Source organism: Pelecanus crispus, chromosome Z (assembly GCF_030463565.1).
Source record: "Pelecanus crispus isolate bPelCri1 chromosome Z, bPelCri1.pri, whole genome shotgun sequence".
Lineage (NCBI taxonomy): Eukaryota > Metazoa > Chordata > Aves > Pelecaniformes > Pelecanidae > Pelecanus > Pelecanus crispus.
In genome coordinates this window covers 370,746-492,641 of record NC_134676.1, presented here as the reverse complement: position 1 = coordinate 492,641, position 121,896 = coordinate 370,746, and the positions used below count along the sequence as shown (strand labels likewise).

At 42.8% G+C, this 121,896-nt stretch overlaps 2 protein-coding genes across 2 annotated transcripts; one reads left to right on the top strand and one right to left on the bottom strand.

The window, feature by feature from the left end:
* Positions 1 to 345: 345 nt before the first annotated feature.
* ALPK2 (alpha kinase 2) lies at positions 346 to 30,919 on the bottom strand. The gene is made up of 10 exons (XM_009486951.2): positions 29,447 to 30,919; positions 18,977 to 21,872; positions 16,217 to 16,364; positions 13,748 to 13,875; positions 13,610 to 13,645; positions 11,195 to 11,469; positions 10,982 to 11,070; positions 9,353 to 9,570; positions 7,421 to 7,469; positions 346 to 580 (listed from the first exon to the last, which is right to left on the bottom strand). The coding sequence occupies exons 1-10, from the start codon at positions 30,824 to 30,826 to the stop codon at positions 346 to 348; spliced, it is 5,454 nt and encodes a 1,817-aa protein (XP_009485226.2). The 5' UTR covers positions 30,827 to 30,919.
* Positions 30,920 to 45,545: 14,626 nt separating this feature from the next.
* Positions 45,546 to 81,268, top strand: MALT1 (MALT1 paracaspase). The gene is made up of 17 exons (XM_075726652.1): positions 45,546 to 45,706; positions 47,631 to 47,797; positions 53,146 to 53,267; positions 54,397 to 54,547; positions 58,593 to 58,771; positions 59,345 to 59,441; positions 60,169 to 60,201; positions 61,776 to 61,802; positions 62,917 to 62,952; positions 64,796 to 64,999; positions 70,623 to 70,800; positions 72,152 to 72,226; positions 73,309 to 73,436; positions 77,167 to 77,316; positions 78,813 to 78,970; positions 79,879 to 80,004; positions 80,804 to 81,268. Exons 1-17 carry the CDS (start codon positions 45,546 to 45,548, stop codon positions 81,266 to 81,268), a joined length of 2,457 nt encoding a protein of 818 aa, XP_075582767.1.
* The last annotated feature ends 40,628 nt before the right edge of the window (positions 81,269 to 121,896 follow it).

Genomic DNA, 121,896 nt, shown 5'->3' with positions numbered 1-121,896 from the left:
CCACAGGGTCACAGGCACAGACACGTGGAAGGGAAGATGTTCTCCAGTGACCTGTGGTGCACTCACTGTCCAAGACTCAAAATGTGCAGATACCAGTACATAGAAGGTTTGTAAGGTAATCCAGGCAGATGGCTTGCTTTGTCTTCAAAACCTTGCCCCGTCATTAAATCTCAGGTACCAAGACCACAGAATCAGCTCCTTTCTTTGTTGCTGGCATCAGCATCAGGATGACTTTAAAACAACGTCATAAGGCGAACGACTGAAGTTATGCCCCCACCAGGTCACTGGTGCCTATCACTACTACATATCCTCGAGAGCAGTTTTCACAAGATGGGACAGTGCAACTCAGTGCTCTGAAGAAATGAAGTCTCTAGGTTCTCTCACTTTCTTGGGCACTGTTTTCTTTATAGTCGATGAGTTTGGTAGATTTTTGCTTTTCATGGATGTTGCTTTCCTCTGTTTTTGATGAGTGGTTCGGAGAGATTTCAGCCCCAGCATCTCACAGTACTTATTGCACTGGTGGAGGGCTCTGAACTGCTCAATGAAGGAAATCGAGCAGTTGCCTTTAAAACCTTTGTATCTGTAGCAACAAAGAAAAAAAAAGCCAAATGGGATTTCAAGATTCATTTTCAGCACAGGGAGGCAGAGTATGACTGTTGACTCATAAGCAACTTGAAAACATTAAGCAAGTTTCTTCCACCCATGCTGTTTTGAGAAGCACTAACTGTCACAGAAAAACAAACTGAGCCATTGAGAGGTGAAGGAAACCAGGCAGTAAGCAGTGACAGAAGAGGGAAAAGGGTTAAAGAGGCATAGTTCTGTGGTCTGTGTCCTGGCTACTATTTCTCATTTCATTTAGTTGGGAATATAATTGCCTGCTGGCTAACTCTGCCTCAGTAACATATAAATGAAATCCATTCTACATCATTCTCTATAAACAGTTCTTTTGACTACCATGAAGAGACAAGGTTGCCACACGAGGTGTTGTCAGAACCAGAAGCTGTTTTCATCCAAACATGCACATAACTTCTGTGCTTTGCTCCTCCTGCACCCAGGCCTGACTACAAGATCTCAAGAAGCCAAGCCTTTTGAGGAAGAAGGATGTAAGGAGCGTTCCTGAGGAAGGAAGTCTCATCCAGCCTTCACAGTTCCCAAGCCACCACCCTATCTCCCACTGCTACCTCTCCCTTCTTCAGTGGGCTAGCGAAGCCAAGGAGTAGGCAGAGCATGTACATCCCTCTTCTCCTCTGGTTGCTGCCATTCCTTCTGGTGCCTGCTTTTTAAGCTGCATCAACTTTTTTTAAGAACTGCATTTGCTTTTTAAAGGAGTAATTTTTGGTCAAATAACCAGGCTGGAGAAGGGAGAAGAAAGGCCAGGGTGCTCCTCTCCTTTTTTTGGAACCTTAATAAGTGCATGGTCTACCCTATTCTCTTGGTTCACTGGACATACAATGTGCTCAGATGTGAACTGAGAGTTATCACTGCATGAAAACCAAACAAACAAGATTTAGCACTGAAATGAACACAACATGCTCCTTGCACAGCATTCCAGGGAACTTCTTTTCTCATGCAGATTGCTTAGTGCTAAAGAAAACACTGTTGCTCTGCGAAGGTCAAACTCTTTTTGACAGATAAGCATCTTTATTGCAACATAGTTTGCCAAATTTTCTTCTACAAAAGAATGGTGCCAATGGTGAAAATATCATAAAATATATCATAAAATACCTTGCAACAAAAGGGGATGGTATCTGCCTCCATTTATATCTAACTGTCCTATTTTGCGTCTCTAGTGCTCCTCTACAAAGAAGAAATAGAAAATTGAAACCTCAGGCTGATTGCTTTCCTAGCATCAGTAATTCCACCCTAGGATGGAAAGAAATCTTGTTGGTGGATAATGCAGATCTGAAAGTTTCTCTAGTGTATGTAAAAGGTAATATTTACTGCTTATTCAGGCACATACCGAAATGGTAATGTATATTGGCAGTCCCCCTTACAGCCAAAAAAAGTCATCTATACATTTTGCTACTGCTTTTAAACACTGTCACAATTGCCTACCCATGGAGGATGGATCCCAAATTATTTCAGACAAGCTATTACAGCCATGATGATGAAGACTTTGCAAATAATTGTAAGGTGAACAGCAGACCTTAATCTTCTAAGGAATTAAATTATTGCTGGTGGTTAACTTCAATAAGAAACACTATTTTGGAGTTCAACGTTCTCATCATAAGTATTTAGGAGTCCTTTTTGTTTTCTCATACCAATATTTATTTTCAGATTCTTCTTTGAAGTCAGAGGTTTTGAATGTTAAATATGTTATTTCAATGAAATAGAGCTCCAAATGTATTTTACTATTATTTGTCATGTGAAACTGTTCATACCAGACAAGGTTATCCTCTAAGTTAAACAGGTAGTAAGCCTGTCTGCTCTAAAGAAACCACTCAGCTAGCTTGCTATGAACAGCCAGATGAACCTCAAAGGGTTAAGATTTTTTTTTTCCTCTCCTCTCCAAGTAGTTATGTGATTGTTTACCTGAAGGCAGTTTAAGAGGAGTGCCATTGCTACTTCAGGCCTACACCCCGGAGCTCAGTAAGAGAATGAACTCTTCTCTCACTCCTTTGGAGAAATAATAGACTTGAGACTTTATACTTGAGCTCCTTTACTAGAGCCATCAGGTGCATGCTCCAGCCACATCAGCAGAATGTAAGTTACACAGGCAAACGTGCCTGTGCTCAGCAAGAAAACCTCTTTATATCAAGCATTGATCCTGACTCCAGAACTAGTTATAGCACAGCAATGCACTGCCAGCAAAGAGCAATAACTTAGACTGAAATATTTGGATTAATTTCCTGTGAATATTCAATTAACCACTGGGTCTTTCCAGTGAGTGCCAGTGGCAACAGCAGCTGTTAGAGCACCTTGGGCTGTCACGGGGTGTCACTGCAGGGTGTCACTGCGGGGTGCCGCAGCAGCCTGTGCAACAGAGGTGCAGCTGCCAGTGTCTCGGAGATAATGAGGCTCTGTGCAGACAGCCTTTGGGTAGCATCTGCTGACTCTGGTATCTGAAATTCCCCATTTCTGCTGCAAGACTGAATGAGAGGCTCCATTTCTCCTGCACTTTGTGTAGGTGTAACCTCCAGGGCTATCAATTAGGTGACAAGTTTCATTGCACTGAAAGCTGGCTATTTTAATTTGTGGCTGCAAAATGACCGCACACTCTTTCTCTTCCTCTCGCCTTCTTTTTTTTCCTAGGTAGCCATTTTGTTGCAGGTAAAGAAAATGTCTTCATTTGTTTCTCTCATGCCATAAAATTCTGATAATACTCATTTCTTTGTGGAAATAATCTTGGAAAGAAAAAGTTGAGCTAAAAAAAATCCACTTTTCTCATGAAGAAAACAGAAGTCTGTCTAAATGGCTTTCCTATCTGTATTTGGTATTTGTCACTTCCTGTATGTCTCTGAAGGTACATCTGTGGCTACAGATGTGGCCTAGGTAACACTCCTTGTCCATTGTGGAAGTTGAGAAGCATGAGCCTAGTTTGGCTCTGCAGTGTGCAGACAGCCCCAGGTCTTAGAGCGGGCCATAGAAAAACTAATCTACAGATGTGAGACCGAAGTTTTGCATCTGAGTTCTCCCAGCTGTTTGCTGCTTGTTAGTCACTGCTTTCACAGAGCCCCCCTTGTGTGCTTCCAGACTGCATCATTTGTTCTGGACAGACCTAATGGCCATAGCTCTGTTGCAATTTGGCAGGACTTGTGAGCTTAATTCAAACCATTCTGTGCTGTTATAGCTTCTGGTATGTGTAACTGGGGGAAGGTCTCCGTTAGTGAATGGCTTCTAAATTGTACAGTCCGTATTGCGCTCATACGTTTTGTGTTCAGTAACACCAAACTATTGACCATTGCAAGCCTTGAAAAATGTGAAGCTGTTACTTCGCACAGCATGCTCTATTAATTCACTGACTAGATGACCGATAAATAAAACCTGGACAGAATTCCATCTCCCAAACTTGACAGTTGGGGGTTGGCCCAAACCAAATCTTCCTTAAATCTGAATAGGGAATGTTGGATTTGTCCCCAGGCTTAAACTCCCCAATGCCTCTTTTGCCATGTTCAGTAAAACTAAATTTGTCCGTGTCCTGAAACCAGACCGACTTTCAGATCCACATTTGGCAAACAACATTCCTGTTAATCATGATGACCGTGGGTCACTGTGTTCCTGATTCCTTCATCCTTGTGTTTACCATTCTTGGATAAATAGCTGGGCACTTGTGCACAGCTTCTAAACTAGCTCACTATTTGCACTTAGAAGCCAGTCACTGTGTTGTATTATTTTTGTTTACATTCGCCAAAGAATCTACTAAGTGGCTTATTTAAAGGATTGATTGCCTGACTCTGGTGCGCCCCAGTGGCTACATTAAAAATACCTTCCAGGCTTTTCGGTTTCTAGTTAGGCTTTGCCCTCTAGTGACATAAACTGTATTGCAGCTACTTCAGCGCATTGCTTTAGGTTAATTTGGTTTCCAATTCACGGGTAAAACATAGAAAGGATAAAAAGATCAGAATTACTTTGAAGAGTGTTAAGTGTTGAAAACATCAATCTCTCCACAGCCTCTATAGGAAGGAGGGGAAAGATAAAGACAAAGGATACATAGATGCTCATCCAGAAATGTTTGTTCAGACTTGGGATATGAGTCTGGACTCCCCAAAAAATCATTAACAGCGAAGAGCAATGCTGAATATAGGTACAGAATTTTAATATATGCTGTTTATTGTGCTTGGTTTACAAGAAACACTGGGAGATAAATAATGGCCATGAATAATTCATGACAGTTGCCATATTGGCTTTTGCAAATTCATCAATAACAGTTTGTACTGTGACATTAGATTATCTGAAAGCTTGGTTATGCTATGAGCATGGCGGGGGGGTGGAGGAGATGGGATTTTTTTTTTCCCGGGGTTTTTTTTCCCTATCACAAGTTTAATCTTCGAGTGAAATTAGAATTGTATTTAATTTTACATTCCAACCAGGAACAATATGAATGTTTTTGTATCCACCAAGGATCACAAAAGCATTTCCCAAGGACATTTTTCGTTTGCGTTGATGTGATTGGCCCAGGCTTAGAAGCACTGGAGGCAGAGGATCTGTCTGTGATCAGTGAGGTCATTACCTCTGCAAAGAGTGGTTGAGGAAACCATGGGAATTTCTATAGGCAATTACACCAAAAAATCAGTTTTGTATCTTCTCTAACAATAGAGTTAAAATCATAACAGTATCATACTATATTTTTAGTTAAGTAGGTCTGTGTATGATCTCCCCAACATGTGAGACAGACAATCTCTCATCAGCACGCCTGCACACTACCAAAAGCAGCAATAGCCAGTAATACAGATGAATCCTGTGTACTCATTTGTTTTCCACATTCAGGCTCATGGAATTAAAAATCGAACTGCAGATATTAATGCAGAGGTGTCCTTTCTGAGAAAGAAGCATGAAAGAAAAATACAGGACGAGGAAAAATCTGTTGTCTTGTAGCAATATCATTAGCTAAATGACAAACAAAATGATACTCAACATTTTTAAGAGGTTGTTCATGAAGGGAAATTATATTCCCTTATACATGACTGAGGTGATCCTTACTACAGCTTGCATTGCATATTCATTTTCTCACTTCACCTTCCTCTTCCCTAGTCGAACATGTGTTTTTATAGGAGTAAATTCCCATAGTGAGCTGGACAACAACATCCATTAAAGCATTCCTATAAATCTGCTGATTTCAGCAAACAGTGTTGCCTCAATAAAATTTTTATGACTTCTTTGTTTTATAACAGGATGATGAAACTTCATTTCAACTGATTTCACTTTGGATCCACAGCTGAAAGAGTAAATCAATGTAAGTTTTGAATGGATGCCAGCCTGCAAATATTAAGGATTTTCCCAGAATATTCTGGGGTCAAATTTTTAATAATTTTAAATATATTGTGAGGCTTTTTTCCTATACCATGGGTATATAGACAAGCTCCAGTTTAGTATAAAGACTGAATACATGTGTTTGGACCTGCTTTTTTCCATCAGTTTCTCAAAAAAGAATGCAAATTTAAAGCATTGGTCACAAACGTTTACCCCCATCCCCTTCCTCTTTCCAGCAGCCAGCAGATTTGAATGACTGCCTACACTGCCTATTTCTATCAATGGCTCTTTTGGCCTGTGGTATAATTAGAAGCTTTAATTAACAGAAACTTAAGAGAAGTGGAAGAAATTTAGAACATTAAAGGCCTAGATCTTTACACACATGTTTAAGTCCCCCAAAAAGACCTGAAGCTATTGCAAAACTACTAGGAAACAGGTCTCTCTAAATATTATGAACAGATCTTTTGTTATAGCTCAAAATTACTGCTTTTGAGAGAGAAGGGAAAGAGATACCATCAAATCCCTTAACACATTTCCTTTTTTATCAGATAAGCGGCCTATACAAAGCTAAACAGACGTCTTCCCTCCACCCATGCAGCTGACAAGAACACGGGCTCAAGAAAAGCTTATAGTCACTGCCTGCTCTAGGAAGAAAAACTAACTCAGAGTTCTAAACTGAGAAAAGAGTCTTTACAAAAGCTTATGTCATAAATCCATATTCTAAAGCTTTGGCACTTTTGCTGGCTGCACGAGGGATTTCAGCTACGTTCCCTCATGCAGTCCCTGCAAATTCCTTGCAAAAAGGGCAATACAAACTTTGGCCCCTTTCAGGGCATCTCCTTCCCTAGTTCCCACAGTACTGTGGTAGATAGCCTCTCTTCTTCCAGTGGAAGAGTCGGAGGGGGAAGGCTCACCTTGGCTACTGGCAGCAGGATCTAGTAATAGGGCTAGATAGGTACAAGCACTTGTATTTGCATTTACTGGGGCAGGTGCTAATGAGCGCAAGCCCAGCTGGAGCTCTGGCTCCAACAGCGTGCTGGGGTTTGAGATATTTCCTCCATGGTCAGAAGCTCTGGACAGCACAAACACCAGGTCTTTCGTTGTACCCCAGGCTGGAGCCAGTGTTGGCCCTGCATTTTCAGCCCTACCTTCCTCCAGCTGATGTACCACGAAGTAAAGCGCCTTGCTTGCTTGTAAGTCACCAGAGACCTTGATTTCACTCTTGAAACGCCCTTTGAATAAGCCTATTTTAAGTGAGGCACGAAGGAAAAGCAAAACCCAATCTACAGTGTAACCCCATGCTTTCAGAAAAAAAAAATGTGTTTCCCTTATAGGTGGGTTCCCATAAATATGAACAAAAAGAAGTTAAAAAGAGTCAAATGAGGATTGTTTTCTTCCAAAGTTAAAGCAAGAATAAATTTCCAGTGCACCCTCCCCCAACAAATTTACACTGTGAAGAGATTGATGTGTAAAGCAAAACCATGCTGTTGAGAAATAATTTTTTACTCACCCTTTGGCCAATGTTGCTATGCCAACGTCAGTTAACTTCATTCCTACACCTACAAGGCATCAAGGAAACAGAGACCTTATGTTACGCTAGAATTTCTAGGAATATCTTCAGATTCAAGAGCACCATATATAGAGCATTAAATATTATTTATTATTCTTCATGGTTTTAATTTTAAGTATTCGTCACCATTTTTTCAAAACATTTTAAAGTACCCCAATGAAAAATAGAATGTTTGTACTCTGCATCAGTAGCAATTTCTAGAAGTCAGTCTCATACCAGTACCTTACAGATGGCAAGGTGATAAATAGAGCATAACTTGTTTCCTGTGCTAGACAGTCAGTGCGGGCGGGAAGGAGGGGTTACACTTTGATGACTGCATTTTAAGAAACATACAGAATCTTTGCTTATGCACCTTCCCTGAGATGCGTGTATTTATTTATGGGTTTTATGGTTTTGATGCCTTGCAAACTTGAACTACAATGTTTATCAGTAGGAATTGCGTATTTGCTTTGCTAATCAAATAGCAATAGATCAGCCAACCTTATTTTTACTTTTTGCATGAGAGATCCAAAATCCCTTTCTTATTCAGTATTTCCAAAAACTTGGTTTTTTTAACCTGTCCCTTTGTTGACTTGTTTATAGGCACAATCCAGTCCTGTAGTGTGCAATTTTTTCTGTACAGGAAAATGATGTTCTCAAGACCCTTTTCCTTGGAGAATACCCTCAGAAATCTCAACTGGTATGCCTGAAAAATGCAGCCTAGATACTCAGATAAGGAGATGATCAGAGAGGAAGGATGCTTCTCTTCACCAGCAGCAGGTATATTGTCCTTTGTGGCAGCAGTCTTTATAGAGGCTCAGATACCACTTCTGCTGTTGTGCTTCCCTCAGGCTAGGATTTTGTCCTCTCTTCTCACTTTAAATTACTTCAGTGGTCTTGTTTAGAAGTCTTTTTGCTAATTTTCCTGCCTTCTCTTGTTAAAGAATATGGGATATTTTCTAAGGTTCCACCTTCCTTGGTTTTCTTTAGCAAGGGTCTGTCTTTCTCTGTTTCAAATACACCCGTGCATACCGTGTTGGGTACAGGCCCAGCATTTCAGCAGTTAGAGGGAGTCACACGCATAGGAGCATAAGGGCAGCATTTAGTAAATGCGAGGGTATTTCTTCACCATCTTCTTTTTTTGAAGGAATGTGTTTCTTCAAACCTAGCCAGGACCTGAATGTGGAGCATTCCACTGTTCAGAGGTTGTTGGCAAGTATTTAAATACAAGAAAAAGTGAAGGACTAGGATGTTATTAACACTGCAGTCTTTAATTCACGAGACATTTCATGAACCTCTGGGAGGTGAGACAACAAGCCAGACTTGACTTACATTGAGTGTCCTGATTTACTAAGGGGACATGCGTAAAACAACGTTCCTGTTAAGAGTACAAGATTTGTTTTTCCTTTTCCACACTGTCTTCTTACAAGAACATAAGCTAGGTAAAAATTCTCTTTCTCTGCTGATTAGATAAACGTCATAATACTGCATAGGTTAATACATGTTTGCCCCTGCTGCCACAGTAGGAAATTAATTAATATCTGTCTGTTCCCTAAGGTAACACACACACACACAAACAAACACATTGCACTTAAAAGAGGCTGGAAAATAAAATATCCTAACTCTCTCTCCTATCTTTTATTGTGATCTGCATGAGATGCTGTATAAAACAGGCACAGGGCCAGGGCACTGTCCACATCTGGAGAAGACTCTGCCCATTACAAGGTTATGGAAGGAGCACATTCAGCATTGCCAACAGGACACGCAAAGCCAAGAATAACATCGCTCAGAAATAAGTCTCTGGAAGTTCTGCAGTTGTGGGGATTGACTGTGAGTGGTCACCAGCCTGTATCATGGGAAAGACATTTTATTGCCCCCGTTGAGACAACTCACCTTGCAGGTCAGTGACAAGCAAGCTCCCACTGGTCTTCTCATACACCCAGTGCTGGAAGGTGCAACACTTCTGGCCGGCCTCTGAGTCTCTTCTCAGGAAATTTACTTCCTTGCCATCCCTGACAGAGTATTTCACAAATTCCCCAACCAGCTCCTCCTCCACTGTCGCATAGGGGATGTTGTTAGCAGGGCGATGAACAAGAAAAATAGGAATGATCCTGAAATCAAGGGATAAAAACTGTTACAGGGCAGTGCTTTCTCTATCCTTTCCCCAGCTTTTTCTTACAGTCAAATGTGCACAGCTAGGCTAAGGCTGTAGCTTTAAAGCTAACTCTGGAGAATGTGGGTGACTTTTCTCTTGCTCTATTTCTCTTATAAAATGTTGCAAGGAATATACCCTCTTTTAAATACAAGTTTGGTCTGACAATGGCTGGCTAGAAGAAAGGAACCTAGCCTTAAAATTTTGAAATTAAAAAGCAAACTAAAAGCATATGCACGTCATCTCTTTTTGCTCCTAGCTGCTATCTTCCAGCCAATTGTTTAGAATAAAGCACCACATCTGAACCGTCCATATGCCTGTTATTTGCAACAGACTTCTAGTTTTCGTAGGGTACATGCTCTCTCTCTCATATCAAAACTAGAGGTTATATCCCGTGCCTAGAGAAATTTCTCAGACACAAATTTTACCAAGAGCAATATATTTCCAGCAAAGAAGTGGACTTGCACAAATACATTCCCTAAAAGATTTCACTGCCATCTCCATCACTATCTCTAATCCTGAAAACGTTGCTATAAGGAATCATTCCAGAGGCTGTGTTTTAAGTGGTTCTTTTTTTCAGGGAACCAGTGCAGCTGAGCAGATCTTGTGTCATCTGAACAGAGATGGAGATTCAGTCTGCTGTCAAGCATGTAGGTCTTATCCTTGAAGCAAGGCAGATGGAATTTCAACCATCCATTGCAAATTCAACTCTACACAGTAGCCTGACACTGGAACAGCAAATCCTTTGGAAAAAATCTATTACCAAATCCTCAAGGTGCCACTTCCCAGACTTAGAGGCAGAGGTGAACCTGTATTGAGCTATTGGTCTGATGTACGCATATTCAAGAAATGGAAAACTTCTGATATGAAATAAACCAGTCTTTGGGAAAACCTAGCATCAGAGTTCAGCTTTCTGGCTTAAGCCTCTCTTTACATAGAAAACTTGCCTAAGGAGTGACTTTTTAACAGCTTCAGAATGATCATGATTTCTCTCAAGATTTCATTTTTAATGGAAAGTTGGAAGGCCTGACTTATCCCCTACTGCTGTTACTAGATGATACGAGTAGTATCACTTACTGGTGTTACTTCACTAACATGAATAATTTCCTCTAAATTTATATCAAAATCATACCTTTTGCCTGCTATTTACTGTCTTTACTCCTTATTATCCTTCTCTAATGGGAACAGAATCTCTCACCACCCTGATACTCAATATTATTTAGATCATGACTCCAGCTGTAACACTGTTCTCAGGATTCCTCTTTCTTCTTCTTTAGCAATTACTCCTAGCAGTCAGTGGGCAGCTGTGGCACAGGATAATATATATGCATATGTGTATATGTATATAAAAAAATATTATATATACTCACTCTGGTACTTCCCCAAAGCCTTCCAAGGGTTCCGCTTCAGCTGCATATATCTTCGCATACTCTCTTGCAGTATTTTGGACATAGCATTCCTATATTACAAACGGATATGCCTAATGGAATATTACTCAAAACATTTAACAGATCATCTGTTTGAATGCTTGCAAGACAGCTTTTCCCCACAATTCTTGCTTACGAAGGACAGGGGAAGGTTACCTGCAGTGCTAGTTTGTAGTTCTTTTGAACTAGATCATCATTGCTCTTGATCCCGTATGTGATAGCATTGTGCACTTTGAGAACGCAGGGGTGGCCAGGGCTGAACACTGGCACGAGGCCTTGCATCACTTTACTTCGGAAGGCTTTCCGGTGCATGCCTTCACCAAAGTGAAGCTCTTCTGTAGCTATTATTCCATGCAGGTTCCCACCAAAATAGCTGTCACTGATGAAATCTTCTCTGAACATGAGCTGCATGAATTCAATTTCTTCCACGCCTAAAACACAATGCCACTTTGTTCTGCACAATATCCTTCTGCAGTCACATGGAAAGGGGTGGACATGGGAGCACAAATGCATCTCTCCATAAAGTATTAAAGAAAATGCTCAATGGTCTCACTTGTGTTAATATGGGGTTGGGACCCTCCTCCTCTAAACGTAGCTTGTTGCCTGTACCGCCTAAAGCCAGCATGGAGAAAGCCGGCAGTTCAGGTTCATGAGGAGAGAATCAGAGTGTAGCAAACAAAAAATAGAGGTAAAGACCACAAAAGCTGTTTTTAAAACTGTTATGGGAGTTATAAACTAGAGCTTCAAATGAACGGGAAGTAAGTCAAGCTGACTGAGAACTAAAGAGGCATTGAGGGAATACAGAGATCCTGCCAAGTCTGCTTTTTTGGGAAGACAGAGACAGTAATAAAGCTAATGTGCAGCCATGTAGGTAGATATGAATTTAAAAGTAGAACACAGTTCTGTGCCCAGTGTGCTCAGAGCACGTTCTTCTGAAGCTAGCCTGTCTTTTCAGAAAAAACAGAAGTTGCTGGTACAACCAGAGCTTGCTTTAGCTTTCACCTTGGAATCTCTTCAGGGAAAGATTCTGCCAGTGTGTTCGCAGAGGCACTCAGCTAAAAGAGGTCTCAGTCCTTATCCAATACGACCATGATGGAAACATGCCTTTCCTAGTACCAACCACATTCACTGCATCAGCTCCAGTGCTGCAGACTGGCATGTTAAAGCGTTTCTTTCTTTTTAAGCACCAGCTTAAAAACAGGTTCATTAGCAAAGGCAGAAGAAAATAACAAAATTTTTATTTCATAAGTGATTTTGAAGAGTCACATTTCTATAAATGACCATGTCAGTTTCAATCAAAAAGCAAATACATCAGTTTTAGTGATCTTTATATTCAGGAGAAATTGGTACAATAATATTTCTCTTATGCCCCCACCTGTAGATTTTGAAGGTACCGGTAGCATAAGAATGTGTGCCTAAGTTGGTTACAGCTGAAATCAAGCAGGATTATGGATCTTACCCTTTTAAATGATCACTGGAATGTAAATGGAAAAAAAAATATAGGGGGGGGGAAAGAAGTGGTTAAGTTTAAACACTGAGAGGAACTAAAAAATTGTAACTGCACTTCAAGTCTCTCTACTCACAACATTTCAAGGAACATCAGTGGAAAAGATAAATAGGAGAACAAAAGGTGTATACTATGCAGCAGCGAAGTCCTTCCAGCTTCCCTTTGTAGTTATCTCTGGTTTAGACTCTGTATACCATTGCCTCTCATTGAAGCACAGAGGAAACAGTGCATATATAAAGCTAGAATTAGAAGGCTCCTTAACTCCACCTAAAATACTCTGTTGATCAAAAGTTACACAGTGCTGTTACATGAAAAGTCCTGTCTTCATTTTAACAAGGAACTAAATGTTTAGTTTTATTCTTCTAGAAAAAGAAAGAAAAATCAATTGGCTGAATGAAGTACTTGATTAGTACAGTGTGTTCAGAAATGATAAACCAATTTGCAATGCACTGTCTATCTTTAGCTGCAGCACAGCAAGACATACGTCGAGTGTGATTAAACACAAGTTAACATATGGGGAAAGCATTCCAAATCTTCATGCCCATCTTTCTCTTGGAGTAAAGTTACATAGAAGATGATTTGCAAAGACCATGTGTTCAAACACCACTGGCAAGTTTTTGGGCCAAAAGAGCTTTCAGTACTCTGTGTGTGTCTGTGTCTCTGTACGATGCAATGCAATTTCACTGTTTACTGTATGTGAAGTGCTAGTGCATTAAGCTAACAAGAAGTTACACAGTCAAGTTCAAATTAATAGTTTGTCACACCAGGTACTCCATCACCCTGCACAAATCATTCCATCCTACATGAGGGTATTTCACCTGCAAAACTCCCATGAATTAAAGTAAATTTTATCTTTGATGGTACAGCAAAGGTGAGTGCAAAAAGGGAAAGACAGCTAGCAAAACCACAATACTGATTCAATGGCTTCAAGGGATTCCCATAGTTTCCCCTGGGATAACTGTCAAAATGTCTCAGTCTGGTTATATTTTTCCATCCTTTGTTCTATTTGGAAATCAGAAGGAACAAAGATTTGAGCACACATTCAAGCAGACGTGTGTACTTACCTTCACAATTCTGAAAACTTGAGAGATGTTCCAATACTACAAGGAAACAAAGAAACTGATTTTGTAGCAAAAAAAAAAAAAAAGAATGGAAACCACCATTGTCATTATTATTAACTGAAATTATAAACTGGGATTTACCTTCAGAAGTCAGATTAAACTCAGCAGTCACCTTTCCATACATATTATTCAAGCAGCAATAATACATTCCCTGGTCTTTGTTACTGGCTTTAGCTATTGCCAAAGAGACGGGAGAGTCATCCTGCACACTGGAACAGAATATGTTAATTTTCCACATTAATACTTTTAAAAGATCTTCCCTGATTATTGCATGTATCTCTCCTCCTGTCCCTGGAATTTCTGTCCCTCACTGCAAAGACTGATTCAAATATGATGCAAGTAGACAAAATATTTTATTTCACCCTACTTAGAAGCCTATTATGTGTTTCACAATAGATGATCCAACTACATTCTGAGAGAAAAGCACCTCAATCAAATCTAAAAATAATTAAATCACACCAAAAGGCATTCCAATATTCCTATCAATATCATGGCCAAATGCATGAAGTATGAACATATAAAAGCCCAAAATGTCGTACAATCTTCCTCAATATTGACTCCTCACTCAGCTTTCTCTGTTCCTTTGCTTTTTTCAAGCCAGATATTTACTCTCCAATGTCTGCGTATGTGATTTCACAAATGGGTCAAAGGCAGATGTTAATACAGGGGTGCAATGACACGTGAGTGCAGTTACAGCACTTGCAGAGCCAAGCTTGCTCTGGCCGCAAGAAAACCCCACTGAAACAGCGCTATGCCTGCATAAAAAGTCCTCGTAGACCATGAGGGTTTTCACATGTACCACAGCGGATGTCCATGGAAGTATTTATCAGCAAACCAGATAATCTATACAGGGGTTATTGTGACCCGGCTGTTGTGCTTTAAAGCTTTTGTGAAGTGAATTAGTGAATGTGTGCACAGTTTTGTTGGCAGCATGAAGTTTCATGATATTTTGGCACACTGGAGAATGCATTTATCCAACAATAGTTTTTAAATTAAATTAAATAGCATATATTAATATTACTAGCCATGTGTATTTTTCAATACACATATTTCCAAGTGTTGACAGGTAATAAAAATTTAAAGATTTGTTGCCTAATTTCCTGTAAATGCCCCCTATTGAAAGTAAAAGCTAAGATGTACCAAAGAGTCCAGATTATGTATTTCTGTAGATTGATGTATATTTCCAAAATAAGAAACAGTGCTTGGGTACACACAAAACAATTAGTTGGATTTTGACAGTGATGGAAGGGAGATTTCCACTGAACTATACTGAACATTTTTAAAGTAAAAACTGTAATTAGGAATCTCTCTTACTTGAAATCTCTGTTATATATTTCACTTTCATGCCAACATTTTGAAATATATTTATCCTATGAAGTTAAAATTCAAATATTTCATGTTATCACATATTTTACTTGTTATCACTGCAAAAACTGATAAATTCAATCTCTGCACTGTTTATTTGTTAAAACACTCCAAAATTATTTAGCAGATAAAGATACGTACTAATATGACAATGGATATTGTAATACAATAATCAAAATCGGTTAAAACAACAAGAATCAGAATGACATGGGAAGTTTAACCAATTCATGCAACTTTTTCTCTCCCTTAAAAGAACACCTTAGAAGATGGTGAAAAACTTTTTCATTTTCACAGAATTGTGCATTCTGATGAAAAAATCTTTTCTTTTTTTGCTTTAGGTGATACTAATTTTGTGGGTTTGAAACATTATAAACAGATTTTGAGAGCTATGTGATAAGAATGTCATTACCGGTACAGAAGAAAATAACTCATTTCATAAAAATGGAGTTTTAAGAAAAGCTGGAAAAGATCCTGATAAAGGCCTTAAGAAGCTTTTATTTCCACCCTTCTCATTGCACTGCCTCTAGTCACTCAGAGTCAGGCTGGTTGAGGGGAGAGATCATTCTTCCTTAAATACAACTCCCATCAGCTTCAAGTTCCATTTGATACCGAATATGAAGTTCAATGTAGAATCATAGACTCACGGAGCGGTTTGGGTTGGAAGGGACCTTCAAAGATCAACCCCCCGGCCATGGGCAGGGACATCTTTCACTAAATCAGGTTGCTCAAAGCCCCGTGAACCTCAACATCCATCCCTGGACACTTCCAGGGATGGGGCATCCGCAACTTCTCTGGGGAACCTGTGCCAGTGCCTCACCACCCTCAGTATAAATTTCTTCCTTATGTCCATTCTAAACCTGGCCTCTTTCAGTTTAAAATCATTGTCCCTTGTCCTGTCACTACAGGCCTTGGTAAAAAGTCTCGCTCTGTCTTTCTTATCTTTTACAGTGCTTGAAAGTTGGATGAGACTGGTTATGAACAGGCTGAGAGGAATTACTGGTGATGGAATGCAAACTATGACCAATATTAATGCACTGTGTGAAGATACGCTTCTTAATTACCCCGTTTAAACTTATTTTTTGCACCTATGATACTAATCGTCTTAACAGGTACAAGAGTAAATCACTGGCATGTTTTCCCAAAAGCTATTCAGAAACTACCAGTCCTTCAGAAACATTCACTCACCTTCTCTGCAGTCGAGCTAGTAACTTGGAATCTTTAGTCCACGTAATGGTGGAGTCGCCATGAATGTCACCAAATTGACAGCACAGCTTAATATTTCCAGAGCAGTCAGGGAACAACTCTGCTTGGATTTTCTTCAGCAGCTTGGGAGCTTGAAACAGAAGAGCCACAGTTTAGGATTAGAATATAATGATATTGTTTTGGCATTTTAAAGGAATCCCAGAATGATTTGCAGATGTTAAGAACATGAATCTGACAACACTGGTAAAAAATTATTTCTTCTGAAGCAGAAACCAAGGCTTTAAAATACAGAGGTTTTAAAAGACTGATTCAGTGCCCCACACAGTCAATGGAAATGTTTTCAATGCAAACATATTTTGAATTTATGGAATAGGACCCAAGGGAAGTTCTAGCCTGAAAAGGCATCAACATAAAATAATTTCTTAATCAAAACACATTCTCTCTGACTAAAGGACCAGCTGGTTTTATCAGTAAAAAAAGACACCACAAAGGTACAGGGTACCATATGGTTACATAATGAGAATTCATATTAACTGAACACTTGCAACTAGTAGATTTTTTTTTAACTGATCACAGCCTTTGAGAGAAAAGGATTTAAGTCCCAGAAGATGTTCAGTCTCCAAGGTGTTCTTGGAACATACCTAACACACACTGCCAGGATGAGACTCTTTGCAAGATTCAGTGATGGCACCATTTGCTTTAAAACACAGCTGCAGAGAGGAACCCACACTTAGTGGTTAGTTATTTGCATTTGGTAATGTCAGTGGCCTTTGCTTCCCTCTTCAGTTTCAAAGAATTCATTTCCTGCCTCTAAAGAAAGTCCCTACCTTGCCTGCCATCGGGCACGGTTCTTTTGCTAAGCATCACGCAGAACAAATCCAAGAATCACTCAGGTTACAGAAAGAGAGCGCTCTGCCCAGGCTGGGGAAGGTCCTGATAATGTGGTTCTCTGCTAAGGCTTTTTTTTCTGGCTCACAGAATGCTCCAGCATCTTCTGCACGTGGGCATGGCGTGAGCGGGAGGATGGAGGGTGTTTGGAAAGAAAAGGAATCAATATATACTTAGGGAAAGGTTTTGGGATCATGACACATCCCTGCACTGAAGTGAGACATCCCTGATAGATGTAAGGGACATAAAATGCAAGATGCTATGTCTCCTGCTGTGTTAATTCTGAGCTGCTGCACTCTGAATGAGCTGCATGAGACATCTCCGTCACAGATCCCATTCCAGCAGTCTAACTTTCCCCATCTAATGCTGAAGGAACGCTGGATCCAACTCGAAGGGTCAGGCACCTGGAATTCACTGCTATGTTTAACTTGTAGTCACTTAAGTCCTTAGGCCTAAGAATCTTGCTGAATCAGGGCTAAAATGACGCAGACAGTATGTGACAGAACTGTAAATAGAACTAACAGCTCCAGATTCCCTGCCCTAACCGCAAGTCATCCCTCCTGCAGCTGAAAATAATACAAAGGAGAATACTGAGCATATACCAGGCTAACCATACCAACCTTCCCATAATGCTGGGCAAAGTTCCACACAATTCCCTGGAGTACAAACATACATTCATTTCAGTCCAGACTAAAGCTGATCAGAAGCAGGTTAAGAAAATTCAGTCTTATCTGATGCAAGCCTGAATGTTTAAAATATTTTTCAAGCATAGCCTCAGGTACATGGGAAAAGATCAGGCCTTTCTCAGTAATTGCAGTTTGCTTGCTCTGCTTTGAAGGAATGCGTCTCCTCCCACACGTTTGGTTCTCTGGAAAAGGACACATCTTCAAACAGAGAAAAGTTTGGGGTTTTTTTAAATGTGATTGGAAAAGTAGAACTCTCACTAGACCACAATGTAATTAGAATCTCTGAAGAGCTTCTTAGTTGTGTAAAGCTTACCTTTAGTCACTATTCAGTCTTGCTCTATTAAATTATTTTATGATGTGAACATGAAATGTAATGTCAAATGGTAAAAGACAGACCTTGGTCCTTGCAAAGTATCCATAGAAACCACAAATACCTCACCTGTCTTGCTGTTACACTGTCGCTACTCCTGTCTGCATTTTGTTTTACCTGTTAGCAACCTCCTAGAGACTGACAAGCAACCTGAATCTCATTCCAATGATATGTTTTCTGTGTCAGTTTAATATTCCTAATCTCATCAGTGTCATTTATGACCAACCGTGGTGAAAAGGAATGCAGAACCAGCCATCAGTCATCAGATAGGACTGCAAAACATTGTGTTTATCAGTGGCACCCTACTGAAAACAATAATACATTGCTCGTAATAAAACCATTTGGTAACCAAGAGAGGGTAATTGCATTTGGGAGCCACAGCGTAGGAGCGTAACTGGGAACACAGCCCTGCGGGAACATAACAACATGCAAGCGCTGGGCTTGCAGTTGCTATACTGTGTGTGGTTATGTGGTACCATTATGCCGTACATCCCTGAAAAGTTACTCATAGAGACAAATGAAGAAGTAACTATTTCGAACAGGTTAAAAAGCTTATAAATTTAATATATTTGCCAGCTAGGAAAAGGATGTTAGGGAGGGTTCAGCTCTGTGGCATGGGGACAGCACTAGTTGCTAGCTAGGTTCACGGAACTGGAAATTAACATCAGTGAGAGCAGGACACCTTTAGCTGATATGATTTAGACTAAAGGAGGCTTGCAGTGTGTTTAACAAATTTGAATTTCATACTATAGCCAGAATGACAGGAAAGGACAGAAATGGAAATCAGTTTTCTCTTACCTTTGCTATCCTTTTTCAAAACTAGCTTCCTTTGTTCTTTTCTATCTTCTTTATGAATCATGCCCGCCTCACCCTTCACAGACTTTTTAACACAGCTAGGATCATTGCTGACATTTCCTCTCTCCTCCAGTCGGGGTTTTTTTGACAGTGTTGCTGGAGGTAATTTCTTCTTAGCTCCAGTAGCTAAATGCCCACTCTTTGCTGTGTCTTGTTCACATTTGGCGGGCTCAGGCTCAGCAACAGTCGGTGATGTCTGGTAGGATTTTGACCCTTCTTGATTTCTTAGCTTTTCTGCAGTGACTGTGGATGGATCATATGTGGTCAACGCTAAGGAGAATGGCTGAGTTCTGCTGGAGGGTGGTTGCCCTTGAAAATACTGGTTGTTCCCTGAATCAACTGGTGGCAAATTACCTAAACCACTTACTATGCTCTTTGATGTCATGACTTCATCTTTATCATACTTGGTAGACTTAATTGAATTACGAACCTCAGTTAGCTTGCTGGAAGAGATCAAGTCAGGACAGGACTGCTTAGTGCTAATCTTCATAATCCGTCTCTGAGTCTTGAAACCAATTAAAGTGTGCAACGGGGACTTTGTTTCAGCTTCATCTGGGTTATATTCAACAGCTCTTTGAATCTCTTGTTTATTTTCACACAAGACTGCTTCCTCCTTGTTTACTTCAGGTACCCTATGGAACGGATCCTTCTTTGCATACCCTCCTGCTGCTTTGCAGGCAGTTTCCAAGGTACTCCGATTTTCATGCACTCTGACTGCAGTCTGTGTGGATTCAGTTTTTACTTGACCTCCTGTGCCAGGACACCCCGTTGCTGATATACTGGTAAGAAGGCCCTCTGACTGGCTTACAGGTGTGAAGAATGGCAATGTTTCTTTTACAGTCAGTTGTTGGATATCTAACTGAATACCGATATCTCTACCATCCTCATTTGCTATGCTGTGGTATTCATTTTGAGCCTTTCTAGGCAGCAGGGTACTAACTGATGTTACACTTCCAGATGCGTATGTGTGATTTTTTGAAGAATCTGTTTTTAACTCTTCATCAGACTTGAAGGTGCTGTCGACAAAAAATACATGTTGTTCTGAGGTACTGTGAGGGGAAACTGCAGTCTGACTCTCTGAAACATGACTAACTCCTGAGTCACAGGAAGTTTCAGCCCTTTGTTCATCACCTATGCAAATCTCTTTCTGTTCTTCTCCTGTTTTACATGGTTCATATCTGGGCACTTCTACATAAAAATCTCTTAAAAATGGATCCTCAGAAGAGGGAGTGAATGCCACTTCTCGTTTTTCTATTTCTGTCAGTTGGTCTATATTTTGGGGTAGATTCTTACGCGTTATGGTTTCAGGAGTCTTAATTAAATTAGGCAATTGCATTAGGTAACTGTATTTCTGTGCATTAGAAACAACTTGAAAATCTTGACAGTCATTATTTTTTGAAAGATGGTAACTGTCAGAATTAGTGTAATTTTGGGCATTCAAATCTGAGTGATTCCCTTTTTCTCGTAAATTCTCTTCATAACTTCTGTGTATGGTGTTAACAGAAGCGTGTTCTTCATGTGTAAACTGACTGGTATGTTCACTGGGGAAAATGTGTTTCTCCTCAGGGAAATAAGCCAGCTCTTTTCTTGCTGGATAACAGTCTCTAAAATGACACCGTTTACCAGTTACAGACTCATTTATCAAGGATATGTTGTGCTCAGTATGAAGTGATTGTCCAATTGTCCCATGCGACTTATCTGACATGCAAGCTGGGTTTCCTTTGTCATATGCTAAATTCCTACTCCAAGCATTTTTCAGTCTTTGAGGAGAACCTGCATCACGTGTTTGGGAAGCATTATTAATGGTAAGCTTTCCTTCCCAAGCAACAGTCATTTGAATGGATCCATTACTGTCAGTTAACGTTTGATTTGGCTTCTGCTCCAAGCATTCCCCTCTATTTAAGAGGATACTCTTTGCTGAAACACAAATGGATGGTGTTTCCGTTTTATTTCCAGTGCTAGAATCTAGACATGTACCATCTGTTTGTAACACTTGTGCAAGACAAATGTTTCCTATGGATGCACTGCTACATGCTTCATCTGTTTTAAGTAGGATATTAGAAACATTGCAGTCTTCTTTCTCTGTTCTTTGTCTACTAGTTGGCCATGCAATAGGTTCCTGCTCTTCTATCAAATTCATTGGCAAAGGATGATCAGAACAGGTCTCCTGTACAAAGTTCAGTTCTGTGGCTTTGATATCTGTCGGCCTAATTTCTAAACTTGTGATCCCCCGTTTTTCAAATGGGATTTGATAGTCTGAGTCATCTTCATGAAGAAGTTTCCACAGCTTGTCATGCACTGCAGATACATCAGCATCTCCTTTGCACTCAGGTTCTCCAGATTCCAGGACTGACTTGGGATTAGCTTCAAGCCGAGATTCATCACATGATAGACTGCAGAGAGTATCTGTGTCGTTGCTATCGTGTGAGTCAAAACTATGCATTTGCTCTCCCTTCCTTGGCTCATCACATAGCTTTGCAGAAGAGAGAACAGCACATAAACTTTCTTGTTTATCAGGAACAGAGTCCGTATCCCGTAAAGGAAAAATTGAAACATCATTCTTTGATTTGTTGCCATTACTAATAATATTAATTCCTTGTTCACAAAAGACTTGTTGGTGACAGCTTTGTCTCTTATCACAAGGAGCATGGTGTTGAGAATAGGTCTGTAAATTTGCATTTTTTGCTTGTAATGTCTTTTTAGTACAGAGCATTTCTGAAGATCGATGGATGGTTCCTGCCCTCTCACAAGTCATGAAGATGCCTTCCTTTTCTATTTCAGGCTCCATACATAGTCTCTCACAATCCTTGGTAAGGATTTTAAGATTAGCACCTTGATTCTACAAAGAAGAAAAAGAGAGAAATGCAATTAAAAATTAGAATTGCTGCTTGACACAGGCATGAACTAGAGTCCTGGCTTGAAATGTACCTGATTTTTTTTTTTTTAAAATATTTGTCAATAGTCAGGTTTCTGACTTGTAGCTATCAACCTAATGAATTGAAATCAAACTCCTGGGTCTTAACAGCCTTGAACCCTGGTAAGTTTCAGATCTGGATCCAACTGCTGAGAAATATAAAATTTAGTCAAGGTGAAGATCAATGGGTGATATAGTCCAGCTAGTTAAAAACAAAATAAAAGATAAAATAAAATAAAATATAAAATAAAATAAAACAAAACAAAACAGTCATGTCTCTGCCTTTTGCTAACAGTCAGAGTGTCCTACCATACTTATGTAATTATCACATAATCCAAACTGATGAGTTTCTGGAACTACCCAGACTAGTTTTCTGGGAGCTTGCTTTCCACTTTATTTCCATCATGGGCATTGTTATCTTAAGTTTCACAAAGATGCTTTCTTAATACATATCAGTCTTGAAAAGTTTCAGAGAATGCACCCCACATGCCTGCCGTGCTAGGTACTTCAGAACAAGACTCCTACAAGAAATGAGTATCTCTGGGTCAGTTTTAAGCCATCTTTGAAATTTGTCTTTGGTCACTTCTGACCCCTTAAGGTGACAAGTCCTGCTTCTAAAGGGAGTGCCAGAGATCATTCCAGATCCTACCTCTGTCCAAGTGGTAATGAATTGCTCAATATAAGGTATATTCAGCCCTCCTATAGCAATGAGACATGCATTGCAACCTTAGGGGCACTGCTGGGAAAACTGGGGCAAGAAATAAAAATCCATATTCCTCCTGCATCTCCTTTATTCTTCTATATCAAAATATTCCAAATTGTCACTTTATGTAGAAACATTCCATTCCTCAATTAAACTAAGCCAAACTGAACTTAATTTACGCAAGGAGTGCAGACCTTATTAAAGAGAACAACTGGCTGATGTTTGGGCTTGCATGGGATGAAGAAAGTGCTGCCATCTGCCTGGCATACAAAATCTGTTAAACTGTTCACCATTCCGCTCAGAACTGAGCTTTCACTCTTAAATGCTTGTTCTGCGGAGCCTCCCAAGCTTTTGTTCTCCAGGATTTTCTCTAGTCCTCTTCAGCTCTAAATCAATTCCATGGAGGTGGTGAGTATGTTTCACCCATAGCAAACCACAGATGGAGAAGCCTACAAGTTTTTACTAGACAAAAATGCATTGTTTCCTAAATGAATTATGCTTTATGCTTTTGGTTACCATACATCTGCCAGAACAATCTGTAAAAGTAGAGAGCAATTTAGCAGTCAACCTTTGAAAAAAATATTTACTTTCAAATAGCCATTAGCAGGCTACAACAACATGGACCTCATGAACTAGTTTGTACATTTGACCATGTATCTTTCCAGTGGTTGTCTGAAGCTTTGCACCTACTCCCAGCAGAAATTAAGAAATGCTAAAAAACATCAGACTGAGTTGAAAAAACACCAATACTTGTAGACATTTTACATTTTTTAGCTTTTATCCAGCCACAAACTCAACTTCATAACTGTTTCAGGTTGTTTTTTTCCCTCGTGAGTCCCAGTTCCCTCCATAGTTATTTGTTAACTTGTAACGATGTGCTGGATGGCTGAAATGAACAACTGTGATACATAACAGGTGAGTCCTCCGGGTTACAGCAGAGCTGTTAATGCGTAATGAGTGCTGGCAGACAATTCAGAGAAGCGATTCTGAAAAGAAGCAAGTGTTACTCAGTGAAGGATATGTAATGAAGGGTTTCCCAAGAGTTGCTGTGTGCTCAGGTAGAGGCGGGGGCTGCTCAGACACTAGGTTCTTAGCTTCCATAAGTTCATGGTAAAAGGATTACCGGCTGTAGTAAATATTGCTTTCCTTTGCTGCAAAAGCCACCCACTTCAGCTGCAATTCCTTTCATCCTTTCTGTTTCTCCATTCAGCTTGAGTAGGATGTGGAGCTGACTACACGCTGTGGACAATGGGGAAGGAAGAGATATAGAAAATTTTTGTCAATGACTTTAACTGCTGTTCCCACCCCAAGCACCATGCAGTTGCCACCACACTGTCTTCAAAACTCCTTGGCCAGTGCATACTTACCTTGAAACCCTGAGCCTAGGAACCCCAGCTCCACAACTGCAGTCCCCTCTGATTCCCAATCCTTGGTCTCCTGCTCAAGTCTGCTCTGCAGAAGGCAGTCTCTAGGTCTTTGACCTCAGACGCACACCTTCTCTCAGGTCAAGGGAGATGCGGGCCTGGACGTGTCTCTACAGTCAGTTCCAGTTCTCTTCTCGGTCAGTTCTGAGGATTTGGTCTGAGCCTAGTGCTCCTCCTGCCACTTCCACTTCTCCCACAAACCTCTGGAAAGCAGAGTCTTTCTATTCCCTACAGCCACAGCAGCCTCAATCACAGCTTTTACTAAAACCTGTGGAATTCTTGCTAAGTATGTTAGACATATGATCAGGCAGTCCCTACCTGCTGTTGGTATGAAACTGAAAACAGACAGCTCTCTCTTATGCCCACTGGAAAGTGGGCTGATTATTTCAAGAACCCTTTTATCTATCTTATCTGTGCGTCTGTCCACGTTGGCACCTGTCTGTCTCAAGCATTTATAGACATGCAGCACTGCAGAATCTAGACACACGTTTTAATGGCTGGAAAATAAATACAATGACAAAAGAGGGCTTGTAATGGAGTGCCTTGCCTTGCATTTGACAAAAGTAGGTCTGAAAGCAGAAAGCACCCAATGTGACAAAGTTTGTTTCTAGCCTGAATGACAAATTGTCACATTCACACGCGAATAAACTCAGCAGGCACCAGTTAAGGCTATTCTGGTTCTCTTTCCCCTACAAAATGTAGGGATAATTTATACATCAGTCTCTCACCTGATTAGCTGAACCATTTCTGTTAATGAAAGCAACAAGTTTGTCTCTGAAATGATATGATTAATCTTACCTCACGGTTTCTCACTGTTTTTTAAGAGGAAATAGATTAGCAAGGTAATTCTCCACTGTAAATAAAGTCTCCAAGTTACATTCATATCCCTCTGTTTGTACAAATGGACTGTAACAAACTATCCCTAGCATACAGACAATAAGTATATCACTGCCTCTGGATCAGGGCTCCCTCAAATCCATCATGTTTGGAACTGCTTCTGATTTACACTGTTCTCCAGCAGTAGCTTAGTGACTCTTTCTATTTCCCCGTTTCATGCAATGCCACTCAAATTCCTCTTTCCTAAAACAACACTCTGCTTTAAATGGTACACCTGCTTTGGATTAGCTAAAATAACTCAATACCTGTAGTTATTTCAACTGCTTTAGACAGGTGAAACAAAAGACATGAGCTATATTTTATCCTGCAGATGCTTACTGACAGGCACATCCTGCTAGCATCCTGCTATTCCTGCTGAAGAGGCAGCAAAAGAGGAAGTTAAATAAGAACTATAGTATTTTAAAGGACAGAAAGCAAGTTCTCTGCCTTTGACAGCAACATAAAGCCATAGGCTGACCATGCACAGCAGTCATGGGTCCGTGCTCTGAAGTGGTGAGGGTTTTCCAACGGATGGGGTTTTTTGTGTATCTCCCAGGAAAGAGTGGAGCCGACTATAACACAGGTTACAAAATGGGATGTTATCTGCCAGCCGTAGGGTGCATCCTGTTGAACGAGCAGGGCTGGTATCACAGCCTGCATTAGCTCCAGTTACTCAGCCTAGGACTCCTCTGCTTGCTCTGATGCAGAACTCCTGCCCCTTAGCACACCGCTCCGGCTCGGACCATTCCCTGGGAATGTTCAGCACTCACCTCAGCCAGACTCAGAGCGAAAGTCTGAGACAAGACCACCTTTTTCAAGCAAATGTACCAACCACTCTAGTCTATTAGAAAGGATGAGGTGTAGCCTCTCAAACTCTCCTTTTGGGTCTGTGGCACACAGTATGAATATGATATTCAGAAACAAAGCACGCTAACCACTTAACGGAGAGTTATTCTGCACCCAAGGACTACTGAAGTATTTTATACAGTGTAAAATTATCCAATGAAGTGAAAAACTTTGAGAAATGAGAGACCTAATTTCTGCTAAGATTCAAAGATAGAGGAGATATGGATCCCAGCTTCCTCTGTCATAGGAAACATATTTACGCAAACTGTTTTTTCAACATTCCAGCAAAGGAACTGTAAGTGGTGGCAAGCTGCACCAAGAGCAAGAATACATTCTCATAAAAAATTATAACTAACTAGGTTTTGAGCTCAGATAACCAAAAAGCCTCCATTTTTTCCAGCAACTATTCACTCAAATGAGACAAAAGGCAGAGATGTACTTTAAAAACATTTGAATGAAAAATGAAAAAGTATAAGCTGATTGAAAATGATGTGTTGGGCATGCACAGTAATTCTTACTCGTTACTGTTTTGGAATAGAAGTCCTCACCCATTTTGTATTCAAAGCCAGCCACTAAACCAGTTCCCATCCAACAGCTGTTTATTGGCCTATGTGAAACTATTTGCTGGGTTTCAGTCTAACTCCTCATGGGTAGAGTTAACCCGTTGTAACTGTTCAGATACCCTTTGAAAGAGTTTCCTTTTGCTCTTCCCCTGCTGTGTAACCCAAGTCTTTCCTTCCCTCTTACCTTTCCACCCTCTTCCCACATCTTTCTGCATGTTGCTCCCAGCACACGCCCTCTCCCTCACGCCAGTGTTGGAGTGCCGCGCACATGACGGCATTTTTCCTGTACTAACTGCAGAGCAGGGGGCTCTCAACTTAAGAGTGGCCCAGCAACGAAACACTCTAAATCACAGTCCTCCATTACACACAGCAGCTTCTAGGACATCACACCCAACAGCAGATAGCTACCATCTTAACACATTGAACAGGGGCAGTAGCCCAACAGATTGAACAGCTTCACTGGCCTATGCAGTCGTGGCAATTTTGGCTACCCTGGAACCTAACAAAGCAGAGGTATGACGTGCTACACAAAACACTTTCTGTGCACAAACAGGTTACCCGATTACTTGGAAGTTCTGTGTCAGTTCTGCTTCTCTCCTTTTTGTACAATAGGATTTAAAATTATCTAGAAGTGACGCAAATTTATGTCAGGAAGATCAAACGAAGCATCTTTCAAATTTTACGAGAACAGGCTGTTCTGACATGGGCAAAACCAAAATAACAGCGGGATGAACAGCAGATCTAATCAGCAGAAAAAAAACACTCTAGAAATATACAACCACCACATGCCATTCTTCCTGGGGTATCAGCATAAACGTTAAGTATTTTGCTTACGCCCTGGAATCCCTCTGAACCTGCCAGTTCCAGCAGGGCCTCACCAACATCGCTGGCACTCAGCAGGCCATGGACATGGGCTCTGTAACTCAGGAGTGACACCAGTACTTTGTGCTGCGGGTGCTGGCTGAACACTAAACAGAGACCACTCTTGAATCACTTGACACTGCAAACTTGAAGCCTCCCGGCTCTCTGTAGGGTATGTAATATTGTACAGCTGGCACAGTTGGCTTTTAGGACTTATTATTAATTAAGCTGCTTTGAAGCATTAGATAAATAAAGAATTTCACCTGGGGCTAGACCATGAGGTCATGAGAGGAGTCAGGAGCCTCCACCTTGACCATCGAACGGAAAGACAAGTCACACAGAACAGCAGTTGCTGCACAAGACAGACTGCAAAGGTTGTTCCAGTTAGAGGCAACTTGGCACTAAGGGGAAGTGTAAATCCTCGGGTAATTAGTGCTGTGGTTCTCTGGCTGCTAGGTACCTCTCAGCAGACCTGATTCACCACATGGAGAGGGAACATACAACGCTCTTCAAAAGCCGTCAGCTGTGGTTTTTGCTATGACTCCCTCCCCCTGCTCCTGGCAGAGCTGTCTCAAACGCTGGGCTCCAGCTAACATCACAGTGCACTTTTACACAAACGCATGTGCAGCAATAGGAGGTTGACTCTTTCTTGCCTTCCTTAGGTTACACAAGCAGATCGCTGAGGAGTTTCTGGCTCACTATATGGGAGCTGTGAGAAGCTGTCCACATGTTCCTTGTGCTATAAAGAGTAGTTTCCAAATGGGATGCTTTTGTTTGGGTCATTTGCAAGGCCACATAATTTTGAACCTACACCTAAATTTCATCTTAATTCATGCATGTTTAAAACCAGGGGTTTGGTTTGTGCACATCTCTAGCCCTTTTATGTACACTGATACTTCTTTCCTACGTAATTTTTATCTCATGTAAAGTTTGGTCATGGACACACAAACAGAATAAATACATACTGACGGCAGGTAGCAAGAATCTAACCAGACAGTCTGAAATTTGGCCATGGCACTTACAGTAACATAACAGCTGCTCTTCACTATGAGGGTTCTGGGATTTAAATTATTGTACTGCACTTGGAAAAAAATGAAATGATGCCTCTTGCAAACCATGGTAATACATACTGTCAAGAAATTCTCAGTAAGTTAATTTCAATAGGGGGTATTCTCCATCATAAGAACATTATGTGCTGCTAAAATGTGATTGGAATTTTATGTACTATAAAACCAGAGAAACCTATAGGTGTTTTTCAGGCAGAAGAATTCAGTGATTTTTGACTGGTTAAGACACCCCAGTGGTGAGATTAAAGTCAGTCTACTACTACTACTGGGAGACATTTTTGCTTAAATAATATAGATGAAGAAAAGCATGTGGAACTGGAAAAAGCTTGTGTTTATTTGTCATAAATGTCTTTTTCTGTGCAATTTGCTATGTACCTTGAAATCAGTAAAGTTGGTGATAATAACATTATTCATGATTTAATACTCATATATATATCTTCAGTCTTTACTATGTGAAACAAAAAGTATGATCCAATTCTGAAAACTGGTGGAGCATCATATCAGTCTGTAAAACTATACTGATTTCCCTAGCTGATTTCCTACCAACAGCATAAAATATGCAAGTACACAGAGAGTACCACTTTGCATTTTTTATTTTTAACTGTTTTCTACATTTCAGCTAGAATATCTCTTTCATTGTTTCATTTTTAAAAAGCAAAGCTCCATTCACCTCCGTAACATGAACTCTCTGGATTAAATTTCCCTCCTTGTTATAACTTCAGAGCAAATCCCTGTTAATTTGTTTTAGATTTCCAGCACCATAAGTGGATGACAATTTTGTTCTCTGAGCATAAACTGAAAAGAAAGTAAATCAAAACATTTTTCTGCTCACAACAGGTATTTGAGAAACTTTCTGGGTTGAAAGAAACATAAGACATGTGCAATAGCCTACATATCGGATTTCCCTATCCAGCTGTCCAGAGTCCCGTTAGTGCCTCTCACTATTATCAGTCTCACTCTATAATTAGAACAGCTTATGGTTTATTTGGGCCTTTTTCAAAACCAGATTTCCTTCCCAGCCGTAGCTGTCATTCAGAAGTACATGAATAGTATCTTTCAAAGTAATTTAAATTTTACGTTATTTCGTGACAAACAGGAATAAAACACATTCAAATCAGTGGAGCAGCTCTTTTGATTAAATGATAAACACTTTACTTACCCTGGATGAGATGTTTTCATTTGGCATCTGATTTTGCTCAGACAGGCCCCAAGTCCTTTTCCTTTCCCAATGACTGTCTTTATCTGCCTCTTCGGTATGACACAAACCAGCCTGCATTTGCCAGCTTTCTGCCTCCTCAGGGATTTGTGTTGAAATGACACCTTCCTGACTGGGAAACAGAGCACTGGGTTCCCTAACCTCTGCTGCAGTCTGGAAAGACTGTCCTATGTTACTTACATATCTGCACAGCTCTTTAGGGTTTAACAACTTTAAAAGGTTTCTTCTCAGACTTTCTGTTAAGGTACAGACAGCATGCCTTGCATTTTCCTCTGGCAAGTTTCCTCCCCCCTCCTCTAGCAGCAATGAGCTTTCACCCAGCAAGTCCTTGTCCGTGATGTTTTCCGTCATTGTCTCTGAAGCCTGATTTGTCAAAGAAGCACCTATGCCACTAGTAGAGTCTGCCTTGGCACGTACATTCTCCTTGTTCTTTGTTTTGTCAGTTGAGAAATCTGCAGCCGAGTGGCCACTTCCAGTACTTTCTTCTTCAGTTCTGGGATGGTCATTTTCAGTGGCTGCAGATGCAACAGGCACTTTGTACTTTTCTTTGTCTTTCAAACTGGTACTTCTATCTCGGTGGTGTCCAACAGTGAGAGTCATCTCTGTCTGCAAAGTTGACTGGCTGTACATAGAGGGGTCTCTCCTTACATTTACTCCTTTGAATTTTGAGTGATGACCACAGAAGCCAATGGTAGTATCCATAGGCGTAGTGTTATCTGACACTTGGAACAGACAAGGCATTTCACTGAGGAAGTAAGCACACCCATCACAATCCTTACTCAGTTTTAAATCATCTTCATCATCACTTTCTAATAAAAACTGTAATTTCTTTTCCCAGATTTCATTTTCATGCACTGTCAGCACATCTGAACATTCAAAATACTCTAGGTCACCATCAGAAAAGTCATCACTTACACTTGGAATTTTCTCTGCATAAATGTCTGGAATAGCGGCAGAATTTTCAGAACCATCTTTTACAAAATAATTGTGATTTACTATGGGAGTATCTGCCTGCTCACTGAACAGGGTATTCATGTTTCGAGGTCTACCAAGCCCAGTCTTTTCACATGCCTGGACATCTGCCAGTGACTGACCAGATACAAAGTCTTCTGTGTTAAGGCAACAGTTGTCTGTGCAATAAGTGATTGCATTTGAAGGGCGGGAATGCACCTGCCTGCTGCAGTATTTCTCTGCTTTTCCAGCAGTTGTACTGACCATACTGTTAAAATGAATTAGGTCATCACCGTTCTCTGAAAAATCCCTTAGGCAGGAAATATTTTCCTGGGTTTTAAATATATTTTTTACATCCATGTTGTCTTCCATGTTAGGCAAGTGTCTGTGGGATTTCTCAAACGGGGACAATACTTCTGCTTTTCTGAGCTTCTCAAGCAGTAAACCACTGATTTTTGAAGAGTTAGAATCTGGTGAAATTAACCTGGGGTCACACTCATAGGGGTAGCTCTTGCGTTGTGCAAAATATTTCTTGTTCGGCTCATTTTACCCTGAAGTCTCCCACATTGTCGTTTAGGTCAACAACAAATTCTGGGGAAGTTTTGGTTTTTGTATCCGAGTTCAGTTGAGCAAAAGTTGAACAGCAGGTCATTCTAGCTGTCAAGCTGTTGCCGGGTACTGTTCAATAGAGTGCAGATCTTGCTTGGTGCACCTGCAAATAGAAGAAACCAGAAGTTTGAAAGTACTCCTAAAATCGGTATACATGGTTTCTAAAAGGTAGTCAATTGACACATAGTTGCAAGTGTTTTTTAAAAAAGATAAATCATTATTTTAAAATCAAGATCAAACATTAAAGCAGTAGCTGTAACCCAGCTCTCTATGCAATGACACTTAAGGGAAACACATCGTAACTGTCTGGAGCGATTTGTACTAGGAAAACAAATTCTTAAGCATGCCTGCACATACACGTAGCAGCTCAAAATAGGCTTTAGCACATGTCGTTTAGACATTTCTAAATACAAATAGTAATCTGCAGACAAGGTAAATTTTCACATGTGCATGATTTCGACAGGTACCAAGTACCTGCTGTTTTGGCAGTCACATTGGCACAACAGTAGGTTATTCCTTGACTTGGCATCATAGGGATATAAATCCCCAAATCTGTAGAAATACTTGGAGCAATCAGTCTGTTTAGATTTTATAGCGCTATTTCTGTTTAAAACAATTCTCTTGTATTTGGCTTGATATTTGTAATTTCTGTGGTGAGAGAACAATGAAATGAGGCTGGTTAGCTTCAATTGCTGTGCAGTAGCAAGATGGTGTGGCAATGCAGAATTTACATAAAAACAAAGTGAAATACACCAAAAGACTTCCACTAGCTGAATCCAAATAAATATGGAATCATCTCTCTCTTCTTGTAAAAAACCCCTTGTTTCCTAAGCATTCCCAAATCTTAGGATTTTAGATACTCGAGATGTTTTTCTATACTACTAGAGGCATTCTGGGCCCTTCTTCACCAGCGAGTACCCACGCTAATCACAGCAGGACTCTTCCACAATCCAGGGATCCACTCATCAGGGAAAGCAGTGTAGCAGAACTGAGCTTCAAGTAGGTGAGAACTCAGGAGGGATGCCAGACTAAAAGCTCTGAAAAACAGGGACCTATTTTTATTCACAGAACTGGTATGTCATGAAGAACAGCAGGAAAAACTCTTGGCATCCTGCTAATCTGACGAAGCAATTTAAAGACACCTCTGTGCACTCTCCTTTTAGCTTCTCTCTGCTTCTCCCATTGTGACCTTTTTAGCTAATGTCTCTCCCCGGCTGCAAGATCACCAGCCGCTAGCGCCCGAGCACAGCAACCTTTCCCAGCGCCCTTTCAAGCTCGTCACAGTGCTCCGTCTGCTCTCTGCGGGGCCACAGGCAGGGCAGTCATTGGGCCCGTCAGCACCCAGCTTCATGTCACAGCCCACTGCAGAGACTGATCAAAGTCAGTTAGTGAGAAAATATGTGGGATCTAGATTAGAGCTGAGGGGCTAAATAGCAAGGGGCTTGCATGGCTGGCTTGGAATTTGACTCTCGTGTAAAGAGCACAAAGCAGCTAGGTATATTTTCATTCCCTTTGGGCAAACCCTGCCACAGACACCTTTTCCACAGAGTTACCTGGGAGGAGAAAAGCAGGAAGAGAAGGTGGCTAAAGGGGAAGATACTAGAAGAGACAACGTTAGGTTGTGTGATAAATGCTTTGACTCCACGCACACAAAGGAGTGCAGAGGAACAGCTGATGGAGGAACCAGACCAGCACCCTCCCCCAGCATACAATACATACATGTGTCGTATACATGCGTGTATGTGCCTACTAAGCACATGTGCTCAGCCTCACTGGTTGGACTGGTGGGCATAGGCCTGCAGCAGCCTTGCCGTAAGGCTGGCGGCTTCGGTACCTCCCAGCCGGCAACCCGGGTCAGCGCAGGGCCTCCGGACTGCGTGAACGGAGGAGAGGAGAGGGAGACGGAGAGGGAGAGGGTTCAGCATTTGTGATACGAGAAGGGGGAGTGGGAGGAGGTAGTGAAAAGGCAGCAGAGGGGCGACACGTTTTGTCAATTTAGTCTTGGAATAAATTGGCAAAGGTCCAGCACACAAGGGCGTGGAGGCCACCAGGAAAGGATGGTTTGAAGAGCCAGCCTCATGTGCCACAGAGGTATATTGTCCGCTCGGAGGTGTAGCGGGGAAGTTGCAAGAAGACACAGAAGACGATAAAACAGCTGTAAAGTACTGCAAGCCAGCCTGGTCACAGTGGCTTGGCTGGAGATGCTCTGCAGCATGAAACTGCGAGGGGGAAACATGCGCTGCTGCATAGGGTGTTGCTGGCAGACAGAAGGTTCCAGGTTATCCACACAGGAGGTAGAGCGCAGGAAGCTGGTGTGCAGGCTTCCTCAGACTACCACCTTCGAGCCTGGGAAGCAGGCTAGTTCAAAATCCCTCATAACACGGGCTTCCCTGCTGGAGATGACAAGAAGAGGATATTGAGAGGATATTAGTGCATACTGCAGTGGTTTTAAATAATCCGGACACCTGTTGACTGGCCCTGGGCCGATACTCTACACTTGCTTCACGCAGGCCTTCAAACTGCAATCTAGACCACGCGTCCAACAAGAGCCTGGAGAAAAAAAGGCACCGGATACCATTATCTTCAGCCTTTCAGATCTCTGATCACATTTTGTTTTCCATTTCAACTCTAAAAAATATAAATATTTAACAGAAGAAAAAAAATGGAGCAGTAGAGATTAATCTTTTCCTCATCCATTTTATTACAGTGCCATGGAATTACCCTCCAGTGCTCACCCATCTCCTCTTAAATATGTATTTGCCTAATGCTCCCTGTTGCATTCTTTCAAATCTACTTTCATCTTTGCTTTCAGAAGACCAGATGCCTCTTTCCTGTTTTTTTGGAGGGTATAAGTTATTTTAAAAGCATGATAATTTTCCCAGATGAAAAGAGCCCTGGGAACATTTTTTTAATGCAGATTGACTCATGAATACTCCTTACTGAAGAAATTGTACTATACAGTTATCATCATCTTAGTTCAGCTGCATTTTGACATCGAAGGGAAAAGAGCTGTCAGATTTCTCGATATAAAAATTAGATTAGATTGCTGTGCATTTTGTCAGATCCAACAGTGGAAATTAAAGCAAAATAATGTTCCATGAGGAAAACTGCAATAAATGCTGGTTTTCCATCTGGATAAAGAGACTCTTTTTTTAAATCTGGGAAGAAAATACAAGATATTAGATTAAACCATAATTTCAATTTCAGAATTTAGGTAGAAATTGGAAAGAGAACTGCTAGCCTAGTACCCTCTCAGCTCCTCAAGAAAACTTGTGATAGAAGATGCATAATGAAATTCCCTGAGGAAAGATGAACGGGTGATCATGATAACTGACCATCAGCTACTGACTAGTACTAACCCGAAAATAAGCTCAATTCCTAAAACTCGGGTTTGAGCATTTGGCGAAAAGACGACACGAGAACATGTATAAGGGTGTTCTGGCTGCTTGTCTCAAGTCTTGCTCTGGAAAGCAATGATGCTACTTGCTGAATCGCGTACTGGCTAATGACAGGAGGACAGTGACACAGAGCCATGTAGGAGAACTTAAGAGCAGCACGGTTTAGCAGGTAATGGTAAGAAAGGTGCCTATTTTGGTTATCTAATGATCTGCAAACATATTTTCCATTTCTTACCTGATTAGAATGCTGGCAATTGTTGGGGAATTTTTATGGTGTGCTTTGAGGTGAATTAAATACCTGTTTGTGCTTAACTAAAATAAAAAAAATATTTAATGAACAATGCATTGGGCAGAGTCCTACCGCCATAGGTGGTTCTACAAGGAGTCTGCAAAATCATCAGGAGCCCACTCCGTACATCCGCTGGCACCAGCACCAATCCGTGGGCGGCTGCACGGGCGCCTCAGCCCGGCCGCGGGTCCATCCCCCAGCCCAGCTCTGCTGCCCAAAGGTGGCCCCGAGCGCTCGCGTTGCTGCTTCTTATCTCACCAGCACTGGAAACTTCACTCCCTTACAGGAGCAGTTGTGCCTCTGGCACTCCTGCTTCCAGCCAGCTTAACCCCTTCTGCAGCTGGGCCTTCCTGCCGTGGCAGATCACTCCTCAGTCACAAACCACCGCTGCGGAGCAGCGACCTTTGAATTTCCCCTTCGCCATCCCTGGACGTGCCGGCTCCCCCTTCCCTCGTCCCCCGCCCACCTCCCGGGTCTGTCTCACTCCCAGGAAGAGAACCTCGCGCATATCACCAGGGTCTGGTGTTGCCTAAGCTTAATGCCCTAGGAACTAAGGATAAGGGAAAACAAAGCTGGCAGCAGCGTGAAAACGGTAACCTGAGAACCGTGGTTGGATATGATTTAGGAGAAATTTAGAACCGATGAAAACCTGGGATGGTCAGAGTAACAAGGCAGCAAGAGGCAGTAAAGACATTTGTAGACGCGTCACCAAAATCCTTTTACGGCAGGAAATAACCAAAGTGTTTGTGAAAAACAATCAGTTTCAAATAATATTATGCAAAAGAACGGCTAGAAAAAGCATCAAAATGGCTAAAACACTCACTCAACATTTCTCTAAGGAAAATATATAATAAAACAAATTCAAGCAAATTTTCAGGGAAAAAAAAATGGTTTTTTACTTTGTCGTAATTCCACACTGGTTGTGAAAAACTTATTCATAGTAAAAAAGTTGTCTGAAATTCCAATTCTAAATACATTTTGATTGTTCAAACTTATCTTCATTAAAATGCCAACATTTTTCCCAATTTGAAATGTATTTTTAAAATAAAAAATGTTCAATATTTCATCATCTATTCCAACCAAGACCAAAACATTTTTGAAAAATTACACTTTAACATGGAAGGAACGATGTTTAAATTAGTTTAATTTTTAGTAATAGCCACTTCACAGGTGATTTTGGACCCAAAGCCACTTCTAATGATTTCAGAAGGAACTGGGGGCTTAATCCTAATGTTAGCAAAAAAAGTTTTAACTGACAAAAATATACAAATTTGATTAAAAAGTGGCCATTAATTTTCCTCTCTTGCATCACATTTTTTTTTCTACTTCATTTAGTTACAACCAAAATGGAAATCTTCCTTTGTAAGCAATTTTACTTTCACAGACGTTATTTCTGCAGAAAGCTTATGCATTTTACAAGTTCAGGAGGGAATTTCTGTCTTTCTGTGGGGTTCATTTCCTCTGGAGTCAGTGGAAAAAATCCCCTTTACTACCTCTCTGAGGCTATCTATTCATCACGCAATCTCTCTTCTCTGTACAGTCCTGCTCAGCCCACACCCTTATTCATAGGATTTATTCCTATCTTTCAGGTGCACTTGTTCCTCCCCCTCTTTCACAGGACCTGTCAGTCTATACCCATGTATTGGCTCTCTCCTTATCAGCACGGCACCAGCTTTTTGGGTCAGGGACCGTTCTGTGTATTCACACGCTGCCTGGCACAATGGGCACCTGATCTATGCCTCAACCTTGTATAGTACTGCAGTGCCACTGATATATGTAGACGTGCTCCGACGACCAAAGCATTGTCTAGGTACGCTAAAAGCTCCCCATCAGTGCAGAAATACCCCCGTACGGTTGTATGCGTTCTGCGAATGCCCCGCTTTACACCCACAGCCGTGCAAAGGAGTGGGAAAGAAGAACCTACATGAGCCCGCACAAAGGGTTATCTTAGCTACACACACAGGCGGAATGAAACTGATAATCCTCCTGTGTTTCAGATTAAGAAATATCCTTCCATCAACTAATACGGAATTCTCTTTATAGCAAGTTGACACTGGGTCTGGGATACTTGAAAACACAAGAAAAATGGATAGCTAGCTAATGCGTGTTTGTAATAGCCTTAGATCACACAGACCCCGTCTTCAGTAACTTATCTGCCGTTGTCCACGCTCGCGGGGCCACACAAAATCCGGCAGATGCCTTTTGCTTAACTGGTCAAGGATTAACTTTCATTGAACTTCTACACACAAACCTACAAATGTGTAAGTCCATCTGCGATGCAGATAGAGTTTTTTATAGCCCATTCCTATGAATAATATAAAATTTGTGGTTGAATCATTGAGTATTTCCTGCTGTTGTTTCTGCAAAAGGATTTTAACCAATAGTCTACTCCCCATTAATTCTCTGTGTTAATCAAAAATCCAAGGATGTATTTTTGAAGGTTCTGTCCATCAGGTAAGAATATGAAAATCTCCATTTTCAGTTTCCAGAAAAATAAATCTCTAAACCACCAGCCACTACAACAAAGAAGAAACCTTGAAAACATGAAAAATAAATGTCCTAAACCGAAAAGAAAAATAGATAGAGGCATATCTACTTTTTTTTTTATGCTAATGACCCAAAGCTCATTAATTTCTTCAGTCCTGATGTGGTTTTTGAACACTGCTTGATGACAGGTGAAGTGGTAGCTCTCTCAGACACATTAGTATTAGTCCAGCAATTCAACAATTCAAGCACTGCAGTTCAGAGCAGATTTGTGTTCTCAGAGACTTCCTGTGCAGCTCTCAAGGGAGGACTTCTACACAGCTTCTCAGTACCTCTCCCATCCTCTTGAGGACACACAGTACAGACAAAAAATCCATGAGTGTCACAATTTGCAGAAAAATTCATTTCATACAGTTCCTACTGAAATTTTATGAAATTAACTTGCATGCAAAATTAAGTAACATATGAACATTAAATAAAGTGTCACAGGCAAGGTGCTTTTATATTGTACATAATGAAAAAGTATTTAAGCTGTGCACAATACTGTTGCAGAGTCCAACCCTAGCTCTGTAATATTTCAAATAAATTACTCTTGTATTATCAAAAAACATGTACTAATTAGCAAAATTATGCACATGAAGAATGTCTCAATAATTTATCTCATATTACCTAGGAAGAAGCATTATTTAGATAATTATATTTATTTGGGTATAGCTGAGTGTAATTGTAGTACATTTGGATAACTACATTTATAATTATATCAAATAAAAATATATGACTTATCACAGTCTATCTCTGGGTCAAAAGTTCAATTTACAAAAAGGAGTAAACAGGTTTCCTCTCAATAGCAATCATATTACTTGTTTCAAAGTGTTTGTTGCCTTTTTTGTATATTTACTTACTTAACAGTCAAGACTTGCAGTTATTTTTCTAATAACAGAGTAGATGTCAATTGCTAGTATATACACCAGCAGTTTTTTATTAAAAAAAACCCAAAAACAAAACCCAAAACAAAACAAACAACAAAAAAAATCCCAGAAATTACTCTACAGCACCAGTTTGATCCAAAGTCTCTCTTCTGAGTAACTTGGGTTTAGGACCAGGTCCTAAAGCAGGAATTTTAACTCTTTAAGATTCAAAGCAGCCATTCAGATTTGCACATTTTACAGAAACAGCTAAAAGTCCTTCACGGTGAAGTCAGATACAGTATAGGTTCTGGATTAAAAACCATCCTGCAAAGCACAGGAATTTGAGCAGATTAGCCCCTATTAGACCTGTTGGATGTTCTTAGTTCTCTTAATATAAAATCATAGAATGGTTTGCGCTGGAAGGGACCTTTAAAGATCATATTGCAAAGACTACTTTAAATCTGATAGACCTGATAAAAGAAGTATGTTTTAAAACCAGGACTGACAAATTATGTGAGAAATAGTTATGAACTAGAAACTGTTTCCACTTCTATATCAGGATCAAGCTCTTTACTGGGAAGTTCTTTATTACTTTGTCATCGCTGATTTTTGGTTTTGTCTGGCTCTCTTTTTTTGGTAGGAAAGAAAGAGCTTTGCTGAATGTCATCACTGTGATAGGAAAACAGAACTATACTACTTTCGATGAGCTTGGAGAAAGACTTGAACATGCAGAAAGCACAATCTTTGTCCTGCATATGTACCTGCATATGAGGAGGATGTGGATGCATGCATCATACAGTCTGCTCACCCACTCTTTTAACACTCTCTATCAGACTGACTCTGTTTAGAAAGTCAGTGGAGTATTTGCTTACGTGCTTCGTTGTTTATTCCGAGATACTTGGTCTGAGACAACAAATTCCCCAAATGCCAGCAGAGTTTCCTACTATCACCTCCACTCCATTGGCCAAACTTTGGAATCTGGATTTGCCCTTTTGAAAAACAATTATTATCCCGTAGACTATCCTACTAAATACGGATTTATCAATAGCTCCTTCTCCATTTGCCTGGGCATGCTATATATATTTTCATACATCCCTTTTTAAAGATGTTATATTGGCAGGTAGCTTAACCACAAACAAAGGTGGTGGATATATTTAGAATTCAGTTAAGATAAACATGAAAAATCTCCAAACCAAAATGCTAATAACCACAAAACCTTTCTTTATGATGAACAGAAATGGTCATATACTGTGCAGATCCAACCAGGAAGCTATCTGGTATGGACAGCAGGACATTATAAATATTATACTGATTAAAGGCAGAGAAAGCAGCAAAAGCAGAACAGGAACAACAAAGAAGCAGAAAGGAATCTCCGCTAACCACATGATCCCAAGAAAACTCTAGAAGGGGCAGTGTCTCAAAGGTGGGACTAGGCCCAGCTTCCCCCCGCCTGGGTCTGTATCCATGCCCTTGCCTGACGCTGGCACCGTGTTGGAAGGAGCGCTGCATACACGCTATTCTGCCCTTACCCTCTTCTCGGCACAGACAAAAACCACAAGCACGTGGGATATAACGGAGTCCTGCTGCAGCCTGGCCAGGTTCTCGCTCTGCACGATCAAGTACTGAGGCAGTACTGAGAACATAAAGGTGATTTAGTCTAGACATAAACAGGAAAGTTTGGGGTAAAGTGCTGGCCACGAGAAGGCTTGTATATGAAATCATTGATTTCTACAGTGCGCAGGGAAGCAGAACTTCATATGCATTTCTGACAATAAATATAACTGTACTGTTTAAGATTAGCATGAAAAGCCATGTACCACAGACAGAAAGTAATAGCGATTCCTAGCATATGTATACGAGAACTGAAAGAATAACATTTACTGCGATAGCTTGCATAGCAAATAACTTGAAACAGCAAATGTAGCTTAAAATGAAATATTACTGCTAACAAAGCTTGTGTTTTTATGACCCTGACTCTTAGGTTGCTTGCATTTTTATGACTCTGACTCTTGGTTTGCAGAGATACAAAGACATCATCGGCCTAATCACTCAAATAACCTTACAGATCCTTGCCAGAATGACCAACTATGGCTCCGTACGTATAATACACATCCTGTCATCTAGTCATCTGCGAAATCCTAGTGTCCTGCTTAAATGCAGTTATGTTCCAAGGTTAATGCTAATTCCCTTTCTATTCTCCCTAGAAATATTTCTCAAATATGTCTTAACGTTCTTGCAGAGAGTTTGGATATGGTTTGTATAGCCGCAACGTTCCTCTAAGAAATCAATAGCCATAATTCTACCCAATCCCCATTCCCAGCCTGCCAACTGTTTTGCATTTGGGAATATACACACGGTTTCACTTCCTCATCCAGGGCATCTCTCAACAGAGATTTTTTATTTTGTAGCAAATTCCATTAAGTTTAGCATTTTTCTTCTTCCAAAACAAAACAAAACAGAACAAAGACTTTTCCTGTTATGCAGTAAACACTGACATTACACAGCAATTTAGATTTCTTAAACGAGGTATTATATTCCCTCTACGGAAATACATACAATATATTTATATTTACGATCAGAAACGTACGACTTCTTTTTCCCAAAAAGTTTGCCATGCATGTTTTGCCATATTTAAATGCTTATTTTCATGTTCTCTTTTTAAACTTCTCCTTTAACAGAAATCAAAGCTTTTATTAAAAGTTTTCCTTTAAAAGTTTCATCAACATTGTCATGTTTCTGTGAATCATTTTTTTTCCCATGCATCCATCAGTACTGATGGAATCAAATTCCACATGAAATTTCTGATCCGCTTCCCTCCACTCCCAGTCTATACAAGCTTTCCAAAGTGATTGTGCCAGACAGCCTTAACAACATTTTCCAGAAGTGTTGTGATCATGCCTACGTTCTTAAATGTTATTACCTTGTAAAAGTTAAAATCTCCAAGACAACAGAAACTGGAATCCTAGAGTTTGTTCAGTTATAACTTTGTGAACTCTATTCACAATAGGGCTACAGTAAATATTTTTACAGCAGTTTGCTTACTAGAGAGTCTAGCATTTGATGGGGTAAGAGTAGTGAGAACCCATGCACGCAAGAAGTCGCAATGACTGCGTTTTCTTTTTTTTTGTTTCTGTACCTCACAGTAGTTCTGCCTGACTTGGTTCTGTCTGGAATCCCTAATGCTGGAACGCAAACAATAACTATAACCGTATTATTCTTCTATAAATCCTTCAAGACACAAAGAAACCAAATCAAACATTTAGAGCAGCATACTTGTCAAAGAGTGTGTAATGTCAGAAATCAAACTAGCAAAATACTGTATGATCTAAACCAATTTTCATATATCTATTGTATTAACAAGGTTTGGATAAGAGAAACATCAGTGAAGTTTTGGCTGTTCAAAAAGCAGATGTCTGGGAAAAGATGTCCTTGCCAAATATACTGTGATATATTGCGCTGCTTCAACTTCCCACATCTGAGGCTTTTTGACAACTTTTACATTAGTGTACCACCCATTGTAAACAGCACCACAATATAAAGAAAACACCACAACTATAATTCATTGGCTAAATGTAAGAAGAGTAAATGACTGGCTCTGCATATCTCTAACAAAGACCTTAATATAGTGTAATTAAAATAAGCAATCACAGCACAACTCTTAACACTGATCTGTCTTAATCTATTTTTAACATTTGTCAAGCATCTGACACTGTCAGCATGAGCAATTCATGCATATAGCCTGATAATCATCTACATGCTACCAAGTGAACAGATTTTTTTCTCAGGAATGGAGGAAAGCTTTACCTAATGAGTATTAGGCCATGCAATACATATTTAGAAAGAATAAAGTGCATATTCCAGGATACCTAGTATCACTTACACATTCTTTAGAGAGGGAAGCTTGCTTTCATATGATTTTTGCAATTTTGTTTGTCCTGCTGGAACTCAGTGGAAATAATAGCAGAGTGTAATTTCAGAAACATTTAGCAGAATTCTAAGTGCAACATGTTTAAAAAAAAAAAATCTGTCAAGATGAGCAAAAATTACTATACTTTAGCAGAAGCAAATAACAAATCATATTTCCTGCTCAATAACAGTATAAATCACTATATTCATGTAGTGCATTAAGAATAAAGTAACTTGCTCTTCTTCGTTTATTTATCTTTTATGATACGCATTCTATTTGCACACAGGAGAAAAAAGTAGGCAAGTAATTTTAAAACTATAAACAATATGACCTCTCAAACCATAAATGTGCACTTACCCTTGAGTGCTCCTTCTTTAAGTTCTAGAAGCGGGCCAGGCCTGTGGTTTGACTCTGTGTTACAAGACAAAAGACATTTAATTTATGCATGTTGTTTCAGAGCTGAGAAGCTAGCTGAAAGCTCCAGTGCTGTTTTGCTAGTGTGACCTTAGTATAGTGAGCCTAATCACAGAACAGTTTGACTTTTAAGAGAGACTATTTCATTACATGCAGCAGATGGCTCTTCCTGGGAAAACCTCAGCCAGATGGAGAGAGACTTGGCAGTGATGAGAGGGTACATCCTACTTCCATAGAAGTCCACGGGCATTTCCTCATAGCCAAGAGAGAGGAAGTGCTGGCCTTAGTTTTTCATAGTAAAGCACTGGGTTGTTTTTTAAAATACATACTTAAACGTGCTTAACTGCTTTGCTAGGCACGTTGGGAATTTCTTACTTGCTTGAAGTTAAGCACACAAAAGTTCTGCTGAACATGAGAAAATCTGCAATCCCTAGCAAGCAGGCTGAGGAAACCAAAGGTGGAGAGTGAACTTTTAACAATCACTACATAAAAATTCACCTAACAATTCACATTCCTCAAAGGCAAATAAGTGAATCCTGAAGTAAGAAAGTATTCCCACTCCTGTTACCTAAGAAGTCAAGTCTCACACAGGAGGAACTTGAACGAATTGCACAAACTGCTCTGAGCTCAAGGGATCTAGAAAAGGCTGAAAAGCAAGTTTTGTGCCAAGTTTTTTCTTGAGCATTTTGCTGAAAGCGCAGCTAAAACTGGTTATGAGATACTACGGTGCTAAATACTTCTTGCTCCCTGCGTTAGCTAGACGCAGATAGGAAACTGGTGTGTTCAGCAATAAATATAGCACCTCCAACCACCCTCATTCAGGAATAGCAGCAGGGATGTCTATGTTTTATATAAGAGCCTAATAGTCAAAATAATCCCCAAAGAAATGAGAGACCAGGATTTAAAACCATATTGAACCTGAGGTAATTTAACTGACATTGTAGAAAGACCCTCGACAAGCACAGACCATAGGCTGGGGTGGGTGAAAGGCACCTGCCTGATTTTCTAGCAGCTAAGTCATACACAGCTGTGGATACCTACATACGATCAGGCAGTCAAATTCACCCTCTTACCTGTATCCATCTTGCCACGCAGATTGGTTTTGCACCTAAATTAGGAGAAATAAACTATTGGTTAATGACACAAGGAAGAAGCCACTCGATGCAATTTCTTCAAGTTAAATCTAACTAAATGGCTTGTTTTTCAGAGATTCTGGACCCCACGGAAGTCGGGAGAGATGCTATACCGTCATCTGCTCTGCAGGCCAGTGCAACGCAAGCCGTGAGCCAACAGGCCGCTGAAGAGCCATGCTCGTGACTCGGGTCGCCGTGCTGCGCCGCTGCAGCCGCCTGACGCCCCGCTTGCTCGCTGGCGAGGCAAGCTTGCGCTCACAGGAAAAGATGCCGCAGAAATACAGGCAGCCACACTTGAATGCTTGATCACTGATTAAAAATATTAGTAAAATCGCTTTCTAAGGCACTTTCAGTCCACTTTGAGCGAGTTGTCGTTCCAGAGAGATGAGAATTCCCCTGAGATCACGGCACGTGCATCTGTCCATTAGCAGAGATGGCGAGCCATCCTGGAGATGCCTCTCCTTGGGAGACTCCTCCCGAGCGGTGCCTCCTCTCCCTCGCCAGAAGACGCTGAAGGCCCCTGGCCCCTCAAGCCGGGCACGCGCTGGTCTGGGAACTGAGAGCGGCACGGCGGGAGCGCGTGCCACAGAGAGCCCCTGGCTGTGTCGGCTGGGGGTAGGTAAAGACATCTCTCCTCAAAGCGAGACCCCTGCCCCCAGGGTTGTAGGATTTTCGCCTGCTTTATCCACCTACCCCCTCCTCTCCCTCTCACAGGAGAGCTGCTCGCGGCTCTGCTGCCATGTCATAGAATCATCGAATCATTTAGGTTGGAAAAGCCCTTTAAGATCGTCCAGTCCAACCATTAACCTACACTGCCAAGTCCACACTAAACCAATCCAGGGTAGACCAGACTGAACCATGTCCCCAAGTGCCACCTCTGCCCGTTTTTTGAACGCTTCCAGGGATGGGGACTCCCCCACCTCTCTGGGCAGCCTGGTCCAATGCTTGACCACCCTTTCCGTAAAGAAATTTTTCCTAATTTCCAACCTAAACCTCCCCTGGCGCAGCTTGAGCCCATTTCCTCTTGTCCTATCGCTAACTCCGTGGGAGAAGAGCCCAACACCCCCTCCCTGCCCCCTCCTGTCAGGCAGTTGTAGAGAGCGATGAGGTCTCCCCTCAGCCTCCTCTTCTCCAGGCTGAACACCCCCAGCTCCCTCAGCCGCTCCCCACCAGCCCTGTGCTCCAGACCCTGCCCCAGCTCCGCTGCCCTTCTCTGGACACGCTCCAGCACCCCGATGTCCTCCTTGTGCTGAGGGGCCCAAAACCGGGCACAGTAAATGTCTGCCCTCCTCAGCGCCAGCTGCCCACGCTGAGGTGCCGGCCCCGACCTCAAACACCCAACTTCCCCACCTCGGAACGGGTAAAGCAAAGCTCGAACCCCCCGCTGCCAGCGGCGCCGGGGCGCGCGCTCCCGGGCCGAGGGCAGCCCTTCCCCCTTCGGAGGGGCACGGGCCTCCAGGCACGGACATGGCGGCGGTGCGCTCAGGGGGCGCGGGGGCGGGAAACCGCGCTGCACCGCATTGCACCGCGCCGTGCTGCACCGCACTGCCCTGCCCTGCACCGTGCCGTGCCCTGCTGCACCGCACCGCGCTGTGCCTGAGCCGAGCCGAGCCGAGCCGTGCTGCACCGCATTGCACTGCCCTGCGCCGTGCCGTGCCGTGCTGCACCGCATTGCATTGCACTGCACCGTATTGCACTGCCCTGCACCGCGCTGTGCTGTGCCGTGCCGTGCCGAGCCGTGCTGCACCGCATTGCACTGCCCTGCGCCGCATTGCATTGCACTGCCCTGCACCGTGCCGTGCCGTGCCGCACCGCACTGCGCTGTGCCTGAGCCGAGCCGAGCCGAGCCGTGCTGCGCCGTGCGGCTGCGCTCGGCGCGTCCTTCCGGGCGGGAGCACCGCCCCGGGCGGGCCGAGGCTCGCAGGCGCTGGGGAGGCAGGAGCGGGGCGATGTCGGAGCCGGTGCGGAGCACGCCGGGGTCCCTGCCCCTCAGCCGCCTGGCGGAGCCGCTGCTGCGGAGGCTCAGCGAGCTGCTGGACCGCGCCGCGCCCGGCAAGGGCTGGCGGGACCTGGCGCAGCGGGCGGGGAGCCGCGGCAGGGTGCGCCTGAGGTGAGGGCGGCCCGCGGGGAGCGCGGCTGCGGGGTGGCCGGCGGCCCTGGGCCGCGCGGGGGGCGGGGGGCGCCGGGGCGGGGGCGGGGGCGGGGGCCGGCTCCTGCGGCGGGGACGCTGCGGGGGAGCCGCGGGGCTCCGGGGGCGCGGGGCCGGGCGGAGCGAGGGCTGGGGCCGCGGGGCGGGGGCCGCGCCGGCCGCAGGGTCCCCGGGGCCTCCGCCGAGGCCGCGCTCGGCCGTCGCTGAACGCCCCGGGGCCGTGAGCGCTGCGGGGGGGGGCGTCTTTTCTTGCCAGCGCCTCTGGAAGCTCCTGCGGGAGCGCAGAGCAGCAGCCGCAGGCTGCCGCTGTTGTGTCGCCGCTTCTGCCCGAGCCCTCCGGCCCCCCGAGCCCTCCGGCCCCCCGAGCCCTGCCTTTGGTGTGGCAGAGGCCGGGGCACCCCCAGCCGGGCCCTGCGCGGGGGCTGGGGGCACGGAGCCGTCTCTGGGGGTGCTTGCTCGGCCGCCTTGGCATCCCCTCGTACCTCGCCCGGCCTGCCTGGGCGCGAATGCAGCCAGCGGCGTGCCCGGGACGGGGAGCGTGGGCAGCGGGTGTCGGCTGCTCCCTGCAGCTCCTCTTGCCTGTATCAGGGCAAACGCATCCATTTTCTTCAACTCCTTCTTCCCAGGTCACGTAGATTGCTTCCTGATCGTTTTACTTCCTGTGGTTTTTCAAGACTTTGTGTTAGAGGGTGGTATCTCAAAAAAATGAGGCATTTCAAGCGCGGCACTGAATGTACGTTGTGAAGATGCGTCCTTTGTCTATTATGACTATATTTGTTAATATAGGGAAATAGAACCTGAGGACTACAGTGTGACCCCTTCGTAGGGCCTTTGTTTGTGTGTATTATCCAGTAAAATACTGTGAAGGTCTGTTTGACGAGTGAAAATATCTCCCCTCCAGCATTGCATGCCACTGTGATTTAATGAAAGAAACACTGATGAATCTTTTTAGTGGGAAAATATGGGCTTAGGCTGCACCAGGGGAGGTTTAGGTTGGAAATTAGGAAAAATTGCTTCACGGAAAGGGTGGTCAAGCATTGGACCAGGCTGCCCAGAGAGGTGGGGGAGTCCCCATCCCTGGAAGTGTTCAAAAAACGGGCAGAGGTGGCACTTGGGGACATGGTTCAGTCTGGTCTACCCTTGATTGGCTTAGTGTGGGCTTGGCAGTGTAGGTTAATGGTTGGACTGGATGATCTTAAAGGTCTTTTCCAACCTAAACGATTCTATGTTTCTATATAAACTTGCATTCCGTTTCCGTAGCTGTATTCATTTCCTTATTATCTGTGTTATTTTAATCTGCTATGATTTAATCTGCTATTTTAATCTGCATGAAGGCTTAACGCCAGAATTTAAAACTGTTCATGTTTATACATGGAGATTAATTTATTGGAGCAGTTAACTGCACTGTAGCAGTAGATATGTGTATCAGTTAAGCTGCAGCAGTCACTTGTTTCAACAACTACTCTGAAAAATCAAAGTCTTCCTGGACTTTCAACTTAGATTCTGACTCACTTTTTACCGCTTCTGAACTAGGCACATGAAAATGAAGGGTGCTGTACTTGTTTTTCTGCTGACACTTTAAAAAGTGAAAATTAGAAGTTTTCTTAATACATTTGGTGAGAATTGTGAGGTACAAGCATCTCTTGTTTTGTAGCACGCAACTCGCTAATACCGCTTTCTGTCTGCGGAGGTGTCACTGTATAGCCTCTGTACTCCTGAAACTTGAAGGAGATACTGCAAATATGTCCAAATCAGCTAGGAATTTCCCATGTCTGTTTTTATTTTAATCTTTTTGCTTGTCTGCAAGTGATTTTTAACTCTGCTTCTTTCTGAGGAAAAAGTAGTAAGAAGGTCTACGCCATGACTTTCTCGTATTATTTTGTAGCCCGCTGGATTTAGAGCAGTGTTCCCTCAAAGTGCTGGAGCCAGAAGGAAGTCCCAGCTGGAGTCTCCTGAAACTACTGGGAGATCGGGGTTGCACTGTGGTGGAGCTTGTGGAGTTCTTGCAGGCCCTGGAGCATACAGAGGCTCTTCAGTGTCTCAGCCATTCAGGTCAGTTCTGGTTGTGCTTTCATTGCAACTGTATGGCTTACACTGGAAACGCTGAAGTATTTGTTTCCTGCAGTAAGTAAAAACATGTTTAGTGTTTGAATTCTAGTAGTTGGTATTCATATGATTACCATACTAATTGGTAATCATATGATTCCGGGATTAAAAGTAAGCCAAGTAGGTAAGCAGGCTTAATGCAGTATTGTTATAGACTTGGACTTGGCTGCATGGATATGGCGGGTGCTGTCATTCCCTCTGCTGACTTGGGTTCTGTATCAAACTATGCCTTTGGGAGATGCTTATAGAACTAAAATGGTTGAGTTAGAAAGACAAGTAGTGTTGCCAGCCATCTGTCGGGGCTGTAGGTTTTGTTAACTGCATTTCATAGTTTACCCTAATTGAAGGGGAAGGGTCCGATTAGTGCCAGTTCTAGTGCGTATTGGATCCAGTCCAACTTGCTAATTGGATGGAAAAACAGACTGACTTCGAATAGAACTAGATTATTTTCTGCTAACACATTCAGCTTGCTTCTTCACAGAAAGTCTGGGAAGTGGGGCAATGCAAGGGGATACACAGGTAAGACCATCTAGACCAAGTGCTTCTTGCTGTAGTACAAACCAGGGCCCTTTTTATGTCCTTCTCTTTCAGGATGTGGCAAAATTCAGCCTACTAGGAAGTTGCAAAAGCTTCTCTTCAGAGCAGGGAGTGGAAATGAGAGTAGCAAGCTCTTTGCCATACTGATAGCTGTCCTGTTCTTTGGACAGTGTGAGAAAAGAAGCCATGGGCTGAGAACCATTGTTAAGACAACCTTGGAATTTTTCAAGTAAATTATAGTAATGCTTTGCAGCTGTTTCATCTAGTTAAGGCTACTGCTTCTTCCTGTACTAGGAGGACCATGGTGTGTTGAGTGAGGTGTGACTGAGTTACGTGATAGCTTAGTCTAGCTGAAGGATATCACTGTAGGCTTGGCAGGGAGAAGGTAACTGGTGTTACGTCAGTGTGACTGGATTGCCCTCATAGGGGCAAGAGTTGAGGTGGAGGCATAGGTGGTAGCATGCTGTCCTGCTTGTTCCTTTTTATTGTTCTCCATACGGTGGTTACTGGCAGAGTGGTCCTGGTTCACATTTGTACTGCCGAATGCCTGCACGGAGCCAAAATGTTGTGCTTGATTGATCTGTGATCATCTCCAGTATCACCACCGTTGAATTAGGGATTTTTGTGTGGCTGTCAGTCAATTTACATTTTGAAATATGTAATGAAGACTAAATCCTGGGTAAAGCAGGAACTTGCTACATAGCAGAATTGTGAGGTAGTGTTATCAATTAGGGAAGTGGATAGATAGCTAAGATATCCTTGTATTGAGGAGAAGCAGCCAATAAGTAGACTTTTGTCAAGACCCCTTGGAACTGCAGAGATGGTCTTGTTACAAATTAATCTCTTGCAGAACAGTATGGTCTGTGATAGAATGGATTCAGCCTCCTCTAAGGAGGACTGGGTAGCTTCTTAGAGACTGAGAAACTGGAACCAAGATAAATCAAAGCAAAGGGTATCTGAAGAAAGTTTACATCAAAAAGAATTTTAAACTATTTAAAAATAAGTGGTAGGCCTTGATATTTGTGATGAGTTGATTTAAAGGTTACAGGGTGTTTGATGCTTGAAGTCAAAGTGCGAATTCATAACTGCCCATCTGTTCTAATATACCAAAAAGAGCTTAAGTGTTGCTCAGATTCCTTTAGGAATGGCATTGTTTAATATAAGACCTTTGTAGCTGTCATACTGGTTTGTTGGACTGTTTTCTACCAGCCGTGTTGATGTAGTTAAAAAGACACAAACCTTTGTGAGCCTATGTACAGTGTTGATGCTGCTTAGTGGTCTGTTTGGGCAGTGATGCCAAAGCACCTTTGCCTCAGTACCTTTATGGCAGAGATGCATTGTTACAAGCTGGGACCTCACTTTGTTTGCAGCAATACGAGGGATCTCTCGGAGAATCATAGGCTCCCAGAACCAAATTCCAGAGCTTGTTTGTCTCTCAGAGCTTAGAGGCTTGCCTGTCACATTGCATTAAGTCCATAGAAGATCTTCTTCCTATAAAGACACAAAAGAGTAGTCATAATAACCTTAAAACTTCTCCTTTTTGGTAGTGAGAAAGCCTTAGGCATATTGTTCCTTGTGTCACCTCTCTGTCCTTTTTCTTCCCTTTTTTTATCTTGTCAGGTTGCGAACTTGCTGGAAATGAATGAAATGCAAAGAGCTTTCTTGCAGGCTAAGAAGGAAAAAAGGTCTAATATGCAGTTTGTGGTATTGCAGTTTAGTCCTTGTGCAGCCTCACTGAGTTGTGGGGATTGAAACGAGCAAAGAGGTGGTTTTCCTCTGCAGGCAGGTCTCTTACTACAGCAGTTTAGGCACTTCAATCTGAACGTAACTGAGGCTGAGTTTCCAGAAATGACCAAAAAAGCTTACCAATGTGTAAGTTAAGAACATAACAGTTGGCTTATAGTTAAGATTACGAGTACTTAATTTGCACTGCGTGTTTTGAAGTCTGGTAACCATAAATGTCAGTTTGCAATCCTCAGTGGTAAAACTTGAGCTTTGCATTTTCCAAGGAAAATCAAAGTATTGTTAGTGTATCTTAGTAATCATTCAGAAAACTGAGCCAAAAGGTTTTCTTTTTGACCCATTAAATTCTGCAGTGCTTGCAGGAAGTAGCTGCATGTTGCTGAATGAATTGCAGGAAAATAAATGAAACTGAAGAAATTATGAATCAGATTTCTTAGAACTTGTTTGTAATACTTCCAAGGAGTGCAAAATACTAATCGTTCAGAGAATTTCTTTTTCTCAAGTACTTGCTAAAGAGATGTTAGTGATGCAAGTCAGGAGAGATTTTTTTAAAAAAAAAAAGTGGAATTCTTTGGAAAGAGCAAGTCTTCTTAATTTTTCTGTCCTTTAAATTGAAACAATATAATTCCCATTTGTGTTGGTTAATGTTAGGTGATTGTGATGCTCAAAAACTGTACTTAACACACTCCCTTTAACTATGAAAAACAGCGGAGGAAGTGTTAAATGAGGAAATGAGGTAGCGATCTTCAGGGCTAGGGTATAGAGGGAAGTTATTTTAGAGAAAGAAAGGCAGGTAATTTTCAAGTCCTGTTGCTGCTTTGACTGCCTGCGCGATCAACTATTTCAGAATAGGATTGCGTGTGGAGGAACTTAATATAGCTCGCTTCCCTGCTAGACAAAGATTATGTGGTTTCCAAATGTCATCTAATCTCTGTTTCGGTCTGTTGACCACATGGGATTTTGCTAAGGTTTCAGCCAGTTGATCAAATTGTTATGGTTTCTTTCCTCAAAACATTCTCTGTTAGGAAAAAGTTCTGATGTGCAACTAAGCCATTAAACACATCAGGGGGAAAAAAGCAGACAAAAAGAAAACTCCTCGCAGAGTGTAATAAGAAGGCTTGGAGCAAATTATAATCTTGAGTCTCGTACCAGGATATCTGCAATCTCTCTGCAGCTATTTTTTTTACACAGCTTCTGGTTTACTCTGTACTATTCTGTAAGATTATTCCCCCAGCAATCTGGAATACTGCTTCTGTACCAGACTACACTTTCCAGCTGCAACTGTAAACAAGGAACTACTTTCTCCCAAAACAGGGAAATTAGACTGACTCTTAAAAAAAAAGAAATTTTTGGTATGTATACTTACTTTGTATCCGATTATTCATTTCTGAGAGTAATGAAATGGTAATGAAGTGCCTCTGTACCGTTCACTATTTCTGTGCTTTTTCTGTAACTAGTTGTACGGGGCCTAGCTAGCATAGAGTTAATTTTCTTCATAGCAGCTCATATGGTGCTGCGTTTCAGATTTTTGACCAAATCAGTACTGGTAACACATTGGTGTTCTAGCTTTTGCTGAACCATGTTTGCACAGCGTCAAAGCCTTCTCTGTTTCTCACTCTGCGCCCCCAGTGAATAGGTTGGGGGTGTGCAATAGGCTGGGAGGGGACGCAATTGGGCAGATGACCCGAACTAGCCAAAGAGGTATTCCGTACCATATGACGTCATGCTTGGCAATAAAAGGGGAAAGAGGGACTTTTGGAGGGCCTAGCCACCTTTTGCTTGGGAACTGGCTGGGCATCGGTCTGTCCATGGGAGGTGGTGAGTGGTTGCCCTTGCGTCACTTGTTTTGTTTTCTTCCGTATTCTTCCACTCATCCTTCACTTATTAAACAATTGCTGTTATTTTTTGTTTGTTTGTTTCATTTTGATCTCCAAATTCTCTTGGTTTTATTCTTCCTTTCCCTCTTTCCCCATCCCACTGGGGGTGGGGGACTGTGTGGTGCTTAACTGCCCACCGGGGTTAACCCACAACGCTAGTGTTGTAGCAACTAGTCATTAATGTGTAGTATTGCTTGTGGCCCGCTGGGGTTGTTAAATGTGTTTTACCATCCATAGCAAATAATGCTTTAAACTAATGATTTTTGATGGCTTACCAGCTCAGTGTTGCTGAACATCTTGGTCATAGGTCCATGTATTCTTTGACAGCAATGTGAGGTTAAACTTCCTGTTCTGTAGTTGACTTTTTTCCACCCCCTCCTTTTCTTCTGATGACCTTGGTTATACCAGTGGATCTGTGTTTGGGGTCATGCGGTAACTAGATCTCTGGAATGGTCTAGGTTAAGAAAACAACTGGATCATAGACCGGTGTCAGAATTTCACTCATGCTATTTCCTGGCAGTTAAAATTTGAAGTGGAAAATTTTACCTTGCAGACTGGCAAAAGAAAATCCCAGCCCTGTGTTCTACAGGAGTCAAAGGCATAAAGCTGAAACCAGTGTTTCAACCGATCAGGTTGCATGAGGAATATTAGAAAATGCACTATGTTGTAGTTAACCTAACTCTTACTGTCTTGATCCGTCCCTCAGGCTGTGCTTAATCTTAATCTGAAGATTAACAATTCCAAGAAGTTGTTGGGAGTGAGCAAAGTCTTAAAACTGGGAATACATTTCCCGGAAGGGATCTGTGATGTTATTGGAAGTATTATTTGCTTTATTGAGTAGAGAGCGAAAGGGATTGAAGTGTCCTAAAATTAAAATGTCTGAATGATCCACTTCAAATCTTTGATAAACTCTGTAGAGATCAATTTAAGCATGGATTTTGTATAATGGAAGACAATTTTGAGTATCTTAAAGTCATAGAACTAATTGGAACCGGTGTATATACAGTACAAACAAATTATTTTCAAGTATATTTAATGGCAGAAACTTTCTTTGCTCAAAGGACAATTTAAATGCAAATTTAAATTGTGGAATTTTATTTCTTAATAACTTTCCTACGTGTAAACTCTTTTTTAAAGGTATAAAGATTGTTGTACAGCCAGACTCTCAAGCAGTGCTCTCTGGTCAGGTCGTCAAGCTATGTTGTTGGGCAACAGGACACCCATTTGTGCATTACCAGTGGTTCAAACAGGAAAAAGAGGTAATAGTTGATACCGAATATAGGGTTTTTAAATGGTGAAAATAATAGGTAATGATTTTGGATGATACTGTGGGTTTGTTTTTTTTTTTAAGACCATTACTCTTATTTACAAGGAGAGAAGATTGCTATATATACTAATAAAAATAGAAGTTTAAGAAATGCTGCATAATGACCCTATCAGCGTGCTAAAACAGCAAGGTGGTTCCTTATATTCAGACCACTTCGTCCTTGGAGGCTAATGTTGGAATGTGACAGTAAGGAAACGAAGTTTAGTTGTCTCTCGGCCTACCAAGAAGTTTAACACAGGCTACTGAGAAACTTCCACACTGGAACAAATCCAGTCACTGTTGGTCTTGGACAGATGGAAACTGGTTTAGTAAGAATGAACAGTTGAAGGCCTGAGCTCGGCGGTGCCACAGAATTCTTCAGTAAAATACTGGAATGCATGTGAGCTGGTGTCTCTGGAATTTGAATGGCAGCACTTATGCCCATATTTCTGGTCCTAGTATCTTTCTACAAGATGCACTTTTTTTCTTAATGTTATTTTATTGTAAGTACTATTTTTAGAAATGCAGTAAGTTTATCATATTTTAAATTGCTGTTAGGACTGAAATTTTTAACTCATTTTCCACGCTTTTCTAAAAGTTTATCTAGATCATCCAAAATATGGCTTAAAAATATGATTACAGTAATTTCCTGCTCATTACAGTTAAAATATAGATGTAGTAAAAAATTATTTTTCTGTGAAAGAAAGTTACAGTTTCCTGGTCATAGCTGAATATATCTTAAGACTAGAGCTGAATATAACACACATGCTGGTTGGAGTACTGCTGAAGAAATTATTCAGAGTTATTTGTGGAGAAAGGTAAAAAATATTAATTTCAGGAAGAGTGAATGACTTAAAAAGCTCAGAATTGTCTTAAATGGAGGCATATGAATTATTCTTGGAAGAAAGCCTGTCTCTGAGCTACTAAATACGTAGGACAAGACTTTCTCATCCAAAAGTTTCAAGTAAATGTAGAAGTTGAGACTGGTGTTACGGATATTGAAATAAATATTCTAATGTTAGATCCTGGCTTAGACTAAATCAATCTGAATTTAAATATTTCTTGGTTCACTTGTAATTCAGGTTCCCCATGGCAATTCTCCAGAGCTGGTTTTGAATCCAGTGAATGTAAACGATTCTGGCTTCTACATCTGTCGAGTGAACAGTGAATCTTCCTTTGTGTTCAGTCGGTGGGCACGACTTGAAGTTTGTGATCTCCAGGGTACATCTCATGGTGAGTGGCAAAAACATTGTCTTGTGAAAGTCTGTCTTCCCACTTGTTAGAGGCACTTGGGTCCCCATTGCTGTCTTGCACAGCTGTGAAAGAGGGCTGATTCAAAATGCAGTATCCAATTATTGGGCTCTTATGCTGGTCACAAAAACAGAAGAGAAATGAAGTTCCACAGTGGTGGATAAGAATAGATAGATGGAAAACGTACATAGTCTCAGATCCTTTTAATTCTTAGAGAATTCTTGGACCAGAAGAGCAATTCTTTAACTCTTGTTGTTTACCTGCTTACCTCTTGTTGTAACTCGCTAGTGACTGGACTCGCACAGTCTGTTTTGAATGTCTGCCCCATGGGCTCTGGCCTAATAGTCAGGACTGTTTGTTTCCTCTTCATCTGTGTGCTGCCAGTCTGAGAAGAAAGGTATTTGGGTAAAGGAGAATGTAATGAGGTTCTCTGCCTTCCTAGAAAGAAGTCCTACCTTACCTAGAAGGTCAGAACAGTACACTACAGAAGCGCATGCTTGCTGGAGGCCTGGGCACTTTAGAAAACCTAGATACTGTGGAATGGAAGGAGGGTTAGCTGCACTCTGAGGAAACAGGACTGAGGTCTGGAATAAGGTTTGGCAGGTAACAAAGTGATAGATCTTCCTTACAGTCACTTTTTCGGATCGTAATAAGGCTATCACAATCTTAGACGTGTACCAATCAGGAAAGGTAAATTAGTCAAAGCCCGGCACATTCTTTCTTTGCCAGAACACCTGGGCAAAAGAGAGAGTCTGGGGCTCCATAGATATATCTGTTGCAGAATATATGTTTGCTAATGCAATCTTTTCAACTTCAAATAACCAACCCAGGTAGTAGTGAAGACATGCCAACAATTTTCTGAAGTAAACCTATGAGGGGAAGAAACACATGAGTTATACTGAGTCTTTTTCGTGTGAATTGCATCTTCATGGGTTTTATAAATGGTCAGCTAACAGTCAAATGTGTGTTACCTGCATAATAAAAGCCATAGTAATTCAACTGTACCAATGTAAGTCCTTATGAATTTATGGCACTGGCTTGAGGACACCTCTGCTTCAGTGACAGGTTAATCTCCATCTGCAGCATATGTGATGAAAGTATGGAAGTGGAAGAAGTGTGAGGAGAATGGAATAATAGCAGAAAGCAAATAAGATTAAATAGCTGTCTACTTGGCAGTATCTGGCTAGTACTGGAATTTGTTAGTAGAACGTAAAGAAAATCTTGGAAATTTACTTATTGGATCTAGTATATGAATACTGTGCATTTATTTCCAGTTTCTGAGGTTGCTGGAGTGGCATCTTTTTGTTTTCTGGTGTGTGTAGGTTGGTTGGTTTGTTTGTTTTTTACAGAATAGTTAGTTGCATTAAACAGGCATTGACTCATGCACTAAGTCCACCCTTTATAAACTTTCTAATTAAATAGCCTCCACTTGCTGGCTGTTGGCCTAAAGATGAGTGAGATAGAAATCAACTGCACTGTCTTCAGACTGCAAAGAGTACTTACTTTGTTTCATGTCACGAGTCAAAGGTGTTTTCCACTTGCATCCCACATATAAAAATTATTCATGTCAGGAAGAGATAGTGAGAATTGATCTTCCAGTAAAAGATCAAAAGCTATTGCAATGTCATTTGAGGTGACCTTTTTACATCTTAATCTCAAACATATTCTCGGTCCCTTATCTAAGCGATGATTTCTTCTGCTTTTCCTTTGCTCCTACTTCAGGTGCTATTCAGTTAGAAACCTGCAGTTTTAGATCTTGCTGATTACACCAGAAAGTTGAGATGAATAAGCTTGTCATGACTACTTTAAAAAAAAATCTGAGCAGTATATTGTTTCACACTTGTGGCAAAAGTTTTGATGACTGAAGGGCAGCAGATATCCACAGATTAGTGCCTTGCTTTATGTTCCATGACTCTTGGCCAACCAGGAACCATAGTGGAAATGAATTTCAGCATGTTTAGGTCTTGGTGATGGGTAAAAGGATAAGGGGCAGGATGGATTGCTTCTTTCTGTAACTTTCCCTCTTAGGGTGCTTACAAAGAAGCCTGGAAGGGGTAGGTAGTGCTTGCACTGAATGAATGCTCTCCATCTCCTGTAACATTTGGCCTGGGATTACTGATGTTTTGGTTGAACTAGATGACACTGACAGTACCGTTTCTGCAAACGTTGACTAGGTATGAAATCTCTATTTCAGCTGCTGACTGTCTGGTTTTTTTCTTTTACTTTTCCTGCTCCCTTGGTTGCTTTCTTTTTTCAGATATTTTTTTCCTTCCTCTCTTTTCATGGCTTTCTGTTTGATGAGAGCTTGACCATTCTCCATTCTCTAAAAGCTGTATTTCATAGCTGTCTTGTGAGCTTGTGATCAGTGAGGCAGCCAGACGCAATGCTGAAAGATACTGCTACAGGCTTGTTAGTGTATTTTGTGAGTGATACAACAACAGGCTGTACCAAGGACAGCCTGTATATGAGATGGCAGGTAAGGGGTCACACCGGAGACAGAAACCATGTTATCTTTCAATCTCATGATCTCTTTCATTACCTGTAATTCTTGTGTTCCTTGTCTTAAACACTAATGCTGTTTAATTTGTCTACAACAGCAGTTCCTTTCCACCTTATCTTACTTCTGAACTTTCTGCCCTAAAGGGAAACTAATTCTTTACATTTTGTTGAAAGATCCTGCTATCAAACTGGGACATTCAGAGGAGGGAGGGAGAGAGAGAGAGAAGGTTGTGTAGAAAACTGAGTGAAAGGGAGTAAAGTTTTTTTGACATATAGAAGTCTTGTCTATGATAAAAGTTACAGAAGAAAAAGCTCTTTGTAAGAAAAAAACCCCAACACCATTATAGAAGTTGACAGAGAACATGATAAGCCTGGGTTTCTGTATGTGAGATGCCATACAGCAGTGGGCATAGAACAGAATATTTGCCCAGGCATCTGTCAGTCTTTTTACCGGTATTAAGTCTGCATTAGGAAATACAGCTTTCTTTTAAAAAACGCTAGTCAACATTGATCATAAATATGAAACATCTGTTTGTAAAATCATTGAAATTCAAGTTTATAATGCACCAAGAAGCTCAGACACTAGCAGAATAGAGATATCCGTATCACTGTCTCCCTTTATTTTACTGTGCAAAGGGAAATGTCATCACTCCCTAATTGTCAGTCATGAATAGTTCTGATGATGAAATGTGTCTACATATGTAGTCTAAAAGTAAAGCTGAGTGACCCTGCAGCTGAGATAAAACATCACTGGTGTGAGCTTTACCAGTAGGTCTGGGCTTGCTGTAGTATGTGCCAGTAAATTGAACTCTTCAGTATGCAGAGATCAGAAACTTTGTCAGTGGAGCACTCATGTGTGTGTAGTGGATGTTTTAAAAATTAATTTCAACGCTTTGTTTCAGTAAATGTTATCATATATAGAAACTTACATCAGCTGGAGAAGTCTTTAATGCATTTAGGGTTTTCTGAATAGGTTTCTTTCCCAAAGACATTTCTATATGGGGACATGTCAGTGGCTGGTGTTTGTTAAGCGTATTTAGCTTTGGGCTTTTTTAGTGTATTTATCATAAGGTTTGATGCTCAGTTTAGAATGAGAAGAATAGGGATATGCTAAAACTAACTGATTTTAAGTTTTAAATTCTTATTCCTGTGTCCACACTTGCACACAAGTTGGATCCTCAGTCCATCCTTCAGTAGCCACTCTTTGTACTTGTGCCTTTCTCTGGAGCCTGTGTAATCCTACAGGCAGGAGGATAATGCAAATCAGTGCAAAGAGGGCTTTGCTCTTTTTTTACTTCTGGGGTGTATTTAATGTGCATTCCTTTTTACTTTTCAACTGAAGAACTGGAAAGCCATCGCTACTCATTTTTAGCATACTCTTAAAGGGCAAGTAACTTACTTTCATTGCTATTAAAACAGTCTGTTGTAGTTACAGGAAGATGTGGCCGTACGTCATCAATTCTTGTTAGTCTATATGCAGTTAGATTGTCTCACCCGTTATTTTCTTTTCTTTTTCCTTTTTTTTAAGGGAGCTTAATTGGTTTGCCTGAAAACAAGTTGCGCATTTGCATTCAGCCTCAGTCACAAAACCTGACAGTGGGCGATGCTTTGGTACTAGAATGTGGAGCTGTTGGAAACCCAATTCCTCATTACCAGTGGTTCAGAAATGGATTTCCCTTGGCAAATGGGAGCAAAAATATCTACATGGTAAGTTACTGCAAAGTCCCAGCCTTGGGGGACTAATGTGTAACCACCTTTAACTTATCACATAAAGCTTCCTTGAAGAAAATAACTTCGTAGCCGTGATAACCTCTTATGGAAGGGCTCGCTATAAGTTGTTCTCCTGTTCTGTTACTTGCCCATACTGTTCTGAGGCTCTTGGGTACATAATTTTAATCCCGAACATGTTTCAGGAGGTAGTCATGGGATGTAAGGCTATAGTGTATTTTGGATTCGTGTGACATACTGACGTAACAAAGATTAAGTATCAATAAAAGTGAAAGCCTCTCTTTCTATCTTGCACCGCAAAGCACTCCGATTTGTATGAGCTGTTGGATTCAGTGCTTAATGCATCTCAAGCCTGTGAGGTGGATTTGTATTCTTTCTTCAGTTCTTGAAAGCATTTCTAGAGCTCACACGTCCAGCTTACTGAAGAATGAGGGTATTGGCAGCTTCTGGATTTGTTTAGGCTTTGCTCTCATTTTTTACTCTTTCTTGCACGTGAGCTTAAATGAAACTGATACAGGGTCTGGCGGGATGACTGTGATGATGCTTGCATAGGTAACTTACGTGGATGTGGAACATCAAGGGACATATTGGTGTCACGTATTCAATGACCGGGAAGATCAAGACAGCAAGAAGATAGAAGTCGTTATAGGTAAGGAGTTTTTCTGTTTGATATAGGTAAGCTGATTTTTCAATATTTTCCCTATCATTAGAATTTAATTTTGAAGCTTTCAGTATTAAGCCAAGCACATGCCTTCTGTATTTTTAGTTTATCCATTTGTTAAAATAGCTGCGCTTGCTTGCAGCAAATGGAATTTTAGAGCTTTATCAGTTAAAGTGCTTTGGGTTTTTATGGTAACCAGCATAGAAATGCTACCACTTTTTGGCATTGCTAGCATGTACGTGGCTTGTCAGCAGATTGCAAGCTGATTTCTTCATGTTTTTTGTCAACTAAACAACAGTTTAACCCTTGTTGGTGGTATGAACTGTGTTACACTGAGTCCTTCAGCGATCAGGACAGGTGAGATTATTCATAGCAAGCAGAATAAATGAATATAACACGGTTTAGTGTGTGTGCATTTATTTGCAGTCAACTAAAGAGGAGATCTGTTTGTATAGCTTTCGGATCTATGCGGGAATGCTATTGCATAATTCATGTGAAAAGTTCTTTCCTATCCTAAGAAATATTCTAGTTTAGTACTCCTGAGTTTTGGTAGTAATTACTATACAGTGTTGTGGTCAGTGCTGATTTATACTGCTATAAAATGAGCCAGATTGCAGAGAAGCTTGGAAGTGACCTTTGTCTTCCACTTTGTGTGCTAACTCTCATAACTGAGAGCAATTGTCTTCCAATTTTTTTCCCCCCCTTAAAACACAAGGAAGGAAAGCTATGGCAGTGGAGTGCGGAGAAGGTAAAGTAAATCTTTAGTTGTGAATCAATTTTAAAAAATTAATGACAGGGACAATAGACTGTTGAGCATGTGGGTTAAGAACTTCAGGCTACTTTAAAACACTGATGTGTGATGCAACATTCCTTCTGCATGTGCTTCCCTCTTCTTTGCCTTGTTACCATGATCTAGAGCACACAGGAGAAAAACCAAGCTACTTTCTTCTTCTGTAGTTTTCCAAGTTGTTTGATTTTTGCACTGTTTTTGTGTCCTGCACTTACAGTTTCTAGTGAAATGTAAAGATCTTGAGATTTCTTTGGCTGGACTCAGGAAGCAACATCCTTGCAAGAAAAGCTGAAGATGTTTAGGAACCTGGGTGGCGTTAGAAAGCTGGATAGAGCTAGTTCCGCTGTCAGCTCTGTGCCTGCAAGAGGTGTTACCAGCAACCTTATTAGGATGATTTCTGTCCTCCTTTGCATTGCTGCAATGGGGAGGAAGCAGCGTATTGTGACTTTTAATGCTGATACCATCCCTTGAATGCTGAGCATCGCAAAATCATAGTTTTCTTGGAATTAAGCTGTTCTGCAGCATTTCTTGTTCAAAGTTTAATCAGAGCTGATGTCCCCCTTTAGCCCTTTTGTTAAAGGTTTAGCATTGTGGGGGGATTGTGTACTGTCACTCACTGGAACATACAAGTGACACACGTTCCTGTGTCAGCCACTCCCATGGCATAGCTTCCGAGACCGATCTTCTTTTTAAGCCTTCACATCTTTTCTGGCTTGGAGGTGTCTGCACTACCTGATGGAGTGCTATGCAGAAGCCTCCTAGTTACCTGTCATTCAGCTACCCTTTGAAGCAGAAGGTAACCACTGTATTATCTGTGGGGTTCTGCACCCAAACTCCAGTTTGCTTGGATGCATCGTCATTCTGCTGCTAAGCTACGTTAACCCCTACAGCAGTGTCACCTCAGGTCACTACAGTCTCCCACGTGGATATTTGAGCCTGCTTTTGCAGCTTAAGAGGTCTGCCTAGGGCTCCTGCGTGGAGCCGGCCTGCTCTAAGAGAGCTCTGGTGCTTCAGATAAACTATTTTTCTTTTTCGTAGTTTCCAGTGCTCTCAGAATAATTAGGTGAAACCTGTGGTAGCTTAGAATGTTTGAAAATTGTATCTGAAGTCTTTCTGAATACATATGGCTTTACAAAGTAAGATTTCTTGCTCAGTATGTTGCTTTTTCAGCAGTCCTTCAAACATCTATTTTTCAAATGGGCAATTGTGGCATCTTGCTTCTTATTCTTTCAAGCTGCTTGCATGCCTGTGGGATTGAGGCATAGTATGTGCTTCTCCCTTTGTTTTGAGATCTACTATATTATAATGCTGTGTCTAGCATAGCTTAGTATATTGATGTAGGATTTTCTCTTCTCTGCATGTGGAATAAACATATGAAAGGTTAGATTTACAGAAATGCCTTTTAGAAAGGTAGTTTGTTTTCTAACGTGCAGCTTCTATTAATAATGGCATGGCAATTGTATTTTTCTTAATAAAAATGTATTTTTTGCTTCTTGTTTAAACTATAATTTTATTGGTGTATTTCTTCACAGAAGATCTAAGTGACCTTCAAAAACCAGGTAAGTGATAAGTTTTGAAAAACTTTTAATTTTGCATCTTCATTTTATGTTACAAATCACTGAAGCCTAGCTGGGTTACAGTATATAGTTTACATTATTTGGATGTATTTGTAACTGGGGATTTAATAGGGGCAGATATCATGTTAAGAGCAGCACAGCTTTCTGGTTCCAATAAATTAACTTGAAGAATATAGTGAATCATAGGGTTGCTATTATCTTTGTAAAATCACGCAGCTGCTCTTTTATACTGCATGTATACTTATACAAATAGAGAAGGAATTATCTTTTGCTTCCTTGTCTGTGGCTTCTTTGGACTCTAAATTTTAGTATGTTGCTGCTTTGTCAGATGATTAAGGTGAAAAAGATGTAGGGTGTCTGGCTGTCACCCATGATATGTTGAATTGGTATATTTCTTAAATTCATGTTGGGGTGAGCTAATGCGATTTGAAGCCTGTTTGATGTTTATTATAGAAACATAGATCTGGAATGGTACTCCGTAAGGGATTATCCCTGATGCAGTCTTCCCAAAATCTCAAATCACAAAGGTCATATAATTTCCTGGGTTAGACATCAAAGATATGTTTACTTTTGACAGGACTTAGTTTTAGTCGCTGAAGTGGTACTGTCAGGATACATAACATGTTACTCAAAGTGTACCGCTTTGGCATATCTCTTTACCTGTTCTTCTTGGCAGAGCACTGGCCCTGCCATCCCTCTGTGAAGTACAAAATAAATGAATTTTCACATACAGGTAGTCATCCCTGCTAAGCATCCCCCATCTTGCATGTCTGCGTTTCATTTGGAGAGGATGAACTGTTTTGGGTGTTACTGAAAATGCTGATGTGTAGTTCGTGAGATTCAAAATTATACTGTAAGCATCTCTTATTTCTTAATTTATAGAACTAGCTATTCATATCCTATTGGGCAGGTAAACAACGCAACACCCCAAAACTCCACCAAAACAAAACAACGTACTTTTTTTGCCTTAAACTAGTAACTTATTAGGCAAAGCAGTACCAATAGACTATGGCTGTATGGAACATGAGGTTCATTTTCTGACATCGGCAACTATGACTGTAGTTACTGACTCTCTGCTCTTTTAATCTGTTTCAAGCAGACCTACAAGAAAAATCAAATCACAGACCTGTTGGTAAGTACTTTTGTAGCTGTAATGAATGTATGTATTTCATATCTAGGAAATAGATTTTGCTGCTCCTGAATATCGCTGCTTCTGCCACTGCTAGTGAAATAACGGTAGTGCGTGTAAATAGCTGCAGGGAGGGAGACTTCTGTGTGTTTTTAGTCCTTTATAATGCTCGCATGCCCTTTCAGTAGTAAACTGTGATGAGGGCACCAGTATTTTTAGTGACTCGGTGGAGCGTCTACAACTTGTCATCTCTTTCAGTTTACTGTTTCAAATTCCTCTGGCCATGACCTTAGCCAGTGTGTTACTCTATTCCTTTGAATACTTCAACAGCTGGAGATAGTGGTGTGAGGATTATGTGATGAAAAGGATCGCTAGTCTGTCTGCTAAGGGTATGGTGTCCCTGCAAGCTCAGCTCTTCCTGTGCACAGTGTGTGGATGCTTTGATCCTGAGCTGAAGCTCATAAAGATAGATGGGTAGCATATGTGTGTTATGAAGAATAGTTGCTGGGGTTTTTTAATCGCATTCTTAAATGTGTATGGTAGACTTGACTGTGGCCAGGCATGTTGTCTTGTTAATGCTAAACCAGGGGGAAAGGCTGCTGGCCTCTGTCAAAATTTTACCACTCTTTCAGGCTCATCGGTGTGAGAGGGAATGTAAGTGCTCCCCAGCCCTGGTTCACCTTTTCTAAAATAATTAGAAAGCTTGTACTTTCAAAAGTGTTTTTCAATGACAGTATGCCACTGTCACTTAGTCTCTGCTGTTTAAAATAGTTTACACTGTTCAAGACCTTGGAGGTTTTCCAGCTGCAAAAATGTTGAAAACATCTTGTTGTAAGGAGGTGAGATGTTAGACGTTGAGGGTGTGGACAGATTCGCCTCTGCAACTAGCTGTGTGTGACGGGAGAGGGTTGGGGCATTCACGTGATCTCATTTGCCACCAGAGCTGGGGGACGATAATTCCTGTTGGAGAGGAGAAGTAACAAACCAGGGAGAAAGTGCCTTGCTTTGAATAAGGGCCTTTCTGTAACTTAGTGTGCAATTTTTTTGATAAAAATCAGGCTAGTGGTCTCTAAAGCATTTCTGTCAATGTGGCTTTTTTCCCCTTTCATTGCTGCTTTGTTTACTTATGACAATTTCTTCTGACTTTATTAAAATCAAAGTGAATGTATCTCAAACTATATCAGTAGACTTCCCTCCGAATTTTGTAGATTTCTCATTTCTCTGTATAATTGTTTCTGAGCAGAGCAACAGTAAAAAGAAACATAAACAAACAGAAAACAGACTTTTTACTTCTGACTTGTAAAAGTTTCCACCTAAATGTACTGTGTTTTAGAGAGAAAGGATGTGGGAGATGGAGGTGTGAAAGTGGTCTTTTGTGTGTGGTGGTTTTTTTGTTTTTTAAGAAGCATAAGAAAATTTTGGTTTTGGGGGGAAAGCATACTGGCCATAGCTTTGGCAACTTGCCATATCAATTTTCACGTTTATTAAATTGCTTCTTGCATGGGGAAATTCGGTAATAGTCTGTGCTTTCAGAAAATGAAAGAAATGGGAGATAGCCTTAGTGACTTGCTGCTTGAGAGATTATCCAGTCTGAGATGCATCACAGTTCAGATATGTTGACTGTCAGACCATGCTGAAATGTTTTTCTGGTTTTTGGATGAGAAGAGAGTTAAGCCGTATTGCTGATGTAGAATGACTTTTTAAATCGTATAAAATATTGTGCCTGAAGTGAGATTGGATACTATTTTCACTTTAGGAGAAATTAAGTTTAAAGGTATTGAACCCATGTGGTTCATATGGAACCATACAAACGTGCTGTGGTTTTGTTTTTCCTTTGTATTTGCAGCAACAGACAAGGTAGCTCTGTTAATAGGAAATATGAGCTACTGGAATCACCCCCAGCTCAAGGCTCCGATGGTAGATGTCTATGAATTGACCAATTTGCTAAGGCAGCTGGATTTCAAAGTTGTTTCTTTGCTGGATCTTACTGAGTCTGAGATGCGAAATGCAGTGGATGAATTTTTACTTCTCCTGGACAAAGGAGTATATGGTAAGAAGATGTGATACCCCTTCTGAAGTAGGTCAGTTTTGTGATTATCAAGTACGCAAACATCTGGTATTTACCTCTGCCAGCTTACTATATGTGATAGTGAAACAAACTTCATGGTAAATAGCACATATATGGAATGGGAAAAGTCAGTTACAAACACCCACCAGCATATCCTTTGATCTTGGTTAAAATGTTATTGTTTCTTTATTCTTAGAACAGATAAAATGTTTCAACTTTTTTAACAACATGTAAAACTGCAATGCAGTTTTTTGTTTTATGGCACTGATGTGTTTGCTAAAACTGCTAAAACCTGCTGCATCTGTATAGCATATGACAGCGTGCTCTGCAGAAGATGCACATTTGTACTAAGGAGTCATTAGTACTAATTTGTAGGAGTCTTTTAAGTGAGAGCAAGAACAGTCTGTTGTGTCGCCTGTCTTGGTGCGTTATGGAAACGAGCTAGTGGCAGAGTAGTTGAAAACTGTGTAACTGCGGTATACGAGACTGCATGTAGCCTTGGGCAGCAGTCCTTGCTGCTTTTCCGAGACCTCTTAAACACCTTCTTCTGTTCATCCCCTGTCTTGCTACTGGATGTCTGCAGAATGCTATTTCCTTCTGGATTTCCATCCTTCTGGCGCTCTCTGGGAGGGGCTGCTCTGCTCTCTGAGTCCTCGCTCGCCAGCTCTGTAAAGAACGGAGGAGGAGCGGTGCTTTCCTTTTCCTTGGCAGTGAGCTGCACTCTGATGCCAGGTGTGTTGCGGGGCGAGGGGCGCAGGAGAGTGGGGCACAGCAGCAACGCCTATGTCTCGGGAGCATGTTACCAACTAAAATACGCGGTACAGAAATAAGAGACAAACATTGTGCTTTAGAGTTAGGGCATAACACTCAACAGCTTGGATGCAGTCTCTTTTGCCCTCTTCTTTTTTGCCAAGTTTTCAGGTTAAGTCAAAATCCTTCTTCTGAATTGCTGCTTCCTTTCAGTTACTGTGATGCTGGCCTGACTAGCAGAGTTTTTCATAAAGTCCTTGACAGGGAGTGAGAGGGAGTTGTGCAAACCTCAATTTCTGCTTCAAAAAGCAAATTGAAAAGAAGTTTGTTGATATAAAATAAAAATATAGTTCTCTTAAGTTATGTCTATGCACTTTAAAGAAGTGAAATAAAACAGAGAAGAATTCATGTTATCCTTTGCAGAATATACCTTGCCTAAGGAAAGGCATTAACTGAGAAATTGGTAAGCTACGGACTTCAGGTTCTGACTTTCTGCAGTTGTCAATAATAAAGGAATTTTCACTGAGTTGAATACTAAGATTCCTGTTTGGGCAGAAGTCAGGTACAGCTATTGTTTCACAGCTCTGTGGAAGGTCTGAATACAGAGTGTAAAATTTATTCTTTCTGTGTGTCTTTGCACATTAGATGGAAAGCTTAATAGTGGTTATGCGGCTTAAGCAGGCAGCAGCCCTCTTTTTTTTTTTTTTCCTTTTTCTTAAACTCTTGAAACTTAAAGATAACACCCCACAAAAATCCAAGGCTCTCACCTCTAAATTGCAGTATCATGTTAATGATTGTACTACCGGATCTTGTCAGTATTGGTTTAAGTTATAGGAGGACAAATTAAGCAAAGTATGCATACTAAAAGATGTGTTTAACATCTTTTTTTTCTTCTAAGTTTTTTGTTATTTGAGTCACACATCCATTTATAAGATACCTGTAATAGAGTAATAGTAATAATTTTAAGCTCTCCTTCACATACTGCGCAGGAGGTGCCTTCTGCTGGGATAATGACTAACCATTGGGTCTGGTATGCATTGCTGCTACCGATACACATTGATTCCTAGATGGTTACTCATGTATTGGGATTCCTTGACTTGCATAAACTTGATTTGGAGGGACAAAGCACAAGACAGAACTGGTGGCTCTGCTGTCTGGGGGAGGGCATGGTGGAATTGATGCACAGAGCAAAAACCTTCATGTCTGGTGTGAAAAAGGCCTAGAATGACCTGGCTTGGAGTGTAGGAAGAGTTATTCTGTAGGCTTTGAGGAGTTTGCTGCTGACTGCCGCTATTCTTGTCATTTTTCTAAAAGCTGAGATTGCATAAACAACTCCAGAAATTATTTAGAACAGAGACTAAAAAGTTCTGCCAGTTGTCCTACTTAAAGTGCAGAATTCCTATAGTAACTCCCACCAGAGAAAACATTATTTGATTTGTTTTTGGAACACAAGGTCAGATTATTTCTTAGTATGACTTTTTTAATGGTGTGTTACCTGATGCTCTGGCTGTGCAGAACTGGCTGATCTGACATTTCAGTATTTATGTCAGAGCCAAAACTTGCATGACATGAAGACTAATTACAGCAGTAAAGTTTAGTAGACCTTGTGAAGGCAGCTTTCTTTTTTTGTTCCCTGGGAAATAGATGTGCTTATACATCTGAATGAGCTTTTAGATTCTTGCACCTTCTCAATTATTTTTCTATTTTTCTGTTGACATGAATTTAGAAAATAAAGTACTGAAAGGCTTTAATGAGTTTCTCACCAGCACCATATGAAAGCTCTTTTAAGGCATATTTTTGCAATTGTATTTTTCCAGCAAGTTGATATTTCTGAAAGGTAAGCAGACCATTCTTTCAGTAGTGTTTGGCAATAACTACTTTAATTTAAATGGTCACTTTGTTCTTTCTGGATAGTGTCTATTAATGGTTTAAAGCATATAAAAGATGCTGTCAGTGTACAAATAGATAATGATTTATTGCATTTTTAGTGGGCATAGTTCCAAATAGAAGAGGCATAGTGACTACTTCTGTTTAGTCCTTGTTACACATACTCATGATGCCCATGACGACATTGTGTAATTCTTTCTTACTGCCAGGAAAGTGGCATTTCAGATACTGTTCCTTAAGAGCAGGAGTAGTAAACAAAGTGATGATGATTCTCTCCTCTAATGTCTTAGTTTATGTTGTTCTAAATGTAGGGTGCAATCAATATTGTATTCCACAAAGGGTAAAAGCATACACCCGTATGTGTTAAAGGTTAAAAATAGTTAGGCTGCTTTCTTTTAAAAAGAGAGAAAGAGGGAGGCAGATATCACTTAAATGCTGACCTCTATGAGGAACTTGAGCCTACTTAAAATTGTTGTGTCAAAGTGTTTAATGAGGCCCTCCAAACATGTTTACCCTACTTACTCTGGGTATGCAGAGATTTATTTCTGATCTTGAGCTCAACATATTAACTGTTGCAGGTACTCATCACATAAGCATAGCACAGTCATCTGCCAAGGATATAAAAGAAATGTAGTTGTTATTTCTGAAATATTTCTATTCGTTGAGGAAATACTCTGATAAATCGTGCTTTACATTGAAGAGACTGGTTGCCTTCAGTCAGTCCAATTACATATCTAACATACACTCATATATATATATATATATATATATATATATATATAAAATCTCAAATATAATCTTGATTTAGGCCCAGATCTAAACTTTGTGGAAATCAAATTTGAGAGTTTCCTTTTAACTTAGGACCTGACATGGAGTCATACACTTGGTGCTTAACTTCCTTTTTAACTCTCTTGAAACTACCCCGTCTCAGGTAACCATTGGAATCTTACAAATAGCCTCATAGTACCTTTATTTGTTTAGGGTTTTAAGCATACATTTTAAATTCTGTGGCCTTTAGAAATCTAGCTTTCAATTGAATAAAGCTGTTGCTGTTTTCCAAGACTCTGGCAGATGAATAACCATTAGAGTCTTTGTTTAAGTAAAGCCTTGCATCCTGGAGTTTACCTTGTATGCACTTGCTGGCTGCTTATCTTGACTATGCATGTTTCCCATAAAAAGAAATTGAGCACTGTTGATTGAATGGAGCAGTTTGCAAGGTCTTGGCATAGTTGTTAATGACTTGAGAGCTTACAAGTAACAGAGAACCGAAGGCTTAGTTTGAAGGGCTATAGCTGTATCTTGGTATTCCTTTATAAAAAGTGCAGGGCTGTGCGAGAGAAGTATTTTAATTTGTTGTAGCTATCAGTAATGAAAAGGTAAAAACATCTTAGCATACCTACCTACACAAGCTGATTTAAATTTAGATCTTTTTAGTATGTTAAGGTAAGGCTTATTTTGTTTTTTCTGAATATTCAGGTTGTGTAGTGACATAAATTTCACAGCTGTTTTTAGTAAGAATGATGACATAAGAAGACCATATCTCCAGTTAGCATAAATTGTCCTATCTGTGTTGACTTCTATTCAGCTGCAGCACAGTTGAAGATCTGCCCCATAGACTGCTTTGTATAGGTCAACAAAAATTCTTTTTAGAAGGTGGAACTTGCCATAGATAAGCAAAACCAGCACTGGCAACAGGCAATTGGAAAATTCCATTTAATCAGACAAGCTTCTGGTAACTGCATTTTATGGCAGTGGAGGTTATTAATGCTAAGATCATCCAATCTTACTGCAAATTGATATGACTTTAATATTTGACATTTTTATTCATGTAAGTAAAATCTAAGCCCAGTTTTCTTTTTCAGGGTTAAGAAAAGCTTTTTTTAATTCCATGATATGTTTTCTTTATATAAAACTATTGCATGTTTTATTGAAGATTTTAAATCTTAGAATATTGTAGACTGTTATATATTGACAAGAGGGAGATGATTGTAGGATAATCTTTTGTGTCTAGGTAAGCATGCAAAGAATTTATTTGTTTAGTAGACCCACAAGAGTCATGAGTCTGTAACTGTAAAGAGATGTAGATGCAATCAACTAAAAATGAGTTATGGGTAGTTTGGTAATGGGAATGTGCTCTGGAGTCCTACTAAGCATGGTCACGGAATAGTTCCCCCCCCCCAAAGCGTAAAAATATTTGTTATCCCTCCCTATAAAAAAAGAAAAACACATGGAGAAACTGACTGTACAGACGAAATAGCAAAACTAAAAACTTGCAAAATGCTCTTATATGCAAGCAAGGTTTTTCTGATTTTTTTCTAGTTAAAGTACTTTTAAGAATTGCCAATGATTAATGGTAAGTAAAAAAAAAAAAAAAAGTTAAAGGAGAATAATTTTAAAGATGACAGCATCTCTTGTTTTAAAAAAAAAAAAAAAAAAAGAAAAAACTCCATCCAAACTGTTCAGTGTTATTTTTTTTTCTATCTATAAAATCTGCACGGACTCACTGCTACTCAGAGCATTGTTAATTGCACATGTGGAGAAGATGTTTTGGAGTTGGCACATTTCCTTGTTCGTATCTGTGAGTTATACATAACAGATTATTTCTGTTAGAGGTCATAACTCTACTTAAAGCCTTTTAAGAGTATTTAACTTTGTGTATTTGATGCAAATATGTAATTGATTCTATTGCATGAGTGGTTGTTGTTTTTTTTTTTTAAACTTCTTGTGTCTGTGTATTGTGACGTTGATGTTACTGTGGTTCCCCCCACTGCCTCCTCTTCCTCCCTGTATTAACAAAGGCATACTGATATTAAAAAAAACTGCTTGGAGTAGCTTGAATGATGTTAATCTCCCACAGACACATAGTGTGGACATTGTATGGTCAAAAACTGCATGCACTAAAGTTTATGGAAATGTTCCAATGTACTCTTGAACTGTGTTTTCAGTCACATGTATTTTGAACTCTCAGGTTTGTTATACTATGCTGGCCATGGCTACGAAAACTATGGAAACAGTTTCATGGTTCCTATTGATGCTCCAAATCCCTACCGATCTGCAAACTGTCTGTGTGTACAGAACATCCTCAAACTAATGCAGGAAAAAGAGACAGGACTTAATGTATTCCTGCTGGATATGTGTCGGAAAAGGTATAACATCATAATTCATGAATAGTGAGAACTGACATTAGATGTTTGAGGGCTGGTTTTGCTTCACGGTAGTGGGAGAGGGTATAATGACTGTAGTTTTGGGAAACAACTATGAAGTTCAGTTTATCCACTGGAGCAACAGATTAAAACTGAGCCTATTTTAAAAATGAATAGTTGAAAATGAACAGCTACTTTGAGAGAATAGCAAGGGATCTTGAGAGAAAGCTGGGCTTCACACTGAGGAGAAATCTTTAGTCTAGGCTGAGAACTCACTGTACTTGAAAGTTTGTGGTTCTGAGAATTCACAGCCTGCACCTGGGTGCTTGTAAAGTCAATAGGATTCGTTCTTAGACTTATTTTGCCTTTGGCCTTGGATAGAAATGTGAAGCTGGTGATTAGACTTTCTGTTTTCATGGGCAGTTACTTGCCTCTTGATTTGAATTACATCTATTTCTTCTTTTTTTGTTGTTGTTTGAAAGTTATAAAGCATCAGTCTTATTAGATAAAAGTGAAATTAGGCATCTTAAAGAAGAATAATTACCCTTTCTCCTTGTATCGTTAACCATCTTCATTGCAGGGAGGAAGGAGAATCCTTATGATGTTAATTTGACAGAAGGGCTCAAGTGCTTATTTTAGAACTCTTCAGAGGCATGGATTTTTGTGGACTGCTTGTATGCTGGGGATGTTGTATCTTTATTTAGAGCTTAAATATCAACTGGTTTATTGGATTTTTCTAAACAAAGTACTATTTTTCTTTCCATGTTAAGGGAGTACTGTGCTCGATTAAACTTGCACTTGAAATCAGCTCTTCAGCCAGCACTTCTGAAAATTGGTCTCTAAAGAATGCTTCATAAGAGAAAATTGCTAGTTTTTTAGTGTTTGTAGAGCCTCTAGACCTCACTGCTAATGAAATGCCAGTGACACAATTCAGCTTCACAATCTGCTGTCCAGATAGAAAATACTGTTACCTAAGCCTTATGTTAACTACACAGACACCATGGGGGGGGGGGGGGGGCGTGGGGAGAAATTCATATCGTTTTTGTTATAACCTAAAATGGCCAGTTATCAGAAATAATTTTTTAAGAGATTGTAGCCAAACTATATTGGTTAATATCGCATGCCCTCATCTGGGTAATGTGTGATATCTGACTGTGTCTTTATGTTGTCTTCGTGAAGACTGTTGATGATGCTGGTTTTTGTCTTTTAGCAGCTGGGGTTCATTCCAGAATTGTAGGAGAGAAAAAAATTACTGTTTCTGAACTGTGCTCTTTTGATATTTCAAACAACTGTTTGTTATCATTATTAGTTCTCAAATTATTGTTTTACTGTTTTGTGTTTCCCTTTATTGCAGAAATGAATATGATGACACAATTCTTATCCTAGATGCTCTGAAGGTTACGGCCAACATTGTTTTTGGATATGCAACGTAAGGAAATTTTTCTTCTGCTGTGCCATAAAGGTTTTGAAGCCAGAAGTGAGCGCTGAGATTGTATAGCTAATCTTTTATGGAAAAATACTAACTGTGGTGTTAAAGGACCAGTAATTTATATCCGTATCTGTGTCCTCATACTATCTTTTTTACTTCATTCTTTGAATCATTCCACAGTCTAACTGACTGTGGAAATGCGTATGTAATGATTCCTAGTATTTAACATTCCCATTCAGATATAGGGTAACACCAGTGAGAAAACTGCATTCAGCAAACCAGAAACTGCTGGACAGTGTTCCTGATCTTTTTCTAATGGTTACTTGTAGGAGAGCTCTACTCATCCAAGTATTATTTATTAGAGATGAAAAAAACACAGAGAAGAAAAAAGCAAATTTTACCCTCGGACCCATAATGTTCTGTTTCTTTGTGCTGATGGGGAAGGGGGAGTTATGTCCTGTGTGTTCCTCATGGTAGTTACTGCACTGTGAGCTTGTACAGAAGGTCAAGTACTGTGGAGCAGTTTATGAACTATAACGTATGTGCTGTACCCTCTTCAGTCATGTGTCTCCTCTGTTAATGCAAGTTAAATTTCTAGGGAAAAAGTGTTAGAAATATAAATGAATTAATAATTGGAGGAGTAGCATATAGATTGGCCCCTGTATTTCTTTTTCTAGGTGTAAAGAATAAAGTTACAACTGCAATTGAAACTATTTAAAGAGGTTACTTAAGCAGAAACCTAAATAATCTCTCTCTGTCAGTTTTCAAGTCAAGTGCAAAAGCTGTTGAACAGAAGTAGTCAAGAGCTTTAATGAAGTCTTCTATGAGAAGTTTAAGCTCCTCATATAAACAGTTTGATATCAGCTCTGGTCTGTGGCTTGATTGTAAGTGAAATCTTCCCAGAATGAGTTGCTTGCAAATGAACATGAAGAGCAGGCTGGCCGTAGACACAGCCTGGTTTTCAAATTGTAGGGTTTCTTTCCCCCATTCCCAACATAACTTTACTCCTTTTGTCCTCATGTTATCTTAATCATGCAGATGTTTCAGTGTTTTTTCCTTGTCTGATATTGGTGATCTCATAGGTGCCAAGGAGCAGAAGCTTTTGAAATTCAGCAGTCAGGCTTGGCCAATGGAATCTTCATGAAGTTCTTGAAGGACCGTTTGTTAGAAGACAAGAAGATTACTGTACTGCTTGATGAGGTTGCAGAAGGTGAACTCCAGCTTACTGCACTAACAGTCTTCTCAGCCTGCATTACTGAGAACTTCTTTGCTTGAATGTCATTCTTCTCATGGTGAATGTGTTACACTACTTTAACCTCCTTCGTGTTGCGCTTTATTAAAATAGTAGCTTTTATCAAGAAGCAGGATAGCACATTAACAAAGATCATGATATTATAAAGGGATTTGAGCTTCCTTAATAGTGACCAATTTTATGCTCTCCTTTTTAGTGAACGTTATTTGTTCTGAGTGTCTTTCTGATTGGAGCTTTGACTTGTCCATCCACAGAAATTACTGTTCTGTCTTGTGGTGTCAGCTGCTAGTGGTAGTCCAGTCATTTCCACGTTCATTTAAACGATTAACTGAGTCCTACCTACCTCAAAGAATGCTATAGTGGTGATAATTATTTGCTCTCTATGAAAGGGTATAAGTGCACTATAAAGGGCAATCCAATGTTTTAATATGCCTGGTTCAGTAATTGTCTTTTATAATTGATGGGAGAAGTGCTAAAGTGAAAACTGCTGAGGGAAAATGTATTGCTTCTGTGCAAACATTTGCTCAAAACATAGAAGAATAGATATGGCCATTACAAAGAGCTGTCTGTATAAGGCTCTGTTATTTGTAGGTAATGTATGTAATCAGCCAAGCCCTGCTGTGGTTTCCAGTGTAGCTGGTGCAACTGCAGCTCTCAGAATTTTGCCCAGTCTGTCTTTTGACAGGGATCCAAAAAGCAGAAAAAAATCCAAGAGGATCCTAAATGGACAGTAAAGTTCTGCTGTCAACAGGTCAAACTGTTGAAATGAAATGCAAAGATTAGACCGACAGAGCTTCTGTCAGTGCTCTACTGAGGAAAGGGAAGAGATCATTGATTGACTAGCTGAAATATAAGCATGGAATTTATGTCAAATTGATGGCAATAGGAATCCAGCATAACCCCAGGATACCCATTGAAATGTGATGGTTCTTGCTTACCATTTGCTTGTTTGTCTGGTACATATTCCCTTTCTTTTTGCTTATAGTTGGTATGCTGCTTAGCTAGATCCCATCAAACCAACTTACCATTCTGTATTTTCAGTCTTATCTGTTAAACATCCCATGAAGGTTCTGTGAAACGTTAAATAAAATTTCAGAAGATCTCAGAATTGTTCTGAAGAAATAGGATCTGTAGATGGTAAAGCTAAAATGATTATTCCAAAGCCTAGGGCTGAAGTTGATTTTTTTTTTTTTTTGGTTGCACAGGGCGATGTGTTTTTCTTCTTTTGCCAGGTGCAGTCAAGCAGAATGCTTTTTGCATTAAGATTTGTACTTTTTATTTGCTTACAGTAGTACTCAATTTTGCCATTACCTAAATACAAAGGAAGAATTTGAGTACTTGCTGTCCCCTCATTTGCAGGTAGCTGCAGCTGTGTTTCCTGAAAGCCTGGCAGAAGCTCTGATAAAGCTCCTCCTGCTGGATGCTCACCAGCTGCCGTATTTAGGCCCAAATTCATTTAGCCATCATTCCTGAAACTCTGTTTTGAAGCAGGCCCCAATATCTTTCCTTTCCTTCAGCTTTCTTGCCTTCTGGGACATTCTGACTGTTACTGTTCTGTGAAAAGAGAACCCTGAAATCCACTCATCCTAGCATCAATACTGTGTCTGTAGTATATGTGTATACTACATCTTTAGTTTTTATGCCATGTTGTCCCATTGCCAGCCTGTTCAAAGCAGGAGTAGTAGAAGAACAGACACCCGCTTGTATTCTGCCATGGTCACAGACCAATCAGTCTTTCAACTTGCATAAGAAGTTTACAAACTTTATAATGAACAAATCCAAAAAATATTCTTAGCCTCTTCCTCCCCTCATCCTTTTTGTCATTGCTTTTGGGTGTTCTTAAGTGGGTTAGTGTTCTCTGAGATTTGCGTCTCCTCTTCCCCCCATCTTTGTGGCTTTCCCATCAGAACATATCACAGTTCTGCCAGCACCCATTTTCCCTACACTTCCCCAAATGTCCTGTAAAATACGACGGACTCTTACTGCTTCGTCTGTACTGCCAGGTTAATGTCACATGCTGTAGAGGTTCTGACGTGTGACCTGTTACTTATCTCATTCTTGAACTCAGAGTGGAGATTGATTGATTTGTCAGGCAACATGACAACCATTGTTGTCAGTATTACCAGATATTGGGTGTTAGTGAGTACATTGGTGCACTGATGACACTTGAAAATGTTCCAAAGGGGTGTTCATGTTAAAAGTATTCCATGTAAATAGCCTTCATTATTTCATTTTTTTAAGAACTTGTAAATAGAAATTTTCCAGGATTTTTTTAATTCACTTGGCAGGCCATAGGTTTTGACTTTCTGCATGCAGCAAAACTATCTGAAAATGTCACCTTTAAATGTAATTGAATTAAATGTGGGGAGACCCTAATAAATTGGAGTAAGTTTGAATCGCAGTCTGGTTAAAGTTGGAAAGGACCTCTGGAGATTGTCAGTCCAACCCTGTTGCCCAAAGCAGAGTAAACTAGAGCCAGTTGCTCAGGACCTTGTCCATGTGGGTTTTGAGTGTCTCCAAGGATGGCAACTCCACAGCCTCCCTGCACAACCTCTGCCAGTGTTTGATCACCCTTAGAGTAAAAAGTTGTTTCTTATGGTTAAGTGGAATTTTCTCCATTTCAGTTTGCATCTGCTTCCTCTTCTACTGTCACTGGTCTTGACTGAGAAGAGTCTGGCTCTGTCTATTTTACTTTCCCTCATCAAGTATTTATGCACATTGATAAGAAGTCCCCTGAGCCGCATTCTCTCCAGTCTAAACAGTTTCAGCTCTCTCAGCATCTCCTCATACGGAAGATGCTCCAGTTCCCTCAAGCTTTTCTCATATGAGAGGTGTTCCAGGCCCCTCATCTCTGTGACCTTTCACTGCACTCTCTCCAGTATGTACATGTCATTTTCGTACTGGTGAGCCCAGCACTGGACCCAGCACTCCAGATCTGACCTCACCAGTGCTGACCAGAGAGGAAGGATCACCTCCCTTGGCCTGCTGGCAATGCTGTTCTTGTTGGCTGCCTTTGCCACAAGAATGCATTGCTGGCTCATGGTCAGCTTGGTGTCCACCAGGTCCCCAAGGTCCTTCTCTGCAGAGCCGCTTTCCAGCGAGTCAGTCCCCTTTCTGTCCTGGTGCATGGGGCTATTCCTGCCCAGGTGCAGGACTCGGTGTTTCCCATTGTTGAACTTCATGAGATTCCTCTCTGCCCAATTCTACAGCCTGTACAGGTCCCTCTGAACAGCAGCACAACCCTGATGTATCAGCCACTCCTCTCAGTTTTTAATCATCTGCAAACTTGCTGAGGGTGCATTCTGTCCTGCCATCCAGATCATTAGTGCTGATATTAAATAAACAGTACTGGCCCCTTTATCGATCACATTCTTGAAATTAGTCACTTTAATTAGGACCTTACTGAATCAGAGCTGTGATATTGCCTGAATTGGTTTTGAAAAACGTGAGCATGTTGACGAGGACACGTGCAAAACCCTCAGGATTCTTTGTAGGCATCTGGCATGCTGTTTTAGCCTTAAGTGAATGAATAGTTGAGCAATGAATACTTCTGAAACTAAAAGTTTTTATGGAAGTGCTGACACTGGCATAACCATAGCAACCAGGCAAGGTTACAGTGATGTGCTTAATTTAGTTAGAATTTCAGCAGCGTTGATTTTGAGAGAAACTATATGCATCTTATTTTTAGATATGGGCAAGTGTCACCTTACCAAAGGCAAGCAAGCTTTGGAGATCCGCAGCAGTTTGTCTGAGAAAAGGGCATTAACTGATCCCATTCAACAAACCGCATCTTCTGCAGAGTCTCTGGCACGGAACCTACAGTGGGCCAAAGCTCACGGTATAGTACAGTCTACTTTGAGATGATCCTAATGGCACGATGGGAAAAATAAGAAAAAAATTCTTTAATAATCTTTAGTCTGTGGGTTGTGATATTGAATGGAAATGGAAGAAATTCAAGCTCATATCTGAATTTTCATTAGTATGTTCAGATCTTGGAAATTTTTGTTTACCTCTACATGAGATTGTAATGAACAAGGTGACATGCAGAATTCATCCTGAGTAAGTATACTTAAGACCACTCAAACACTGTAGGGGATGCTTGTATGATGTCTGCCTCCTGGGATAATCTCCCAGCAATCTGTTTGTGTCTAACAATGACACTTTTAAGACATCATTAATCTCATTCTAAAGTCATCACCTAAAATAGCCAGGTGAACTGTATTGTAAAAGCGCATGATGAAAAGGAATTTTCAATGTATACAACTTAGAAAACTAAAATAAGGGTGAGATCAGTTCCAGGCTTTCTAGACTTCTTTTAAGAAGGGCAGTGGGGTTTAAGACCTTTTAATCTTTTCCGCCTAAATACATTGGAGTACGTTTTAGAATTTCTTTGACAGATTGGGCATGGGGTCAGGGGTGGCATTTTTAAGACAACTAGTCATGTAGGCAGACTCTTTCACAGGTGTAGATTTTTATTTGTGGAATCAGGCCCTTAATTCTTGTTTGCTAAATGATTGAAATGCAAAACAAAAATTATAAAGACATAATGTTATCTTCTGGTTTATTTGTTTTAAGCCATGCATAGAAGAGAGTGTGTTTGGAATTTGGGAAGAGTAACCTTTATCTTTGTATAAAGGTATGTCTATGATAATGTTAAATAATCCACTTCCAGTGGGAATAGAAAAATCAGTACAAAGCATACAGACACAGAATGATGTCATTGACCCTTGAGCACTTTCAGATATATTCCTATGGATTGAAAAAGATCCAAAATATAAAGAAGAAAAATGCTGCAGGCTAGGCTTTGTGAATGTGTGCATAGGCTGTGAAAGGGAAAAAAATGAACCTGAAACTTCTCCTGCTGTCAAATTCAAAGGTTCTTATAATGCTATAGCTGTGTCTTCTATATATTGGATATATACCATATTAACCTTACTGGTTTGATTATAGATACGTAAACAAATTCTTGGGTCAGTAAGCTATATCCTAGTTACAGTAAATGACACCTTGGTAGTTGCACAGAGATTGGAAGGAAACCTGCAAAGCACAAGTTGAGTCAGCTCTCCCTGGCAGTGTCTACCAGTTACCGTCTGATACTAGCAAACGGTGTCGCTGCCTGGTTTGCTTCAGTGTCAATATGTAAGTGATAGATGGAGGGAGGGCAGGAGGAAGAGGTCTATACCTTTTAAAACTTTTGAATTTAAAAATAAAAAATAGACAATAGACATATTTTTATATATATAAATTTATATATATTCATACATTAAAAAATAAAAAAGACAATACATATGCTAAGTTTTATTTAGAATGTAATGATGTGTTATTTATTTGCAGAGCTTCCAGAAAGTATGTATCTTGAATTCAAATGTGGTGTTCAGATTCAGTTGGGGTTTGCGGCCGAGTTTTCCAATGTCATGATAATCTACACACGAATAGTAAAGAAGCCGCCTGAAATAGTAGTTTGCAGAGCCTACGTTACAGACTTCGCACTCGTAAGTGTTCCTATTGGTGTCTTGGTGATCTCCCTCCACTGAAGTTGAAAACTGGCCTGTCTGTATCAAACTGCATCTTTTGTAATAAAATGGGTCTAAACTGCTGAAATCAGATGCTTACATGTGTGTGTGTCTGTACAGACACACGCATTTACTTTTTTGGTTTTTTTGCATATTTTTAATATATCTAAAAATATAATAAAATTAATCTGGGCTGATCTTTTTCCAAGTCTCCTTTGTTTTTCATTGTCTAATATCAAGTATTTGTTATATTTAATTAAAGAAGTTAAATGTCAGTAGCTCCTGTGTGAGCTGAGGACACATCTATCTTGCAGGACAAGGTTTCTTAGGCTTTAGTTTTACAGTTCTTTGGACCTGGGTGATCCTGTCTAGTTCCACTGATGTTACTCAGCTCATCACAGTAAAGTGAAGGATACAAGTAAAACAGAAGGCTCCTTGGGGCAAAATACCTTCTTTTCTGATGTCTGTGAAAGAGGACATGGGGCAGAAAACCTTTTTAGATAGAACAAACAGGACACTTCTTATGCTTTATGAATAAAATATTTGAGTTAGTTAATCTGCATAATAAATACATGTATTTTTAGCTCACAGAATTAGTGTTGTAGTACTGTACTTCATAGCAGAAGCTGGGTAAAAAAGAGCAACGCTGAAGCAAGCACAGCAAGTTTGACGGGAGCTATCAGCAAAAGAGGGTAACCTACTCAAATGTAACCTCCTCTGCCTGTGACTAACAGGGATTTCAGTGGCTTTTGCAAGTAATCCAAGATTGATGCTTTCTTTCTTTTTAAGAAGAAAATACTGGCTTTATAGAAAGAAATACTGCTAACTATTTTATGATCTACAAATTCTGTACCTTCAATTAAGTTTTATTCTTTTTCTTGCAACAGGATCTGGATGTGGATCCTAAAGAGGCCAATAAAGGAACTCCTGAGGAAACCGGAAGCTATTTAGTATCAAAGGACCTTCCCAAACACTGCCTCTACACCAGGCTAAGTTCACTGCAGAAACTAAGGGTGAATATATATTATTCCTCGCAAGTTTGTTCAGATAATTTAGATTAATCATGTTGCTTTGCACTTCTGTTGAGGTAGCTGTGTATTGTCTGCATAATAAGTAACATGTTCTTTGGAAGGAAGAAATGGCTAATGGCACAATTTAGTGACTTTAGTTTCTTAGCATAAAAATAAAAGCCAGGGAATCAATGCACATGCAATCTTTATACCATCGTGCAAGGCACTTAGTATTATCTAGGCCTGTACTGAACTTTGACAAGATGATTATTTTTGTGAAGATCACCTATTGCACACTGTGGGGATGTTCTTATGCCCTGTAGTACAAGAAGAATGTGACCTGAAGTAGATACGCATCTTACAAAGTCATTAGTAGGAGATGAAAATGTTACATATCATCTCCTTCCATTCCATCCTGTGCTCTTGGGCATGCAGTTTTTGAAAGGTTCTCACTTCAGCATACTGTGGCACTGTTACGTTTATCTCTGTATCTTTGTGTCATGAACATCTGTGCTGGATATCACTTGGTACCTCTTCCTCAGTGCTTTTGGCAGCTGGTGTAATATAAGTGCTTCTAGAAATAAAAACTACCAGGTGAGCAAGTATTAACCAAAAGAGGTCCTCAGTAAACAAGTCTTGCCTAATAAGTGTCTTTAGCTCCTAAAAAGGTTAGTCTCCTTTTCCAGTAGACTGTCTCTCTTTAAGTGTTTCTTATATTGTTTATTTGGGGAGGAAGTGTAGCTTTTTTTTCTTTTTCTTCCCCCCCCCTCCCCCCCAACCTCCTCTCTTTCCTCTTTTGCAGGAACACTTGATCTTCACGGTTTGCTTGCACTATGAGTATCCAGGAATAGAAGATACAATGGATGAAAGAAAGGAAGTTAATGTTGGGAAGCCCCTTATTGCTAAATTAGGCCTTCATCATGGATTCAGAACTAATAATTGTCTCCAGACCTGTTGCATGGCTAATAATCCTTTTCATAATCAAGTAGAATCAAGTCCAGTGGCAACTAAATACTGCATCCCTAGTCATTGCCAACCAAATTCCTGTCCAGGCGTTTACCATACAAACCGTATTTGCTCAGACAGCATCAGACAACCGGAGGCATGTTCTTGCAATGGGACTTCAAGGATATTGGCTTCAAGACATGAAGTACGGAATTACTTGCCCCCTGTGGAAAAGAGTAATGTACCAGTAGAGACCACTGATGATACTGTTGAACTGGAATTCCTTCTCTCGGACACCCTCAGATTCTCTAAACAGCAGTAGCTGTGATATGTTCAGAACAGACTACAGTATCATCCTTGAGTAGGGGACCTTCCACACTGCTTATCCGTATCCTGGAGTTTGGGAGCTTCAGGACAAAGGGATTGGAGAGTGTAGAGGTGGTACTGGAAATGAGGTTGTGATGAAAATTTTTCAGATCCAAAGAGACAAAACTGGACTGATATATTTAGGAATAAAAAAGGCATGATTTTTATTTTTTTCTGCTACCATTTGACATCTGATACAGGGAAAAACTTGAACTCCTTAGAGTTTCCTATTCCATCCTCTGGCAGTCAAGCAGCTAACAGACAGAGGCAATCGTGCAATTCTGGGAGGAAGCTGCCTATCTCTGTTAGGGTATGAATGCATAAAAGCCTGGCTGTGGTGACAAAGTTTCTCTTGAAATAGTAAAGCCTTGGATCTTCCCAGCTGCTTCTCCAGTACCAACTGGAGTTATAAGCTTTACTGTAAATGTATGTTTCATAAATCTTCTGTTTTCAGAGAAATCCTATACAAAAACAAGATAAACATGTATAGCTGTCAGAGGGAAAAATGTTGACAGAATTAAGCAGGAAGATGAATTTCCACGTCCTCTATGATTTAACATGATTGTAAAAAAATCCATTAGCCCCAAAATGATAAACAGACCTTTCTCTCTCCCATCTTGCAGTTTCAGTTGTTCAATATCCAGGGATTTCTTTTTACATACTGCATTAAAACAAGGTTTTGTGTGTTTATATATGTTGTAAGAGCTTCCTACTGAGTATATAAGATGACACATAAGGTAAATGAACTGCGCAAAGAGGGAGCTTTTACAGAAGTAAAGATACCATGTTTTAATATTCTAGTATTAAGAATATGTCTCCCTCAAGCCTCAGTTTCTTTCCTTCCTCATGTATGTATCGGGATCAGTCACTGGCATTCCAGTCCCTTGGATGTAGCTAATAATCAGCTTTGACTGCATTCTCCTCTCTTGTGGTCAGATGTCCAATGTCTGGCAGCAACTGACGGATGAAGAGCTGTGCAAGGAAAACAAAACATGAACTGAACTAGTGAACTAACATTATCACTTTTTTTTTTTTAAGAAAGCTAGATTACAAATTGTCAGAGGGAGCAAAGTCACAGATTCATACTGTGGTGGATTGTTCTTATTATGACAATCTTTCTCTTATGTAACACACGACTTTTACTGATCTGATTTCTGGAAGGGTGGTCTTTTCATGTTCTGCAAGAACACTAAATGGAAGTCTGAGGAAAAAAGTGCCTGTTCGTAGCAAGCAAAGTATTGTGCAGTTAGTCACGCAGTAACTTCATGTCACAACCTGACACCGTATTAGCCCTACATGTGCGCATTTGCTCCGGAGCTCAAAGGCAGAGTTCATCCGTAGGCGAGATGCCAGAAGTAAGCTAGTCTTCTAGGTCCTTCAGCCTCTGAACCCCAGAATCTCACTGTGAGAGGTGGAGGCATAGGCACCTTCAGAAGGCATCCTCTACTGAAAAGCAAACGAGCTACTTTCATATGGTGCTTTATTGCTTTGTGGACCCAAGGGAACAGATAGACCTAGCTTGGGCTAGCTGCCAAACCTTTTAAAAGTTGCAAAATTTTTTGATCTGTGTTTGGGAAAGGGCAGTTTTGCTCACGACACTGTTTTGCATGTTCAGGTTGAATAGTTTGGTCAAAAAAGACACCAATTTATTTTTTTTTCATGTTTGGTTTTGTTTCAAAATATCTGTGACTAGCCTATGTATATCTGGGGACGAATATGAGAACACTGATGTTTTATTAGGTCTTAAAAAGTCTCAATGCTGTGAAAGCATGAAAATAGCAGGATGTGAGGTAATTAAAATTCAAGGGACTCTTCAGATATGAGTAGTAGCCTTTCCTGCCAAGGTAATATTGATAAGCAGTATTGATTTAATTAAGATCCCCATTGCGAAATAATTTTTTACTTCAGAAAAATTATAGTAGCGCTTTTCATTAAGTAGGTAGCAAAAAATAAAATAATTGAATCTCATTGACGTGGTGGACAAACCAGTTTAAATCTTGAGATCCACCCTTCTGGTGGGATCTGGTAGTCTTACAACATGTTGGCTGGACACCGAGGGAGGTGCTGTACGTGGCCATTGCAAGTTTCAGATGGGAATGTTAACTACATCTGTTGATCTTCAGATTCATCTGTGCTGAAAGGTGGATATCTGTACATGGATTTCAATGTAGTTATTTCCAAAATGACAGCCATGCTTGAAGCAACCTGCAAATGAGCTTGATTTTTCCGACTTTCTCCTTTGGAGGGTATTAAATAGTGAAATATTTATTGATGAATGAGATGTACCTGTGCATTAATTATCCTGTGTAATTGACTTATAAATCAAAAATTACAGCTTGAGACATGGTCTAGTACTGTAATATCTAGCTGATACTTTGTAACAGTTTTTTAATTTGTATAAAAGCTTATTCTGTTTCTTACTGTGTAATAAACCGTTGTCCACAAAACAATGTATCTGCATATGTAGTTGCTATATTCTTCTACTCCTCCCAGTTTAAAAACCCCCAAACTGTATTAAAACAATGTGTATAATAAAATAGTTTCCTTAACAAAAAAGAAGGGGAAGTCTGAATAATGAGCTTCAGCTTAAGTTAAACACATCTGCGCCCTGGGCCTGTACAGGTTTATCAAAACTATGCACTTTGAAGATTTTTTTCTTTTTTTTGCAAGTTTATATGCCTTCTAGCTTCTCATATCCCAGCTGTACTGCTGGCTAAGCTCAAATGATCCTTCTTCATCGCTTCACAAAGATATCCAAATGAGTTTCAGTAATATTTGGATTCCCTTGAGAAATGGGGATAGAGAAAGAATCCAATTATTAAACCTTAAAAGTTGTCCGGAGAAAGGCAGGGGAACTTACTGACTGTATTTGCTTGTCAATTTGCAGGTGCACTCCTTCACGGCACAGGAAGGGCTTCCAGGAGCAGCAGTGCTGACGTGTGAGCAGCTGTCTCCTGGCATGATTTAAAACCTGCTACGAGCAGCCAGCTGGTGCGTTGCAGCGGCGCAGCGGCTCACCGCTCGGGGAATCTCCTGCTGCTGGGGAGCTCTAACGTACGTTGGTTAGTTCCGAAGCTTGGTACGTGGTCCCATGGCACACGGTCTTTGTCAGCCTCGGTAGGAACTGATTAACCTTTGAGGATCTACCATAGAATCATAGAATCGTTTAGGTTGGAAAAGACCTTTAAGATCATCCAGTCCAACCATTAACCTACACTGCCAAGTCCACACTAAACCAATCCAGGGTAGACCAGACTGAACCATGTCCCCAAGTGCCACCTCTGCCCGTTTTTTGAACACTTCCAGGGATGGGGACTCCCCCACCTCTCTGGGCAGCCTGGTCCAATGCTTGACCACCCTTTCCGTGAAGAAATTTTTCCTAATTTCCAATCTAAACCTCCCCTGGCGCAGCTTGAGCCCATTTCCTCTCGTCCCATCGCTAACTACTTGGGAGCAGAGCCCAGCACCCCCCTCCCTGCCCCCTCCTGTCAGGCAGCTGTAGAGAGCGATGAGGTCTCCCCTCAGCCTCCTCTTCTCCAGGCTGAACACCCCCAGCTCCCTCAGCCGCTCCCCATCAGCCCTGTGCTCCAGACCCTGCCCCAGCTCTGTTGCCCTCTATACCTAAGATGCTTGAACTGTAACTATATTTGAGCATGGTAAAGAGAACGTCACGAACTGTAGAGATTGGAGAGGGGCCTGTGCAAATTGTCTGACAAAATTCTACCTGCCGCAGCAGGGTCTGTGGAGGAAAACTTTATCATTCTGAACCATACTTAAAAAGGGAATGGTGATGCAAAGGCATTTTCTTACTGTATCACTGCCTTTAGGAACTGCTTTGACTGCTCGTGCTTTAATCATTGATGATAAGGGTGAAATATTCTGTATCTTGAGGACAAGCTGCAAGAGGCAGCCATTTCCTTTGGCCTGTATCCAGTAAAGCACTTTAAAAGTTAAGCATGCATAAATTAAGCCAACATTTAAATCCCTGTAAAATCACTGGGATTAAAATACATGACTAAACCTAAGCATTTGTTAAAGCTCTTTTTGGCTTGTGATGCCCTTTCTGAACTGAAGCCTTGGGGTATTTTTTTTTCTGAACTGTAATTGTTTGGCAATAATACTTATCTTTTGCTTGAAGTATCTGCTAGGCTAAGTTACTTATGTGTTGTTTGTTTGGTTTTGGATGTTAAATAGGTTTGGAAGAAAGATTTTAAGGTGCTTCAAATAAGCTCAGGCCCCTCTGGCAAAGGCAGAGTTCATATGCTTCAGAAAGGGCAGTACAGTGTTTCCATTTTCCCTCCCCACCCTGCAGTAAGGTGGGGTAATATAAATGCAAGCAGCTGTTGTTAATGCAATATTAAACTTCTGAGAGTGATCCTATTTCCAGTGAGCAATAGGAATAGAGGAGCATGAGAGGCGTATAAAGAAAGAGCTCTCCAAAATGAGTGGTTTGGGTTCATTTGGTCTTTGGTTTGGCATTTTGAATTTAGTATCTTTGGCCTTTGCTGACTATGCTGGCCATGCTTTTTGCCAACCTATAGAAGGCAGTGCTGGGACTTAACACGGCACCAGTTGGCACTGGCTTCGGGTAAGCATCCTCTTGCGTATTTCTGTGTTGTGGCAAACCGCCGAAGGAGATCCGTACCGTTACAAGCAGTGAGGCATTTGTAGTGTCCTCTATGAGCATCCTTCTCTGCCAGTCCACTTCGTTTTCTGTCTTCTCCACTTCGTATGAGTTCTGTCGGGCAGAAAATTTCTCTCTTGAGGTGTTTCTTGAATAGCACTCTAAAATCACGATGCTGTTGGTAGGTTTAGTAGGAAGGATTTACAGTTCTGCATGTCTGTCCTAGTGCACAGTTAACCATTTGTCACACGCTGTGGGAACGTCAGAACGGTTGTTACCTCGTGAAGGATCAAGTGGCCAGAATGTAATTTTGGAACTGAAGTTGACCCTGGCTACAGTCATTCTCTGACCTGATATTTGGCACAGCTGTGATCTGAATCCTTCTTGTGGTAGAGGTGATCAGCTGGTGTTTTGCACCATTTGACACCAGAGGTCACTGAAACCAGGGAACGTCGTACCTGATGTTGAGATTGTGGGAAGACAATAGCCAAATACCATGGGTAAAGTTTTGTGCTCAGTTTAGTTCACATAGTGCATTGACCTAATGGAGTTTTTCAAGTTTTCTTTGCCCAGGGTGAGACATTGTTATTTCTCTCAAAATGTGACTATTTGAAGAGCAGGAGGTATTTGAATAGTGCCATCTTTTGACTTGCTCAAGCAGTTTTCTCTTGCAGTCCAATCAAAGCACTGTTCATACCAGACTGGAGAACTATCTTCCACAGACATGGTATGAGTGAATTTACCTTCTATACCTGCAGAATGCTCTGCAAGCTACCTCCTCAGTAAAACAACCTTTTATCTTGAGAGTCCTTAAACTGTCTCTCTGGCTACAGAAGACCATCTGCACTGTGTAAATCTTCACTAAGAGATTTCAAGCTGGTTTTGCTGTCTCTAGCTGTTGCTCTTGTTCATGCATCAACTACTTTTCCTCATTCTGTCAGCTAATTAATAGCTCTGGCAGCTCTCACATATATTAAGCTTCAGGGCTATGTTCACCTTAACATATTGTTGTGGTTTAACCCCGGCCAGCAGCTAAACAGCACACAGCTGTTCGCTCACTCCCCCGCTCCCCAGTGGGATGGGGGAGAGAATCGGGAAAAAAAAAAGTAAAATTTGTGGGTTGAGTAAAAGTTTAATAGGACAGGAAAGGAAGGGAAAATAATAATAATGATAAAATATACAAAACAAGTGATGCACAATGCAATTGCTCACCACCCGCTGACCACTACCCGGCCAGTTTCCGGAGCCGCGGTTCTCCACCCACCCAGCCCAGTTTCTATACTAAGCATGATGCCGTATGGTATGGAATGTCCCTTTGGCCAGGCTGGGTCAGCTCTCCTGGCTCTGCCCCCTCCCAGCTTCTTGTGCCCTTGGCAGAGCATGAGAAGCTGAAGAAGTCCTTGACTGGTGTAAGCACTACTTAGCAACAAGTACAACATCAGTGTGCTATCAGCATTATTCTCATACTAAGTCCAAAATGCAGCACAATGCCAGCTACTAGAAAAAAAAAAATTAACTCTATCCCAGCTGAAACCAGGCCACATATATTCCTGGCTACTGTTAAGTATAATGCGTTTCAGTATTACTCCTTCCTTGCACAGAATTCTAATTTAGACAGAGTAAGATCTGCTCACTTTTCGGAGTGTGGCCTTTTGAGATCCAAGGTGTTTGCTGTGAATTGGAGATAGGTTTAGGGTATCAGGTGTGGGAGGAGGGGTTGGGAATTTTGGGGGTTTGGGGTTTCTTTTTTAAAGTTCGATCATCCTTTTAGTTTACTAATTGCAGTAGTATAGGAATGGAATAAGAACACCTCCATGTTACGGAAATTAAGTAGTTATTTAATTTCTAAAGTACCACTGCTGCAATGTAGTCATACCAGGCTTATTTTAAGAGCTAATAAGAAAAAATGCTGTCTCCCATCCTTTTTTGTTGCCCCGCGCAGTGAGCATGAGACCAGGATCCATGTGGGTGTGTGTTACCACAGCGACCAGCCTCCGCACCTGCATCTGCCGCGGATGCAGGAGGAAGTGACTAGGACTTCCCCATCAGTTCTTTAGACAGAATCATTTCAGTCCTTCGCTAGCACCCTGCTTTCATTTTCTGGAGTCAATTGAAATGAGTATGAAAAGTCTTCAACCTGCTATGCAAATGACTTCACATAAGATCAAACAGCTCTCAGATGTTTCCTGGGCTCTCTTACGACTTAACGGGGTGGTTAGGATTTATTTCATGCCTCTGAAGGCGAGGCAGCTCTGCTTTCTGACATCCTATAAGAGGATGTGTGTTGGGCTGCGGAGGTGGGCGCCTCTCTCCAGTTCGTTGCCGTCAGGCAGCCTGGAGACCTGGGGAAGCCTGTTGAGCCCCTACAGAGCTGAACTGCTCAGGTTAATTCCCCGCTGAATGTGCTGTTTTTCAGTGCTGTAGGTATTTACAGTGGTCCCAGGATTCTTCTCTGTTCACATCTTCGTGCCTGTCAGCTTTTCTCCTTTCTTTTCCCTTCTGTTGAATGCCAGTAGCACCCATGGTACCTGGCTCGCAGGGCCAGCTGAGGATTGGTCCAGAAGTTTTTAAGAACTGCTTTGAGATTGTCAGAACGTACCAAATTTGATATCTTTTTGTCTGCAAGGAGCATTACACTCTTTCAAGGAAGTACAGAGTAGCTATAAAATATTGATTTGCTGATTCTCAAAGTTTTGTAGGTTTTGCTTTATGCCTTAGTGATACGCAGAAAACTGCTTCAGACTCTCTTTCAATGCAGCAGCTGCGAAGAAAACATTTGATTTGAAACACCCATTAGATTATCAGCTCTGCTTTTAGTGGAAATAATGGGTTCATTTTAATCAGAAAATAGCTCTGCTTCATGCCAAGCCACTTACCTGTCCTGGCAGGTAGAGAACTGCAGCTGATTGCACACCACATTGTGATCACAGAAACAATTTGCTGGTTAGAGTGGAGTGGGTCCTGCAGCACGTAAACCGGAGGTAGGACTTGTTACACAGTACGGTGGGAGACTCCCTGCTAATTTGTCACAGTATCTTCACCGGCATAATCCTGGTTATAACACAGCAGCTCCCTCGTGTTAAAACACACTTTCCTCTGATGGGATATATGGGAGTAAACCATTTGCTAGCTGTGTGCAATATATTTTGTTTGGCTCTTCTTTTCTGAGGAGCGTTTCTCGTTCCTGTGGGGTTAGACGAGACAACTGTGCGCCCAGCAGTAGTAGTTTATAAAATGTCAGTGAAACCCACGTTAAATGGTTTTCTACTGTATGAAGTATGGAAAAGAGAGAGGAAACGGCGTTTCTGTAGCCCTTCGGAAACAACAGCCACACGCAGCTGGCATGACACCAGCCACGAGCTCAGCCCTGCGCCAGCTGCCCCCCCACCCCCCCGTTACGGCCGCTCCTCTGGAAGCTGCTCTAACCTCAGCCCGAGATCAGCGACCCACGGCCAGCCCCCGTGCCCCCCCGGCACTTCCACTGGGGCGGCCTTGGGTGGTGGAGACACAGGTGCGTAATGCTTTCCCACCATGAATGCTGCCCTGTGGTGCAGGACTTCGGAGGCGCAAAAATTGCAAGTGCTAGAACTCGCCCGCTTGCTGGGAGCTAGCTTTTGTCAAACACAGCGGGAGAAAAATGCCTGCAGATTTGCATGATTAACAGAGAAACATGAGTGAAATAAATACTCGTTCGAGCGCACAGAGCTAATTAAGTCATGAACTCTTTTACCTGTTGAGCCAAAGCGATAAATTAAATCTCCTAGTACCTCCTAAAGTCATAAATTCTACAGATGCTTTTTGAAGAACTCTGTAGATTGTTAATAAGTTTAATTTTAAAATTACAGAAATATTTTTGCATTATAACTCTTAGTTACTGCATACCATGTTTGTTAAAAAATAAAAAGTTTATATGCACGTATATATAGGATTTTCATTGTTTTAAATGGGCCTTAACACAGTGCCGTATTTTCTCTCAGTGAAAGCATGGAAGATGTAGCACAAGTTGCAGAGTGTTAGAAGCGTATTGCAAGCAACCACCAAACTCTCATCCTCCTTGCCATTGTGGTCTGGTTTTTAATTGATAGCCTTTTACACAATCCACATCTGTGCACCTAAGTTTGTCACTGCTGCTTGAGCATCCAGCGATTTGGCAAGCACCGGCACCGTTCCTTTTGAGAAGCCCCAGGATACCTTTAGGTGATCTCTTTATCTACTGAGTTCCCAAGTTCTTCTTGACGTTCTTTCTCCAGCCATAACTCTTTGAGTCCAGCACACTGGGCTCACATCGCAGGGACCACATCCAAATCCCTGCTTGAGAGCTGGCGTGTCACCCTCTGTTTCTGGTGGATTTGGGAATGTCTGGCAGCACAACCCTTGTTCTAAGGCTGGCCTGGAGACAGAGTTATCTACGCTGCTCCACAGTTAATGAATAGTTACAAAACTTCCTAGTCTGTTTGGTGTTTAATGCTAATATTAAACTCTGCCATTTAATTTCACAATGAATGGCCCTTGGAAGACTCCTTTTTCCACAAGACTTGTCTGTATAAGCTTTGGCTGAAGAAGTTTGTTGTCTTATGGTCTTCCTGTGTAAAGGAAGCACTTGACTGCAGCATATTCACTAAACTTAGGATCGTGGATGGGTGGAAGAGGTCGCAGCTCATCTGCACCTTACTCTTTGGCATCCTCTCTCAACTGTAGCACTGCTTTACACAAAGATAATAGATAATCAGATATCCATTGCTGTTGATCTGGGCATATTCAGCTCAGATTTTCAGCACTAGATAATCTACAGTAAATTAATCTCTGAAATTTGTGTGGATCTGTAAGTTTCCATTCACTGGTGGTCCTCCAAACTTGGCCTCTAGCTTTGGGCTGATGTTTCTACGCTGAATTTCTCGGGTTTTGGGCTTCCATTCAACTTTACAACTGTTTGTGAGGTCATTCATTCTCTGGGATGCAAAAAGATGTTTCTAGAGCACAGGTTCTACTTAGCATGCAGCAGTTTTTATTTCAGTTCTTATGTGAGAAAGTTATTGCTATTAAAACACTCCCTGAAGCAATACCAATAAATCGGTCAGATTCAGACTCTATTACTGAGGTTGAGACTGGTTACTTTGCTGGTTCTGAAGTTATTTATGATGAAGACAAGAGCTAGTATAAAAAAAAAATTTAGCGAGAAGCTTTTCTATCAAAAAGACGTTTCTGCCTACAGCTATGTTCTGCCAAAGAACATATTGCTTGTGATGAAAAATCATCATTAATATCTTCAACCCAAAAGGAAATTTCTGGAAAGGGAGAGAATAGTTCAGGTTGAACAAAACGTCCGATCCCAGTTCTCTGAGAAGACCTCCTGCCTGCGAGGAGGCTCGTGCCGCTCGGGCTTAAGTTGCTGCCCACTGAGGTGGTGCTCACCAGTGAGTTCATGTGCTGGATTTAGCCCAGTGCACAGCACACCTGAGCTGTGGGAAGGGACTCGAATGGTTATTTGACTTGCTTGCTGCTGTGTTCAATAATGGCACTCTGTGATGTAGTGTCCTTCTCTCTGTCTGGAGACGTAAGTAAAAAGATGCTTTTGTTCCCATTGTAACAAAAATTTTGAAACTGCAGCACTTAACAAAAGAAAGCTCTTGGACTCTGGTCTGCAGTGTTCTACAGCTCTGCTCTCTCCTACAGCTTGCATGGCAGAGGCCAGGAAATGGTGTCTTTCTGCAGAGCTTCTCTCTTCCCCATTGCCCGTTCTTGTTGCTCTTAGTCATGGGAAGTGGCTAACTGTTAATCCTAACCGAGTTGTTGCTGCAGTACGGAGTCCACAAGCAGCATTCCAGCGGGCAGGCTGAAATAAAGGGCAGCATCAAAAAGCATCTGCCCCTGCTCCCTGCACCGCGGGGGCCAGAGACCCTGTTGGGGTCAGAGACCCTGTTGGGGCCAGAGACCAGAAACGCTGACAGTGGTCAGCGTGAGGCAATCAATGCCGCTGCAACCAGTTTGCAGAGAAATTAACCTGAACGTTTTTCCTTTTGCCTGATACTCTTGTTATTTAAATAAGCTTTTAAAAAGACCTGTTTTATACTGTGTCTGTGAGACCTGTTTTATACTGTGTCTGTGAATGGATAATTTAATAGCCCACCATTCTTAAGAGTATTTGGCTTTTCAACATGTCTACAAAATAAATGCAGATGCAGATACAGATACCCTACATGGTATATAAAGTGAATGTTGCTACATGTTAGCTTAAAACATCATTCTCCATTTCACTGTATTGCAAAACTACGCTTGCAGATTTTGGTCCCCAAAATTGAGTCGTGTAATAAAATTTGCCTCATAGAGCCGATTGTGAAATTATTCTGATAGTTTACTTGTACATCAAACACAAGAACTTTCTTTCCAGCTTTGCTGTTTTACGTGTCATTGAGCAGAGGTCCATGTGTTCCATCCCTAAGTGTCAGCAAGGTCCTGGTGGAAAAGCCCAGGGCTGGGAGTCGGGTCGCCTGCGTCCATCGGGACAGGACCAGGTACCCCAGGTAATCGTGGAGCCCTCTAAACAAGCGGTGCTTTTGGTGAGAGGTTGTAACGTCCCTTTCTTTTCACAGAGTACAGGGTGGTGTATGTCTCTGGAAAAACGCGATCTTTTATCAGACTGAACTCGTTGCTGTGTCGGTTTTGTGCAGTCACACGCTCTCTAGTGGGTGAACAGAAGTGTACAGCTGCTGGTCCCGGGCACAGCCCTCTAAGGGGCTTCCCTTCACCAGCTGTGATGCTAAATCCACATTTTTCAGCACCCGTCGCCCTTAGCAGGCTGCACGGGAGCTCAGCCCTCCCCAAAGCTGCCCGTTCTCTGTAGGGGACATTTATGCGCCGGGCTGGGCTGAGCGACCCTGCTGCGCCCCAGGATGGGGCTGCGCTGCAGGGAGTGGGGTGAAGGGCACACGAGGGAGAGGACGGAGTGGGACGTGAACAGAAAAGGTCAAAATAGAAGTGAAAAAGAAACGCTGGGCCTAAGACGGCTTGTGGCATGCCAGTGGGAATGCAGGAGATCCCGTTAGTGAGGGCAGGCCAGGCAGCAGGCACTCTTACAGATGAAGCACACTTGAGAGGAACTGCAGAACGGAAAAACTCTGAAGAGCAGAGGACTTGGCTGTCTCTCTTCGTACCGGCTGATGCAGCTTGACAACAGAGACTGACTTGACAGCTTCTGAGGAGCCTAAGGGTTGCATCTAATTTTCATATATATGAAAATATCATATCCTTTGGGAAAGTTTAAGGGTGCACAGGCATGCTGTTTGAGTGTACCTGGTTCTTTGTGGGTGGTAGAGCGGTAACTGCCTGGGACATAAATGATAGAATCATAGAATCGTTTAGGTTGGAAAAGACCTTTAAGATCATCCAGTCCAAATTTGTCTTTGCTTTTGGTCGCAAAGCAGCGGCAGCCTGCTGGTGCTTTGCTGGAGCAAGGGAACAGACAGAATCCGGCCAGCAAGGTGGGAGGACCAGTGCATGTGCTCGGTGTGCAGAGCTGCGGGGCAGCGGGCAATGGGAAGGAAAGGAGGTGGTTTAAAGCTAATTCATTATCCGTCTGCCAGGTCAAAATCAGGCTTTGACTTGTGGTTTGGTTACATGCATATTCACTATAGAATTCAAATCACGCAGGCCTTCCTGGCTATGGAGTCATTTTTACTTATTTAGTGGCTGTGAAGAATGAGGAGTTTTTACTCTCCCCTCAGCTGTCATCTGTCCGTCGGCTTTTTTTTTTCCTTTTCTAGTCCCGATGAGATGAGCCGCGTGCTCAGCAGGCCCCTGGTGCCCCGTGTGTGCTGGAACACCTTTACACCTCCTGGTCTCCCATCATCTTCTTTTATAAAACAAATAATTGTAACTCTTCATCTCTGCTGCTGGCAACCCAATAATCAGTTCTTTTCTTTATAAACTCTGATAAACACCCTCCCCCCCCTTTTTTTTTGTGAAGACTGTAACTTCCACAACTGGAAAAGCTCTGTCTGATGTCAAGCCACAAACATTTCCCTTTCTTAGCAGAATATGATAGAAAAGAAGGATAAAAATCAGGTTTGTTATCTAAAGTTTCCCAAGAGAAATAACTGCTCCTTCAACTAATTCTATTTATTTTCCTTTTAGACTCATTAGTTACAATATTTTCTTATTGCTGTTGTCTTGGTGCTAGTCAATAGTTATAATAAAGTTAATATATAATAATAGCTGTCTTGAGAATGATATTAGTAGTATTTTTACATATACAAGTGATACTGAGTCATCAGTGACAGCAGCTTCTCAAATTAGCAGATGGTGGCCCTATAAGAAAACATGTTTTCTTGCCTTACCCCTCAATTTATTCCCAGACTGAGCAAAGATAACTAGGTAGTAGCATCTGTTGATGTAATATTTCCTGTTAAACTCCATCTGCCTGCCAGATCTGAAGATGTTCAAACTATGGTGTATATATAAGGTACAAAAGGTATAATTAGAATATTGATGTATCACAAACTGGAGTTGGTTTTAATTATGTAAGACGGACGTTTTTGGACAGCTCTAAGAAGAAGTAATAAAAAAAATGTAGTGAGTAGAGAGATGATGCTCAGCAGCTGACTTTGCTACCTAGATTATTATTTGCCCACACACAGTGCAAAATGTACATTTTTTCCTTATCTGAAGCCAAGCCATTTCTTCCATGTTGGGCTTGTATAATTGTATTGTTCCCACAGAAGGGAGGCGGAGAAAGGCTTTCAGAACGGCTCAATCCAATTTCTTTGCCTGCAAAGATTGCGTCGCGGCATTTGAACCTGGCTCATAGGTAGGACAGACTAAGCAGGGTCTAGATCGGGTTTTGCTGTTTACCATTCTGTTGTTATCACAAGTCCATAACTCACTCACTGAAAAATCTTTACCCATCTTCAATGGACAAAATGATGAAAATAAAGCTGTGAGGTTATTTTCTCTTCCAAAATTATACGGGCTGTGAAGCGGACCCTGCTGCCAGCCCCGGCTCTGCCTGCCAGTGCATTGCCCACGCTGGGGGCCCCATGGGTCCCCCCTGGCTCAGACACCCGCTGTGGCCACCCCTGACCCTGCTGCACCCTGGCAGCTACCCCTGAAACCGCCTGCTAATTTTTTTAAACCCTTACTTTACTGTGAGAGTAGACACTGGGTGCCTAACAAACAGTTGAGCCTTTAGGGTGGGAACTCGATAGACTATCTCCCAGTGCATACTTTCATATCAAACTTAAATTTTTATTCAACTATTTAATTTCCAGTGTGATTTCAGTGCGGGGGGAGTGGCTTTATACTTCCTTTAAAGTATTGGCCAGGCTCACAGCGACTGCGACGTGCCACCAGCTGCAGGAGCGGGACCCAAGGCGAGGGCTGTGCCAGGGCAAGCTCCGTGCTCGGCCGCCGTGCCCTGGAGAGGTTGCCGTAGCCTGGGGCCGGCTCCTGCCTGCCCCTTTGCCCCTCTCCCCGGCACCGGGGACGTTGTGGTGAAACCTCCTCCTCCTCAGACCCCGCGGACCAGAGCCAGGAGGAGGCGAGCAAAGGTCTGTCGCTTGGTGCGGGCACTCACGCGCGCGTGAACCGAACACGGGGTGCAGGGCTCCCCTAGGTGATGGGACCCCGGGAAGCTCTTGCTCCGCTTCTCCATCTGCTGTTGCCTTTGGGGCTGCTTTTGATGCGTGAGCTTCAGATCTCCAGTTTTCCTGAGATCTTCAGTCTTGGTCTGGCTTTCTCAGTGTTGTTATAACTGTTGCTGTAGCTCGGGCATCAGTTTTGTTGTCAGAAATTTATTCTTTCCTTCCATCCATCATGCGGTTGCGGGGGAGGAGAGTGAGCAACATGCAAAACTGTGACTGATGTTTAGGGAATAGTTTTGACAGGAAAAAAAAGAAGAGATGAAACATTTCAATAAAATGGAGATATTTTGCTTTTAGACTGTTGTCGGCGTAATGTCTGTGCTTTGAGATTGTTTTAGATATATTTCTTCATTAGCGAAAAGATGGTTTGAAACAAGCCAGAAGAAAAACAGGTTGTTTTTTTTCATTTTGCCACCAAGTTACACAGATTCTACAAGCTCTAACAGTAATAATAGCAATGCACCTTGCCTACTTCTAATCCTGCCCATACTGTGCTCTCCTCTGGAATCCATCAGCCTTTAGCCAGAGCGCCTGCTGATGAAACAAACCCGGTTCATCTCGCAGCCTTTGAGGGAGGGGGCTGCTGTACGAGTAAAGTTCAAATCGCTGCTCATATAAGAGGTTTTTTTCTACAAGCAGACCCTGAAATTTCCTGTTGTTCCTAGGTGGATGTGGATACAGATGGATACCTGCAAACAAAGACCAAGGAGTTGTACCAGTAACTTGCTTTGCTTTGCTTTTAGTGTGCCAGTAAGATCCTGTCTAAGCAAGTGTGGGTTTTGCCCTGCCAGAGACCATTGCAGCCACGCCGTTTCGAAGGTGAAGCTGATCGAATTGCATGAACTTGGCCAGCCCGTGCAGCTGGGCTCAGGACTAGCGGCTGGCGCTGGCCTCTTTAGTCAGCTGGTGTAGCTGTGGCCCATGAGGCTGGCTGTTGTTTCTGCTATTGATATAGGAACACTGTGGGTGAGATCATTCGCGGGAAATGTCACACAGCAGCTCAAAAGGAATAAATGATACTTTTTGTCATGAAGGAACCCTACAGTAATATTTTTAGCAGTTAGTTACTCAGCGCTAGAGGAGGCTTTTTAGGACTGAGGCTCCAACGTGCATGCATGTCTGCTGAACGCGTTGTGCCCGCTGAGGCTGGGGACAGCTCCGTCAAGACTCGTTAACAGAATCTGGTTCTGGTGCTCCTCCAAGTGTGTACGCACCCCATCAACCATGCGTTATGCTGTGTGCGCCTGTGTGCGCAGGGGGTGACACACAGACGCATACAGGGTAACACATGGTTGATGCCAGTAAAGCTGTCATTCTTTCTCCAGTTACTCGGTTCCACTGTTACGATTCCTTTGAGGCGAAGGCTGGAAACCCTCGCTGGGGCTGCCAGCCGCCCCTGAGCCACCGGCTGGACCTGCCACCGGGCGTCAACATCCTTCTGCAGAGCCCCTCCGTCCACCCAGGGCATCCCCTCGTTGGAGAGACGCTGAGTTTCTTTTCCTGGCAAGAATCTGGGTAGCGATGTGAGTTTCCAGTACCGGACTATTAAGGTTATGCTATGTAAGGAGTGTTTCTGAGAACTTCAGTTCCACTAAAATACTGTGAAAAGGAGGTCTTTCTGTGCAACCAGCACCTCCCGGAGTTTCCTCAGGGTTGCTGCCCCAAGGGTGACAGCATCCCCTGCCTGCCCTTCGGGTCACATCCGCCCCTTCGGGAGGTGCTGGCGGGGGGAAGGTGGCCATGCGGAGGGACGGCGGCAGCACAGCGAGCTCCAGGGTGGAACGAAGCCGCAGATGCTGAGCCCGTGGTGTAGGCAGGCGTTGGTGAGGGAGCAGTGGGGGTGTGGGAGCACGGTTTCTGAAACAGAGGTTTCTGAGAGGTGGAGGGACAAAGAGGCAAGATACCCCAGGTCTGAAACGGTGGATTAGCCCCCGCAGACAATGCGTGCAGGTGCTGGAGGAGCCGATGCCCACGACGTGCCTGTAATCTGCCCGAGCAGCCTGCCATTAAACACAATCTAATCAGGGCCGGCAGCAGGTGCAGTCGGACCCAAGTATTGTCACCAGTGACAGCGATGGATGTCTTACCAATGGATAATGGTTAGCCATCACGCTGCACGGGAAAAACACGGTAATTTTATGGGGAGGTAACCAGGCCAGAGCAGCTGAGGGGGGGGCGTGCCGCCGCCCCACCTCACGTTCCACAGGGAATACTCTGTCACCTGGGGACCCCTTCCAGCGAGATAACTGTCCTGTATCTGTTTCTTTTATGTGAAACAAACCAAAAGAGCCTCACCACCTGCCCTTTTGTACAAAAGAGGGGAAAGCCACCAGGGACCGCTCATCTGTCTCAAAGCAGGCTGATAAAACTATGAGCACGGGCTGCTGCTGAACACGGAAACCCTCAGGGCTGGGTCCGCGCTTGGGCTGGATGCTCCCCTGGTTCCTCCCCTCCCTCCGCTGCAGCCCTCGATCCTCCTGCATCTTCTGCCCCCGTTTGTCAAACGGGACAGGGGTGTTTCCAGTGCTGGGCACATCAGACTAGCAGGGTGGCATGTCACAGGGTGATGCATTATGCAGGCAGAAGCATTTCCCTAACCCAGATGTGTTTTAAAACATTTTTGGTGTTTTAGGTTGTTGGGTATTTTTAAGACTTTTGTAGGGTCATAGAGCGCTCACCAGGCAGGGAGCAGGCGTTTCCCTCCTTCTCGCCATGCTAATACACGCAAAGTTACCTAGGACAGAGCGTGCACATGTGGGTCATGCCAAAGCCCCGTAATGATTTAAGTTAACTGGTAAGGACAGCAGATGTAGCTTGAGCTAGAGGACTGCCTGCAGTAGACCTTGGGTTCAGGTTGGTGGTGGAAGGAAGCCAACAAGCTGTCAATGCTATTGGTTCCTGTGGTTTAAGTCCGCAAACCTGCAACCTTCCTTAATGTCCCTCTGGATGATGGCTGCAGGCATTTCATTTTCCTCAGAAATATTTACAAAAAGAAACTTGCCTTGTTTTATTGACGATTGTCCCCTGAACTCTTACATAGACTTCTGAAACGCTCCACAGGACCGTGTGTGGGGTCGGGGCCAACCCTGGCCTGTCTCCCTGTTGAGCAAACTCTTCGGCGAAGGCTGGAGAACCCACGATGGGTACGAGCCGTGCGCAGGCTAAGGGTTAGCAAGCTTGAGCTTTTAGATTTTGCTGTATTTCCTATTTGTTAGCACACAGCCTAAAACGTGCTACGTAAGGAAGATGTGTATGTGTATATATGTGCGCATATCTGTGCAAATATACAGATTACACGTGTCTGTAGTTTTAAGTGTCCTTAATGCGGGGTCCTCGAGTGCTGCTGTCAGGCTGTGAGTAGGGCAGAGGCAATGGGTTGCTTTGGCTCCCTGCTGCCGGCGTTCGAGGGCGCGGGTGAGACCCACCAGACCCTGGGTGGAGCGGGCCCAGCTGCGTCATGCCGGGGAGCTGCCACCCAGGTACCGTGCTCTCCGACGCTGGAAGTCCTCTGCACACCTGGAAGCTGATGCTTGCGTGAGCTCAGCAGCGCGTCTGAGCCGGCAGTTTTGGCAGGGCTGGGCGCAGGTCCTCCCTCCAGCCAGGCACTGCGCGGTGCTCAGCAGGGCAGGTCTGCAGCGCGGGCACCCTCTGCGGATGCACTGAGGATGAGGAAAGCCAACCTCGTCTGCCCTGGCCAGGGATCACCCAAGCAAGCGATTGTACAGCGCTGCTAAACGTGCACACCCCAGCTTTGCACGCTTTGCTGTTTGGTTACACAAGCCAGGCTTAGCGCTGCTCCGTGGCGCTTCGTAACTGCGAAGTGACGTTCATCAACTCCCAACTTACGCTGTGACAGAACCGCTAACAATGTGTAACACAGACACCTGTGAATGATCTTCCGTTGTGAGTTCACCATTGACACGAGTGGCAGCTGTATAGAGACACTGTCGGTTTTTCACTGCAGTCTCCTGCTGTCGATAATTCTCAGGACAAAAGCAGACATTGCTGAAACTCTCCGACTCACGTTCATTTTTGACTTATTTCCCGGGCAACTGTTAGCACAGGAGCCAGCTCAGCTGTTATTAAATACCGTTAGGTGGGAGAGTCACTGTAGAGGCAGCAATATTTGCAATTTGAAAGAAAGGGAAATGGCGATAACAGCACCTGTCTTTCACAGGGAGGGATCATTTTCCCCCCTCGTGCCACAGGCGGTGAATTAAGCTGAGCTCTCAACAGTCAGTACAGCATTTTGAGGAATTTTGGTGTCTCCTAGCTGTTTGTAAAAACCGTATTTTCTTAAAATGATCACTAGGGAAAATGAGGTGTATAAAAGCAAAGCTTGTAAGGGACTTGGGTTTTTTTTATTATTATTATTAACTATTTAACATGAATATGAGCTTGCCAATATTTTAAATGTTCTGGATTTAATCCAGGGCTTTAAATCAATATATACAGAGTTCAGTACTCAAATGGAAACTATACTTGCATTTCTCCCATATCTTACCAAAATTTCTGACCAAAGTTATTTGTGCTATTGATTTGACTCATCACAGGGTTTGGGTGTCTGTTACTGCTCTTGGAAGGCTTTTCACACAACCTGATAAACTTCTCCATCGAGCAGCTTTTCTGACACTTCAGTTCCAGTTTGCTTTCCTCAGCAGCAGCCCCCTCCTGCTGGCCCCTTCCCCTCCGCCGCCACGCTGCCCGCGCAGCCCTGCAGCTCCCTCCAGCCGCAGCCCAGACCCCACAGATACCGAAAAACAGCTTGTGCAAGTGACCAGCCCCAGTTCGGGTTTGCTAATTGCTGCATATTTAGGGTTTTGTTCAGTAGAGATCTTTATGGCGGCAGAGAAGGAAGTTTTCAGTACAGAAAGTGGTGGTGTTACACAAACTAAATGGAATTTGTATAATCCTGACTCATCTGCTATAGCTGTTGGTGGTGATGAATCAGATGTCCTTCCTCCAGCAGGAGATACCGAGTACCAGCACTGAAAGTCTGAGATTGCTTGAAAGACTCCCAGGCTGTGCTGGCTGCAAATCAGCAAGCCGCCTTTATTTTTATTTTTGCTTCAGTTGTAGGAAGAACATCATGGGCAGCTCGAAATCAGCAACCTCAGACAGGCTAAGCTGCTGCTGACGTCCTCATCCGTGAGGATAGCGCTTCCTGAGGTAAACAGAAGAAAAGTAGCACAAAAATCACTCCTGCTGGAAACAATGCTGCACCTAACTGAGCTTCCTCCAGCTGCAAAGGTTTCTTAATAGGCTGCTAGCAGCTTTCACATAGTTCTTCTGATGACTTGCTCAGAGTCCAGCTCCGGATGTTTTGGGTTCCCCTTGATCCTTATTTTATTATGTGCTTGTTCCATTTTACAGGGTAGGCTCTGGAAAGGCAGCAGTAAAAGCGCTGCTGGTACCCAACGGAGGGGCAGGCACGCCTTGCTGCTGGCGACGGTGGGTGGCTGCATGCCACGAGGCATCGCCTCCCCGTGCCCCGTTCTCCAGCTGTTTCGGTGCCAGACTGCCTGGCCGGCCTTCAGGGCACCAGGAGGAACCCCGCCAAGCAGGCATATACAGGCACGCTGCGTATTCTGGGTTGAATTTCACAAGCTCGTTGGCACCATGAGCTAGCTATGCAGTGTTGCCCCGTTCAGTAAAGTCTTCCAACATCTGTCAAAGACCTTCCCAAAGCAAGGGTGCGCCTGTGCCAGTCATCAGTCCACTGCTTGGGTTATCTAGGACAGTGTCTTCTTTCACTTCCCACTTCAGGAGAAAGAAGTATCTGGAGCACACAGATGGTGTCCGCATCTGCTCATGCAGGTGAGCCATTGCTCTGAAATGGCAGCAGTGACCAAATCTTGTAGGACACATTGGTCTAGAAAGACAGTGTAAATGATCATAACTGCTAGCAATTCCTTTTAATGTACTTTCCTTCATCGCTTGAAGTGATGTAATGAGTAGTTTGGTAGGATATATATTCAACTACACAAAGATTTTCTGTTCTGAGAAAATTGTATTAGATACTGACTAAAACAGAACCTAAGTGTTGCAAAAACACTTCCTCTCCTTGTCCGGTTTGTAGGATCCCAGCCATGAGAGAAGGTCTGAGCACATCCCTCCTCCGGCAGCGCAGCGTGCAGGCTGGGGGGCCATCACCCCGCTGGCGGACAGGCCGGACGGGCTATTTTAGCAGGTCTCTCTCTCTTTAGCAGGTGGAAACTCCACCTATGGGCCCTATAGGGAGCACCTACTGAGGCTGTCCTGTGGACTCTGACAGTGAGTGAGCCCGGGAGTGCTGCACGTGACATGATACTTAACGGGTACTACGGTAAAAAATCATCTCCCAACCCTGCGTTTAGGTTCAGCTCTATCCTTTCGCTCACAGTGCTGTGTAAACGCAGGTGAACATACAGCATTCAAATAGCTGTTGATAGCACCATCTGCAAAAGGCTAATGGCTCATTCATTAAGCAGTGGGAGCCAGCACAGCCACAGTCTAATCAGATACTGTATGATGAATAATTCAGAAATAATCCTCGTATACTTGAATAAATATCAGGAGAAGGAAGGAAAAAACCCCATACATATGGCACGTTAAGGGAACAAAACCGACGTTTTTCAATGTCCTAGGCTGATGAGCTTTGTTATACTGGATGTTAATCACGCAGGTGGCTAACGCTTGAAGAGAAAGCTGACTGAGGGGTTTCTGGCCCAGCATTTGGAAGGTGTTAGTAAGCGGAAAAGACCACAGTGCTCATGGGAAAATCCATTAGCCTCACATTTTGCAATATGCATGTGGTTCTGTTGCGTAACTTGCTGGTGACACAGGTGGAGGACTGAGTCTGTGAGGTGATGGCTGGGAAAGCCCAGGTCCAGGTCTGGCCTTCTGCAGCGCTCTTCTGTGCCGCTGGGCAAATGGCTTTGATCAGGTGTGTGCGCTCCCTCAGGCAGCTCCTGCCCGCACACCCACACACCTTCCACTGGAGCATTTTACCCTTAAACTACTTGTTCTGCTGGAGTACATGGTGAGGTGCATTCGCAATGCTGACCAACCAGATAACTGCTCGGTGGGGCCTCTGTGTGGCTAGTACAGATGCTATAAGCAAATTCCTTTGTTTCAGGGTGTCTTACTGCAGAACAAAACAAGACTGTATGAGCTGGCAATGTGCACTTGCCGCCCAGAAAGCCAGCCGTGTCCTGGGCTGCGTCCCCAGCAGCGTGGCCAGCAGGTCGAGGGACGTGATTCTCCCCCTTCACTCCGCTCTTGCAAGACCCCCCCGGAGCACCGCATCCAGCTCTGGGGTCCCCAGCACAGGAAAGACGTGGACCTGTGAGAGCGGGTCCAGAGGAGGGACACGAGGACGGTCGGAGGGATGGACCACCTCTGCTATGGAGAAAGGCTGAGAGAGTTGGGCTTGTTCACGCACAGTCCTACGGAAGGAGAAAGGATGCCATCGCACCCCTTCCCACCACGAGGACGCCGTTGCACCCTTCCCGCCATGCCACCGCTCAGCCCGGCTTCCATGGATGCTCCTGATGGGATGGGATCTGAGCTGCTGCTGGGAAGGGCAGGTACGGCTGAACCCCAGCTCGGACCAAGGCGCACGCAGGTTTTGGAGACCACCTCTCCTGCTTGGCCGCGGCCATTCACGCCCTGCGAGCCCTGATCCCAGCCTGCCTGGCCGCAGGGAAGACATCGGTTCCCTGGAACAGCGGCCGGGCTCTTCCCGCAGACTGCCACGGGTTCCCTGTGGCGGAGGCACCCCTCCAGCGCGCAGGGCTGCACACAGGTCGGGCCTCACCCGGCTCGCGGCTCTCTCCGCATGCAGCCCGGGGACGCCGCGGCCGCGCCATGCGTGCAGCCGCCTGCTCCTCGGTCTGCGGCCGGTCCAGGAAAGCCCCCCAGGGCACGGCAGCTTCGGCCTCGGCCTGCAGCAGAGACCTGCTAAAATAGCCCGTCCGGCCTGTCCGCCAGCGGGGTGATGGCCCCCCAGCCTGCACGCTGCGCTGCCGGAGGAGGGATGTGCTTAGAACATCAGCTGTTCGGTATTGTGCTGGAGCAGCTTAGGGGCCTTCTCCCACCCCTGGGCGATCCCCGGGGCGCAGGCCGTCCCCATCGCAGGGGGCTCTCCCGGGAGGGGCCCTTAGTGCCGGCACGGGTCACACCATTGCAGCCTCCTCCGCTCGTCTTTCCAGCTGATATTTAGGCCCCGAAAGACTGCCTGAGTCGCAGAAATAAAGGGTAGCCACGAAGCCTTTCTGCGGCAGAGTCCCCGTGATTACAGCACAGAGGGAGGGCTGCTCCGGGCCTGCGCAGGGGCAGAGGCGGGGGCCCCGGCGCCCACCCCGTGCCCACCCCAGCAGGACGCCTGCGGCCGGAGCTGCGGCTCCCTGCAGCGGGGACAGAGCCGCTGCCGCCGGCACGGTGCCTGCCAGCCAGCCCGTCCGCCACGGCTCCTGCCTTCCCCGAGGCCCCGGGGCGAGGGCTGCCAGTGCCTCGGGCAGCCGCGGCGTTAGCAGCCTGCACTGCCTCTGCACGGGGTAGGGACCCCCGCACGGCTGCCAGGCCTGCGGCTGCGCTCGTTCAGAGACGCCGTTCGTAGGAGCTGTGACCTCTCCTGCACGGCGTCATGCTATACCTCTCGGTATACATGGAAAAGCCAAGGTATTGACGGTAACTCCCTTACAGAACCGTGTCAAGCCCACTGTCCCTGCTAACTAACCATTATTTCTTTGGATAATAGTTTGCTCTGGCTTATTAACAGCCAAAAAAAAAAGAGTTACTAAGCCCTGTCAAATCCTCCTGCCTTTGTATTGTATCTGAACTCAGCATCTCTTCTACAGACAATTAAAAATCTGAGTGTCTCGTTGTTCAAGACATTACCGTATTCTGGCTTTTCTAGCAGTTAACATGCTGAGAGTTATTAGGATTTCTCACTCTTCATGCTATTTGGGCATTGCAAATGTTCACTTTGTAGTTAGAGATTCTCCTCTGCAGATGGATAACAAGAGTTATCAACTTCTGTGTAGCCATTAGCCTTTGTCCAATACATTCTTTAAATTTGGGGAAAACTGCCTGTTGTGGAGATGTTCCATAGCTACGGGCAGCGTTTGCTGGAGGCACAGATTACGCAGCAATTATGATCTGAATGCTGTCTGCCCCACGGAGACTGCCCTAACATTAAATTCTTACATTCTTCCCTGCCCTGAGACTACGTCCATTTATCTTAGGTTGTATCTACTTGTGCGCTTTTCTTTTCCTCCTCTTCCTCTTGTTTCTTTGAAAGACAGACAGACTTCAAAGCCAGTTATAGGAGAGAAGAACAAGATAAAAGACAGCTCAACATTGAAGAAAAAATCTGTAGTTAAGAATGGGTTGCAATAGATTTCTCGCTTTCTGATCATAAACCTAATCCAGCGTCATTTTCAAATACATATATGCTATACATGGGCATATATAAATATATATACACAGATGGCTTATACTTGCTCTGTGCAGGTTTACTGTAGTTTGTTGTGGTCTGCACTTACATTTAAACTGCATGCAACTCTCGTTCAGAGCTAGGTACTGATTATTTTGGTTGGTAAGTGCCTGTATCGGAAGCAATGGCAATATAAAGCTGGTCGCTAGCCGCTGAGTGTATGCCCAACCTGTAAAGGCAGCACTGGGACCCTTGAAAGAGGTAACCACCAAAGGAGGGAAATGTCCCCCGAAGACAGGAGCGGCGGGAGGGACTCTCCCCGCTCCATGCACCTCTCCTGCTCCCCTCTGTGGCCGTCCGCTCCGAGTCAGTGGTGTCCAATGGTTGCTGGTCCTAAAAACAGCTGATGGCTTTTCAATAACTAGAAGAAAATCCTGCACAGTCATGCTTGGTAGTTTTCACAGTGTCACCAGGCCCTAGAAGAGACCAACAATGGACCCGCTGATTTATCTTTTCCAGTGGAAAAGTCACTCTAATTTTTATGTTGCAACACAGGCATTGCCACAAAACTATCACGGAGTTGGACAATTTGCAGACTAAAAGTCCTCTTGCTTCCTAAACTAAGCAGCTATTCATACATTTACATAAGTATGTTCTTCATTAATCTCTAATAAGTGGAGTAAAAGTCATTTCACTACCCACCAAATTTAAAACCAACTTGTAAACCATATTTATTAAGTAGCAAGACCTCTCTCTTCAGACCGTAGTTTACACTTCAAGGCTTAGGAGTTAGAATACATCCGTACACGCCGTGCACACGTTTTCTATCACTGTATTTTTGCTATTACTAACAACAATTCCGTGCTCTTTTCCTGAGCTAATCCCAGTGAAAAATGGAATCTGCATTGCTTCTGCAGAATATTCTGGACAAGGATTACCAAACTGTGCTTCAGAAGTCCAGTAGAATTGGCACACATTTTAATTATTTTGGTTTTAAAAAATGAAAGCTAAAAACCAAGTCATCGGTCCTCGGTTTATTTATTTACTTTTGGAGGACCAGTCAGGCTCCATCCTCCATGGAGCAGCAGACCCTTCCTCGCAGCACAGGGGGTCGCTGGCTCGTGATGGCCAGCCTAGATTAACAGTGGTTTCACCACGGATCTCAAGCACTCAGCAGGAGGGACCCAGACCCACGCCTCACTCACACTGCGGTGGCGGAGTCTGGTTTCTTTCTCTCTTTGCTCCATTCGACAAGAAAAGAAGCAAAGCACCGTCTACCAGGCTCTCCTTCCAGCTGAGTACGTTGTAGGAGGTAGGAAACGAAGGTTTGGAGATTGCAAAGGAGCAAATGTGGCTCCCCAAAATCCTGGGAATAAGCTAACCACTGAGCAATGGGGAGGTCTCTCCCGGCGCTGCTGTCGCTCCCGCTGCGGGAGAGCCAGCCAGAGTGGCCCCTTCTGCAAACCAGTGCCACTTCTGAGCAGCGCAGCAGCTTAGGCACGAGACGGGGCTTAATGCAACCCCCAAAGGCTAGCTGGTGGCTGCGTGGAGCTTGGCGAATTGCAGATTAGACCCAGGCACCTAGAGTGAGAATTAGGTGAATTTTAACTCCCCCATCTGCCAGTGGGCCGAGTCTTGGCTATAAATCAGCGCTCTGGAGTCTACCAGCTGGCCAGGTGCCAGAACGCTCCAGCACTGTGATAAACATCTCACGTGACAAATTCAGGTTTTAATGTGCTATTGGGCAAGAAGCTATCTTAACAGAAGAAATTTACAATTTAGAGTCTACAGCTGTGGATGCAAGTTTGTGTGTGTCTGTCATATATTTGTCTGTTTACTAGAATGAGAGACATTTTCCACTCAAAATCATCCTAGATTTTAATATTTACTTGACCTCAGAAGTAGTTAAGATGTATTTTGAGTCTAGTTATAGATTTCTCCCTACCAAAGTCCTTCATCTTAGCTCATATGAGATCCCTTTCTTTTAATACATCTCATCCTTCCAAAAGCAATCCTAGAGCTTTTAGTCCAAAACATAATAGGAGACTTATTTTAATAACCAGAAAAGGAAATTGATTTTTTCTTTTGCCAAGAAAATATCTAGAGAATAGTAATAGGAGCATCTGAAAAGGGGAAGTTTAGTTGTAAGCTGTTTTTTTTTTAATACTGCATGTTTAAATATAGTGGCTAAAGAAAAGTACCATTGCATTCTAAACAGTCATAAAAAGAAAAATGTAAGTATTCTAAAACAAGAAATGCAAGCTTCTGCTCTGCTCTTGTGGATAATATGATACAGGAGATTTTAAGGTGAAAACCTAAAAAAAGCAACTGAAGTAACACATAGTGTTAAGTTTTTGCCAACATTTGTAAAGCTATTAGCCTAAAAAAGAAATTTAGGATTGTAAATATGGAATATGTATTTTACCCTTCTTGCTTAAGCTGAGGACGTTTCACTAGCCAGGAAGGAAATGTTCTGTTGAGTAAAAACAACAAACCAAATTGGGAGAGGACAAAAAGGGTATCATTTATTCTGACATTAAAAAAATCAGACGTAAATTGACCTTATTTTTTATTGTGTCAATCCACCTGCAAAACCACATTTGACCCCAGCACATTTTTAATGTGTAAAAGCTATGTTTGTAGCAATTTATGTTTGATACAGTTAAAACTGATTCCTATAGAGAAAGTGTGGGATGAATACACCAGGTTTAGAGTTCTGGATTTTAGGAGCCTTAAAATCCTTAAGTGGTTAAATAATTAAGAAGTTATTATTGCACACAAGTTCAGCATTCACTGCAGCATCAAAGGGAAAATGTTTTGAGTTGGCAGCACTCCTTGCTGACTGCTGGGAAGTAATAGCAGGCTGTACTGGAGGTCTTTCTTCAGGAAAAGGAAAAGGTGGGGTTAAAGATTCACAGTTCTGGAGAATTAAATGCATGGTACGCGACCCGATAGCAAAGTTCAGGGCTCCACCGGGCAGATGACCGGGCGATCCCACCTCAGGGCTGTTCTGGAGTCGCAGTGGGAGGAAGATGCTGGTGGTTTCGTTTGTCTTGACCAAGGCTCTCTACCACGAGGAGAGCAGTGTCAAAGGCGTTGCTCCTGGCCACTGCAAAGCCAATGGAGAAAACAGAATCATCTTCCAAACCGGTAATTTCTGCTGCCGCTGGTTCTAAGGATTGTATGGCATAGTGTCTGCAGGGGAGTGAACGGGACCTCTATTTTGGTCACTCGTCATCCGATACAGAAGAGCGAGCCCTGGGCTAATCTGGGTTGTGACCTCTGCGTGCTGCCAGCAACTGCTTGCAGCCAGAGCACCTCGCTGCCAGCGGCACGGGCTCTGCCAGCCCACCGTCCTCTCCCGAGCCATTCTTGGGGGCCTCTCCTTCCCCACCCTCAGAGCGGGGCGTTGGCACGGTGCTTCTAGCTGCCCGCAACGCGGTAAGGAAGTACTTTCAGATGGAAACTTTAAGGGTGAAGGTTCAGCAGCTGTGGGGAATCAAAACTCTCCTGACTACAGAAGTTACGCCCCTGTACAGCCCCAGCTGCTGAGACAGGACAAAGCGAGGGACTCCAGTTCCCACCTCTGGAAATGATGGAGTAACCTAAAAGCACCCGTCGGCTCCCCATCAGCTAACCGGAACAGCCTCACCTGCAGAGTCACAACACTCTCAAAGGGACTGAAGGACTAAATCCCAGACCTAAGGTGTAAGGTCAACAGGCTTAAAAAATCTATCGAAGCCTCACAAAGCAGAAGTGACCCTGTAGGGACACTTGCATTGCAATTGCCTGTTACTTTGTGTGTTTGAACTAAAAAGCCATCGGAGAAGAGCTGTCAGCCTGGCACCACTTGTAAACGATACTTAAAATTCTCTTCATTTTATTTTTTGAAAGTCAAATACTTAGGGTGACAGACTTTTTCTGCCATGGAGATGTCAAGGACACCTGGCTGGAAGGCAAACAAGTAAATCTGAAAGACAGCACGCACAAGGACCTTTATGCCATGTATAAACTGTGAAATCAATTAACATTTCAGATATCAATACAAAAGTAGTAGTAGTAGCAGCTGCCATCTTCTTTATACTATTATGCAAGCCGACCACAGAAATGCGATGTAAGAAAACAGACTGTAGTTTTCACTTTTTTTATCAAATCAGTTTACTAGTTAATTGGGAAGAAATAGGGTGTTATAAATATTACGGCCTAATTCTGCAAGTCACTTGCAGGATGAGCCCTAGGCTTCTGCGAGCTGAATTTCACAGCCCTTCTTGAGCATTAAAACTAGTGCAGAACACAAATCCACTTATTTTTTTATGAATTACCAAATCAATTTATTATATTCAAATTCCATAAACTTGTCAGACTCGCTGATTGCCACAGCTGGCAATGGAGCAGTTTGCTGTTTTGGTTCATTGGAACAAGTCAGACTTTGTCCCTGGTGAAGTGCCCGATCGATACCGATCGATACCACAGCTTCTGGTGGGGCATCCTCCCGCGAGGGGCTGTGACAGCAGCAATGCAGCGGCGCGGCGTGACTTTGCTCCTTACCAACAGGCTCGTAAGAGATGTTAATAAAACATCATTATTTCAACCAGCATATGTCACTATTGTCTACAGAGTCTGTAAAAAAACAAGCTTACGGCATAAACTTGAGATGGGTGTTATATATTTAAAGCCCTTGATATGATCCAATAAAGTGCGAAACTTTAGATTCTAGAAATCACGCCGCACACTTGTAAAATACGCCATCCCACGACAGAAAGGGAGGAAATTTCATATTAAAATTTATAATGATGGCATTAGCGCCAGGTTGCTTTGCAGCAAACAAAAGCCTTATTACCAAATGCAGCTTGTCACGAGAGGTAATAGCCAAAACCGGCAAACCACCTCCGGGAAGGGCCTAAGAATTTCACGTCAATCTTTTTTTGTGAGGTACAGTGCATCCACGCAGGACAAAGGTCTGGGCTGCGGGGTGTGCAGGCGCTACGATGCGTTAGGACGGCTCACGTTGCTGAGGCGCGGTCGGGAGGGCGATGGCCAGCCCGGCCCACGGTGCCACTGCCGCCCGGGCCACGAAGGCTGCTGGGCCCCTGGCCCACGCCGGGCCCCTGGCCCACGCCGTCCCCCTGGCCCACGCCGAGCCCCTGGCCCATGCCGTCCCCCTGGCCCACGCCGAGCCCCTGGCCCACGCCGTCCCCCTGGCCCACGCCATCCCCTGGCCCACGCCGAGCCCCTGGCCCACGCCGGGCCCCTGCGCTGGCAGCACCCAGGGCGCCCTGACCCCTCGACTGCCGGAGGAGCCGTGCTGCAGGGCCACGCCGGCGAGGCGGATGAGACATCGACGGAACCGTGCGCCATTTCTCCTGCCCTTCGCCCACTGACAAGCGGAACGCTGGCAAGGGAGCCGGGCGCGGCCCAGCGCGGCAGGCGGGGCAGCCGGTCCGCCTTCGCTGCCCCGGGCTCCGCGCCCCGCAGTACGGCGAGGCCCGAGGCGCTCAGGGGCAGGGAGACCCCCGCAGCCCGGGGGAGCGCGGCGGGCCCCGAGGCGCAGGACCCCGCGGCTCCGGGCAGGGCCTCCCGCGGGGCCGGGGCCGCCGGCGGCCGAGTAGCGGGCCTGCCCCGTCCCCGCCGGCAGGCCCGCGGTGAGCACCCGCGGCAGGCATCGGAACCGGCCCGCTGCCGCTGCGCGGCCCCCGCGCCCGCCGGCCCCGCTCGCTGCCTTTCGGGGCGGGATTCCCTGGCCGCCGGGGCTCGGCGGCGGAGCGGGGAACCCCCCTCCCCCTCCCCGGGGGCTGCGGGAGGCCGCGACCTGCCCGGCCCCGGCGCCTGCCCGCGGAGCGCTCGGCGGCAGCGCAGCCCTCCCCGCCCCCGGCACACTCCAGGGAGCCGTTTCACACGGAATCACACGGGAGCGTCTCCCCCATCTGTGCAAGCCGAGGCACCCCCACCCCCACCTTCTCCTCAGTCCCGGCAGAGCCTCCCTGCCATTATGTTCCACCATCTCTTAGCCAGGCCGCTCCGCAGGCGGCCGAGGCAGCGCGGACCTTAGCCATGCCCGCCTGAGGCCGCCGGCCGGAGCAGCCGCGGCCGGGCCGCAGCAGGTGTGTTTGCATGGGGGTGCGGCGTTTGCATGCGGTGGGGGTCGCCTGCCTTCCCGCCGGCCCGGCGCCCGCCTCGCCTGCGCGCAGGCCCCGCCGCCACCGCGGGCCAGGCTGCGGCGGAGCGGCCCGCCGGGCCTGCTCGGCTGGGCTCGGCGCGGCCGGGGCCGCTGCGGGGCCGGGGCGCTGCGAGGGCGGCGGCTGCCGGAGCCCCGCGGCGGCTGCCGGAGCCCCGCGGCCCCCAGGGCCGGCGGCTTCGGGCCGGCTCGGCTCGGCGGGGAGGGGGGGGGGGGGGGTCGCTCGGACGTGGCCGTCCCGCCGCCACCCCCTTTCCCCCGCTTGTCCCCGCCGGCGGAGGGACCGCGGCCTCCCCTCCGCAGGCGCCCCCCGCGCGTAGCGGCGGCCCGTTCCGCCGGGCCGGGCTGGGCAGGGGCCCGCTCGGGCAGGGCCGAGCACCGGGCCGCGGAGCGAGCGGGCCCGGCGGCGGGGGGGCGGCGCGGGCGGCCGCGCTGAGGGGAGGGGGCCGCGGTCCGTCAGCGAGGTGCCCGCGGCGGCCCGCAGAGGCGGGAGCAGCCCGGCCGGGCTGAGGGGCTGAGGGAGGGTCGGCTGGAGCCGCCCGTGCAGAGAAGACGGGGCTGAGGCAGCGGAAGAACATGGTCGTTTTCCCCAGAATGGGGTGGGGGTGAGGGATGTGGAGAAAGTGCCAGATCTCAGCAGTCTCCGCAGGGGAAGGGGGGGTGAAGGGTTGTGCCCGAGACCTTTGCTAACAGTTACAGGTGCAGCCCGGAGAGCAGAGGGGCTGCTCGGTGTAGCCTGGCGTGGCAGCTGGCTTGGAGGAAAGCCTTGCTGAGGAGCCCTCACGGCAGATCCCGGAGAGGATGGGGCTTGGCGCGTAGGCGGAGGTAGTTACTGGTGTTACCAGTGCGAGGGTGAGTAGCCAAAACAGGAGCGGGGCGAGTAATGTCTGGATTCGGGGTGGCTCGTCAGCCGCGCCGGAGGAAGGCCCTTGGGTGGCAGGGGAGAAGAAGGGGGAGCGGGCCAGGAGCGAAGCTGCCATGGGCGAAGGCGGGTGCAGAGCCCTGCTCTGGAGGGACTCTGGCACCGCAGGCAGTCGTGGCCTCGGTGAGGAATTGCCCCAGAGGGAGGCGTGGGGCCGAGCGAAGGGCTGCAGTCAGCAGCCATCTTTGCGGGGTGGGCGCCGGGCAGGCTGCGCAGAGCCGTGTCCTGGCCTCCCCCGCAGCTGTGGGTGTGGGAGGGCGGGGGGGGGGGGCGCTCAGGCGTGGGGCTGCAGCTTGCTGCTTTTCAGTGCCTCAAGGATAGCTGAATAGCAAAAGAAAAAAAAAAAAAATCAGCTCAGCAGCCAACTCGGTGCTGCTAGGAGGGGGCAAAGGAACTATTTTGCAGGCATCTCGCTGCTGCGGAAATGGCTTTCTTGAGGGGAGGGAGCGCGCCTGTGGGCAGTCTGTAGTAGCGCCGTGCAGAGCAGAAAATGCCATCCGAGCGGCCCCAGACGCAGCGAGGCGTGGGGCGGGCGGACGGGAGAAGACCTGGCTGGGCCACCCCACGGCCGTGGGCATGAGGGGGCAGATGTGACGCTGAGAGCAGCCGCCCCGTGTGCTGTGGGGAGCAGAGAGGGGGGAGCAGCCCTTGGTTAGCAGGCTGGCTCCCAGTGCTGTGGCCGAGCCTGCCTGGTGCTGCAAGAGAGATCCTATGAGGATTTTTATTGCGGTCTCTTTGTTAGCTACAGACAGGCACGCACACACTCACAGCTTTCAGCCAGGTTGTGGGAGGTAAGTGGGGGAGGAGAGGAAGGGAGCGTGTGGGGCGGCACTGGGGAGCAAGGGGGCTGCGTGGGCCGGCGACGAGGGGAGCAGGGGGACAGGGCTGCGGCCGTCCCCACCACCACAGAAAAAAGAGCCCCTGCGATTTCCAGGGACTTGTTGGCAACTCAGCGAGGGTTGCCATAGCTTTTTATGTAGGGTGACCAGAACCGGCTGGAACTGGTTTGAGGCAGATCAGCGCCTGAACACAATGCAGTCACTGAGCTACTACAGTGGGATAGCTTCCTCCCTTCATGGCAGCCAAAAGCAGAGGAGCTTGCAGAAAGATACCATCCCAAAACAGTATGTGAATGCACACTTTAGACACACAGCACTGGTATGTGGCTAATATAGTCATAAAGGATTCTGTATATAAATGTACATATTTGCAGTAACTGAGATTACTTTGGCTTTTCGTGCCTTTTTATGCTTAAGGAATGGGCAAGAGCTGAGATTTATGACCCTTATTAAAATATTTTTGCTTTGCAAGGGTGGGACACTGGTTGTGCAGTCTATTTTAAAACTAAACTAAATAAAATTGATTGAATGATTTGTAATTGTAGCTATGCTTGTGACTGAAGAATGCTGCTTTGCATGCTGTTTTATTTACAGGGTGCTGTCTTGTGGTTTTCTTCTTTAGGAGACGCTAAGGGGGGGGTGGTGGTGCTGTGCCTTTCTGTAAGGCCAAAAGGAAACAATATTGTTGTAGAATTGTGCATAAAAGCAGTGCAAAGATGCTGTAAGGCATACTCGTTTTCCCTTTTATTTTTTTTTTTTTCTTCCTTGTAGGCCTATTGATTGGGGCTGCCTTTAACCCTTTCATATTTGCAGAGGTAATGCATCTGTGGCAGTAACTGAGCATTGGCTAAAAAAATCTTTCAAAGGTCAAGGTTCACAAGGTGAGATGTGGTGTTTTGGGTATGAATATAACAGTAGCATGAAGGTACATGTATGTGGAAAGTTAATCTGGCTCCCGATTGCACACTTGGCACGTTAGTAAGGAGACAATTGTTTCAGTGTTACTAAAGAAATGCTATTAACATCCTCCAGTTTTAATAGGATTAAAGCTATTATTTGTAAAGACTTACTGATACCTTGGCTACATACAGCATTTTCACTGAAATATCTTGCATCCAGATATACATTTTTTCACCATGTAGTGATACGGAATAGGCCTCTGAGTGGCAATCATAAATTGTGGACCACATGGCAGTGAACTGTTCTGTGTTGTATTACAGCATTACACGTTCCGAATTTGCTGTCTAGTTATTTAAAGGTTGCTTGTTTGGCCATATCTGAGTAACCCGATACTTACTTCTGAATTAAGGTCTTCAGTGTTAAACATGTACTTAATATAGCCTACATAGAAAAAACATATAAAATAAATAGTACGGATGGTGTTTCTTAAACTGTTGTAACCCAGGGAGGATTTTGCAGCAGCCAAGTGGAAAGATGTATTTTAGAGTTTTGATGGAGCTCCAGTGGGTTATTAGTGGCATGAATTATAATATTGTGCAGTAATGAAATAAGAATAGGAAACCGGATGGGCAGTGCATCAGCTCCTGAGGGATGACTACTTTTAACTCAAAGCAATGGATAATGGATACGAATTTTTTTTTTTTTTTTTTCCCCCTCTCATCTGAAAAATAAATGTGTACTTAGATTTGAGCTGGCATTTGTATCTTATAGTGAAAGCTGAAGGATTCAGAGAGAGAGGGAGAGGGGGAGAGAGAAGAAAGCAGTAATGAATATAGCAAAGGGAAGAACAAAGGCTGTTAGAGCTTACACATTGGAACACTAAACATTTTGCCTTGGGGATTCTTTTGCTCGAACTGTTACTTCCTATAACAGGAAATCAGCAACTCTAGAATCTTAACCACTATGATTTTTAAAAAAATCTGAGCAGTCCTGTCTGTGTTAGCTGGTTTGGTAATCTACAATCAAGATAAATATGGAGGCAAAACATTTAAAATGTTCTAGTGTGAAATGAGAGTCTTTTCCTCTGTGCTCAGCAGAATAAAGTAGACAGTCTTAAAAGCCTTGAGAGGTTGTGGATATTGGGTAAGTTGTATGGTGGCTGATGATAGGCAGGGTGCCTGCATCAGAGAGTGACAATACAAGGGAATCTTTTTATTTCTGACTGCAGTAGATTACGTAAGGTATTTAGATATTAATTGCACAAAAGTGAAAATGGCATGCTGGTGTTTAGCCTGAAATTATGGGTTTGTGGGTTTTAATGCAGCTACAATGTGTTGTTTCTCAGATTTGATAGGGCAGTGAATAGCTTGTGTGGTGGAGCAAAATGCCTAACGGATCACACTGCTGATTTCTGTCCATGTTTTTCATAATTTGGTTGCAGAGGTTCTATATTTGACTATAGACATCTGTAGCAAAATTATGCTTGTAGACTTGAATTCTTGTTGCATGACAGGAATAGTACCTATTGCTGCTGATGATGCATGTTCTTTTCCAGGTGTCAGCTAACATTCATGTGTTACATGAGAACACCTTTTAGATTTTTTGGGTTTTTTCTCTCTACCAGAATAGGAAGCAGTTTTAAAATTGTAAGCTCTTGAATTGTCAAAAAATTCAATCTGTTTTGTTTGGATTTTTGAACATGATCTGTACTTAAATTTTTATTTTTAGCAAAGGAGGTTTTGAATTTGCAGGGATTTTTGTAGGCTGTAAGATGAGAAACCTGAATAGATGCTGGAGTCCGCAGTGTTCTTGGTGAGTTTTATTTTTTTTAGTCTAATAATATTTGTAAATGCTCTTCACCAGGAGATTTTGATTTTGCACGTAGGCCAGCTTTCCAGCAGAAAATGCTGCTTAATGCTGGAGGGTCGGTCCTCTGTATCAGCAATCATGATCTCATTTTGCATTGAGGCTTGTCTCAGGTATTTGATCTTGAGAATCAGGGTAACGATTTATCAAGTTCCAAGCCTCTTTTGAATGAATTAACTAACTTTGGTTTTCTTAGAAGTATGAACTTGTGATAAAATACAAATATGCTTACAGATTGCTGGGAATGTATGTTTAAAAAAAAAAAAAAACCCAAACCTGACCCTGATGTTTTAGGGCCTGCTTGTTGCTCCTGTTGCACAGGCGGGCCCTGCCTGACTTGAAGTGCTCTCACCGAGATTGTCTGCAGCTGCTTCACGCTGGTTTTGAGCAAGAATTGCCATCCACTTAAAAAAAAGTACATTAAAGGAAATAGGCAGGAAGCAAGTGCCATTTAGAATGTGATTCAAATTTGCATTAAATTGGGAATCTCAAAATTCTGTTCGTTGTTGTTGTGCATCTGAATTACTCACGTGTTACTGTCCCAGCCCATTTTACATATATGTTAAACCATTTCTATAATTCATTTCTAAGTAGAGTGCAAAAAGAATGGTGTAGGGATTTACCTGCTTTTCACGAATTCATCTCCATTTTAGGAGAAAATCGGGAAGTTGCTAGGCCCAAAACCTTAACTGGATCTCTTGGTAAATATAGATAGTTTTCGTTTGGCCAGCTGTAGATAAAGATGGTCTGTTCAGCTCCATGTGGTGTCGGAAAGGAGATGCCTTGCTCATGTGTTGAAATATGCCTGTTCTTTTTGCCAGCCGAAGGCTGATAATAGTGAACTTTGAACCAGTTGCAAGTGGTTCGCTTTAAACTGTGCTAGAGGTAGTTCAGTGGTGGTGTGAGAAGAGGAGACGGACAGGCTTCAGAAGATGCCCTTTCTCTTTCCCTTCCTGTTTTCTCCTACCCAAAGAGAGCTTGAGATAACCATTTTGCAAAAAAACAAGAAAGTTCAAAAATGGAGGAGTTAGACTACAAGATGAGGCTTCTAAGGAGTCATACACTACAAGTAATTCTATTTTGGCTGTCAAAAAAGCCCTGCTGAAATTTGCTTAAGAAAATAAGTAAAAATTCTCAAGGACTGTGTTTACTTAATTATACCTATTGCAGGGGAAAAGGGCTCATCTTCTAACAGGTCAGATAAGAAGAATCCATAATCAGATGCGGGATATAGTAGAAAAGAGGACAAAGACAATTACCCACTCTTATAATCAGTTACAGGGATGGATTTGTTTTGAAAACAGTGGTAACACGCTTACAGTTGTAAACCAGCTCAGACTCCTTTTGGGGATATCTTACTTGTTGGTTTGACGTGGCTTAGTAATCCATAATGGCAAAACTCAGCTGAGCGATGAGCACAAATAGCACTTTGCCATACTTCGCTTTCAAGACTGGGTAAGAGACTCCTCTGCAGAGATCTTGCATTCCTGAGGCTCTGAACCTGAATCCACGGGCAAACCAATTGGAAGAAGTTTTGCCTGTATGAATTAACAGCAAATAAGACAACATAAATTCTCAGGTTCTAGTCTGGCTGCAACTGCTTCTGCATTCTGTGTGTGGAGATAAGTATCATCCTCGTGGCCTCTGGGGACTCCCAAATTATTTTGTTTACCAGGAAAAGACAATGTGCATACACATGCACTGTAGGTCTCTCTCTGTGCCAGGTTATAGCAATATACCATGAACATCATGCAAATGCCATTCAATATCTTTGTCGTTTTTTCTATGATTTCAATTTTCTGCTATCCCAAATGTAATTTGCTACCATTGCTTTCATTCTTGACATATGTGAACTTCCAAAATTTGTATGGAAGACACTCCTGAGTTGAAAAGTTAAAAATACTGTAACCAATTACAACCAAACTGCACTTGTATTCAAATCAACAGAATACACTTGGTAATGCATTGACTTTGGTGGTTTTATTGCTTGTTTGTTTTCAGCATTTGCTAGTTTAAAACAACTCTTGCAGCCAGTGTGCAGATTAACAGGCTTCTGCAGTGTTCTAGAACTAGATGAATAGAAGTAGAATGAGTGGAGGAATGGGTTAGTTAAATAGTTTTTTCTCATTTTGTAAATAGTTTAGCAATTATTCTGAAATAATACAGTCTTTGTGTATAATACCGAACAATATTTTTGTTGAGAAAGGTTGGCGTTCAAGGCTTTTTTCCTCCTTACGGCATCCAGATTTGTTTATAGCATCTTAATTGTACAGCTCGCATGAAAGTAGATCAAAGCCAAATGTGAACTGGTACCGCCTGCTGTGGAAACAGGCCACAGAAACAGCCTTGTAAATCACAGCCACTAGCTGAGCTTTGTGTAGCTTCTTATCCTGTCCCCGTTCCAAAATGTTCTACCTGGCCATGGCGTGAGCTGGGATTGCGTAGTAGCACACGGGCAGTGATTTGATAAGCAGCCATAGCTTGCTTCCACTTGATGGTGCACTCTAAAAATGCATTTAGATATTGTTATAAGTGGGTGGTAAAGCAAGTGAACGTGAGTAGGTCTGAATGCTAATTAGTGGTTTAAATCCTTTTTACTGTGAGGGTAGTGGAATGCTGGAACATGTTGCCTTGAGAGATTTTGGGGTCTCCATCTTTGGAAATGCTCATAACCTGACTGGGCAGCATCCTGAGAGTGCTGCTATAGCTGTCCCTGCTTTGAGCAGAGAAGTTGGAGTTCCCAGGGTCCCTTTCAACCTCAGCTGTTCTGAGATTCTGTGAAATGCCTGTTGAAAATGTTTTGGGGCTCGTGAAGAATAAATCTTGAAATTCTTCTGAAACTGTCAACAGCAAGGTTACTGCATTGAGTAAAAAAAAAAACCCAAACCTAAAAATTTTAATACTTGAAATACTGGGCTAGTACTTACCCTTCAGAGCTTTTTTGAGGGGGAGGAGGGAGGAAGGAAATTGGTAGAATGTTCTCTTTGGAAACCAGAAGTGCAAATTCAGATTTCTCTTACTCATTGAGGGTCGTGCATGGAGACAAATCAGATTTATTTTTTTTTATTTTTTTTTTTAAGGCAGATAGATACACCATATAATGTCGAAATACCAGATTGCTTGGTATAAATTTTAACTGTAAAACACCCCATAGTTCACAAAGATGTTTTACATAAGGACTGGTGTGACTTTATTGATACTGTGGATGGTAAATGAGACCTTTATCCTAAGAAATCAAAATGCTGCCTATTATGAAAGTTACATTTCTGGAAGCAGGAATCTCTCCGAGTTTTGCAACAGTAACAAATCGTGGGACCTTCGATAAGCAAAAAGGAACCTGTATTTTATGTGAATATGATAGGCACTGCTGATTGTGGTTAAAGTGGTCTCTTGCGTATCCTACTTGCCTGCTGAGTATTTCAAACCACACCAAGTTGTGATTTGAGATGTGGTTCTCATTTCCTGAAGAAGGTTTGGTGGTTGAATTAGCATATTGCTTTTGTCTTTCTTTCACATGCTTTGCTTTCACAGTAAGTAATCAGAAGTGTTAGTCAGTCATGATTACTAATACATGTTTAGTAACTAATGAACTGCTCATAATCTGTGTATTAGGCTGATGTTTGCCTAATGTTAGTATATATATTACTGTAGTTCTGATTGAATCACTTACATCTTCTTTACCTGATGAAATTTCTTGGCATAACAATACAGAAATTTAAAAAAAAAAAAAGCTTTTATGCTCATTAGGCTGGTGTTACTCCCTGTGTAGGCATTTTGTTCCAGAATAAGCATGATGTTATTTAGGCATCATTACTTATGTTTAGAAGTGGAGTAATTATACCAGATTATCAGAATTTTGTTCTGGAATGGTGTGTCTAACTGGGAATTTATACCAGTCTAACTATAACAGAATAATTATTATATATGGTTACACCAGAAGTGTTCTTCCAGAATCAATCTTCAGTGCTAGACACTGAAAAATGGTGTCTCAATGTTGTTGTTTCCACAGTACTGAAAAGAACATTGATTTTCTTTGAAGAACATACAAAAGAAAAGGTCTCTGCCCTAAAGAGTGAACATTCTACAACGATACATGGTACAAATGCAGGTGAAAACTATAGGAAGAGGTTAGGGAAGGTAAAGGAATGTAGTCACAAGAACATGAATTCCATAGGTAGATGAAAATTAAAGTTGTTTTTTTTCCTGTTTCCTTAAATAATAAACAGACTTGGTGCTGAGGGAAGCTTGAGCTGAGTGGCTGTTTGAACAAAAGCATGGAGTTACATATTCTAAGTATAGACACTTACGTGGGATTTGAAGGCAAAGGGTAGGAATTTAATACGGTAGAAAAGACAGGGCTAGTGCAGACAGTTAAAGCAATTGCATAGTCACCAGACTTGTGGTTGAGCAATGAAGATTTGGATGAGCAGGAGGGTGAGTGTCAAGGAGGAAGAGTTGGTTAGCTCTTTAAAGGTTAATGCTGAAATAAAAGAATAAAAATTGAACATGTAAAACCATGCCTGTGATCCAGAAATGATAGTTAGAAGCCTTCGTGCATAGAGACTGTGAAATGGAAAAGTATTGGAAAGGGAGGAGGATTATTTGTCATTGCTAGACCTGGAAAGCTTGAAGTTGTTCTTGTACTTGACAGACAAAAATCAAGAGTTTTGAGCAGTTTGGAGATATGACCTATCTGAGAGCTGCCAGATTATTCCGTTTTCTTGTCTTCATTAGGCTGTTGAACTTCCCCAAAATGAGTCTGGTTTGAGTGTTTACAATTGCTTTACACCAAAAAGTACCTTCTAATTTCAGCAGCAATTTATAGGCAGCTTGGTCTTTCTTGTGGAGAATTCTGTGCCCCATCTGCAGCTGTCCTAAAGCCCAAGCTACAGGATAAATCATACTTAGAAACTGACAAAACATGTTTTCCTCTGCGTGTTTCTCTGCTCCCCCCGCCATTGGCAGAGTACATGAAAGGGTAGGTTGGTTTGGTTTTCCTCATAGGGCTGGAGTCCCACCTGGGGGGCCACCTGGAGCAGGTATAGATACAGGGCTTGAGGAGAAGTGGCAGAAATTCTGTGTGGTAAAACAAAACTGCCTTTATTAATCCTTCAGAAGCAGCTGTTTACTTCTAAGCCCTGATATTTCTTTGGTTGATATTTATGTCGCTGCATATTTGAGCCTTCCTCACATCTACACAAATAGTTGCTGTAAGGGCAGTATTTCAAAATGGTCACTGGAATCTCTGATAATAGGGCAGAAGCTCCCGGATGCGCTGCATTTTGCAGATGTTTTCCCATTTTTCTGGAGATCAGCCTTTTAAAATCTTTGAATATATCCTTAGGCTTTCCATCTTAACAGCAAGATACGAAGGTCCCAAAAGGTTTACAAGAATTTAACTGTTTCTCATGGGTGTAGGCTTGTCAGTAGAGAGTTCTTATGGACTGGTTCTTGTTTTGACATAATTACCCAAGTGAGTGCTTCACTGGAACGTGTTATCAGATGAACTGGAGTAAAAAGGCTAGCTGGGAAAACTAAGACAGTGGAACAGTCAAGGGGTATCTTCCTTTGGCTAAAAACCTGTTTCATTTTCTTCCTGCTGTTCATAGGAAGCACTTACTGCAGGAGCTGCGTTTCCAAAGAAAGAAGCGTGTAGAAAGTCATGCACACAGGCTTTGAACAAAACACAAACACAAATCAAACAATCTTGGTTTATCCTCCAGAACTTAATTTGCACCTTATATTTCATTAAGATACTGATGCACACATAGGGGTGGATGTTGTCACCGAAGAGATTAATGGAAGTCATGAAGTATATTCAGTCTGCTATCTTAAGTTTTTAACACTCGCTGGTATCTTGCCAGAAGTCCTATCACCCACCATCAAAAAAACGGAACCCAGAAGCGTTGCACCTCACTGCTCCGTGGCTCTCTAGCTGGCTAATTCCTGTTGGCCATATCCAGATTGTTTTTCCTTTTTACTTATTTTTATCATTGAATAATCAGTAAGCAAAGTAATGCTTGAATTTTTAAAGAAACTGGTTTTCTTTTATAACTTTTCTCAAGTAATTCAAGCACCCTAAAGGTTGCAAATCTTAGGACAGAAGTGATAGGCTCTTCCTGGCATTCTCCTGGTAAACATCAGCACACAGCCTGGTGGAGAGGCGGGAAATGGAACTAGTCCATGGGAAGGAAAAGGAACGTTA

Excerpts from the sequence above, each read along its gene's own strand:
- MALT1 (XM_075726652.1), top strand. The coding sequence starts at position 45,546 with ATGTCGGAGCCGGTGCGGAGCACGCCGGGGTCCCTGCCCCTCAGCCGC. Across the intron at positions 65,000-70,622 it reads CCTGGACAAAGGAGTATATG|GTTTGTTATACTATGCTGGC; the intron begins GTAAGAAGATGT and ends TTGAACTCTCAG. Across the intron at positions 70,801-72,151 it reads CTGGATATGTGTCGGAAAAG|AAATGAATATGATGACACAA; the intron begins GTATAACATCAT and ends CCTTTATTGCAG.
- ALPK2 (XM_009486951.2), bottom strand. The coding sequence starts at position 30,826 with ATGGAAGACAACATGGATGTAAAAAATATATTTAAAACCCAGGAAAAT. Across the intron at positions 9,571-10,981 it reads GGCTTTGGGGAAGTACCAGA|GATCATTCCTATTTTTCTTG; the intron begins GTGAGTATATAT and ends CCTTGATTTCAG. Across the intron at positions 7,470-9,352 it reads GCTTGTCACTGACCTGCAAG|GTGTAGGAATGAAGTTAACT; the intron begins GTGAGTTGTCTC and ends GATGCCTTGTAG.